The 144,179-nt window shown below is 35.7% G+C and overlaps 3 protein-coding genes, 2 long non-coding RNA genes, 2 other non-coding genes and 1 pseudogene across 19 annotated transcripts; 5 read left to right on the forward strand and 3 right to left on the reverse strand.

Moving 5' to 3' along the window:
• The first annotated feature begins 22,702 nt into the window (after nucleotides 1-22,702).
• Nucleotides 22,703-22,810, forward strand: LOC112768659 (small nucleolar RNA R71). The gene has a single exon (XR_003186062.1). It is a non-coding gene; the product is annotated as a small nucleolar RNA R71 (small nucleolar RNA).
• A 4,694-nt stretch (nucleotides 22,811-27,504) lies between these two features.
• Nucleotides 27,505-37,178, forward strand: LOC140180919 (uncharacterized). The gene is made up of 4 exons (XR_011875052.1): nucleotides 27,505-27,698; nucleotides 27,789-27,838; nucleotides 27,932-29,424; nucleotides 35,527-37,178. It is a non-coding gene; the product is annotated as an uncharacterized lncRNA (long non-coding RNA).
• Nucleotides 37,179-54,214: 17,036 nt separating this feature from the next.
• On the forward strand, nucleotides 54,215-55,793 carry LOC140180918 (uncharacterized). The gene is made up of 3 exons (XR_011875051.1): nucleotides 54,215-54,640; nucleotides 54,799-54,952; nucleotides 55,319-55,793. It is a non-coding gene; the product is annotated as an uncharacterized lncRNA (long non-coding RNA).
• A 5,888-nt stretch (nucleotides 55,794-61,681) lies between these two features.
• Nucleotides 61,682-63,279, reverse strand: LOC112762981 (tyrosine--tRNA ligase, chloroplastic/mitochondrial-like; annotated as a pseudogene).
• A 9,705-nt stretch (nucleotides 63,280-72,984) lies between these two features.
• On the reverse strand, nucleotides 72,985-73,092 carry LOC112768278 (small nucleolar RNA R71). The gene has a single exon (XR_003185715.1). It is a non-coding gene; the product is annotated as a small nucleolar RNA R71 (small nucleolar RNA).
• A 24,134-nt stretch (nucleotides 73,093-97,226) lies between these two features.
• Nucleotides 97,227-101,607, forward strand: LOC112765807 (U-box domain-containing protein 4). The gene is made up of 4 exons (XM_025811658.3): nucleotides 97,227-97,681; nucleotides 98,219-98,499; nucleotides 98,784-100,838; nucleotides 100,934-101,607. The coding sequence occupies exons 2-4, from the start codon at nucleotides 98,224-98,226 to the stop codon at nucleotides 100,991-100,993; spliced, it is 2,391 nt and encodes a 796-aa protein (XP_025667443.1). The 5' UTR covers nucleotides 97,227-97,681; nucleotides 98,219-98,223; the 3' UTR covers nucleotides 100,994-101,607.
• Nucleotides 101,608-104,045: 2,438 nt separating this feature from the next.
• Nucleotides 104,046-111,250, reverse strand: LOC112765809 (mediator of RNA polymerase II transcription subunit 7a). 13 transcript variants are annotated; one of them, XM_025811660.3, is made up of 9 exons: nucleotides 110,883-111,167; nucleotides 110,595-110,790; nucleotides 110,280-110,372; nucleotides 108,592-108,862; nucleotides 107,405-107,558; nucleotides 106,879-106,948; nucleotides 105,698-105,864; nucleotides 105,532-105,605; nucleotides 104,046-104,348 (listed from the first exon to the last, which is right to left on the reverse strand). In XM_025811660.3, the coding sequence occupies exons 5-9, from the start codon at nucleotides 107,537-107,539 to the stop codon at nucleotides 104,288-104,290; spliced, it is 507 nt and encodes a 168-aa protein (XP_025667445.1). In that variant the 5' UTR covers nucleotides 107,540-107,558; nucleotides 108,592-108,862; nucleotides 110,280-110,372; nucleotides 110,595-110,790; nucleotides 110,883-111,167; the 3' UTR covers nucleotides 104,046-104,287. The 13 variants fall into 13 exon arrangements, with proteins under 13 accessions (XP_025667445.1, XP_072078695.1, XP_072078696.1 ...); XM_072222594.1 differs by having other exon boundaries at nucleotides 108,592-108,901; XM_072222595.1 differs by having other exon boundaries at nucleotides 108,592-108,907.
• Nucleotides 111,251-120,965: 9,715 nt separating this feature from the next.
• Nucleotides 120,966-122,916, forward strand: LOC140180527 (zinc finger BED domain-containing protein RICESLEEPER 4-like). Its single transcript, XM_072221748.1, has 2 exons — nucleotides 120,966-121,702; nucleotides 122,478-122,916. The coding sequence occupies exons 1-2, from the start codon at nucleotides 120,966-120,968 to the stop codon at nucleotides 122,782-122,784; spliced, it is 1,044 nt and encodes a 347-aa protein (XP_072077849.1). The 3' UTR covers nucleotides 122,785-122,916.
• Nucleotides 122,917-144,179: the final 21,263 nt, after the last annotated feature.

Below are 144,179 nucleotides of genomic sequence, written 5' to 3' on the forward strand. Positions count from 1 at the left end.
TGTGGAGCGTAGTTATAGCTCCGATCCTGTAGGAGATGATCTTGTTCTTTAAGCTCGGTAATCAGGTGAGCTACTCTATTTCCTTTTCTTGGTATCCATGTGAAATCGCATAAGGGTATATCAGTATTTAATTTCTGAATGTCTTCCAAGATTGGATCTATTTTCCATAGGGTCCCTCCCGATTTCAATGCTTCCACTAAAGGTTGGCAATCAAATTCAATGATAACATTGTTAATTTCCATATTCTTAGTTAGAATCATTGCTTCCCTTAATGCTATTCCTTATGTTTCTAAACTTGAAATTGCTTTCACTTTTGTTGCAGATCCTCTTCTAAAATTTCCTCTGCTGTCTCTGATTATAGCCATTGTGGCCTCAGAGTTTTCTCCTGACATAAAAGCTGCATCGATATTAATCTTGAGCCACTCTCTCGGCGGAGCCTTCCACTTAATATGTATGACTCTTTTTGTTCTCTGAAATGAGTTGTGTGAAGTTGGCATTTCTTGAATTTTTATTCTTGGTGTGTTGCAAATTTAATTGTTATGCCTGGGTTTGGAGAATATAACATCATTTCTAGATTTCCAAATAGCCCACATAATATGTATGATTTTGCTCTAGCTTGCTTTCCTTCCTTCTTTATGACCTTTTCTGATGTCTTGTAGAATACCCAGTAGCCAGCTCTTTAGGGTTGAAACATTTTTCTTTGTAGGGGGTGCATAGCATTTGAGACCCCAACCACACCATTCTAGTCTATTCGCACAACAACGTGCATGTTCTCTGGTCTCTGCTTCTTTTCAACAAAGAGGAAAAATAGGATCATGAACTATTTTTTTCACAAATTAGCTCTTACCGGGATGATGTTTTGGGATTCTTTCCAAAGAAAAGATTTTAACCTTTTGAGGAACGCGCATTTTCCAAATTCCTTTCCAGAGATCCTTCAAATCTTTATCAATGGACAAGCTTGCATCTGATTCCTTGATTTCCTCTCCTCTTGCAACATAATATCCTATTTTGACCTAATGGATTTCATCCTTCTTGTAACGCCATAATAAGGAGTCCACTCTTTCCATGATGCTAAGGGGAGTTTGCATGATTAGGTTTCTCATAGGCATGGAAAAGATAGCTTCCATTAATTCTTGGTTTCATTTTTTTTTGTAGTGATGAGGTCAGAAACTTTGTTTGACAGCTGAGATTCCTTTCTTAATGGTTTTGATATTTCATGTATCCAATTATTCTTCCAAATGTCTAATTGATTTTCTTTTTCTATTTTCCATTTTCCATTCCTTCTGAGAAAATCTCTTTCCTGTATTAAGCTTTCCAAACCCATGAGACATGCTTCTTTTTTGGGGCTCTCTAGAAGTCCTTGTTTGGGAAGTAGATTGCTTTGAGAACTCTGACCCAGAGTGCATCTAAGTTTTTGATAATCCTCCATGCTTGCTTTGCAAGATGAGATGTGTTCTGGTGCATAAAGTATTTAAAACCCAACTCCCATCTACTTTGCTCATGCTTAATTTTTCCAAACTCTTCCAATGTATTCCTTTGTCTTTCCCTGATGATCTCCACCAAAATTTTGCTATTCTCGGGCTCAAATTTTTGCAAAAGTTCTTGGAAAATCTTAGGACACTTATAGCATAAGTTGGAATTGCTTGAATTATTTCCTTGATGAGAACTTTTTTACCGACTTGGTTGAGCAGGCTTTCCTTCCAACCGTCAGTTTTATTTGTTACTTTCTCTTCTATCCATCACAAAGCCTTGGTCTTGGATCTACTTGATACGGATTTTACAAACCATAAAATATCGGCAAGTGCACAAGTCGTACCAAGTAATAACTCACGGTGAGTGAATGTCGATACCACGAGGATTAACGGATTAAGCAAGCAATAGTCAATCAATTAATCTAGTCAGACAATCACAAATTAGGGTTTCAGAAAGCTTTAAACATAAACAGTAAAGTAAACAGAAGCAATAAACAGTGAGTATTAAAGTGTAATATGATTAAAAGAGTTAAGGTTTTAGAGATGTTAAAACTTCCGGATCAATACTTTTCACTTTCGACCTTAATCATGCAAAAATACTTCTATGGCAAATCATTAGTAATCAAACCCCAATTCCTTGGTGATTCAATTTCTCTTTAACCTAATTAATTGCTAATTCCTTAGTTAATTATTTAAGAAAAGAGTTAAGCACGTCCACTGATTTATAAACCACACAATTCATAAGAATCTCCCATAGTTGATTCGATGTCACTTATCAAGTCTAATTTCAAAACTTAAGAGTTGTGCGAATTGGTTTTCAAGCTTAATTCAATTAATCAACTTTTCCAAGAGGTTAAGAGAATTCAAATCAAAGAAGAATTGTTTCCCAACACATTCAACCTCTTTAAGATGAAGAATGAAAACCTTTTCTTAAGAAAAAATCAATGCATAAGTTAAAGGTAGAAAAGTTAATGTATTAGACCATAGAATCAATAGAGCTCCTAACCTTAACCAAGGAGAATTAGTTGCTCATGTTCTTCAGAGAAAATCAAGATAAAAATTGCCGAAGAAGAAGAGAAGATCCCTAAAGTGTCTGACTTCTCTCCTTAAATACTAACCCTAATGAAATTTAAATTCAAACTAAAACAAAATCGAATTTAAAAATCAAATCAAATATAGCTAATTAATGATTTCCTCCAACAAAGATTTCAATATTTTCCTCTTGAAAATCCTTAATAAATGCTTGTGATTATTGGGCTTGAGTGAATCAGATAATTTTTGAGAAGTGGGTACATTGAGGTCCTTGGGAGTGGCTAAGGATCTCACGTGGCACGTGAAGAGTTCACGTCACACGTAAAGCTCAAACTCAATTTGTTTCACTCACTGGATAGATCATGTGGTATGTGGAGTATCCCATGTGGTATGTGGCTTAGTTTTCCTTCAATTGTAGTCTTTGTTACTCCATTGTGTTGTACGTGGAAACTCTCACGTACCACGCGAAAGTATAATCGTGCGTACAGATACCTCATGCGTACGCATGACTGCTCAAAATCTTGTTGTGCGTACGCATGGGTTAAGCGTACACACGACAGCCAACATCCCACGTGAAAGCCTTCACGTCCCACATTTATTCTTCTACGTCCTACGTGAACTTTGGGGTCATGCGTACACATAGGTCATGCGTACGCATGAATGAGAAAATTCCACCATTTGTGCATACGTACGTCTTCCGTTTTGGCGTTGTACGCCAATGCTCCCACATTGCACTTTGAGCTTATTTTTCTTTCAATTTCTGTAGTCAGTAGTACTCAGAGCCTTTGGCTTCTCTTCCACCCTTTTTCTTATTGTTTTTTATTTTCTTGCCTCTTCAAGGCTTTGTCAAGTTTAAAGATCCCAAAATAGTCCTCTAGACTAAAGCCTCAAGCAATTTGGCTCAACTTGTGTTGAATATTCTTAGTTAGTTTGGCCTTCCAACTCACATTGTCATGCTCTTTATGATCAATCCCTTGTTTCTTTCTTAGCATATGACTCCTTCCTCACATTTAGGAGCAAGCACAATTATAATTGTGGGTTGTAATGGACAAGTAATGATACGTACTTGACAAATAGGAATTTTAAATGCATTATATAAGATAGAACAAAATGAAACACATGCATATAATTAAAAAGGAAGGAAACAATTAGAATTCAACAACCTTAGTTCTCAATGTCTTTCTCTTCACCATCTTTCTCTTCACCACCTTTTAGGCTCTGTAGAGCATAGCCTCCAACACCAAACTTATAATAGTTGCTTGTCCTCAAGCAACAAAAAAAAAAGAAATAGTGGTGATGGAAATAGGCATAAACAGGATTATCAAGTGAAAGCAATCAAGCAATGCAAAGGCTTATTCAAAGAAAACAAACCAAAATAAAACAAACAGAAAGCTAAAACAAAGCATATTAACTAGGTTGTTAATGTGTTTGCATGGGGATGAACCTTGCATAGGTGAAGTATGGCAACATCAAACTTAGTATGACACAATCAATGTGAAACTAGGCCAAGTTACCAGTGAAATCAAACATCCTGTTGGTGTGGCACACCAAACTTAATCCATGAAACAATACACAAATTTAAATGAAATAAAAAGAAAAATGAAAAGAGAATACCAAACATTGGGTTGTCTCTCAATAAGCGCTTCTTTAACGTTACCAGTTTGATAATTATTTCTTGTTAAGAAGGAGGTTTATCATAGTGCTTCACCTCCTCCCTCTCACTTTAAATTTTCTCCCAGTGTCTTCATGTAGTAGCTCAAGATGCTCAAAAGATAGAATTATATTCATAGTATATGACAATAGTGGGTGGTGAGATAACACCACTTTCTCCCCTGGTGAGAAGTCTTTAGTGGGGATTTTCTTGTTCCTCTATCCTCTAGGCACTTTTTTCTTAGGAGCTTCCTCCTTATTTGATGCACACCCAACACCAAACTTAGGTTTGATGTCAGGGGGTTTGTTGACTGTAAAGGGAGGCTTTAGTTGTAAGCTCTTGTTAGCTTCAATTGAATTTTTAACTTGCTGCACCTTTTCTTTCTCCTATTTTATTCCCAAGCATGGAAAAAGAGTCTCTGAAATTGATTCATTAGGTGCTTCCTTTAAGTTTGGATCCTTGGCTTCAACCTTCTTGCAATCCTCTTAATCACTTGAATGAGACATGGTCTTGAAAATATGAAAAACTAAATATTCCCCATGCACCCTTAACATTACTTCACCCTTTTCAACATCAATAAGGACTCTTCCAGTGGCTAAGAAAGGTCTCCCTAGAATGATGGAGACATTCTCATCTTTCTCCATGTCAAGAATAACAAAATCTACTGGAGAAAGAATTTGTCCACTTTAATCAAGACATTTTCAATTATTCTATGTGCATGTTTCATTGATTTGTGTGACATTTGTAGAGCTATTTTTGTGGGCTTCAATTCTTAAATTTGTAACCTCTTCATCACAGATAATAAACTAATACTTGCTCCTAAATCACATAATGCTCTCTCAAAAGTAGTGTTGCCAATAGTGCAGGGAATTTGAAAATTCCCTAGATCTTTCTTTTTTTTGGCAAATTCCTTTGAATTATTGCCCTATACTCCTTGGTCATCTCCATTGTTTGGCCTCCCTTCAAGGTTTTTTTCTTGGACAACAAATCCTTCATGAATTTGGCATATAAGGGCATTTGTTCAAGTGATTCTATGAAAAGAATGTTGATGTGCAATGTCTTGAATATTTCCAAAAATTTGGAGTAGTGCTTCTCCTTGTTTTCTTCCTGGAGCCTTTGAGGATAAGAAATTCTTGACTTATACTCTTGTACTTGGACCTTGTCTCTTGATGCATCTTTTGAAGCATGAATTTTATGGTCTTGTGAAGTGGGCTACACGTGCTCCAATTGAGGGGTGATGTCCTCTGGGGCTTCTTTCCTTTGCATGGTCGTGGCCTCCTCCTTGTCCTCTTGTTCTACCACTTTTTCACTTCCTAAATAAATAGTTTTGCACTCTACTCTTGGGTTTGAAATTGTGTCACTGGGAAGACCATTTGTTGATTTTGCCAATTGTTGAACAATTTGGCCTACTTGCACCTCTAAATTTCTAATTGAAGCACCTTGATTCTTGAAGTTGGTTCTTGTTTCCTCCATGAATCCTCTAGTTTCTTGCATGAATGTGAGTGTGCTCTGGGAGAGTTTCTCCATGGCCAGTTCAAGAATAGAAAGTCTTTGAGAGTCATGAGATGGTTGGGTGAGGGGTGGTTGTTGTTGGTGATGGGGTTGAAGGAATTATGTTGAGGTTGGAAGTGGTTTTGTGGATGGTTGTTGTTGAAATTATGGAACCTTTGACCTTAATTTTCTCACCCAAAATTTGGGTGATTTCTCCATCCATGATTATAAGTCTTAGAAAAGGGATAACTGTGAGGTGATTTTGGAGGGTTATCTATATAATGTACTTGTTCTAGAGAAGAATGTCCATCCTCCAAACCTTTACTTTGATGTAGTCTACTACTCATGCCATAGGAATTCCCTTGGGTGCTCACTACTGAAACTTGCATGCTTTGTAATTCTTGAGTAATTGCATTAATTTGTTGTGATATGACTTTATTCTGAGCCAACAGAGTGTCCAAGACATCTAATTCCATAACTCCTTTTCTCATTGATCTTTCAAAGGAATAGAGGAATTTATTGTTGGCCACCATTTCAATCAACTCCAATGTTTCATCAGTGATCTTTTTCATATGCAGAGATCCTCCAGCCGAATTATCCAATGAAACCCGTGAGGCTGGGGTGATCCTATCATAAAAAATCTAAAGTTGGAACCATTCAGCAAACAAATCTGGAGGACACTTCCTAAGAATCTCTTTATACCTCTCACAAGCTTCATAGAGGGACTCTCTTTCATGCTGTTTGAAGGTTTGAACGTTGATAAACCCATATTTCATGAGTTATTTTGTGCTTAGTTTGAGTGATTTATTCAATCCTTCACCCACTTATTCATATTAATTGCATGGTTTTACCTTCCCTTCCTTATTATGTGATGTACGTGAAAAATATGTTTCCTAAGCTTTAAAATTAATTATCTTAATTACCTTTATTTCCATTCGATGCCGTGATTAGTGTGTTGAGTAGTTTCAGATTTTCTAAGACAGAATGACTTAAAGGATGGAAAAGGAAACGTACAAAAATGGAAGGAAAGTGCGAAACAGAGTTTTGAAGAAACTGGCATCCACGCGATCGCATGGACGACGCGATCGCGTGTCAGAAGCGAAGAAGCAGCGACGCGGCCACATGACTGACGCGGACGCGCGACTTGAGCATAGCGCATTCGATGCGGAGGCGTGATCGACGCGACCGCGCCACAAGGAAAACTCCAGATGACGCGACCGCGTGACCCACGCGGACGCGTGACAGAGGCCACGTATCAGAATTTACAGAATACGCCCCCAGCGATTTCTGAAGCCCTTTTGGCCCAGATCCAGGTACAGAACACACAGACTAGAGGCTATAAAGTGGGAGAATGCATCCATTCAAAAGAGAGCTCGCATTTTTATTACTTTCCATGATTTATATTTAGTTTTGAGAGGGAGATTCTCTCCTCTCTCTCTCTTAGGATTAGGATTTAGGACTTCTCTTAGTTTTAGGAGTGACTCTCGATCCAGGTTTAATATTTACTTTAATTTATGTTTCTATGCTACTTTTACTTTAATGCTTTTATTCGTATCTACAGATGTTGCCCAATTGGCTTATGAATTATTCCATGTTACAGATTATTATTTGAATTAATGATTATTTGAGGTATTTCAGTTTATTATTGTTCTCTTTAATTTAAGTTATTATTGCTTCCCATCTAAGGACATTTTTATTCCAACAATTTTACTTTTTCCCTTTTTGGTCTTGGTTAAGAAATCAGTAACTCAACATTATTAAACTCAGCATAATTGATAATCGTTATCTTGCTAATTGAACTGAACTTCAATAATCCCAACTTTTTCTTAGGAAATAAATAGGATTCGAAGGTCAAACTAATTGGTCCCTTGACTTTCCTTTACTTTAGTAAAGGTTAACTAAGTGAAATTAAGATTCAACTTTCACTATTGTTGAGAGGAATAACTAAGTTGGACTTCCAATTTCTCTTACCTTGCCAAAAGTTTGCTTTACAGTATTTATTTATTTTAATTGCCATTTAAATTATTTGTCATATCTACTCTTTACTCTCAACCCCGATTTTACAACCTCCATAACCAATAATAAGAACATACTTCCCTACAGTTCCTTGAGAAGACGACCCGAGGTTTAAAATACTCGGCTATCAATTTTATGAGCTTAGTCAACCTCTGAGGTGGGAAGAACTTGTTTAGAAACTTAGTAGCCAAGTCCTCCCATGTGGCTATGCTCTCCTTGCGCTGATTATCTAGCCACTACTTAGCCTGATCCCTTATATCAAAGGGAAGAGCAACAATCGATAAACTTCAGCCGGGACGCCATTTGTCTTGACCATGTCACAAATTTGCAGGAAGTTGGAGATGAAAAAATTAGGATCTTTCTGTGGACTCCCACTGAATAGACAATTTTGTTGTATTAGAGTGACAAGTTGGGGCTTCAATTCAAAGTTATTAGCATTGACAGTAGGTGTCACAATGCTACTTTCACAACTCCCTAGATTAGGAGTAGTAAAAGATCCAAGGGTCCTCCTAAGTTGAGGAGCATTAACATTGTGATTTGTATTCTCTGCCTTGTTAAACTCACATTCTTCTTGAACTGCTTCTTCAATTTCTTCTTCAACTCTTTGATTTCTAGCTTGTTTTCTTTGTCACCAAAGAGTTTTTTCAATTTCAAGATCGTATTGAAGAGATTATTTGTTCCTCTTGTTCTGCATAGACAAAAACAAACAAAAAAACCAAATTAGAACTCCCTTCACAGTGATGAAGGGAATTCCCAGGCGGAGTAAAATAAAAATAGTAAATAAATAAAAGCTAAAAAGGTCTAATCTAGGAAATCAATTGATTAGTAGTTTGTTAACCAGGATTAATCCCTGACAACGGTGCCAAAAACTTGATGCGGATTTTACACACCACAAAATATCGGCAGGTGCACCGGGTCGTACCAAGTAATAACTCGTGGTGAGTGAGTATCGATCCCACAAGAATTAACGGATTAAGCAAGAAATAGTCAATCGATTAATCTAGTCAGACAATCACAAATTAGGGTTTCAGAAAGCTTTAAAATAAACAGCAAAGTAAACGAAAGCAAATAGTGAGTATTGAAGTGTAATACGATTAAAAGAGTTAAGGTTTTAGAGATGTTAAAACTTCTAGATCAATACTTTTCACTTTCGACCTTAATCATGCAAATATACTTACTATGAAAAATCATTAGTAATCAAACTCCAACCCCCTTGTGATTCAATTTCTCTTTAACCTAATTAATTGCTAATCCCTTAGTCAATTATTTAAGAAAAGAGTTAAGCACGTCCACTGATTCATAAACCACACAATTCATAAGAATCTCCCTAGTTGATTCGATGTCACTTATCAAGCCTAGTTTCAAAACTTAAAAGTTGTGAGAATTGGTTTTCAAGCTTAATTTAATTAATCAACTATTCTAAGAGGTAAAGAGAATTCAAGTCAGAGAAGAATTGTTTCCCAACACATTCAACCCCTTTAAGATGAAGAACAAAAACCTTTTCTTAAGAAGAAATCAATGCATAAATTAAAGGTAGAAAAGTTAATGTATTAATCCATGAAATCAACAGAGCTCCTAACCTTAACCAAGGAGAATTAGGTGCTCATGTTCTTGAGAGAAATCCTTAATTTTCAAGATAAAAACTGTCAAAGTAGAAGAGAAGATCCCTAAAGTGTCTGACTTCTCTCCTTAAAAACTAACCCTAATAAAATTTCAATTCAAACTAAAACTGAATCAAATTTAAAAATCAAATCAAATCTAACTAATTAATGATTGCCTCTAGCAAAGCTTTTAATCTTTTCCTCTTGCAAATCCTTAATAAACACTTGTGATTAGTGGGCTTGAGTGAATCAGATAATTGTTGAGAAGTGGGTACATTGAGGTCCCTGGGAGTGGCTAAGGATCTCACGTGGCACGTAAAGGGTTCACGTTGCACGTAGAGCTCAAACTCAATTTGTTTCACTCACTGGATAGATCACGTGGTACGTGGCTTAGTTTTCCTTCAATTGTAGTCCTGTTACTCCTTTGCATTGTACGTGGAAAATCTCACGTACCACGCAAAAGTGCAATCGTGTGTAGGCATGCCTCATGTGTATGCATTACTGCTCAAAATCTTCTTGTTGTGCGTATGCATGGGTTAAGCGTACGCATGATAGCCAACGTCTCACGTGAAAGCCTTCACGTCCCACGTCTATTCTTCTACGTCCTATGCGAACTTTGGCGGTCATGCGTATGTATAGGTCATGCGTACACATGAATGAGCAAATTCCACCATTTGTGCATACGCACGACTTCCGTTTTGGCGTTGTACGCCAATTCTCCCACGTTGCACGTTGAAGTGCTCAGTTCCCCTGGGAGTGCATAATTGATTGGCGTGGCACGTTGCCCTCCTCACGTTACACGTGAAGCTTTCTGTTTAATTTAGCAGGCTTTCTGTTTGTATCCAAAGATCTTTCTGTTTGCTTCTCCATTCTTGCTCTCCTTGCTCAAAGTGATTCATTGCCTCCTTTGCTCTTTAATCTTTGCCATTTCTCTTCCAAATTCTCTGAAATCAATGAATGCATACCAACTCAAAGTATTGCTTAATTAATCGTGAAATCATTGTTTAACTTGCAATAATTCTTTGTTTATTGATTGGAATTGTAAGAGAAAATTACTAAAGATGCGCACGCATCACTACCCTATTAAGCTGGGAGTCCTAGATAAACTCGGGTTATCCCAACTTAACATGCCAAGAATTTCTTCTATGTTGACCCGAGTTTGAATCGGGATTTGATTTTTGTTCCAGATTTATCTAGGCTGATTCTTTGTCCCGACACCGTTGTGTATTGGTTGATAATTTGGATTAACTGGTAAATCTCTTCTTTGTTTGCACTTGAAAAATGATACAATCATCAGCGAATAAAAGATGTGTAATTGGGGGAGCAGTGGGGGCGAGTTTAACACCAGAGATAAGATTATCCCTTTATGCTAACTCCGTTAATATTGTAAAGACTTCGGAGGCAATTATAAATACATAAGGGGATAGAAGATCTCCTGTCTCAAGCCTCTTTGAGAGACAATTTCCTTGGATAGGTTACCACTGATCTTGAATTTGTAGTTCACTCATTTGACATACTCCGTCATTCGTCTAGTCCATCGATCCATGAAGCCAAAAGCCCTTAGAGTTTTCTCCCGAAAGTCCCACTCAAGTTGTCATATGCTTTGTTCATGTCAAGCTTGATGGCTAGATTGTCTGAACTATCCTTGCCCCTCTTGGTTAAAGCATGAAATGCTTCTTGGACGATTACAATATTATCTTGGATTTGTCTACTGCCTATAAAAGCACTTTGGATGGGAGAAATAATTTGGTCTATAATCCCTTTCAGTCTTATAACCATTACCATTGAGATAATTTTGTATATAAAATTGTAGCAGCTAATGAGCCTTAAATGATTGAGACTCTCCACTTGCTTGACTTTTGAAACCAACACCACATGAGTCTTATTGACCTCCTTCAGTAAGAGGCTATCCCTGAAAAAACTTCTAACTACCGCACAAAGTTCTTTGTTTACCACCTTCTAGTGTTTCTGATAAAACAAGCCATTTAATCCATTCAGTTCTGGCGCTTTAAGGCTACCCATGTTAAAAATTGTATCTCTAATTTTCTCATCATTGACTTCTCGGTTAATAAATTCATTCATGTCTTCATTGAACCTCTTAGGAATTTTGTTGATGTATTCATTCATCTCCACCATCCCTTTTGATTTGAAAAGATTTGAAAAGTGGCTTTCAATGAGTTGCATAATTTTCGCTTGCTCTTGAATCCATTGCCCGTCACCATTTTTTAGTTTCTTTATTCTGTTTCTGTCTCTCCTTTGAATGGCTGTAGCATGAAATTTTAAGTTGTGTTTTTATCTCCCTATTTTATCTATTTAATTCTTGCTCTATCTCTACAAAATTTTTCTTCTTGCGTTGGTTCCACAATCTGAAAACGGCTTCCTTAGTCTCTTGGATTTTTTATTGATGTTGGTAGGTGTAGGAGCTATTCTATAGCCTTTGAAGCTTGGTTTTAAATTTTTCTATCTCTTTATCAGCCCTTCTAAACATTCTCTTACTCTATTTTCCTAGCTCTTCCTTGCAATGTTTCATTCTTGTAAGAAGCTTGAGCCAACTTCCATCTGTTGCACCCCCTTTGTCCCAGCCTTTCTTGATAGTTTTCTCATATTTCTCATTGTCTTCCCAAAATGCCTCGTATCTAAACAGTTTGGTGCTCCTCTGCTCTAGATTTAATTGGAAAAGAACGGGGCAGTAATCGGAAGAAACAGCAGGGAGGGCAGTGAAGGTGGCATGATTATATAGGCTCCTCCAACTCTAGTTAACCAAGGCTCTATCCAATTTTTCCTGAGTAATGAATCCGTCTCTAGGATTACTGAACCAAGTGAATTTATTTCCTTTCATGTCCAGGTCCATAAGTGCATTGTCATTGAAAAATTCTCTAAACTCTTCCATATGTATCTTGCGTTTAGGACGCTTGCCTTTTTTCTTCTCTTGGTATAAGACCTCATTGAAATCTCCAATGTAGCACCTGGGATCTTTTGAGTCTCCTCTATTTGCAGATAAGGTTCTCCATAACTTCCTTCTATGTTTGAAAGTGGGATTACCATAAACAAAATTACCTTCCCATCCGTTATATGCTTTAATGAAATTTTGTGACCAAGAATAAACAACAACATTCATACTATTCTTCCATAAAATGCATAGCACACTGATAAACCACTATTTTATGATTTATCTTGTGATAAATTGAGTGATTTTTTAACAATTCTTCACCCACTTATTCATATAATCTGCATGATTTTACAATTCCTTCCTTATTCTGTGATGTATGTGAAAACATGTTTCCTATGCCTTAAAAATGTTAATTTTAATTATTCTTTATTACCATTCGATGCCGTGATCTGTGTGTTAAGTATTTTCAGGCTTTATAGGGCAGGAATGACTTAGAGAAAAGAAAGAAAACATGCAAAAGTGGAAGGAACGCACACAATAAAGTTTTGATGGAAATGGCAGAGACGCGCGCGCATGGACAACGCGGACGTGTGCCTAGTGCAAAGCACGAGCGACGCGTACGCGTGACAAGGAAAATCTCTAAATGACGCGCACGCGTGACCTACGCGTACGCGTGACAGACGCCACGTGCAAAAAGTTGCAGAATTCGCCCCCAGTGATTTCTGGGTCCTTTTCGGCCAAAATCCAAGCCCAGAAACACAGAATAGAGACTGGAGAATGAGGGAATCAAATCAATCATCATTCATTCATTCATATTCACAATTGTTAGGTTTTAGATGTAGTTTTCTAGAGAGAGGCTCTCTCCTCTCTCTTAGGTTTTAGGATTTAGGACTTCTCTTAGTTTATGGTTCATTCCTTCTCAATTCCAGGTTCAATGTTCCTTTAATTTATGTTCTCTTCTACTTTTAATTATTCTATTACTTTAGTTTATTTATTTTCCCAAATTAGTTTATGAACTCTATGTTGAATTTGATTTTCCATTTAATACAATTTGAGGTATTTCAGATTTATGATTATTTCTTTTATTTATGTTATTAATGTTTTTTTTAATTTAATTTAGATTTATTCCCCCTTGCTTTGGTTGAGTAATTGGTGACACTTGAGTTATCAAACTCAGCTGTTGATTGAAAATTGGAATTTGCTTATTGATTTGGATCCCTCTAAAGCTAGTCTTTCCTTAGGAGTTGACTATGACTTGAGGAATCAAATTGATTAGTCCACTTGACTTTCCTTTATTTAGTAAGGGTTAACTAAGTAGGAGCAATAAACAATTCTCATTACCCTTGATAAGGATCACTAGGATGGGATTTCCAATTCTTATACCTTGTAATAGTTTTCATGATAATTTACTTTAATTATTGCCAATTTATTTTCCTGTTTCCTATTCAAAAAACCCAAAAATATACCTTTTTCCATAACCAATAATAAATCATACTTCCCTGCAATTCCTTCAGAGACGACCCGAGGTTTAAATACTTCGGTTATAAATTTTATTGGGTTTTGTTACTTGTGACAACCACAACTTTTGCACGAAAGGATTCCTTGTTGGTTCAGAAACTATACCTACAATGTGATTATTTTTATAAAATTCTTTATTGGCAGAAAATCCCGCTCGTCAAAATGGCGCAGTTGCTGGGAGATTGCAAACGTGTGCCTTATTATTGGTTATTGTAAATATTTTTTTTTGCTGTTTATTTGTTTTTTTATTTTTGTTTTTGTTTTTAATTTTTATTAGCTACTATGAGTTCTCACCCCTCTGGCTTTAAGTTTGGTTCCAATGTTGTTGTAAGGAATGGAAGCTATAACAGGAACATGCATCAAGGTCAAAACAATCAAAGATGGAAGGAGCCACGAGGATCTGATCAACCCTTTCGGCAACAACACTTTCCAAGGTACCATAGACAACGACCATTCTACAATGCATGCCAAGACAATAGTTATGGTGGACCTTTTCATAACAACCAACCTCCACCAAATTACTATGGTCAAGAGCCATTCCGAGGTGCGTACCAAGATGATAGATATGGTGGACCCCTTGTAGTTACCAACAAGCCCATCATATGCCTATGAACCACCTCATCAACATAGCTTTGAACCACCATACTCACAAGCCAACCACAACCATTTACCTCCATATGACCCCAACCCTTATCCACTCCATTCCAACCTAATTACCCCCAAGGACCACCACTTCCATATACACCATGTCCATATCCATCGACCCAAGAATCACAGGCTCGCCTCAAGGAAATAGTAGATCAATTTCATGTAACCCTTCATCAACTGGAGCAAGCGATAAATCAATTACCTTCCAGACGTTCGGACACTCAAGGAACTCCCATGGCTTCATGTGGAGAATCTAATAAAGAACGTAGCTATGAAGGAGACACTAGAAACTCCGGTAGACAGTAAGGAGCATGACTTTGTATTGGAACAATTGGGGTAAGCCGAAATTATCAAAGAAGAAGAATTAGTTGAAGACTTAGGAGACGCTGAACCTCCATGGGAATCAAGAGTTATGGAGAATTCCACCAAGAAAATTGCAATTGACGCTAAGGAGGATGGTGCACAACCCCCAAGGCATGTATCTTATGAAGAACTGGACGGAACAGATCAAGAAGCAAGTTCCCTTGATGATGATGATCATGAATCACGCTCTCCTAATGATGAACTTGCATTCATATTTGAACTCTTTGAGCTTGAAGAATCTTCCCCAAGTGAGTATGAAGATGATGTGGAGGTAGACTTTTCTCAACCTCCAACTTATGACTTGAGTTATAGGGAGGAAATCGAAGACTTTTATCAAGGCATGGTTGCAATTGAAGAGGTTTGTAAGGAAGTGGAAGAATTCGAAGAGTATAAGGGAGTGGAGCTTGAATTACCACTGGAAACACCTCTCCCAAGGCCATTACCACCCAATACAAACTTCAAGTGGGTAAAATCCTTAGCCTTTATCTTCACATTCCCACTTGAATATGGTTTGCTTGAAACCGATGGCCAGCTTAGAGCTCTTTGTGGCTTTAAGAGTAAGAGAGAGATGGTTTGTAATAGGAGCTGGCATACAAAGTTCAATATAGTTGCACGCTCCAAGATGAAGTGCAAGGATTGGTGTAAAGCTCAATTGTATGGGTCTAGGAAGCTGTTTGGATGCTTCAGTGAGAATTCGGATTGCTTACCACCCTATTAGAACAAAGATGGTCAACAAGAAGACGGGCACAAAAGTAAAGTTTGGGATCCTGGAATTTATTCTGATAATCAACACCTCTGGGGCCTGAAAACCTGCTTTAATTTGCTCGAAGGCTTTACGTGCCTAGTTTGGGACCCCGGAGGCTATTGGAATTGCAAACGTTGGTGGAGATTTCTGGATGAGTTCAAGCACAAGCCACCATAATAAGGAGCTCATCAAATGTCCAACTTAAGGACTTTAACTAAAAGTGCTAGGTGGGAGACAACCCACAATGGTATGATCGTTCCTTTTCAATTTGAATTTTATTTCGTTTTGTTTGTTTTTAGTTCCATTTTATTTTATTTTTCCTAGTATCATTCATAACATCCGCATCAGCATCTGCATTTTGCATCCTGCATATTCAAAAAAAAAGCCTACACCACGCGTGCGTGTAGGCCACGCGTGGGCGTCAAGTCCAAATCGGTGTCAACATCCAACGCCCAGAAAGTTGGGCTGGAATTGTGCGGCTGGGATGCGATAAGCACAAATTGGCCCACGCATGCGCGTCCACGATGCGTACGCGTCGTTTTCATTTACACACACCACACGTGGGCGTGCGTGTCGCCTGAAAATTTTTGTCCCCTCAATTGAAACAGAGAGTTGCGCCAAAATGACGTTGGATTCGTGCGTTTAGCACGATTCTGGTCGACGCGTACGCGTGTCTCATGCGTACGCGTCATTTTCATTATCCCCTGTTTACGCGTTCGCGTCAATGACTGGTGCACGAAATTGTGATCTCTGGTAATGGCTCCAAAAACTTGGTGCTCTAATCTCAATTCATAATTTGTCACAACTTCGATACAACTAACCAGTAAGTGCACTGGGTCGTCCAAGTAATAAACCTTACGTGAGTAAGGGTCGATCCCACGGAGATTGTTGGTATGAAGCAAGCTATGGTCACCTTATAAATCTCAGTCAGGCAGATAATAATTGATTATGGAGTTTTCGAAAATAATACTAATTACACAGAAAATAAGGATAGAAACACTTATGTAATTCATTGGTGAGAATTTCAGATAAGCGTGTAGAGGTGCTTTCGTTCCTCTGAATCTCTGCTTTCCTGCTATCTTCATCCAATCAGTTTTACTCCTTTCCATGGTTGGCTTTTTGTAAGGACTTCACCGTTGTCAATGGCTAATTTTAATCCTCTCTGGAAAATGGTCCAAATGCTCTGTCACAGCACGGCTAATCGTTTGGAGGCATCACCCTTGTCGATGGCTGCGCTCTATTCCTCTCTGTGAAAATGGTCCAATGCGCTGTCACTGCATGGCTAATCATCTGGAGGTTATCGATCGTACTGGAATAGGATTTACTATCCTTTTGCGTCTGTCACTACGCCCAGCACTCGCGAGTTTGAAGTTCATCACAGTCATTCAATCCCAGAGTCCTACTTGGAATACCACAGACAAGGTTTAGACTTTCCGGACTCTCATGAATGCCGCCATCAATCTAGCTTATACCACGAAGATTCTGATTAAGAGATCCAAGAGATAATCATTCAATCTAAGGTAGAACAGAAGTGGTTGTCAGGCACGCGTTCATAGGGAATGATGATGATTGTCACGTTCATCATATTCAGGTTGAAGTGCGAATGAATATCTTAGAAGCGGAATAAGTTGAGTTGAATAGAAAAACAGTAGTACTTTGCATTAATCTTTGAGGAACAGCAGAGCTCCACACCTTAATCTATGGAGTGTAGAAACTCTACCGTTGAAAATACATAAGTGAAAGGTCCAGGCATGGCCGAATGGCCAGCCCCTAAACGTGATCAATAGATCAAAATATAATCCAAAGATGTCTAATACAATAGTAAGAAGTCCTATTTATAATAAACTAGCTACTAGGATTTACAGAAGTAAGTAATTGATGCATAAATCCACTTCCGGGGCCCACTTGGTGTGTGCTAGGGCTGATCTTGAAGTCTACACGTGGAGAGGTCATTCTTGGAGTTGAACGCCAGCTTTTGTGCCATTTTGGGCGTTGAACTCCACTTTGCAACTTGTTTCTGGCGCTGGACGCCAGAATTGGGCAGAGAGCTGGCGTTGAATGCCATTTTGCGTCATCTAAACTTCGACAAAGTATAGACTATTATATATTGCGGGAAAGCCCTGGATGTCTACTTTCCAACGCAATTAGAAGCGCGCCATTTTGAGTTCTGTAGCTCTAGAAAATCCATTTTGAGTGCAGGGAGGTCAGAATCCAACAGCATCAGTAGTCCTTCTTCAACCTCCGAATCTGATTTTTGCTCAAGTCCCTCAATTTCAGCCAGAAAATACCTGAAATCACAGAAAAACACACAAACTCATAGTAAAGTCCAGAAATGTGAATTTAACATAAAAACTAATGAAAACATCCCTAAAAGTAACTAGATTCTACTAAAAACATACTAAAAACAGTGCCAAAAAGCGTATAAATTATCCGCTCATCACAACACCAAACTTAAATTGTTGCATGTCCCCAAGCAAATGAAAATCAAATAGGATAAAAAAAGAGAATATACTATAAATTCTAAATTATCAATGAAACATAGCTCCAATTAAATGAGCGGGACTTATAGCTTTTTGCCTCTTGAATAGTTTTGGCATCTCACTTTATCCATTGAAGTTCAGAATGATTGGCATCTATAAGAACTCAGAGTTCAGATAGTGTTATTGATTCTCCTAGTTCAGTATGATGATTCTTGAACACAGCTATTTTATGAGTCTTGGCCGTGGCCCTAAGCACTTTGTTTTCCAGTATTACCACCGGATACATAAATGCCACAGACACATAATTGGGTGAACCTTTTCAGATTGTGACTCAGCTTTGCTAAAGTTCCCAATTAGAGGTGTCCAGGGTTCTTAAGCACACTCTTTTTTTTGCTTTGGACCTTGACTTTAACCGCTCAGTCTCAAGTTTTCACTTGACACCTTCACGCCACAAGCACATGGTTAGGGACAGCTTGGTTTAGCCGCTTAGACCAGGATTTTATTCCTTTAGGCCCTCCTATCCACTGATGCTCAAAGCCTTGGGATCCTTTTTATTTGCCCTTGCCTTTTGGTTTTAAGGGTTATTGGATTTTTGCTCTTGCCTCTTGGTTTTAAGAGCTTTTGGCTTTTTCTGCTTGCTTTTTCTTTTTCTTTCTATTTTTTTCGCCTATTTTTTTTTTCTGCAAGCTTTGTTCTTTGCTGCTTTTTCTTGCTTCAAGAATCATTTTTATGATTTTTCAGATTATCAAATAACATGTCTCCTTGTCATCATTCTTTCAAGAGCCAACATATTTAACATTCTTAAACAACAACTTCAAAAGACATATGCACTGTTCAAGTATTCATTCAGAAAACAAGAAACATTGTCACCACATCAATATAATTAAACTAAGTTCAAGGATAAGTTCGAAACTCATGTACTTCTTGTTCTTTTGAATTAAAACATTTTTCATTTAAGAGAGGTGATGGATTCATAGGACATTCATAACTTTAAGGCATAGTTACTAAATACTAATGATCATGTAATGAAGACACAAACATAGATAAGCACTTAACATAGAAAATGAAAAACAGAGAAAGTAAGAACAAGGAATGAGTCCACCTTAGTGATGGTGGCGTTTTCTTCTTGAAGAACCAATGATGTCCTTGAGCTCTTCTATGTCTCTTCCTTGTCTTTGTTGCTCCTCCCTCATTGCTTTTTGATCTTCTCTAATTTCATGAAGGATATGGAGTGCTCTTGATGTTCCACCCTTAATTGTCCCATGTTGGAACTCAATTCTTTTAGGGAGGTGTTGATTTGCTCCCAATAGTTTTGTGGAGAAAAATGCATTTGAGGCATCTCCGGGATCTCATGGTGATGAGCTTCATGCGCCTCTTGAGCTCCATGAATGGGCTCTCTTGCTTGCTCCATCCTTTTCTTAGTGATGGGCTTTTCTTCCTCAATGGGAATGTCTCCTTCTATGAAAGCTCCAGCTCTCTAATCATGATGCTATGAATCATGATGGCCCGATCCACAGTAACTTCAGATCGGTTGCTAGTGGGGATGATGGAGCGTTGGATGAACTCCAACCATCCTCTAGCCACAGGCTTGAGGTCCAGTCTTCTTAGTTGAACCGGCTTGCCTTTGGAGTCAATTTTTCATTGAGCTCCTTCCACACATATGTCCATGAGGACTTGGTCCAGCCTTTGATTAAAGTTGACCCTTCTAGTGTAGGGGCGTGCATCTCCTTGCATCATGGGCAAGTTAAACGCCAACCTCACATTTTCCGGACTAAAATCTAAGTATTTCCCCCGAACCATGGTGAGATAGTTCTTTGGGTTCGGGTTCTTACTTTGATCATGGTTCCTAGTGATCCATGCATTGGCATAGAACTCTTGAACCATTAGGATGCCGACTTGTTGGATGGGTTTTGTTAGAACTTCCCAACCTCTTCTTTGGATTTCATGTCGGATCTCCGGATACTCATTTCTCTTAAGTATGAAAGGGACCTCGGGGATCACCTTCTTCTTGGCCACAACATCATAGAAGTGGTCTTGATGGGTTTTAGAGATGAATCTTTCCATCTCCCATGACTCAGAGGTGGAAGCTTTTGTCTTCCCTTTTCCTTTTCTAGAGGATTATCCGGTCTTAGGTGCCATCAATGGTAATAGAAAAACAAAAAGCTTATGCTTTTACCACACCAAACTTAGAATGTTGCTCGCCCTCGAGCAAGAGAAGAAAGAATAGATGAAGAAGAAGAAGAAATGGAGGAGAGGGAGAATGGTTTGTGTTTCGGCCAAGAAGGGAAAGAGAGGGTTGTGTTGTGTGAAAATGAGGAAGAATGGAGGGCTATATATAGGGAGGGGAGGGGGGTAAGGTTTCGGCCATTAAGGGTGGGTTGGGTGGGAAATTGATTTTGAATTTTGAAGGTAGGTGGGGTTTGTGAGGTAGGTTTATGGGGAAGAGTGGATGGATGTGAGTGGTGAAGTGGTGATAGGGAAGAGAGATTGAGGTGATTGGTGAAGAGTTTTGGGGAAGAGTGTTTATGGGATTGTGTGAAAGAGGGTGAGAAGAAGTGAGTGGAGGTAGGTGGGGATCCTGTGGGTCCACAGATCCTGAGGTATTCAAGGATTTACAACCTTGCACCAAATTGGGCAAGCAAAATGCCTTGCACACAACTCTGGGCGTTCAGCACCAGATTGGTGCTTGTTCTGGGCGTTGAACGCCCATTGTTGCCCATTTCTGGCGTTGAACGCCAAACCATGCTTGTTCTGGGCGTTCAGCGCCAGCTCTTCTCCAGGGTGCAATTCTGGCGTTCAAACGCCCAGATGCTGCCCATTTTGGGCGTTCAGCGCCAGAACCATGCTCTGTTCTGGCGTTGAACGCCAGCCAGATGCTTCTTACTGGCGTTTAAACGCCAGTAAGGTCTTCCTCCAGGGTGTGATTTTTCTTCTGCTGTTTTTGATTCCGTTTTCAATTTTTATATTTATTTTGTGACTCCACATGATCATGAACCTAATAAAACATGAAAGAACAAGAAAAATAAAATTAGATAAATAAAAATTGGGTTGCCTCCCAACAAGCGCTTCTTTAATGTCAATAGCTTGACAGTGGGCTCTCATGGAGCCTCACAGATGTTCAGAGCATTGTTGAGACTTCCCAACACCAAACTTAGAGTTTGGATATGGGAGTTCAACACCAAACTTAGAGTTTGGTTGTGGCCTCCCAACACCAAACTTAAAGTCTGACTGTGGGGGCTCTGGTTGACTCTGCAGTGAGAGAAGCTTTTTATGCTTCATCTCCATGTTCACAGAAGGGTAACCTTGAGTTGTGAACACAGGAGAGTCCTCATTCAATTGAATGACTAGTTCACCTCTGTCAACATCAATCACATCTCTTGTTGTGGCTAGGAAGGGTCTTCTAAGGATGATGGATTCATCATCATTCTTCCCAGTATCCAGGACTATGAAATCAGCAGGGATGTAAAGGCCTTCAACCTTTACTAACACGTCCTCTACTTGTCCATAAGCCTGTTTTCTTGAATTGTCTGCCATCTCTAATGAGATTTTAGCAGCTTGCACCCCATAGATTCCCAGTTTCTCTATTACAGAGAGGGGCATAAGGTTTATCCCTGACCCAAGGTCACACAGAGCCTTCTCAAAGGTCATGGTGCCTATGGTACAAGGTATTAAGAACTTTCCAGGATCCTGTTTCTTCTGAGGCAATGTCAATTGATCCAGATCACTTCGTTCATTGGTGAACAAGGGAGTTTTATCTTCCCAAGTCTCAATGCCAAATAATTTGGCATTCAGCTTCATGATTGCACCAAGGTACTTGGTAACTTGCTCTTCAGTAACATCCTCATTCTCTCCAGAAGAAGAATACTCATCAGAGCTCATGAATGGCATAAGGAGGTTTAATGGAATCTCTATGGTCTCTAGACGAGTCTTAGATTCCTTTGGTTCCTCAGAGGGAAACTCCTTATTGATCATTGGACGTCCCAGGAGGTCTTCCTCACTGGGATTCACGTCCTCTCCTTCCCTTACAGGTTCGGCCATGGTGATCAATTCAATGGCCTTGCACTCTCCTTTTGGATTTTCTTCTGTATTGCTTGGGAGAGTACTAGGGGGGATTTCAGTGATCTTTTTACTCAGCTGGCCCACTTGTGCTTCCAGATTTCTAATGGATGACCTTGTTTCATTCATGAAACTCACAGTGACTTTAGATAGATCAGAGACTAAGTTTGCTAAATTAGAGGTATTTTGTTCAGAGTTCTCTGTCTGTTGCTGAGTGGATGATGGAAAAGGTTTACTGTTGTTAAACCTATTTCTTCCACCATTATTAAAGCCTTGTTGAGACTTTTGATCCTTCCATGATAAATTTGGATGATTTCTCCATGATGAGTTATAGGTGTTTCCATAAGGTTCACCTAAGTAATTTACCTCTGCTATTGCAGGGTTCTCAGGATCATAACTTCTTCTTCAGAAGATTCCTCTTGAGTACTGTTGAATGCAGCTTGCATTCCATTCATACTCTGAGAAATCATATTGACTTGCTGAGTCAATATTTTATTCTGAGCCAATATGGCATTCAGATTATCAATTTCAAGAACTCCCTTCTTCTGAGGCATCCCATTATTCACAGGATTCCCTTCAGAAATGTACATGAACTGGTTATTAACAACCATGTCAATAAGTTCTTGAGCTTCTGCAGGCGTTTTCTTTAGGTGAATGGATCCACCTGCAGAAGTATCCAATGACATCTTGCTAATTCAGACAGACCATCATAGAATATATCCAGGATGGTCCATTCTGAAAGCATGTCAGAAGGACACTTTTTGGTCAGTTCTTTGTATCTCTCCCAAGCTTCATAGAGGGATTCACCTTCTTTCTGTCTGAAGGTCTGAACATCCACTCTAAGCTTACTCAGCTTTTGAGGAGGAAAGAACTTGCTAAGAAAGCCTTGACCAGCTTATCCTAAGAGTTCAGGCTATCCTTAGGTTGAGAGTCCAACCATATTCTAGCTCTGTCTCTTATAGCAAAAGGGAAAAGCATGAGCCTGTAGACTTCAGGATCTACTCCATTAGTCTTAACAGTATCACATATCTGCAAGAATTCAGTTAAGAACTGAAAAGGATCTTCAGATGGAAGTCCATGGAACTTGCAGTTCTGCTACATCAGAGAAACTAGCTGAGGTTTCAGCTCAAAATTGTTTGCTCCAATGGCAGGAATGGAGATGCTTCTTCCATGTAAATTGGAATTAGGTACAGTAAAGTCACCAAGCGTTCTCCTTGCATTATTGTTGTTGGGTTCGGCTGCCATCTCCTTTACTTGTTCGAAATTTTCAATAAGGTTGTCTTTGGATTGTTGTAATTTAGCTTCTCTTAGTTTCCTCTTCAGAGTCCTTTCAGGTTCTGGATCAGCTTCAACAAGAATGCCTTTTTCCTTGTTCCTGCTCATAAGAAAGAGAAGAGAACAAGAAAAGAAGAGGAATCCTCTATATCACAGTAAAGAGGTTCCTTATTGTTAGTAGAAGAAGAAAAGGAATAGAGGTGAAGAAGAATGAAGAATCCAAACACAAGGGTAAGGATAGGAGTAGTGATGTGAGATGAAGAGAAGTGTTAGTAGATGAATAAATAATTAGAAGGAGATGAGGGAGAAGGATTTTCGAAAATAATTTTTGAAAAAGAGTTAGTGATTTTCGAAAATAATTTTTGAAAAGTGTTAGTAATTTTCGAAAATTAAAATAAAAAATTTGAATAATTAGTTAATTAAAAAGAAATTTTTGAAAAAGGGGGGGAGATATTTTCGAAAATTAGAGAGAGAGTGAGTTAGTTAGGTAGTTTTGAAAAAGATAAGAAACAAACAAAAAGTTAGTTAGTTGAAACAAATTTTGAAAAGATAAGAAGTTAGGAAGTTAGAAAAGATATTTTGAAATCAAATTTTTGAAAAAGATAAGATAAAAAGATATTTTTGAAAAGATATGATTGAAATTAGTTTTTGAAAAAGATTTGATTTTTAAAATCACAATTAATGACTTGATTCACAAGAAATCACAAGATATGATTCTAAAACTTAAAGTTTGAATCTTTCTTAACAAGCAAGTAACAAACTTGAAATTTTTGAATCAAAACATTAATTGTTATTGTTATTTTCGAAAATTTGATATAAAAATAAGAAAAAGATTTTTGAAAAATATTTTTAGAATTTTCAAAATAACTAAGAAAGAAGAAAAAGATTTGATTTTTGAAAAAGATTTTGAAAAAGATAAGATTTTTAAAATTGAAAATTTGATTTGACTCATAAAAACAACTAGATTTTAAAAATTTTTGAAAAAGTCAACTCAAATTTTTGAATTTATGAGAGAAAAGAGGGAAAGATATTTTTTTTATTTTTTTTTTTGAATTTTTATGATGAGAGAGAAAAACACTAAAATTGCTCAATGCATGAAATTTTTAGATCAAAACAATGAATGCATGCAAGAATGCTATGAATGTCAAGATGAACACCAAGAACATATTTTTGAAAAATTTTTAATGCAAGGAAAACATGCAAGACACCAAACTTAGAAATCTTTGATGCTTAGACTCTATGGATGCAAGAATGCATATGAAAAACACCATACAACACAAAACAAGAAAACATCAAGATCAAACAAGAAGACTTACCAAGAACAACTTGAAGATCATGAAGAACACTATGAATGCATGAATTTTTCGAGAAATGCAAAATGAATATGCAATTGACACCAAACTTATAACATGACTCAAGACTCAAACAAGAAATACAAAATATTTTTTGATTTTTATGATTTTATGATTTTTTTGTATTTTCTTTTAATTTTTTCGAAACTCATTTTGAAAAAGAAAAATAAGGATTCCAAAATTTTTAATATGAATTCCAGGAATCTTATGCTCTTTAGTCTAAAGCTCCAATCAAAGGGTCAGGCATGGCTTAATAGCCAGCCAAGCTTTAGTATGTAACTCAGACATGACACGCCTAACATGCCCTATCCAAAAGAATTAGACATGGCTTTACAGCCAGCCAAACTTCAACATGCTTCATGAAACACTAGAATTTATTCTTAAAAATTCTGAAGAAAAATATATTTTTGAAAACATTTTTTATTTTAAAATTTTTTTCGAAAACAAAGGAGAAATTTTTGAAAGATTTTAAAAAAAAATTTTGAAAATAAAACAAAAAGAAAGTTACCTAATCTGAGCAACAAAATGAACCGTCAGTTGTCAAAACTCAAACAATCCCCGTCAACGGCGCCAAAAACTTGGTGCACGAAATTGTGATCTCTGGTAATGGCTCCAAAAACTTGGTGCTCTAATCTCAATTCATAATTTGTCACAACTTCGATACAACTAACCAGCAAGTGCACTGGGTCGTCCAAGTAATAAACCTTACATGAGTAAGGGTTGATCCCACGGAGATTGTTGGTATGAAGCAAGCTATGGTCACCTTGTAAATCTCAGTCAGGCAGATAATAATTGATTATGGAGTTTTCGAAAATAATACTAATTACACAGAAAATAAGGATAGAAACACTTATGTAATTCATTGGTGAGAATTTCAGATAAGCGTGTAGAGGTGCTTTCGTTCCTCTGAATCTCTGCTTTCCCGCTGTCTTCATCCAATCAGTCTTACTCCTTTCCATGGCTGGCTTTTTGTAAGAACTTCACCGTTGTCAATGGCTACTTTTAATCCTCTCTGGAAAATGGTCCAAATGCTCTGTCACAGCACGGCTAATCGTCTGGAGGCATCACCCTTGTCGATCGCTGCGCCCTATTCCTCTCTGTGAAAATGGTCCAATGCGCTGTCACTGCATGGCTAATCATCTGAAGGTTCTCGATCGTACTGGAATAGGATTTACTATCCTTTTGCGTCTGCCACTACGCCCAGCACTCACAAGTTTGAAGTTCATCACAGTCATTCAATCCCAGAGTCCTACATGGAATACCACAGACAAGGTTTAGACTTTCCGGACTCTCATGAATGCCGCCATCAATCTAGCTTATACCACGAAGATTCTGATTAAGAGATCCAAGAGATAATCATTTAATCTAAGGTAGAACGGAAGTGGTTGTCAGGCACGCGTTCATAGGGAATGATGATGATTTTCACGTTCATCACATTCAGGTTGAAGTGCGAATGAATATCTTAGAAGCGGAATAAGTTGAGTTGAATATAAAAACAGTAGTACTTTGCATTAATCTTTGAGGAACAGCAGAGCTCCACACCTTAATCTATGGAGTGTAGAAACTCTACCGTTGAAAATACATAAGTGAAAGGTCCAGGCATGGCCGAATGGCCAGCCCCCAAACGTGATCAATAGATCAAAATATAATCCAAAGATGTCTAATACAATAGTAAGAAGTCCTATTTATAATAAACTAGCTACTAGGGTTTACAGAAGTAAGTAATTGATGCATAAATCCACTTCCAGGGCCCACTTGGTGTGTGCTTGGGCTGAGCTTAAAGTCTACACGTGGAGAGGTCATTCTTGGAGTTGAACGCCAGCTTTTGTGCCATTTTGGGCGTTGAACTCCACTTTGCAACTTGTTTCTGGCGCTGGACGCCAGAATTGGGCAGAGAGCTGGCGTTGAACGCCAGTTTGTGTTGTCTAAACTTAGGCAAAGTATGAACTATTATATATTGATGGAAAGCCCTGGATGTCTACTTTCCAACGCAATTGGAAGCGCGCCATTTCGATTTCTGTAGCTCCATAAAATTCATTTTGAGTGCAGGGAGGTCAGAATCCAACAGCATCAGCAGTCCTTCTTCAACCTCTGAATCTGATTTTTGCTCAAGTCCCTCAATTTCAGCCAGAAAATACCTGAAATCACAGAAAAATACACAAACTCATAGTAAAGTCCAGAAATTTTAATTTAACATAAAAACTAATGAAAACATCCCTAAAAGTAACTAGATTCTACTAAAAACATACTAAAAACAGTGCCAAAAAGCGTATAAATTATCCGCTCATCAATGGCGTTTTCGCATCGTTTCAATTTTACCTCATCCATGCGCACGCGTGACCCATGCGTCCGCGTGGATTTGAATTCACTAACCCCCCGACGCAAAAACCCTAGCCCCGCGTGCTCACTTTCCCCCTCCCCAACGTTCCACCTCCATTCTTCTCTCTCCCTCCAACCTCCCACTGCCACCAGCCACCACCGCCGCCATCACCGCCGCACCGCCACCGTCACTGACCCCAAACCCGCCGCCATTCACCCCACCCTCACCCATCCTCTTCCCCTCTTCTCCTTATCCTTCCCCCTCTTGAACCCTCACTGCCCCCTGCCCCGTCGCCGACCCAGCCCCCGCCACCACTGTCGACGACCCCACCACCACCATCACCCCCTCCCCTCCTTCCTTTCCTTTTCTTCTCTCCCCCTTCTTGTAAACCCCGGTTAAATTAGTAGATAATTAGTCAATAAATTAATTTTAATAAGGAAGATTAGAAATGTGAATATTATATTAAATTAGGATAGAGCTCATCGAAACGAGAATTTTGACACCAATTTCGAAGAAATCGGTCCAAAATTAGACCGAACGGGCCAAACCGGTTGAACCGGGCCCAAACCGGGCCCAACCGGACCAGCCCTTTAAGTGAACCCACGTTCTTCTTCTCCCCATTTTTGGCAGCGTCGAAGAGCATCAGGGAGAAGAAAGGAAGAACGTCAAAATTGTTACGTTAACTTCCGATCCCCGTAACTTCTCCGTCCGAGCTCCAATCGCCGCACCGTTTGCGGCCACGCGTTCACCGCGTCGAGCTCTACATTTCTACCGGAACAATTTCATAGGTAACTTGCTATTTCACTCTCAGCTTCATCTTCCCCCAATTTTCGAATTTTAAGTGGGAATTTGAATTTCTTTGATTTCTGATGTTTTAGGATCCAATTAGCTTGAGAGAAACGTTCACTCTTGCTTATGTGAAGCTTGGGTAAGGTGAGGATAGGATAATTCTATTTTAATTTCATTAAATTTGAGCTTTGAGTATTAAATTGGGTATATATGTATTATGAATGTGTATTAGGTTGAAAATAAATAATTGGAGCTTGAAATTGTGAATACTGGAACTTGGAGGAAGCGAATTAGTTGAGTTTTGAGGGGCTGTCTTGGTTTTGAATAAATAGCTTTGGTCGTTACGTGGAAATCGGTTAAGGTATGGTTTAGGTTTCTTGCATTTAATATATAATGTTCTGTGAAAACTTAGGCTAGACGGCCATAGGATAAGTTGGAATGCAGGTGTATGTTTAATGTTTAGTAATTTGTTGATGAATATATTTGGTTGAAGTTTATTGGATAATTAGTTATTAATCTTGGATGGTGAATGTTATTGTTGATGAACATGGTTGGTCTAGTGCTAATGATTTGGTGAATTATTGATTTGAGATATTATGTGTTAGAAGCCTAGGGTTAGTGAACTATGATCCTTAGTTGAATTTTTGGTTGTTGGATTTGAATATTGTATGAATATAATTGTAAATCTGAAGTAGATTTATTGTGGTGACTGTTATGATGATGAGGAAGGGTATGTTGAATTGAAAAGAAAGCAGGTTTGGACCCGAAAAGGGTGGCAAAGTCCGAGTTTTAGAGGAGATGCTGCCGAAATTTTATAAAAAATTAGAGATTTTGTTTAGATGATTATTTAAAAGAGATTTAGATTTAAATGTTATATGGTTTGATTTTGAGTTATTAAGAAAGTGAGTATGTTTTAAGTTTGAAGTTTGATTCTTAGAAAAGAATGAATTATGTTTTGAATTGAAACTATTGATGGACGGAATGGGAGGTGTGATAATGAAGGATAAGGATTGAATATGTTTAATGTATGATGATGAATGAGATGCAATTGAGAATGATGTGGATGTTGAGGAATTATAATTGAATTATTTATATGGCTTATGAATTTGAATAATCTGAGATACGAGATTCCTTGGATTAAGTGCCGTGGCTTGCCACCACGTGTACCAGGTTGAAAACTCGATACTCTGTTGACCCTACGACGTAAGTGTGACCGGGCACTATATAAATTCCTGGGAATGTTACCCCCATTGAGCAATATTGATTATTTGAGAAAAATCTATGCATAGACTCTTGGGGATGCACGTCGGGGGACAGTCTAAGGACAATTCAGACTTGTCGGGTTGGCTGGATAACCGACAGATGAGCCTCATCAGCCATAGGACAGGCATGCATCATATGCATATTACTTGAATTACTTGCTTGTGTATTAACTGGGTGTGCCTAAATGTACTTGCCATGTTAAATGTATATTTGTTATCTGCAGTACTTGTAACCTTCTTGTGCTTGCCTTTGTCTGTTTAGTTGTCTGTGAAAATGCATGATGGAGTCGGAGGTATGGAGGAATGGCAGAATGGGATTTAGATTTAAGGTTAAGTTAAGTTAGGTTTAAATATCCTTAGTAAACCACCTTTTATGGTTTCTGTTTAATACTTTAAGCTCTACAATCTGAGTGTCGGCGTTCTAGGATTGCCTCTGGCATTCCCAGGACCTTATATATTATGTGTGTGGCACCTTTACCATACTGAGAACCTCCGGTTCTCATTCCATACTATGTTGTTGTTTTTCAGATGCAGGTCGGGAGCCATCTCGTTAGACGTCTGGACTCTTAAAGCGGAGGGGTTACTAGATAGTGTTGTTGTATAGTTTTGTTGTACAGTGATGTATATATATGTACTTAGCTTTCTCTCCGCATAACTTGTCCTTTTTGATCCTCTTAGAGGTTTATGGAGAGGCAGGATTGTGTGTATGTACTTTTGGGTTTTGGATATGTATGTACATATGTGTAAATATTCTCCGGCCAGTCTTAACTTCGCAGGCTGAGTTAGGAGCTTGTTATCTTGTATCTTTGGCACTCTATTCCTACTTCTGTTATCTTATGTTTGACAGTTACAGTTTTCTTAGCATGCAAGTTAACTCGTTCCTTGAGCGTTGCGCTTTTATCTCGCGATTTTTATTTTCCCTATCCTTCAAGGCTCCTAGCATATTATAACTCTTCTGCTATTATATGTACTTATTTTATTTTAGAGGTCGTAATACCACATCACCTCTGTTTTACGACTTAAGCGTAAAGCTTTGTGTGGTAGGGTGTTACATTATGGTATCAGAGCAGTTCGTTCCTATAGAGCCTGAAAGACGGACTGATTGTACTTCTGTGCATTCTCTGTATATGTGTTTATGTGCTATTAGGATATCTGATTGATATATATGGCATAAACGTTTGTGAGCATGCATTTGGAACTTAAAGCATTAGACCTGCGATATTGAGACTGATCAACTTAATATCACTTGTTTGGTGTGTATAGGGACCAGATGTCGACTCGCGGACGCGGTCGCGGGCGAGGTAGAGGTAGGACAGGCACCGTTACTCCTGTACCCACAGGGACTGATCCAGTAGACTTTATGGCTGCCTTGGGAAATATGGCTGCAGCTATGCAGGCAACAGCTGAGGCACTGGGTAATCAGATAAATCAGGGTAATCATGGGAACAATAATGATGAGGACGGTCCTATGACACTTGCTACATTTCTGAAAGTTCGCCCTCCGACTTTTAGGGGAACCTCAAATCCCACTGATGCAGATAATTGGATTCAGGCTATGGAAAGGGTATTACAGGCACAACAGGTTCCTGAAGAGCAATGGGTTGAATTTGGAACTTATCAGTTGCAAGGTGAAGCTCAGTATTGGTGGCAGGGAACACGACGTATCCTGCAGCCTGATGGTGCTGCGATTCCTTGGGAGGTTTTCCGGACAGAGTTCTATAAGAAATACTTTCCTAATTCAGCTAGAAATGCCAAGGAACTTGAATTAATGCAGTTAAAGCAGGGACAAATGACTGTTGCTGAGTATACCAGTAAATTTGAGGAGTTATGTCGCTTTTCTCGTATCTGTCAAGGTGCGCCTGAAGATTTTACTGAATGGAAGTGTATTAAATATGAGGGAGGTCTTCGGAGCGATATTCTAAGCTTCGTTGCCCCAATGGAGATCAGGGTGTTTTCTGAATTAGTGAATAAGAGTAGGGTGGCTGAGGATTGTGTGAGGAAGGCGGCAGCAGAGAAAGGGAGTTTGAGGATGCCTTTTCAGAGGTCTTCAGGGAGGAACTTTGCTCCGAGAGGTAGGAATTTCAAGCGTGGAGGCTTTGTTCCGCAGTAGACTCAGGGTCAGGGTAATTATAAAAGGCCGAATATTACTGCTAATCAAGGAAAAAGGTTTGGGAAGCAGCCACAGCAGGATCTGAATTGTCAGAAGTGTGGAAAATATCATCCTGGAGTTCCGTGTAGATTAGGACTTGGAGTGTGCTATTCCTGTGGACAGCCCGGGCATATAGCCAGTAATTGCCCTGAGAAGAAGTATGAGACTGGTAGGGTGCAGCAGCCGGGGAGAGTATACACCACTTCTACCATTGGTGCTGAGGGATCTGCGACACTGATTAGAGGTAATTGTGAAATGGCTGGTAAAATCTTAAATGCTTTATTTGATTCAGGAGCGTCTCATTCATTTATTGCATTTGAAAAGGCCAATGAATTAGGATTGAGAATGGTGGTTTTAGGTTATGATTTGAAAGTATATAATGCTACTCATGAAGCTATGGTGACTAGGATAGAATGTCCACAAGTTCCTTTTCGAGTGCAACAACGTGAATTTGTGCATGATTTGATTTGTTTGCCTATAACTGGTCTTGATCTCATTTTGGGATTGGATTGGTTATCCAAGAATCATGTTTTACTTGATTGTTCTGAAAAGTCAGTACAGTTTATGCCGGAAGGGTCAGAAGCACCAGTTGTGGTGAATAGTTACTATTTGAATTCTATGATAGTAAACTGTTCTGGAACTGAATGTCAGGGTATTATGTTATTAACTGCGGGAGTATCAGGTGATGATCAGAGTTTAGAACAAATTCCGGTTGTATGTGAATTTCCAGATGTGTTTCCGGATGATATTAATGAATTCCCACCTAACCGAGAGGTTGAATTTGCAATTGAGTTGGTACCTGGATCCGGTCCAATTTCAATTACTCCTTATAGGATGTCGCCTTTAGAAATGGCTGAACTGAAAGCTCAGCTGGAAGATCTGTTGGGTAAGCATTTTATCCGACCAAGTGTTTCTCCGTGGGGAGCGCCAGTGTTACTTGTAAAGAAGAAGGATGGGAGTATGCGGCTGTGTGTCGATTATCGGCAATTGAATAAGATCACTGTGAAGAATAAATATCCGTTGCCTAGAATCGATGATCTAATGGATCAGCTACAGGGTGCCAGTGTGTTTTCTAAGATTGACCTGCGATCCGGATATCATCAGATAAGGGTTAGAGACGAGGATATTCCGAAAACTGCTTTCAGGACCCGTTATGGTCATTCTGAGTATACAGTGATGTCTTTTGGGTTAACTAATGCCCCGGCAGTATTTATGGATTATATGAACAGAATTTTTCGACCGTATCTGGACAAGTTTGTTATTGTCTTCATTGATGACATTCTTGTTTATTCTAAGACTGAAGAGGAACATGGTGATCACTTGCGGATTGTGCTTCAAATTCTGAGAGATAGGAAGTTATATGCTAAGTTATCTAAATGTGAGTTCTGGAAGAGTGAAGTGAAGTTTCTCGGCCACGTGGTGAGTAAGCAGGGGATAGTTGTGGATCCTGCTAAGGTGGAAGCAATGATGAATTGGGAGCGACCAACTTCAGTGACAGAGATCAGGAGTTTCTTAGGTTTGGCAGGGTATTATCGCAGATTCATTAAGGGATTTTCACAGCTCGCCTTACCTTTAACTAAGTTGACTAGGAAGGATACACCTTTTATCTGGACTCCGGAATGTGAAGAGAGTTTCCAGGCATTGAAGCACAGGTTGACTACTGCACCTGTATTGGTATTACCTGAACCAAGTGAACCGTTTGAAGTGTATTGTGATGCATCTCTGAAAGGGTTAGGGTGTGTTTTGATGCAGCACCAGAATGTTGTAGCATACGCCTCACGGCAGTTAAGGCCGCATGAGATGAACTACCCGACACATGATTTAGAACTTGCTGCTGTTGTGTTTGCTTTAAAGATTTGGAGGCACTACCTCTATGGCGTTAAGTTTCATGTTTTCTCAGACCATAAGAGTTTGAAGTATCTTTTTGAGCAGAAAGAGTTGAATATGCGTCAGAGGAGGTGGATGGAGCTTCTGAAAGATTATGATTTTGAATTGAATTATCATCCAGGAAAAGCGAACGTTGTGGCGGACGCTTTGAGTCGGAAGTCTTTATATGCAGCTTGGATGATGCTACGGGAGGAAGAGTTACTGAAGGCATTTCAAGGTTTGAATTTGGGAGTTAGAGAAGAATCTGGAATTTTATGTTTGAGTCAGTTACAGATTTCAAGTGATTTTAAATCAGAACTTCTGAAGGCTCATCAAGATAGTGAAGCGTTACGTAAGGTATTACCAGCAGTTGAACAGGGAAAACAGTGGAGAATGTCAGAAGGTCATGATGGTTTATGGAGGTTCAAGAACCGGATTATTGTGCCTGATGTTGGAGACCTACGACAAAGTATCTTGAAGGAAGCTCACAAGAGCGGGTTTTCAATTCACCCAGGGAGCACTAAAATGTATTAGGATCTGAAAGCGATGTTCTGGTGGCCAGGTATGAAGAATGATGTGGCATTGCATGTATCTAAATGTTTAACGTGTCAGAAGGTTAAGATTGAGCATCAGAGACCATCAGGGACCCTTCAGCCTTTAGAGATTCCACAATGGAAATGGGAGAGTATCGCAATGGATTTTGTGATAGGGTTGCCTAGAACCCGATCAGGTTATGACGCTATTTGGGTGGTTGTAGATCGATTGACGAAATCAGCTCACTTTCTTCCTATCCGAATAAGTTGCACAATGGAGGAATTGGCTCGAATGTATATCAAAGAGATTGTCAGATTACATGGTGTGCCCTCTACTATTATATCTGATAGAGATCCCCGTTTTACATCAAGGTTCTGGGGAGCTTTTCAGCGTGCATTTGGGACTCAATTAAGCTTGAGTACTACGTATCACCCTCAGACAGATGGTCAGTCAGAAAGAACTATTCAGACCTTGGAGGATATGCTAAGGGCTTGTGTTTTGGACCAGCCGGTAAGCTGGGACCGGTATATGCCATTAGTAGAGTTTGCTTATAATAATAGCTATCATGCGAGCATCGGAATGGCTCCATATGAGGCTCTGTATGGCAGAAAATGTCAGTCTCCGTTGTGTTGGTATGAAACTGGAGAAAAGAGTTTATTAGGGCCTGAGATGATAGCCGAAACGACTGAACAGATAAAGAAGATTCGTAGTCGAATGCTTATAGCCCAGAGCCGCCAAAAGAGCTATGCTGATCAGAGGCGAAAGCCTTTGGAATTCGAAGAAGGAGAACATGTCTTTCTGAAAGTTACACCAACCACTGGAGTGGGAAGAGCTATTAAGACCAAGAAACTGAATCCTCGTTATATTGGACCGTTTGAGATTCTGAAGAGAATTAGACCAGTGGCTTATAGAATTGCCTTACCGCCGTACCTTTCGAATTTGCACGATGTATTTCATGTATCACAGCTTCGGAAGTATACTCCTGACGCAAGTCATATTCTAGAACCAGAACCAATCCAAGTGAGAGAAGATCTAACACTTCCAGTGATTCCAGTGAGAATTGATGATACTAATATTAAACGATTACGCGGAAAGGAAGTATCATTGGTAAAAGTGGCTTGGAGTCGAGCTGGTATCGAGGAACATACCTGGGAGCTCGAATCAGATATGCGAAAGGACTATCCACATCTCTTTTCAGGTAACTAGATTTGAATTTTGAGGGCAAAATTCTTTATTAGGTGGGTAGGATGTAAACCCCGGTTAAATTAGTAGATAATTAGTCAATAAATTAATTTTTAATAAGGAAGATTAGAAATGTGAATATTATATTAAATTAGGATAGAGCTCATCGAAACGAGAATTTTGACACCAATTTCGAAGAAATCGGTCCAAAATTAGACCGAACGGGCCAAACCGGTTGAACCGGGCCCAAACCGGGCCCAACCGGACCAGCCCTTTAAGTGAACCCACGTTCTTCTTCTCCCCATTTTTGGCAGCGTCGAAGAGCATCAGGGAGAAGAAAGGAAGAACGTCAAAATTGTTACGTTAACTTCCGATCCCCGTAACTTCTCCGTCCGAGCTCCAATCGCCGCACCGTTTGCGGCCACGCGTTCACCGCGTCGAGCTCTACATTTCTACCGGAACAATTTCATAGGTAACTTGCTATTTCACTCTCAGCTTCATCTTCCCCCAATTTTCGAATTTTAAGTGGGAATTTGAATTTCTTTGATTTCTGATGTTTTAGGATCCAATTAGCTTGAGAGAAACGTTCACTCTTGCTTATGTGAAGCTTGGGTAAGGTGAGGATACGATAATTCTATTTTAATTTCATTAAATTTGAGCTTTGAGTATTAAATTGGGTATATATGTATTATGAATGTGTATTAGGTTGAAAATAAATAATTGGAGCTTGAAATTGTGAATACTGGAACTTGGAGGAAGCGAATTAGTTGAGTTTTGAGGGGCTGTCTTGGTTTTGAATAAATAGCTTTGGTCGTTACGTGGAAATCGGTTAAGGTATGGTTTAGGTTTCTTGCATTTAATATATAATGTTCTGTGAAAACTTAGGCTAGACGGCCATAGGATAAGTTGGAATGCAGGTGTATGTTTAATGTTTAGTAATTTGTTGATGAATATATTTGGTTGAAGTTTATTGGATAATTAGTTATTAATCTTGGATGGTGAATGTTATTGTTGATGAACATGGTTGGTCTAGTGCTAATGATTTGGTGAATTATTGATTTGAGATATTATGTGTTAGAAGCCTAGGGTTAGTGAACTATGATCCTTAGTTGAATTTTTGGTTGTTGGATTTGAATATTGTATGAATATAATTGTAAATCTGAAGTAGATTTATTGTGGTGACTGTTATGATGATGAGGAAGGGTATGTTGAATTGAAAAGAAAGCAGGTTTGGACCCGAAAAGGGTGGCAAAGTCCGAGTTTTAGAGGAGATGCTGCCGAAATTTTATAAAAAATTAGAGATTTTGTTTAGATGATTATTTAAAAGAGATTTAGATTTAAATGTTATATGGTTTGATTTTGAGTTATTAAGAAAGTGAGTATGTTTTAAGTTTGAAGTTTGATTCTTAGAAAAGAATGATTTATGTTTTGAATTGAAACTATTGATGGACGGAATGGGAGGTGTGATAATGAAGGATAAGGATTGAATATGTTTAATGTATGATGATGAATGAGATGCAATTGAGAATGATGTGGATGTTGAGGAATTATAATTGAATTATTTATATGGCTTATGAATTTGAATAATCTGAGATACGAGATTCCTTGGATTAAGTGTCGTGGCTTGCCACCACGTGTATCAGGTTGAAAACTCGATACTCTGTTGACCCTACGACGTAAGTGTGACCGGGCACTATATAAATTCCCGGGAATGTTACCCCCATTGAGCAATATTGATTATTTGAGAAAAATCTATGCATAGACTCTTGGGGATGCACGTCGGGGGACAGTCTAAGGACAATTCAGACTTGTCGGGTTGGCTGGATAACCGACAGATGAGCCTCATCAGCCATAGGACAGGCATGCATCATATGCATATTACTTGAATTACTTGCTTGTGTATTAACTGGGTGTGCCTAAATGTACTTGCCATGTTAAATGTATATTTGTTATCTGCAGTACTTGTAACCTTCTTGTGCTTGCCTTTGTCTGTTTAGTTGTCTGTGAAAATGCATGATGGAGTCGGAGGTATGGAGGAATGGCAGAATGGGATTTAGATTTAAGGTTAAGTTAAGTTAGGTTTAAATATCCTTAGTAAACCACCTTTTATGGTTTCTGTTTAATACTTTAAGCTCTACAATCTGAGTGTCGGCGTTCTAGGATTGCCTCTGGCATTCCCAGGACCTTATATATTATGTGTGTGGCACCTTTACCATACTGAGAACCTCCGGTTCTCATTCCATACTATGTTGTTGTTTTTCAGATGCAGGTCGGGAGCCATCTCGTTAGACGTCTGGACTCTTAAAGCGGAGGGGTTACTAGATAGTGTTGTTGTATAGTTTTGTTGTACAGTGATGTATATATATGTACTTAGCTTTCTCTCCGCATAACTTGTCCTTTTTGATCCTCTTAGAGGTTTATGGAGAGGCAGGATTGTGTGTATGTACTTTTGGGTTTTGGATATGTATGTACATATGTGTAAATATTCTCCGGCCAGTCTTAACTTCGCAGGCTGAGTTAGGAGCTTGTTATCTTGTATCTTTGGCACTCTATTCCTACTTCTGTTATCTTATGTTTGACAGTTACAGTTTTCTTAGCATGCAAGTTAACTCGTTCCTTGAGCGTTGCGCTTTTATCTCGCGATTTTTATTTTCCCTATCCTTCAAGGCTCCTAGCATATTATAACTCTTCTGCTATTATATGTACTTATTTTATTTTAGAGGTCGTAATACCACATCACCTCTGTTTTACGACTTAAGCGTAAAGCTTTGTGTGGTAGGGTGTTACACTTCTCACCCCTGCCCCATCGTCGACCCCAAACCCGCCCCCGTGCCACCACCGCAGCACCGGAGCTGCCTTTCCGCCACCACCAGCGCCACCATCAACATCCCCTTCCCTCTTCATTTCAATTTCTTTCACTGCCCTCCCAGGTTTTACTGCACTCCAATTTCTTTTCCGTTCAAATTAGTTAGTTTGCATATTTTAATTATGTTTAATTTAATTTAGTTAGATATGCATGTTCGTAGTGGATTCTAGGTGGTTAGGTAGCTTGGATGTGATTAGAGAATTCTAGGTCTGATAAGTGCTCCTTCGTACATGCTATTTGATTTATCTGCTTTTCACTATTGGTTGGCTGCTGATGTTCCTATTCACTGCTGTTTGATTGCTGTTCAATCCTATTTTGCTTCATCAAATCTTAATTGATTGAACCCGCTGCTTCTATAGCTTCATATACATTAGCATTCTTGTTGCGAATTACTTTTTCCTTGTTAATTCAAGTGAGCTAATTACATTGCATCCATATCTTAAACTATTGCTTGCTTTCTGAATTTGCTTAGGATAGGCTGACTGCATATACATGCTTATTGCTGTTTTGGATTGGCTTAATTACTGGATTCTTCTGGTGTTACATAGTTTTCATGCTTGAAATGGTTACTGCCTTCATCAGGAATCCAAACTGATAAAAATGAGTTTCCAACCAGCATGCTGCCTTGTTTTGCTTTATAATGTCTGAGTCGCATAAATTACCTTGTTTTCCATGCTGCTAACATATATCCATATTCATATGTTATTTGAAATTAAAGGTTTCTTGCATGTTTCTATGCTGCTTTTATGAAATTTTATTTACTTCCTAAAGTGCTCCAATTCAATTTTTCCTATTTTAATTCCGCACTTCCATCTTTTCACTCAACCATGCTGATTTGGTTGCTAAATTTACCTTGACTTTCTAGTGATTCAATTTTTCTGCTCACTACCATTTTACTTGCTAGTTTGATATATCTTGTTCTCAGACTCATATAAACTGCTAAATCTTTTTGACAATTGCTGCTACTAGCATTATTATGCTGTTTGATTTTCCGGGAACGTTCCTTTTACAGCCAGAATGCTGCCCAATTTTTCCAAAAACCGATTTTACTTAACTGCTATTCATGACTCGCCTTTGGTAATTTCACATTGTGCTTTCCTTGGTTTAAACCAAAGTCACCTCATGATATGCTGGGCTAGCATTCACAATCTCTTTTGGTTCCTTTCCAACTTTAATTGCATTATTGATGATTATTAATCTTTTTCATGCTTCTTTTATTTTCATGTTTACCATCAATAATCTACATTCTCTGCTTGAATGTGAGTTACTTGTTCTTTAAGTTTATGCATTTCTGTTAGCTAGGAACTACAGTACCATGCCACTAACTTTAACTTTCCTTTTTAACTTTTGACTTCATTGACTTTCTAACTTCTTTCTTGGTTTACACTAACCCCTTTTAACCCCTTTCATGGCATGCTTATTGTTGTTTCCTGCCAAACAGGCATTGTGCATTTCAGTTAATTGTTTTTGGATTGTGATTTTTAATTGAATTCTTTGAATTTTATCTTGCATTCAGTCCAACATTCTATATATTTTTGGCTCACTTCATGCTTTGGCTTTTATTCCTCTTTTGCCCATCTATGCTTATCTTGCTTGAATCCTATTTGTCTTCCTATTTTTTCTGCTTTAAGTTAATAAATTATACCCTGAATTTTCTGTTTTTCAGGATGTATGATCCCAAAGGGAAAGGAAAAGCAAAAGCAGGCACAAGTAAAAGAAAGAGAGGAGAATCATCTCCCACTGTTTTAGATATACTACATGATGATTCCTGGCGTGAGAAAAACTTTACTCTGCAAGAAAAAGCAGATCAACTCGTGCCTGCCACTGATCTGATCAAGTTCGCAAGCCGCTACTATGAACTGAAATATGAAGTCTTTGGGACAAAGAGGCACCTATATCTGGAAAAAACCCTCATAATTCCAACTGAATTACAATAGTATACCACAGAGCAAATAAAACAGAGAGGCTGGTTCTTTCTGGAAAGGAATTTGACTGAGGTTAATGCATCTTTGGTCAGGAAATTTTACTGCAACTATTATAAAACGACCCTGAATGCATTATAGCTCAGAGGAAAACAAGTTTTAGTTACTGAGGAGGCAATTGAAGATATCCTCCATTTCCAGCCTAAGTCAGATGAACCAGATGGTTACTAAAAGGCTGAGGAAGCCATGAGATTCATGACTTTTGATTGGGAGGCAGTGAAGCGAACCATCTCTATTGATCCAGCTGTCCCATGGATTATGGGTAAGTCAATAGTGAACCCAAAAGGCATAAAAATTATTTATATGAATCATGAGGCTCGGCTATGGCAAAAAATTCTGAGCAACTATGTGATGCCGAGAACTCACGAGACTGAGGTGCCAGCTGCCATGATTACCCTTATCTGGTGCGTGATGGAAGGCAAGGACATGTACCTTCCCCGATTTATACGTCACTCCATGGCTAAAGTTCATGCCCGAGGCACTCTACCTTTCCCATATTTGATCACCCAGTTGGGCCACCGAGCTGAGGTACCCTGGGAGCCTGAAGATGAGAAGCCACCAGCCACCGACTGTAAGAAGATCATCCCACATGGCAGGAAGTTCGAGGCTCTGGGCTACAAACCGCCCTTTCTTACTGCCTCTGCTGATGCAGCCACATCTTCTGCTACCCCTTCAGCACCTGCCGCACCACCCACACCCACAGCACCCTCGCCAGCTTCCCAGCCCATCTACCACCTTATGCATCGACTCTTCGAGCGCCTGAATCGGATGGAGCGTCGCAATAAGCAACGCTACGAGCATCTGAAGCTAATGATCAGGACAAGACACACTGACATCCCCTCTGAGCCTGACGCGCCATCAGAGCCATCTGAGGAGGAGGCGGATGAGCATGAGGAGGATGCACGAGCAGAGGATGAGCAGGCAGAGCACCAGCACCAGGAGCATCAGCAGACACAGCCGGCAGATCCACAGGCCCCTATACAGGCATAGCCTCAGGCACCTTCACTACCAGAGCCTATAGAGACAGCATCAGCATACCCTTCCAGAGGTGACGACTCTTCACACCCAGCCTGACTGAGCATCGAGGATGATGCTATTATGTAAGTGTGGGGAGGTCGCCATCTCTGGCGAACTTTATTTTGGTGAACTACTTTCAGACTCTCTTTATCCTATTTTGTTTCATTTTCTGTATTTTTATTTTATTTTATTTTATCTTATTTTTCTTTCAGTACTTGCACATTTTCTTTTGCTATATTTCTGTTTATTCCTACTTTGTTATATTTCGCACTTTGGGCTGTATATATATCTTAGATATTTAGCTTAATTTGCACTCTTAGCTTATTAGTTGTGATATAGAAAAATATGGATTATTAAGTTTAGTTTACCCTTTTATCATATATAATTTGGTTTAATTGAAAATAAAGAGTAAACTAGAAATTTTTAGATTTTCATAATCACAACAATCTAACTAAGCATAGATATATAGTAATAAATGTTGGTAAATTGACGACATTTTTTTTCAAGGAATATATTTATTTTTATAAAAGCCATTCAAACATTCACATTGATTAGAGTTGAAACTCTTTATCCCTACTTGCATAATATACATGACTGATATATGGTTTCTGAGCCAAAGAACACACAACCCGTGAGTTTTTTAGCTTAATTGCATGGTCACATTATTTAACCATAGTTTTCATTCCTGTGTGTTTCCTTCTCTATAATTGCAGACTTTACTTTGTTCCACTCTATATGTCCAATATAGAATGTATTTACATGCTTGCATATGATTAAGGCCATTACTTATTTTTGCTCACTTATCCCAAATAGCCTACCCTTTTATGTCACCCTTGTTAGCCACCTTGAGCCTTTAATCCCCCAATTATTCCATATTTTATCACATCACTAGCCTTAAGCTGAAAAATAATTATAAATATCCCAAATTGAATCTTTGGTTAACTTAAGATAGAGATTGTGTATCAACTAAGTGTGGGAAAATTGTGGGAACATGGGTTGATAGGAAAATGTTGAATTGACAAAATATTTGGAATTTGGGTGCATGCTCATGTGAAAGTTAAATAATTAAAATACCATGTGCATTGATATTTTATGTTCATGTTATGAAAAAAAAAATTTCCTATAATTAAATAAATAAATAAGGGGACACAAAAATTACCCCAGTATTAAGTTTAGTAAAAATCAATGCACATGTGAAAATAAAATTAAAAAGAATTGTTACATGAGTATGAATTGAAAAAGTGGGAATTATGGGAAGCTAGGCATAATTTAAGAATTGTATAAAAGTATGTATATGTTAGGTGAAATCTTAGACTAATCAAGGATTCAATTTATAGCTCACTTAGCCATATATATATATATATATATATATACCCTCACCTTTGCCTTCACCCCATTACAACCTTGAAAAGACCTCATGATGTTTGCATGTATACATTAAATATTTGTTGATTGGTTAGATGAAGAACAAAGTTTCAGAAAGCATGACTAGAGAAAGTAGAGTGATTAACCCCAAACACTGAGTGATTAGAGTGTATATACAAATCCAGTGAGGTTTCAATAGCTCATTTCCATATATCCATGTTTAATCATTACTTGTCTTGCAAGTTTGTGAATTCTTTCGATTAACTCAACTCAACTGTGAATGTGTTTTTAACATGATTTAGCCCTTGGCTGTGCATATATGTTTCCTTGAAGAATTTGACTCAATTTAACCACATGTAAGCTTTATATATCTAGGTGGATAATAATTAGAATTGCATAATTCATTTAGGTAGCTTGCATTTAGATAGACTGTATTGCATAGATTCCACCATTCTACCTTCACTTTTTTTTTAGTTTCTCTTGAATTTAGCATGAGGACATGCTAATGTTTAAGTGTGGGGAGATTGATAAACCACTATTTTATGATTTATCTTGTGCTAAATTGAGTGGTTTTTATCAATTCTTCACCCACTTATTCATATAATCTGCATGGTTTTACAATTCCTTCCTTATTCTGTGATATATGTGAAAACATGTTTCCTATGTCTTAAAAATGTTAATTTTAATTATCCTTTATTACTATCGATGCCGTGATCTGTGTGTTAAGTATTTTCAGGCTTTATAGGGCAGGAATGGCTTAGAGGACAGAAAGAAAACATGCAAAAGTGGAAGGAACGTGCAAAATGAAGTTTTGAAGGAAATGGCAGTGACGCGCACGCATGGAAGACGCGGACGCGTGCCTAGCGCAAAGCACGAGCGACGCGTATGCGTGACAGACGCCACGTGCAAAAAGTTGCAGAATTTGCCCCCAGCAATTTCTGGGTCCTTTTCGGCCCAAATCCAAGCCCAGAAACACAGAATAGAGAAAGGAGAATGAGGGAATCAAATCAATCATTCATTCATTCATTCATATTCACAATTTTTAGGTTTTAGATGTAGTTTTCTAGAGAGAGAGGCTCTCTCCTCTCTCTTAGGTTTTAGGATTTAGGACTTCTCTTAGTTTATGGTTCATTCCTTCTCAATTCCAGGTTCAATGTTCCTTTAATTTATGTTCTCTTCTACTTTTAATTATTCTATTACTTTAGTTTGTTTATTTTCCTAAATTGGTTTATGAACTCTATGTTGAATTTGATTTTCCATTTAATACAATTTTAGGTATTTCAGATTTATGATTATTTCTTTTATTTATGTTATTAATGTTTTTTTAATTTAATTTAGATTTATTCCCCCTTTCTTTGGTTGAGTAATTGGTGACACTTGAGTTATCAAACTCAGCTGTTGATTGAAAATTGGAATTTGCTGATTGATTTAGATCCCTCTAAAGCTAGTCTTTCCTTAGGAGTTGACTAGGACTTGAGGAATCAAATTGATTAGTCCACTTGACTTTCCTTTATTTAGTAAGGGTTAACTAAGTGGGAGCAATAAACAATTCTCATCACCCTTGATAAAGATAACTAGGATGGGATTTCCAATTCTTATACCTTGCAATGGTTTTCATGATAATTTACTTTAATTATTGCCAATTTATTTTCCTGTTCCGTATTCAAAAAACCCAAAAATATACCTTTTTCCATAACCAATAATAAATCATACTTTCTTGCAATTCCTTGAGAGACGACCCAAGGTTTAAATACTTCGGTTATAAATTTTATTGGGTTTTGTTACTTGTGACAACCACAACTTTTTCACGAAAGGATTCCTTGCTGGTTCAGAAACTATACCTACAACGTGATTATTTTTATAAAATTCTTTACTGGCAGAAAATCCCGCTCGTCACGCACCGAAGAAACCCAGAGTTCCACACAAAAGTGATTGTCTAGTGACAACCTTCTTTTTAATTTAATGATTCTCACATCTCTTGCTTTAGTTTCCATTAGAAATACGAAGGCATGCTTATATTGTATACATAAACTTCTAAGCTCAGCTACTATCGTGGCGCCTGCCACTCTGTGACAGTTCCAACTTAGGACACTCATGGCTGTGTAGAGGGTATGGTTAGGCCTGCCTCCTCAGCCATTGAGTCTTCCTCTCATTTGTTCTGTCTTGTGTACATTAGCTTCTGGTAAAGCTCCTGAAATTCCTTCTCATCAGTATCACTTCCTCTGAACTTTTTTACTTGCTTTGGCTCTTGTTCATTCTCCCACTCCTCGTTTGTGATTAGGTAGCTCGCTGCTTCTTTTTTGCTCTTCATCAGACTCAGAACCTTCTTCATTCTCATTACTAGTTCCCTTTCCCAGCTGTTGAGTTCTCTTTGCCCTAATTCTCTTGCACAAAATATTCTTCCTCCTCTGGTGGAAGCTCCACATAATAGTCGCCCTTTTCCACATAGTTGAATGAGCCTTCTAGTCTCAGTTTTTCTTTTTCTTTGTTCATTTTGGCTGCTTCCCTAGTAGCCCATATCCCATATTCTGGCTCTTCACAGATCAAATTTTTTCAATTGGATATTCTGGATTGATTGAGAGTGCTCTTGGGTAGTTAGATGGTTGGTGCATGAAATTAGCTCTGCAGAATTCGCACAGAGAGACCGGCAAGTATACCAGGTTGTCCAAGTAATACCTCAGGTGAGTGAGGGTCGATTCCACGGAGATTGTTGGTTTGAGCAAGCAGTGGACACCTTGCAGATCTTACTCAGGAGGATAGAAAATATAGTTTGTCACGGAAGAATGCAAAAAACAAATAAATAAATAAAACGTTACTAGATAGACGAGAATTCAATAGTTTGAGAACGGTTTAGACTTTGGATATGCTTTGTCTTTCCGGATTAACTTTTCTTATTGTCTTCTTCAATAACCTTCTGATTCCTTCAATGACAGCCGTAAGTGATTAACTCATGTTCTCTCATCAAGTTAACCTCCTCCACTGTAGCAATCTACCACGTTGAGATGACTCATGTCCTCTCATCAAGCCACCTCTAGGTTTCTCACTGTAGCAGAAGATGAAGCTCTAAACAATCCACTCCCCTTCACGATCCTACTCAAGGTGCCACAGACAAGGCAGATCTTCTGGATCAGAAAGTGCTACTTCTCTGACTCTAGCCTTAGCGCCACAGAGACATCACGCACCCATAGTCAACAAGATTCCATGTCACATATTCAAAGTTGCTCAGATGCTTTATTGGAATCCCAATGCAATCTCTAGCTTTAGTTCAACGCTATCCGGGTCAGAAATCGCACGGAACCCATGTAGAACAAGGGTGATTGTCACGTGTCACCCTCAATTCATAAGATGAAGAACGAGATTGCATAAGAGAATAGAATCAGACATATTGAATTAGAACAGTAATATTATTGATCCATGAAACTCAGCAGAGCTCCTAACCTTAACCTTAGGAGGTTAGTGACTCATATTGTACAGAAAATAATAATGAAAGGTTCGAATGGGAAAAAGATGAGGTAGAAGATCCTAAACAAGGGTGATTTTCTCCTATATATACTAATCTAATAACTAAGAATTATAGAAATAAGATAAACTAGGCTGATAGTGCAAAAATCCACTTTCCGAGCCCACTTGGTGAGTGTTTGGGCTGAGAAAAGGGTGTCTCCACGTGCTAGTACCCCTTAGGGGCGTTGAACGCTGGCTAGGGGCTCCATCCTAGGCGTTGGATGCCAGCTGCTCCCCTGTGGGTGCTGGACGCAAGGAATGGGGCTGGTAACTGGCATTGAACGCCAGTTTTGGACCTTCATTTTCAAAGAAAAGTATAGACTATTATATATTTTTGGAAATCTCTGGATGTTAGCTTTCCAAAGCCATTGAGATCCTGCTAGTTGGATATCTGTAGCTCCAGAAAATCTCCTTCGAGTGCACAGAGATCAAATCCTGACAGCATCTGTAATCCTTTCTCTGTCTCTGAATCAGACTTCTGCTCAAACTCCTCAATTTCAGCTAGAAAATACCTGAAATCACCATAAAACTCACAAACTCAAAGTAGAATCCAAAAATGTGAATTTTGCACTAAAACCTATAAAAAATTAATAAAACTTAAACAAAATATACTAAAAACTATATGAAAATAATGCCAAAAAGCGTATAAAATATCTACTCATCAGAACACCAAAATTAAACTGTTGTTTGTCCCCAAGCAACCAAAAACAAAGCTGGATAAAAAGAAAAGAAGGATACAATAAATCTCAGAGTTCTCAATGAAGCTCAGTTTCAATTAGATGAGCGGGACTAGTAGCTTTTTGCTTCTGAATAGTTTTAGCATCTCACTTTCCATTGAAGCTCAGAATAATTGGCATCTTTAGGAACTTAGAATTCATATGATATTATTGATTTTCTTAGTTTAATTCTTTTTTATTCTTGAACACAGCTTCTTTAGAGTCTTGGCCGTGACCCTAAGCGCTTTGTTTTCCAGTATTACCACCGGATATATAAACGCCACAGACACTTAACTGGGTGAACCCCTTAGGATTGTGATTCAGCTTTGCTAGAATCCCCAGCCAGTGGTGTCCAGAGTTATTAAGCATACTCTTTTCTTTGGATCACGACTTTAACTGCTCAGTCTCAAGTTTTTCACTTAACACCTTCATACCACAAGTATATAGTTAGGGAAGCGGCTCATTTGAACTGTTCAGGCCAAGATTTTTCTTCTTTTAGGCCCTCCTAACCGTTGATGCTCAAAGCCTTGAATCTTTGCTCTTGCCTTTTTGTTTAAAGAGCTATTGGCTTTTTCTTATTTTTATTTCTTATTCTGCTTGCTTTTTTTTGCATATATATATATATATATAGGTGAGTTCTACCCAACCCTCTCTAAATCAACATGTAAATTACCCTCTATGACATGGCACATGTTAATTGGATATTTAGTTTTAGTTTGAGTTAATTTAATTCAATATGAGTTAACATCTTAACTAAAGTAGGATCATTTTGTAATTAAATAACTTTGTAAGAAGGATAATTAGATAATTTTTGTAAATATTAAAAAATAAATTTATATGATTTTACATTTTATAAAATAAAAAAATCCTAAATCTAACCATGACCCTCAACGCAGCCCAGTGCCCCAGTCACACTCCCATCCCTCTCCTCTCTGAAATTTTGAAATTGAAATTGAAAGAACAAACTCAAGAAAGACCCTAGCCACCCAGTCCCGCCGCCCGCAGCCACCGCAGCCCCGTCGCGTGTATAGGCATCACGTGTGGAAGTTTCGTTGCCGTCGCAGGAGCTGTGTCGCCGTCATAGGAAGCTCCCTCGCCGTCGTGTGGAAGCTCTGTGGCTGTCGCCGTCTCCTCTGTTCGAGCGGTCTCTCTGTGTTCGCCGGTGTCGCCATTTCCTCTGTTGTTGCCGTCACTCCCCTTCCTCCTCACCGCCGGTAAGCAGTAAGCACTGTGACTTGGAATCTTTTTGTTGGTTTTAGTGTTTTACTGTTGTTGAGTAGGTGAATTTTGTTTGTTGAGTTAATTTTGTTCATGATTTTTGTTAGCTGGATTTTGTTTGCTGAGTTAATTTTGTTAGCTGATTAACTAGATTTTGTTAGCTGGATTTTATTTGCTTGAGTTAATTTTGTTCATGATTATGTCAAATTTGAAATTTGTTTGCTGAGTTAATTTTGTTCATGATTATCTATGCTGCTTTTATATATATATTTTATTATTTTTTGCTGCTTTTTCTTGCTTCAAGAATCAATTTTTGGATTTTTTAGATCACCAATAATACTTCTCTTTTACCATCATTCTTTCAAGAACCAATATTATCAAATATGCACTGTTCATTCATACATTCAGAAAGCAAAAGCAATGCCACCACATCAAATAATTGAACTATTCTTAATATATAACTCGAAATCCAAGTATCTCACTTTTCTTTTTCAATTAAAATTTTCTTTTAAGCAAGGTGATAGATGTGTGGAATATTTCATAGCTTTAAGACATAAAGATGATCATGCACTAGAAACAGACAATAAAATAAACACATGGAAAATAGAAAAATAACATAAGCAAGGTGATTTAAGGGAACGGGACCACCTTAGTAACGGCGGCTGCTACTCTCTCTAGTGGATCCAATGGAGTGTTTAAGCTCCTTTATGTCTCGTCCTTGCCTCTGTTGCTCCTCCCTCATGGTTCTTTGATCTTCTCTTGTCTCATGGAGGAAGGTAGACTGCTCTTGGTGGTCTAACCTCAGCTGATCCACTTTTGATCCCAAAAAATTTTTTGGAAAGGAAAATTCATCCCTTGAGGCATCTCAGAGATTTCCTATTAAGGCGGCTCCATATGTTCTTGCTGTGGTCCATGTGTAGGCTCTCTAACATGCTCCATCCTTTTTTTAGTGTTGGGCTTGTCCTTCTCAATGGGGATGTCTCTTTCTATGACAATTCCACCTGAATTGCATAAGTGACATATGAGGTGAGGGAAATGGAGGCAAGTGCCTTTCCCTTCCTCTTCCTTGAGGTTTCACCATTCTTTGGTGCCATACTTAGGAGTGGTAGAAGTCAAAAAGCAAGGCTTTTGCAATACCAAACTTAAGAGTTTTGCTCGTCCTCGAGCAAATATGAACAATTGGGAATGAGAGAGTAGAAGGAGAAGAAGAAAATTGGAGAGATAGAGGGTGAGGTAGGTAGGGTAGGTGGAATTTCTGTGGGACCCACTGGTCTTGGGAGGCTAGAAAATTTGAATTCCCTGCCCTTTATGGGCGTTGAATGCCCAACTCTTGCTCCTGGCTGGCGTTCAACTCCAGCTTGACGCTCCTTATAGGGTGTTGAACGCCCATTGGGGTGCTCCTTCCTGGCGTTCAACGCTAGGTCTCTACCCCCTGGCTGGCATTTAACGCTAGCTTCATGCTCCCTGGCTAGCGTTCAATGCCACTTATGTGCTCCTTCCTGGCGTTCAACGCCAGGTCTCTGCCTCCTGGCTGGCATTCAACGCCAGCTATGTGCTCCCTGGCTGGCGTTCAACGCCAGCTTTGCTGCTCCTCATGGGCGTTGAATGCCCACTCTGGCCCCCTTGGCTGGCGTTCAACACCAGCAAGGTCTCTGCTCCAGGGTGTTTCGTTTCCAGCTCTGACAGTTTCTGTTTCTGTTCTAACTACTGCACATGATCATAAACGTTAAAAAGCAAGGGAAAACTCTAAAAATAAACTAAAATAAACTCAAATGAAGATAAACAAAAGAAATAAGAACATAAATACTCTACTCATGGTTGGGTTGCCTCCCAACAAGTGCTTCTTTAATGCCATTAGCTTAACACTCGATTGCTGACTTTCTTCCTCTTCTTCCAGTTGGTTAACAGAAATGACTCCATGGAAGAAGAGGAGGAGATTAGTGTCCTCATATTTGAATTCCTTCTAACAAGCTTTCTTTTAGTGTGATGAGCTTGATTCTCCTTCTTTGTTAGGGTAGGGGTTGTATTGTACTCTGCATGGTAGTACCTCCTTTGTCAGGGGGTAGTGTAGGTTGAAGGACCTTGATAATCATGTAATCCTTCTGTAACCTCATCACTAATTCGCCTCTCTCAGCATTAGAAAGGTTTCTTCCAGTAGATAGAGACCATTGCTCCAAAACCTCAGCAAAAGAAATATCGAACTGTAGCTTTTTATAGCCTTCCAAGGATTGTGAGCAGTACTCATCCTTGGTCTCCTTTTGGGGCATCTGAGGGTGTGGTACTTCAGGCTTTCTTCATATAAGAGGGATGTGCAACAATGTGCTTCTAGCCTCTTCTTGATTTAGTTCCTCAACAATGTGTACCATCTTAGGCTCAGCTTCCTTGGTACTAATGAAGGCTAGACACTCTTCTCTTATCTGTTCAGATAAGTGTTGTCTAGTTTGACTGAACTGTGCCTTTATAGCTCTGTTAGAGGCTCGGGCTTCTTGCATCATCTCTTGAACATTTATTGTGCAAGGGAGTGCAGTTACTAGGTTAATGACTCACTTTGCTCAGGAGGTTCTGACTCAATAGACACTATTTTAATCTCTCATTTCATTGGAGTCTCATTAGATGAGTACAGATGTTGATTGCTGGCAAGTGTCTCAATGAGCTCATGAGCTTCCTCAATTGTCTTTCTCATGTGGATTGAACTACCAGTAGAATGGTCTAAGGACATCTTAGCCATATCTGTGAGTCCATAATAAAAGATGTCTAACTTTACCCATTTTGAAAACATTTCAGTAGGGCATTTCTATAGCATCATTCTGTACCTCCCCAAGCATCATAAAGGGATTCATTATCTTCTTATTTGAAGTCTTGAATGTCCAGTCTTAACTGGGTTAGCTTCTTTAGTGGAAAGTATTGATTCAAGAACTTATCCACCAGCTGACTCCATGTTTTCAAGCTTGATTTGGGTTGATTATCCAACCACCTCTTTGCTTGGTCTTTCACAGTAAATGGAAAGCGCAACAACCTGTAGACATCTTGGTCTACTCCATCAGTGTACACTGTGTCAGCATATTGCAGGAAATCTACAAGGAATTCTATGGGCTCCTCTTGAGGAAGTCCCTGAAAATGGCAATTTTGCTGCACTAATGTAATTAGTTGAGGGTTGAGCTCAAAGTGAGCTACTCCAATAGGAGGTATACTAATACTGCTTCCATAGAAGTCAGGAGTGGGGGCTATATAAGACCCTAAGGTTCTTCTTGGTTGTGCCTCTTCCTCTAGATCTATAGTGCACTCTTCCTGTTCCTGCATACACAGACAAGACAAAGAAAAGTGGGAAGTCTCTATGTCAGAGTATAGAGAACTCCCTGTGAGATACCAAAAAGAAGAAAAGAGACAAGAATTAAATATTTTTTTTCAAAAATTAAATAAAAAATAAAATAAAAATAGAAAACTAATTCGAAAATAAAAAAATAATTAAGAAATTTCGAAAAAATAAGAAAAGGAAAGATTAAGAAAAGATATGACAACCAATTAACTAACAAGATTTAAAATCAAAGAGGGGATTTTCGAAAAAGAAGAAAGAGAAAGTAGTTAGGAAGTTTTGAAAAAAAGGAAAGAGAAAGGAGAATAAAAGATAAAACAAGTAACTAACTAATTAACAAAATTTACGAACAAAATAAAAGATTTGATTTTGAAATTAAAAGGAGAAAGTTTTGAATTTTAAAAGTTGAAAGAAAGTAAAGATTTGAAATTTAAAAGTTTTAAATTCAAAAAGAAAGATAAGGTAAAGATTTAAAGAGATTAAGAAAGATAAGACTTAAAATTTAAAAATTTTGAAAAAGATTTTAAAAAGATATGAAAAAGATTTGAAAAGATAAGATTTGAAATTTGAATTTTGAAAAAGATTTGATTTTGAAATTTGAAATTTAAAATTTGAAAATTGAATTTTTAAAACTTGAGTTTTGAAATTTTGAATTTTGAAATCTTGAAATTTGAAAATTGAATTTGAATTAAGATAAGATAAGAATTTTGAAATCTTGAAACTTGAAAACTGAATTTGAATTATGATAAGATAAGAATTTGAAATCTGAATTTTAAATTTGAATTTAAAATAAGATAAGATAGGATTTTTGAAATTCAAAGAAATATAAAAAAAAAAAGATAAGATGAAGATTTGAAAAAGATTTTGAATTTAAAACAAGATAAGATAAGATTTTTGAAATTCAAAAAAAGATAAAAAGATATGATAAAGATTTGAAAAAGATTACAAGATAAGCAAAAAGATAACTAACGGGACACTAAACTTAAAATTTGAAATTAAATTAAAATAAGATAACAAGAAAATTTAAAATTTAAATTTTAAATTTTGAAAAATTAAAAACACAAACACTAAACAGATACCAAACTTAAAGATTTTGAAATCAAATACTCCAATTTTCGAAATTTTGGAATGAGAAACACAAAAGGACACCAAACTTAAAAATTTTAAGATCAAACAAAGAAAAATACCAAGAACAATTCGAACACAACGAAGAATACTCAAGAACACCTTTCGAAAATTTAAGAAAAGAAGAACACAAAGAGACACCAAACTTAAAAATTTTAAGATCTAATAACATTAATTTTTGAAAATTAGAGGAAAAACAACTAAAACACACCAAACTCAAAATTTTTAAAATCAACCAAGAAAATTTACTAAGAACAGTTCGAATATGAAGAAGGAAAAATAAGAACACCTTCAAAAATTTAAAGAAAAAGATAAAAATAGGGGGATACCAAACTTAAAAACTGACAAAAGATTCAAACAAAAGACAAAGATTACTAAAGAAAAGAAAAGATTTTGAAAAATTTTTGAAAAAGAAAATAAGAAATAAGTAAGACTCAAAGTAAGAAAATCAAAAGAAAATACATAGCCAAAAACAGAAAAGGTTTTGAAATTTTTTTGAAAAGAAAACAAAAGACACAAACAAAAGAGCAAATAAACCATAAATAATACCTAATCTAAGCAACAAGATAATCCGATAATTTGTCAAATCCGAACAATCCCCGACAATAGCATCCAAAACTTGGTGCACGAAACTGGCTCCGCAGAATTCGGACAGATAGACCGGCAAGTATACCGGGTCGTCCAAGTAATACCTCAGGTGAGTGAAGGTCGATTCCACAGAGATTGTTGGTTTAAACAAGCAGTGGACACCTTGCAGTTCTTAGTTAGGCGGATAGAAAATATAGTTTGTCACGGAAGAACGCATAAAACAAATAAATAAATAAAATGTTACTAGATAGACGAAAATTCAATGGTATGAGAACGGTTGAGGCTTCGGAGATGCTTTGTCTTTTCGGATTAACTTTTCTTACTGTCTTCTTCAATAACCTTCTGATTCCTTCAATGGCAGCCGTAAGTGATTAACTCATGTCCTCTCATCAAGTTAACCTCCTCCACTGTAGCAATCCACCACGTTGAGATGACTCATGTCCTCTCATCAAGCCACCTCTAGGTTTCTCACTATAGCAGAAGATGAAGCTCTAAGCAATCCACTCCTCTTCACGATCCTACTCAAGGTGCCACAGACAAGGCAGATCTTCCAGATAAGAAAGTGCTGCTTCTCTGACTCTTGCCTTAGCGCCACAGAGACCTCACGCACCTATAGTCAATGAAATTTCATGTCACATATCCAAAGTTTCTCAGATGCTCTATTGGAATCCACAATGCAATCTCTAGCTTTAGTTCAACGCTATCCAGGTCAGGAATCACACAGAACCCATGTAGAACAAGGGTGATTGTCATGGGTCACCCTCAATTCATAAGATGAAGAACGAGGTTGAGAGAATAGAATCAAACATATTGAATTAGAACAGTAATATTATTGATCTATGAAACTCAGCAGAGCTCCTAACCTTAACCTTAGGAGGTTAGTGACTCATACTGTACAGAAAATAATAATGAAAGGTTCGAATGGGCAAAAGATGAGGTAGAAGATCCTAAACAAGGGTGATCTTCTCCTTTATATACTAATTTGATAACTAAGAATTATAGAAATAAGATAAACTAGGTTGATAGTACGAAAATCCACTTTCTGGGCTCACTCAGTGAATGTTTGGACTGAGGAAAGGGTGTCTCCATGTGCTCGTACCCCTTAGAGGTGTTGAATGCTAGCTAGGGGCTCCATCATGGGCGTTGGACGCAGCTACTCCCCTGTGGGCGCTGGACGCCAAGAATGGGGCTGGTGGCTAGCGTTGAACGCCAGTTTTGGACCTTCATTTCCAAAGTAAAGTATGGACTATTATATATTTCTGGAAAGTTCTAGATGTTAGCTTTTTATAACCATTGAGAGCGTGCCATTTGGACTTTTGTAGCTCCAGAAAAGCTCCTTCGAGTGCACGGAGGTCAGATCTTGACAGCGTCTGCAGTCCTTTTTCTGTCTTTGAATCAAACTTTTGCTCAAACTCCTCAATTTTAGCCAGAAAATACCTGAAATCACCATAAAACTCAAACTCAAAGTAGAAACCAAAAATGTGAATTTTGCACTAAAAACTTAATAAAACTTGAACAAAAAAACTAAAAACTATATGAAAATAATGATAAAAAGCGTATAAAATATCCGTTCATCAATGTGCTTGTTATGTTCAACTTTTCTGGAGATTGTAAGTTGGTTTGGGCTAAAATTCCTTCCTGTTATATCTTTGTTAGGGCTGAATCCACTTGAATTATCTCCCACCATAGCAACATCTTGATTGGTTTCTGCCTCTTTTTGTTTGCAGCCCATTTCTTGGTCTTTGATTTTTGGAATTGTTGTGTTGGGCCCCATGTAACAGGAGGCCCATTTTGATTGCTTACTATCCCTTTTCCTTTTCTCGGACACTCCAACACCCTTCTTTCTACCTTATTCTTTTCATTTATCTCTCTTTTGATTTTGGATGCTAGACTAATTTGATTGATTTACAACAGATCTTGCTTCTTGAGCTCCTTTCCTTGTGTCAGGGAATTAAAGATTTTTTCCTCCTTTTTTCCTGCCTCTTTCCTACCGTCCTCGTGTACTGCATTGCCCTTATCTTTAGAAGTCACTTTAGCCCCTTCTCTCTCTATTATCTGCTAGTTAATAGCACTTTTAGTAGTCCTTTGTTCACTCTCTCTAGTCCTGCTTGTCTTCTTGCCTCCATGGTGATTAGTGGTCTGGCTGGGTTGGTTCCTAGCTTCACGGAGTATTTGGGTATGTTAGGGTTCTAGCATGTCATGGCTGTGGATCTACTACAGGCCCTTCTCTCATGCCCTATGATGCTGCATTGAAACAGTAACAATCTTGTAATCTCTCAATATTTGATTTTGAGGCTTATCCACATTTCTAGATGGGGTCTCTTGAGAGCCAGAATCCTGTTTGGAGGGGCCTTGAAATGTCTATTGTGGTTTTGAATCTCAAAACTTTCCTCATGAGAGTGTTGTCTATGACAGGATCATCCACTTCCTTGACAATTCCTATTAAATCTACAATTTCAGAGACTACTTCCAGGTTCATGTTTTCCTCTGGCACTCCATGTACTTGAATCCAAAAAGCCATGAAGTCGTGGTTTATCTCCTCTAAAGCGTCCCCTCGGTGACCATCTTTGTAAGTTGATGAGATTTTCTTTTATGCACCAAGGACCATTGTCTAGGGTTTGCATTCATCTCCTTTTGTCGCTAAAGCTGATTAGGACTTTGTTCCTACCCACTTCAAAAATGGCTACTCCTTCTGAGTTTCCCCACATGCCCAAAAGGACATTCTTGCAAATCTTGAATTTTATTTCTTTTTCTGTGATGACTATTCCAACCATGTTGCAATGGTCTAGGTTGAGGCCTTGGTTTCTCTTAGGCTTTATGCTTATGATTTTGCCCTCAATGGGCTCCATTCCCATATTTGTCGCTATAATGTCCTGGTAATTCAACTTCAGTTCAATAGTTGATATGATTTGTGTGTGGTTGATTTCTAATGCAGGTTAACTTGTGATGAGATACGGGTTTCCTCGACTTGGGAGAGGATAAGGCTGTTTTGTAGATGTGGTTGGCGAAAATGGTTAAAAAGATGTTTAGTTGTGCTATGCAAGGTTATAGTTTAAGAGTATTTTGCTGCTTAGTGATAAAATATGTAGGATTGGACTCGGGAAGGGTAAAAATTAATGGTTAGGTTGTTGCTAGTAGAAGTTATATAATGTATGGTAGAACTGTTGAAAGCAGTGGAGTAGCTGGTTTAATTTTCTGTGTGCTCTATTGTTAGTTAAGTGATTGGGTTAGAATGGTTAAAAGAGCTTGGTCAGGGTTAAAGGTTAGCAAAGGTTGCAGGTTTGCTGAGTTATTTAGAAAAGTGGTTTAAGGGGATGTTTGATGGTTATGCTTAGTGATATCAAAGCTTGAATGAACAGGGTGTTATGATCGGAGACTGCTTGATTTGAAATTGTGTTTTGCACTTCAAATGTGGTTTGTAATGGAGACAACTCTCTCACTTACTAGAACCAAAGTTCTCAAGAACCTCTTCGTTGAGAGAAAATTTTTTCCAATTGAAAGAAACTTAACAAACGTAAGGTGTCTTTGCTTAATACATCTGGGTAGAGTGGTTAACAATATCAGTCCCATGAAATTTGGGTCTTGATTATACGAATTAAGATGAGAGAGTTCAAGAAAAAACGGTCACATTTTTTTAAAAAATAACTGGGCTGAAAGCCGATATATGAGGCCTAGGGAGTCTAGAACCAATCCTATGACAAGTTCTTTTTTTGCTATTTTTTATTTATTTTTATTTTGACCCATCATTTTAGTTTTATTCAATAAATTCTTTTATTAAAGTTATTTTATTTTGAGTATTTATCCATTTTGGTCTTTAAAAAATTTTGAATTAGACACTTTAGTTTTCAAATAAAATTAATTAGCTTATTAGTCCCTAACATTTAATTCTGTAAGTTGTACTGGTTTCTGGCCCACTTTGCTCTGTCAAATCCTAACGGAACTATCCTATGTATCACGTTAAATTTCCATGTCAGACGTTAAGCGCCATGTGTACGAAGGAAACAAATTGGTTATTGGACAAATTACAGTCAATTTGGTCTCCAAAATTATTCATTATAAAACAAATCAATCCACTAAAATATTCATTATTAGGAAAATTAGACTATCACAAACATGAAAAAGATTTCAAACTAGAATGTCTATTTTTTACTAATTAAAGATAAAGTTTCACCTTTCAATAGCATAATCACCCAAGTCATCTTGCAATAAGCTCAAGAAACCACTTTTCACAATATAAACAATCACATAGAAGTGATTAAGACGAAGTGCAAGGTTAAGACTTAAGAGGGAGAGTGAGACTAATGCCGAAGAGGCTAGATAAGAAATGCTAATGGAGCTCCACTAAAAATGGATGAAGAAACACAAGAAGCAGCCGTTAAAACTAGAGCACATGGAATGATAATTAAGATTGGAACAGAAGGGAGATCACAGCAATTGGCTATAAGTAATATAAAGGATGTTGGGGCTAAAAGTGGAGGACCTCAACCACAAATTATTATAACAACCAACAATGCAGAAAATCCACAGAATGAATGTCCATGGCTTATTTATTGTGCTTGAAATAGTACAAGAGACTACTTCCAAATCAAAATTTATTGTGTAACGGAATTTGGATCTAGCCTGACTAATCAACGTTGAGTGACAACTATATGGGAGAAGAGGCTCCTTACTTAGCCTCACTTGACATATTGAGAAACATTTGATTAATTTCCAGTGATAAAATAATTTACAGAATTTTTAAACTAGCAAGGCAGAAATATATTAACAGTGAGAAGGTCTAATATGGCAATGATAGCTTAGTTGTTTTGATAATGAATATTTTTGGAGATTGATTTGTCTTATGAATAAATTTTAAGGACTAATTTGTTTGACAAGGAATATTTTAAAAGACCAAATTATTTATAATTTGCCTAGGATCAATTTGTCTCCTTTGTACACGTGGCACTAAACGTTAGGAGTTGGTGAAGTAAAATGGACCAAGGACCAAGACTACTTACGAAATTAAATGTTAGAATTAACAAGCTAATTTATTTTAATTGGGGACTAAAGTGTTTGGTTCAGAATTTTTTGAGGATCAAAATAGATAAAAAATTTTTATTTTTATCTCTTTTTATCATCTACCATTTGGGATTGGCTAGCACTAGACCAGTTAGTAGATTAACGGCGGTCAGCTAGGGATCAATTAGAGAATCGTGGGTGTGCGCTCGGCCAACTTTGAAAATATATATTTAGGTGAATACTATTCAATCCTCTCTAAATTAGAGGGTAAAATGTAAATTATCCTTTGTAACATATTTTTAAAGTTTTATGTGAAATAAAATTAATTGACTTATTATGATTAACTTTAACTTTAATCTAACCTAAATTTTGTTAATTTAATTAATTAATCATGATGTAACTATTTTTTGCAAATTATAAAAATTATTTAAAAAATTTAATTTTGTAATTTTTTATTTCTTCTCAAATTATATATTTGTTAATCAATTTCAATCGCAAAATAAAAAAAAATCTCAAAAGACAGAATAAATAAAAAATTCAAGAAGCACAAAAAAATTAAAATTTTTAAAATTTTCTCTCTTGCTTCCTTAAATTTTTTGAAAAAAATAATAAAATATAAAATAAAATTTCTCTAATCATTTTTATAATTTGTAAAAAAATTATACCATAATTAGTTGATTAGGTTAACAAAATTTAGATTAGATATTAAGAAAAGTTATATCATAATTAAAAATTTAAGAAAGCAAAAGAGAGAAAATTTTGAAAATTTTAAATTTTGTATGTCTCTTGAATTTTTTTTATTCTTCGAAAAAAATAGAAAATTAAGAAATTAAAATTTTTTTAATAATTTTTATAATTTGCAAAAAAAAAGTTACATAATGAAGAATTAATTAAATTAACAAAATTTAGGTTAGATTAAAAGTTAAAATTAACCATGATAAGTCAATTTATTTAATAATAGAACATGTCACAAGAGATAACTTACCCTCTAATTTAGAGAGAGTTGGGTAGAATTCACCATTTATTTAATATCTACTTTGTTTTTAAAATTTAATTTTAATACATTATCAGTGTAAAATACTTTCACGTATATCTAATTACGTAACGTCACATCAAAAAAAATAATTACTTTTTATATTGACATAGTCAATGATCATCCGAAAAAAATGGATGTAATTAAACAATTGTATAAAATATTTTATACTGTTAGTGTATTAAAATTAAATTTATTTTATCACATTTTTAAGTATTTAAGTAGTTTATTTATTATTAGTATCTTTTAAAATTATCTTTATCAATCAACTCACAATATCATTTTAGTAGTTTGCCTCCAAAAATTTATTAGGACCGAAGTATCTTACATGAATGAACTAGAAATGTTTAGTTTGTAAAATTTATTATGAATGTTTGGTTTGTAATTTTTTTGGACTTTTTTAAAATTTGTTATACTATTTATAGGAATCATGGATATCAGCCTTGCCATGGACAAATAAATGGAGACAGCAGGGACTGTGGTGCATTTTTTTTTTTTTTAATGGAAATGGGAGGAGGGATACCTACCCCAGTGACACTCCATTGCTATCCCTAACCGAGAAAAAAAAATTCAATAACCAACGTTAGCCACGACAAGGGTGGATCAAGGCCAGTCCTGTCTTTTCGAGGAACATTCTGGTTCTTGTCAGGCGGCCAAGTGTCTTTGACCTGAAACTGAAAGTTCATATTTAGAAAGTTATAAACTGATTATCAAATTACTCAGCATAGCGATATAGACTCCGTTTAGCCAACTTTCTACTGCAGATTTGCTTGATGCTGAAGTATGGATTTGTATCTATGCAGCCAGAGACAAATAAAATACACAAACACGGTAAAATATTTGTTTTAAGATTCACTCATAATCCTGGAATTTGGATATTTCAGGAATACAAAATTACAGCAAGAATTGGTATTATATGGTTTTCTTTGAGAGCATGAAAGGAAACTGGACAATGACAGAAAATGAAGTTGGAAATGATGAATAATCAGTACCGGAGAATATAAGCCCAGAAGTTTCAACATATAATTAGCTCCACGATTAGGAATTATTCAGTAAAGTTCCGAAATATACGCAACAAGTTCCAGCCACTACTGTCGAGCCCACCTAGTGGGACAAGACTTTGTTGTTGTTTGTTTATAATTTATAATCCTTGATCTTAGTTATTTTCAAGGTCAAATTCCAAAACAGAATGAGATATTTTATTAAGCACTAAATATTTCAGGGCCAAATGCCATGTTGAGTGGATAGAAAGTAGATAAAGAAATATTTTACTAAGTACCAATAATATTTCAGAGCCAAATGCCTGTTGAGTGTAAAGAAAGCAGATAAAGAATGCATGAATTCCGTGTGTAAAAGCTGTATCAATAGAGACTAGTTTATATTGATAGGATGAAATTAACACACACATACAGGAAACAAATACATATGAAAACATATTTTCTTATTGCATTCCCACATTGGCAATCAAGACTTACAAAGGAGATAACGATGTCCAACTTCACAACCAACTTCCTAATCAATGTTCATTTCAGCATAGCTTATGCTTCAGTCTCAACTACTTTTCACTTTTTTTCCCCTCCAAGAGGCAGGCATTCAACATAAATGTTCATATTAGCAACAGTAATTTGCAAATGCCCTTTTTTATTTTTCTTGTCAAAAATTGATGCAAAAATACAAAACAAGGAAATCAAATCTTTAGTATTTTGTTCATTCCAAATCGATTCATTTACTATTAATTAAATGTAATTATAATAAAAGAAGTACTAAAATAGGATTGATATGGTCTGCTAGTGACAACATTGCTCAAAAATCTGTTTACTTATTGGACCAGGCACCAAAACCAGTATGCGCTTTGTGAATTTCTGATGAGAAGAATTAGCGTGAACAGGGAATTCACCTAGAGAGTGATCAGGAGTCCAGGACTATCCTTATCAAAATAATAATTTTTCTTCTCACTAGACTCCAAATAGAGAAAATCACGAAAAGGACATGTAAAATTATTGAACAAGGTATGAAACTAAAGGAAGGGATTTGCTACTAAAATATTAGCATACAAAGTATCCAGACTTGGTCATATGCTCACTAAGATTACTCCTAAGTGCAGATTGAAATGGAAAATAAGCTCTATATTTCAGAATGCATATGTTTAATGGTTATTTCCAGATTCAATTGGATGAATTAGCATATGTTTAATGGTTATTTCCAGATTCAATTGGATGAATGTAATTAATGGACAACAAAGAAAAGGTAAAGGGGATATCCTAGAAAGCGGCCACTCTGGTATGATACTAGGGATTTTTTATTTTTTTTATTTTTATCTTAAAGTGAGTTGTTATACTCAACAACAACAACAACAACAACAAAGCCTTAGGGGTCAGCTGAGTTCTTATACTCAATGGGGAAAAATCAGAGACATCTAAACCAATGAAAGCAAAGCATTTTTGTTGAGTTTTCCTTTTCAAGATTCAATGAAAATTATTACTCGCAGAAGTCAGAATACCTAGTTGTATGCCCTTAGAACAAATGACAAACTAACCATTCAACATGAGGATGGATGATAGTGATAGAACTAGTAATGCTATTCAAGGATAGGTAAAGAAAGCATACCTTAACAGAGATAATACCATTAGAGTATCTTCGTCCAGTTTTTTCTTCAATGACGTCTCAGATCCCCAATCAAACCACAACAGGTTCTATATCGGTAGAACCAAACAAGCCTAGAAACCAGAAGTTGTTGGTTTTAGGCAGGGTTAGGTGAGAACATTTTCTTCTTCTCTCTCTAAAAGGATCAGGCATATCAGTATAATGATTCTCCATAGGCAAATAAATTCACATCAATAGGTCGAGCAAATGGAAGGCAAACAAAACTCCAATTTGTTCAACCACTATTTAACTACGATAAACACTGCCAGTTATGTGGCAAGACTTGAAATATGCCAACAGAGGAGTAACGTTCAAAACTGCAAGTATCTTCTGAGTTCATTAACTTATGCTGAATACTATAAGAAAATACTAAAAAATAACTACTCAATGTATTTACTTCAATATTCTCTAGCCAAGAAAAGGCTGAAGTGTTTAACCGCGGCAGCTGTTGTTGTATTCTAAAATCAAGAGGCACTATACCCAAAAGTTTACAATTGCAATGTTAGATACCCCAAAAAATGAATGCACATCTGCATTGCTTATTTGCTTTTACTTTTTTACCACTAATAGGAAAAAAAAAATTAAAACAGCATGCTAGAAAACCATATTAGAAAATCCATCACATGCCAAAACCGATGAAGATACTTACTCTTTAGCAGCAAAAATCAAAGGTATCATAAGAAGACAACAAAACTGCAATTATAAATAGTCATCAAAGAATATTCAGCTATCTAAGAATTCCCTGTCATGCTATTCTGACGAGCACCTTATTCTTTTTGCCAGCAGATAAAAGGAGAACTTTCCCATCCACTATATCTGCTTCCTCGATCCTCTAATTTTCACTATCCACTCTGTTATTTTTCAAGTAAAGACCCCCTTGCTTCAACAAACGGTGCGCGGCAGATTTGCTCTCAAACAAACCAGAAGAGACCGAAAGATCTACCAATGACAAGTTCAAAACACTGTCATAAGCCAAAGAACAAAATGGTACACCCTCAGCTATTCCCTCGATAGTTTTCCAGTCCAACTTTGTCTCAGATCCCGACCGCAATGCTTCTGTAGCCTTAAGTGCCTCAGTCAAACCCTCCTTTCCGTGAACAAACCTTGTAACTTCCTCAGCAAGTTTGCGCTGAGCAGTATTAGGCACATAACCCGGTTTCTTCATCTCCCCTTCCAATGCAGCTATCTCCTCAATATCCAAAAACATGAGAATCTTCAAAAACCTAATAACATCTGCATCTGGAACCGTGAAACAAAAGAGGGAATGTAAGTCCGTAAGCGCCCTCCACCTGCAAGATCTTCCGAATCAACTCAGTCCCGACAGTTATATTCCCCCACTGATCACTCCCCCCAATCTGAACATTCACACCCTCATTCTGAAACAAGTACAAGAAATCATATCCCTGCAACAACTGGTAGGTGAGTTCAGTATAACTCATTCCTTGTTCAGATTCCAATCTCTTCCTAACACTCTCCTTAGCTATCATAGACCCAACCCTGGCATACTTACCAACATTCTTCAAAAATTCTAACAAACTAAACTCTTTCCACCAGTCATAGTTATTCAAAATCACAACATTAGAACCTTCCAAGTTCGAATTCAGAGAGTGACCTAGAATTTTTTTTATAGTTTGGGATATACCGACCTTGTTCCTCTCGAGTGTGGCGACGTCGAGCTCCGGCCGCTCCAGTGACTTGCCAGAGGGGTCGCCAACGCGGGCGGTGGCGCCGCCGATGAGGGCAACGGGTTGGTGGCCGCAGCGGCGGAACCAAGAGAAGACGATGATGCTGGGGAGGTTGCCGAGGTGGAGGCTCTCTGCAGTGGGGTCGAAGCCGCAGTAGACCTTCAAAGGTGGGGAATTAGCAGCGTCGGCGGAGGATGACGGCGATGGTGCTGCGGCGGATCTCAGGGCGGAGTCGTTGGTGGTGGAGTCGAGGAGGCCGCGCTCTTCGAGGACTTCGATGACGTTGCGGCGAAGTAGAGTTTGAGGTTGGTGTTGGAGAGTGCATTTGGTTCTGGTGAAATGGAGAGTGAGGGAAGGGTAAGAAGAAAAAGAGAAAGAGGGTTTGAATGGGAAAAAGGGAGAGTTTGGTGGTTGAGTGAGATAAGAAGAGGATGGTTCTTGTTGAAGCAGCGATGTAAGCCATTGCTGCTTCTCTCTGCCTTGCTTTCTCTCTCTACCTTCCCTTTGGGATGTTTTTGTAAATAATATTAATGGGATAATTTACATAATTACGCTTTCCACCTCTAAATTGTACATTATATGTAAATGAATCCCTTGTACTACATAAAATTATATATAGAAAAATCTAAATCAGTCCCTGATAATTATCTCAAAAGACAACGAAGTATTCGACAAAAAAAATATCTAACCCGATTTTTGAGCTTTATTTTTATAGAACTGATTAGTCTCTGTACCAAAAAAAAATGAATGTTGTTTTTTTTTCTACATAGGAACTAATCAATCAAAAAAAATATCAAAAATTGGGTTGAATGTTTTTTTTTAATCTCGTTGTCCTTTCAAGATAATTGCGAGAGGTCGGTTCACTCAATTATATATATTATTTGGTCCTTAAAACTTTAGATATGACATATGAGCCAATTTGTTGATTGGTTCCATAAAATTGATAATAAATTAATGAAAAAAATTAGTGTCAAGGATCATAAAAGACTAATTAATAAATCTGTAACTAAGTATTCTTAAAAAAGTATTCATAATTCAGCATTTAAAAGAGAAAAAAATTAAAAATAAGTAACTTTTTAGAAAAATAGATATTTAAAATTAATTAAATAATATTATTTAAATAAAAAATTGATTAAAGACAAAAAATTTAAAAGACAAGTAACATTTCTCTTAACAAAAGGACTAGTTATATCAAAATTATTAAAAAGAATTAAATAGATATTATATTTAAAAATTAATAAATAAGATATAAAATGATAAAATTATCATATTCTCTTTTTTTTTATTTTTAGTATATCTTCTTTATTTTTGTTTATTTCATTTTTTTGTGTACAGATGCCTTTGTTATTATTGGAGCTCTTCCAATGAGTTCTTCTCCGTCTCTAAGTTCCTCATGAATCCACTTTTTTAGGTGCACCATACAACTTTTGCTAAAATTACTAACTTTTTTTTATGTTATAGAATTTGATGGATTATGTGTTTTATGATTTGTTTGAATTGAATGAAGGTACTTAAGTTTACTTGTTTGTCTATGATGAACACAAAGAAGTATCACCAAAAATCTATATATGTTCTATATTAATTTTATTTTGTTATTGTAAAAAATAAATAATTTGTTTTGTTGAGTATATTATCCGTTTGCTTTGGTTACAAATTGAAACAGGTACTTAACTCAAAACCAAAGCAGAATTTAGCTAGTGTTCCAAAAAATTCCTTATGTCATGTGTTATGTTAGGAGAATTTAAAATTTTCAATCTCATATTCTGTATTTTACTTTTTTTTGTATCGATTATCTCTTATCCAAATTGAAAAATAATGTCTTACTCATGAAGTTTGTATAGTTTTGTACTTTATTTGATATGTATAGTGGATTGTAACTTCATGTTGAGTTTGAAGAACTAAAATATTTTAAGATGATGACTAAACTGTATTGGGATAAAAGCCAAATTGTATGTGTGATTTATTTTGATTAGTGTGCAGGAAATAATTTAATCACACTAGGCCCAAGAAACATAAATACAAAGTCCAAAAGAGGTTCAGCTTAAACAAAGTATTCACACCATTACTCTTGATCCAAAGATTGAATGGCTGAACTATAAGAAAGAAGGGAAGGAAGCAAATTGGCCCAAGATCAAACCTAAGCCCAAAATTAGTGGTCTATATCCAAATCCAATCTTTCAACTTAGTTTCTAACTAAGTGATTCAATTTTCATTTCATTTGAACCACACTACACCACTGAACCAAACTCTCTCTTCTCTCTCTTCTCTTTTCTTTCACATCACCCAGGTGAACTTTCTGAAATAAAAGAAAGAAAAAGAAAGCTCTGAGCTAGGGCAAAATTGAATAACAAAAAGCAAGTTTCCAAATTCAAGCAAACAAGAGAAAATCAAAGAGGCTAAAGAAAAAAGGCAAAATCAAATCAGAAGGACAAATCACAAAAAGGAGTTTTCACATTTGTGCTTCGTTGAAGGTTGCTGAAGAAATTCTCTACATTGAAGGTACCGATTTGAAAAAATGAAGTAAAGATCATGGAGCTCTATTGTGAATCAATGTTCAAGCATCTGACTTAAAGACAAAGCAAGAATGAAGGGTTCAAATTCAACAAGCAAGATGAAAAAGGTTGAAAGAGAAAATAGAAGGTATGGTTGCATGTATGGTTAAGTCACTACTTCTACCCTGTCTCTTCTCTGTCACGCCGCTGCTGCTTCTGATTTTGGGAGAAGAAGTCAAACAAGTGCTGAAGCAAGTTTCAAGCCTAGGAAGTTTCATTCCTCTATTAAAGGGGTGAACGGCCAAGGATTGGAGTAAGGAGTGAGAGCACAATGTTTGGGTTTCCATAGCTTAGTGAGCTAGTCATTCTTCTCCTTCATGGTTCTCATTGAATATATTGTTTTCTCAGTATAGTCTTTCTTTATTATCAATGGAAAAAGGAAATACTATGAGAATTGTATGAAAAAAGCCATTGAGTGGAAAAAGGTAAGAGAGTAAGACTTGGAGAAAAGCCTATGTTTACTTCAGAAATTCTTTGTAAATTTTTCTATTTTGTTGTCATGATCTTGAGGGGATTTTCTTACAAGTTGGGTTAGCACTTTGCTGTTGAAAGCTAGGGTAAATTCCTAGTCAAGTCTGATTTATATTAGAAACTGGATTTGTCCTAGATAGGATTGGTTAGAATCCTGGGGAGAATTGGTGAATGTAATCTTGTTGAAAGATAGTGAAATTTCGTCATTGTTGTGATGGAAACTGGATGTAGGCTGCATTGCACTGAGTAGTCGAACCAGGATATATGGCCACGTTCTTCTTCTTCTCTTCTCTATTTCTGGTTCTACACTTTAGGAGACAAAATAAAAGTATCTCCTGATTCTACTATCTAGCTATACTTCACTATGATACACCTTGCTCATAACTTTGTTTTGGCTCCTACCGTGTCAAGAGACAAAAACAAAAGGTCTCCTATTTCTTACTCAAAATATCTTAACAGAATCCTGGTTCGAAAGTAAAAATCAAAAGAGGCCAAAATTCAACCCTTCCTTCTCTTAGCCACTGATATCTATCAATTGGTATCAGAGCCTGGTCTCAAAGAGATCAAGCTTCACAGCTTGGAGAAAAGATTCGGATGGCAAACAACATGGGTTCTAACTCAATGGCATATACACTGACTGAAGGACAATCAAACAATAGACCTCCATTCTTCAACGGAAAAAACTACAACTATTGGAAAGAAAGAATAAAGATCTTTATTCAATCGGTGGATTACAACCTCTGTAAGATAATCATGAATGGTCCTCAAATTCCTACCAAAACTGGCGCTGATGGTGTTGTTACTCCCAAAGCCGAAGCATAGTGGAATGAAGATGACAAGAAAAAGGTATAACTCAATGCCAAGGCAGTCAACATACTAAATTGTGCAATCAGCTTCGAGGAATACCAGAAAATTTCAAGATGCAAAACAGCAAATAAAAGTTGGGATAAGCTCCAAGTTATACATGAGGGCACCACACAAGTAAAAGAAACAAGGATTGACATGCTGAGCAAAGAATATAAGATGTTTCCTATGAAGAAAGGAGAATTGATTGATGACATGTTTGAGAGGTTCTCTATCATCATTAATAGCTTGGATGCTATGGGAATTACTCATTCCAAACAAGTGCTAGTGAGGAAAGTCTTGAGAAGCTTGACTAAAGAGTAGAAAACTAAGACTATTGTCATCTCTTAAAGTAGCAACTTGAATCAAATGACCTATGATGAGCTGAGAGGAAAGTTACTAGCATATGAAATCGCTCACATAAAAAATGATACAAAAAAGAAAAGAGTGACTCTTAAATCTTGTACTGAATCATTGGATGATGAATCCAGTGACTGTTTATCAGATAACGAGATTGTGTTTTTTACTAGAAAACTTAGAAGGATGATGAGACTGAAAGGAAGAAGCAAAGGAGGCAACTCAAAAGATCCAAAGAAAGACATCAGCAAGGTCATTTGCTACAACTGCAGAGAAGCTGGACATTACAAAGATGACTGTCCCAAGCTGAAGAGAGAAGACAAGTCTCAAAAGGACAAGAATAGGGGACTTATGGCTTCTTGGGAAGATCTGGAGAATGACAGTGAAAACAATGAAGAGTCTAACAACAATTCTCAAGCATGCTTAATGGCCGACCACAGCACCAAAATGAGGTAATCTTTCTTGAACCCTCTAATGAAGAACTTCATCTTATGATTGATGACCTCACTGAGAAAATTAGAATTTTTTTTTAATCAATGTCATGAACTTGAATATGAAAATGACATCTTAAAAGGCTGAAAATGCTTACCTCAAAGAAAAATTAAAAGAAGCCGAAAGAAGCTGAAAATTCTGTTGATCTTGTTGAGAAAAACAAATGGCTTAGATTTGAAATTCAAAGTCTTGATGGAAAGCATTCTGTTGTTGCCTATTTAAATTGCATTGAAGAAAATGAAAGATTACAAAATGTGATTAAGGGATTAAATCAATACATAGCTAAATTTGTCCAAAGTTCTGAAAACTTGGACAAACTATTAGCTAGTCAAAGACCTTTATTTGTGAAGACTGGGTTGGGGTATCAAGAAAAAATCTAAATCTGTTTTTGAAAATTTATGCTTTAAAAATGAAGCCTCAACATCCAAAAATTAGGCTTTCAAAATTCTAATCACATTGAAAAATCAGCAAGCAAAAACTTTTGTCAAAAATGCAATTGGGTTGGTCAGTTACCTATTCAATGTTTTATTTTTGAAAGAAAAATTAGTGAAAAAGTTTACAAAGTGATTGGCAAGTACAATGCACTTGGACAACTAAGAAGGTTTAACATTAAAGGATCTAAAATGATTTGGATATCTAAAATCACTTAAGGTATTGTGCAGTTTTGCCTAACATCCAAGAAGAAGAATGACATGTGGTACTTGGATAGTGGATGCTCTAGGCACATGACCGGAAAGTCCACATTCTTTATCAAGCTTGACAAATACGATGGAGACTTTGTGACTTTCAGTGAAAATGGAAAGGGAAAGATTGTGGCCATAGGTAAGGTTGGTAAGATCGAGTTTCTCCACTTTCATTAAAGATATATTCTTAGTTGAGGGTTTGAAACACAACCTTCTAAGCATTAGCCAATTGTGTGATTTAGGATATTTGGTCATTTTCAAAAAGTTGGAATGTTTGGCTGTTTGTGAAAATTATGGTGAAATTTTGTTTGTAGCTAAAAGATACAATAATGTATATGGACTCACCTTAGAAGAACTAAAAGAATAAAATGTAGCTTGTTTTACTTCCATTGAATCTGAAAAATGGTTATGGCATAAGAAATTAGGACATACTAGCATGTTTCAAATTTCTAAGCTTATGAAAAAGAATTTGGTTAGAGGTCATAGAAAAATCAAATTTGACAAAGACATCACTTGTGATCCTTGTCAATTAGGCAAATAAACTAAAAGTTCTTTTAAATCCAAGGATGACATCTCAACCAAAAGACTATTAGAAATACTACATATTAATCTTTTTGGTCCTACTAAGACTCAAAGTCTAGGTGATAAATATTATGGTTCAGTGGTAGTTGATGACTATACTAGGTTTGGATGGATTCTTTTCTTAACTCATAAGAATGATGCCTTCTTTGCCTTTTCAACCCTATGCAAAAAGATTCAAGATGAAAAAGATTCAAAAATTGTTTCAATAAGAAGTGACCATGGAAAGGAATTTGAAAATCAAGAATTTGAATCCTTTTGTGATGAATATGGAATTAATCATAATTTTTCATGTCCTAGAACACCTCAATACTTTGTGAAAATGAAATTCCAAAATTTTTATGGGCTGAAGCAGTAAACAATGCATGTTATATTTTAAATCGAACAATCATTCAAAAAATTTTAAAGAAGACACCATATGAGCTTTGGAAAGGAACTCCACCCAATCTTAAGTATTTTTATGCTTTTGGATGCAAATGCTTTGTTTTAAACACTAAAGACAATCTTAGAAAATTTAATCCAAAATCTTATGAAGACATTTTTGTTGGATATTTGATGAGCGGATAATTTATACGCTTTTTGGCATTGTTTTTAGTATGTTTTTAGTATATTTTAATTAGTTTTTATTATATTTTTATTAGTTTTTAAATAAAAATCACTCTTCTGGACTTTACTATGAGTTTGTGTGTTTTTCTATAATTTCAGGTATTTTCTGGCTGAAATTGAGGGACTTGAGCAAAAATCTGATTCAGAGGCTGAAAAAGGACTGCAGATGCTGTTAGATTCTGACCTCCCTGCACTTAAAGTGGATTTTCTGAAGCTACAGAAGCCCAATTGGCGCGATCTCAATTGCGTTAGAAAGTAGACATCCTGGGCTTTCCAGAAATATATAATAGTCCATACTTTGCCCGAGATTTGATGGCCCAAACAGGCGTTCCAAGTCAGCTCAAGAATTCTGGCGTTTAACTCCAAAACTGGCACAAAAGCTGGAGTTAAACGCCCAAACTGGCACAAAAGCTGGCGTTTAACTCCAAGAAAAGTATCTACACATGGAAGCTTCAATTCTCAGCCCAAGCACACACCAAGTGGGCCCGGAAGAAGATTTCTGCATTAATTACCTATTTTTGTAACTCTAGGCTACTAGTTCTCTATAAATAGGACCTTTTGCTATTGTATTTCACACACTTGATATACTTTAATAGATCTTTTCATGTTTGGGGGCTGGCCTCACGGCCATGCCTAGACCTTGTTCTTATGTATTTTCAATGGTGGAGTTTCTACACACCATAGATTAAGGTGTGGAGCTCTGCTGTTCCTCGTGAATTAATGCAATTACTATTGTTTTTCTATTCAATTCACGCCTACTTCTTCTCTAAGATATCACTTGTTATTCAACTTGATGAATGTGATGATCCATGACACTCATCATCATTCTCACCTATGAACGTGTGCCTGACAACCACCTCCGTTCTACCTTCGATTGAGTGTGTATCTCTTGGGTTTCTAATCTAAGATTGGAACCTTCGTGGTATAGGCTAGAATTAATGGCAGCCATTCCTGAAATTCGGAAAGTCTAAACCTTGTCTGTGGTATTCCGAGTAGGATCTGGGAAGGGATGACTGTGACGAGCTTCAAACTCGCGATTGTGGGGCATGTGACAGACGCAAAAGGATCAATGGATCCTATTCCGACATGATCGAGAACCGACAGCTGATTAGCCGATGTTGTGATAGAGCATCAGGACCATTTTCACTGAGAGGACGGGATGTAGCCATTGACAACAGTGATGCCCAACATAAAGCTTGCCATGGAAAGGAGTATGAATGATTGGAAGAAGGCAATAGGAAAGCAGAGGTTCAAGGGGAACAAAGCATCTTCATACGCTTATCTGAAATCCACCAATAAATTACATAAGTATCTCTATATTTATTTTATGTTAATTTCATCTTTTAATTATCAATCCTTCATCACCAATTGAATCTGCCTGACTGAGATTTACAAGATGACCATAGCTTGCTTCAAGCCGACAATCTCCGTGGGATCGACCCTTACTCACGTAAGGTTTATTACTTGGACGACCCAGTGCACTTGCTGGTTAGTTGTGTGGAATTGTGACAAAGTGTGATTCACGTTTGAGAGCTCCAAGTCTTTGGCGCCGTTGCCGGGGATTGTTCGAGTTTGGACAACTGACGGTTAATCTTGTTGCTTAGATTAGGTATTTTTCAGAATTTTTAAGAATGAATTCTAGAGTTTTAAGGTGATGTTCCTAGCATCACAAAAGCTTATTGATTCTCATCAATTTAGCTGCTGAATATAATGTCCTGCTGAAGCTTGGCCAAACATGTCTAATCTTTTTAGACTGAAGCTTTAGACTAACATTGCATGATTCCTGGAATTCTTATTAAAAGTTTTGATTCTCTTTATTTTCTTTTCTATATAATTTTCAAAAATAAAAAAAATTTTAAAATCATAAAAACCAAAAATATTTTATGTTTCTTGTTTGAGTCTATTGTCTAATTTTAAGTTTGATGTCAATTGCATGTTTCTGTTCTTCTTGCATTTTTCGAATTCATGCATGTTCTTCATTATTCTTCAAGTTGTTCTTGATGATTTCATTGCTCTGATCTTTAAATTCTCTTGTTTTGTGTGTTTTGTTGTTTTTCATATGCAATTTTACATTGTTATAGTCCTTAGTATACAAACATTTAAGTTTGGTGTCTTGCATGCATTGTTTATTTTATCTTAGTTGCATTTTTTATTATTTCTCATCATAAAAAATTCAAAAAATATTTTTAAACTATGTCTTTTCAAGTCAATAATACAGAAAATTGAAGATTCAGAACATTCAGCAGAGGAATCAAACAGAAAAAGCTGGGCGTTCAAAACGCCCAATGAAGAAGGAAAACTGGCATTTAAACGCCAGCCAGGGTACCTGGCTGGGTGTTTAACGCCCAAAAAGGTAGAGATTTGGGCGTTAAATGCCAGAATGGGCACCATTCTGGGCGTTTAACGCCAGGATGACACTAGAGGGAAGATTTTGTTTTTAATTCACATTTTTTCAAGTTTTCATAATTTTTCAAAATCAAATCTTTTTCAATTCATATCTTTTCAATCATATCTCTTTCAAAATCAATTTCTTTCCATTTTATATTTATTTTTACCATTTTCAAAAATCCTTGCTTCAATTCAAGATTTACTTCAAAAATTTTCAAGTTGTTACTTGCCTATTAAGAAAGGATCAAATTTTAAATTTTAGAATCATATTTTTTAATTTCTTGTTAGTCAAGTAATCAACTTTAGTTTTAAAACTTTCTCTTTTTTTAATTTGATTTTCAATCATATCTTTTCAAACATATCTTTTCAATCACATCTTTTTTAAAATTAATTTTTTCAATCATATCTTTTTCTAATTTCAAAATCTTTTTCAAAAATCACTTTATTTCTTTCCCAATCTTAGTTTTTGAAAATTTCAATCAAATTTTCAAATTTCTTTTTAAAATCTTTTAATTAATTTCGAAAATTTCTTCCCCTCTTCTCACATCCTTCTATTTAAGGGACTAACACTCCTCATCAAGGTGCAATTTGAACTCTATCCCTCTTGATAAGTTCGACTTCCCTCTTCTCCACCTCCTCCTTCTATTCTTCTTTTCCTCTGACACCTCAAGGAATCTCTATACTGTGACATAGAGGATTCCATACTTTCTTGTTCTCTTCTCTTTCATATGAGCAGGAACAAAGATAAAGGCATACTTGTTCTAGCTGATCCTGAACCTGAAAGGACCTTGAAGAGAAAGCTAAGAGAAGCTAAAGAACAATTCTCTTTAGAGGGCCTAACAGAACTCCTCAAAGAAGAAGAACCCATGGCAGCCGAAAACAACAACAATGCCAACAATGCAAGGAAGGTGCTTGGTGACTTTACTGCACCTACTCCTAATTTCTATGGGAGAAGCATCTCTATCCCTGCCATTGGAGCAAACAACTTTGAGCTTAAGCCTCAATTAGTTTCTCTAATGCAACAGAATTGCAAGTTTCATGGACTTCCATTAGAAGATCCTCATCAGTTCTTAGCTGAGTTCTTGCAAATCTGTGACACTGTCAAGACTAATGGGGTTGACCCTGAAGTCTACAGACTTATGCTTTTTCCTTTTGCTGTAAGAGACAGAGCTAGGACATGGTTGGATTCACAACCTAAAGAAAGCATGAACTCTTGAAAAAAGCTAGTCAATGCCTTCTTGGCAAAGTTCTTTCCACCTCAAAAATTGAGCAAGCTTAGAGTGGAAGTCCAAACCTTTAGACAGAAGGATGGTGAGTCCTTCTATGAAGCTTGGGAGAGATACAAGCAATTGATCAGAAGGTGCCCTTCTGACATGCTTTCAGAATGGAGCATCATAGGAATCTTCTATGATGGTCTGTCTGAACTATCCAAGATGTCATTGGATAGCTCTGCTGGAGGATCTCTTCATCTGAAGAAGACGCCTGCAGAAGCTCAAGAACTCATTGAAATGGTTGCAAATAACCAATTCATGTACACTTCTGAAAGGAATCCTGTGAATAATGGGATAGCTTAGAAGAAAATAGTTCTTGAGATTGATACTCTGAATGCCATATTGGCTCAGAATAAAATATTGACCTAACAAGTCAATATGATTTCTCAGAGTCTGTCTGGAATGCAAGCAGCAACAGGCAATGCTAAGGAAGCTTCCTCTGAAGAAGAAGCTTATGATCTTGAGAACCCAGCAATGGAAGAGGTGAATTACATGGGAGAATCCTATGGAAACATCTATAACCCTTCATGGAAAAATCATCCAAATCTCTCATGGAAGGATCAACAGAGACTTCAACAAGGTTTCAACAACAATAATGGTGGAAGAAACAGGTTTAGCAATAGCAAGCCCTTTCCATCATCTTCTCAGCAACAGACAGAGAATTCTAAACAGAGCCCCTCTGACTTAACAACTATTGTCTCTGATCTAATCAAAACCACTCAAAGTTTCATGACTGAAACAAGATCCTCCATTAGAAATTTGGAGGCACAATTGGATCAGCTGAGTAAGAAAATTACTGAACTACCTCCTAGTACTCTCCCAAGCAATATAGAAGAGAATCCAAAAAGAGAGTGCAAGGCCATAACCACATCTCACATGGCCGAACATGGAGAGGAGGAAGAGGCAATGATCCCCACTGAGGAAGACCTCAATGGACGCCCACTGACCTCCATGGAGTTCCCTAATGAGGAACCATGGGAATCTGAGGCTCACACTGAGACCATAGAGATTCCATTAAATTTACTTTTGCCATTCATGAGCTCTGATGAGTATTCTTCCTCTGAAGAGGATGAAGATGTCACTGAAGAGCAAGTTGCTAAGTACCTTGGAGCAATCATGAAGCTAAATACCAAGTTATTTGGTAATGAGACTTGGGAGAATGAACCTCCATTGCTCACCAAAGAACTGGATGACTTGACTAGGCAGAGATTACCTTTGAAGAGACAAGATCCTAGAAAATTCTCAATCCCTTGTACCATAGGCACCATGACCTTTGAGAAGGCTCTATGCGACCTAGGGTCAAGCATAAACCTTATGCCTCTCTCTGTAATGGAGAAGCTAGGGATCATTGAGGTACAAGCTGCAAGAATCTCACTAGAGATAGCAGACAATTCAAAGAAACAGGCTTATGGACTGTTAGAGGATGTCTTAGTAAATGTTGAAGACCATTACATCCCTGCTGATTTCATAGTCCTAGAGACTGGGAAGTATATGGATGAATCCATCATCCTTGGCAGACCCTTCCTAGCCACAGCAAAGGCTATGATTGATGTTGACAGAGAAGAATTGATCATTCAAGTGAATGAAGACTCCCTTATGTTTAAAGCTCAAGGATATCCCTCTGTAACCATAGAGAGGAAGCATGAAGAGCTTCTCTCAATACAGAGTCAAACAGAGCCCCCACAGTCAAACTCTAAGTTTGGTGTTGGGAGGCCACAACCAAACTCTAAGTTTGGTGTTGAATCCCCACATTCAAACTCTAAGTTTGGTGTTAGGAGGTTCCAACATTGCTCTGAACATCTGTGAGGCTCCATGAGAGCCACTGTCAAGCTATTGACATTAAAGAAGCGCTTGTTGGGAGGCAACCTAATTTTTACCTATCTATGTTAAATTTCTATTTTCTATTGTTATTTTATGTTTTCTGTAGGTTGATGATCATGTGAAGTCACAAAAATAATTGAAAAAGCAAAAACAAAGTGAAAAACAGAATGAAAAACAGAACACCCTGGAGGAGACAGTCACTAGCGTTTAAATGCCAGTAAAGGTAGCAGAATGGGCGTTAAACGCCCAGTCTGGCACCATTCTGGGCGTTTAACGCCAGAAAAGGGCACCAGACTGGCGTTTAACGCCAGGAATGGGCAAGAAGCTGGCGTTAAATGCCAGAAATGGGCAGCAGCCTGGCGTTTAACGCCAGGATTAGCAGAAAGGGGCATTTTGCACGCCACTTGGTGCAGGGATGAAAAATCCTTGACACCTCAGGATCTGTGGATCCCACAGGATCCCCACCTACCCCACCTCTCTCTCTCTTCTTCACCCATTCACCAATCACCTCAATACCTCTTCCCCAAAAAAAATCCTCACCTATTAAATCCCACCATTCTCTTCACCACTCACATCTATCCTTCATAAAACCCCCACCTACCTCACCATTCAAATTCAAACCACTTTTTCCTCCCAAACCCACCCTCTATGGCCGAACCATACACACCCCTCTCCCCCTATATAAACCCATCTTCACTCCTTCATTTTCACACAACCTAAACACCACTTCTCCCCCTTGACCAAAACACAAAGTCCACTCCATCTCCTCTATTTCTTCTTCTTCTACTCTCTTCTTTCTTCTTTTGCTCGAGGACGAGCAACCTTCTAAGTTTGGTGTGGTAAAAGCTAAAGCTTTTTGTTTTTTCATAACCATTTATGTCACCAAAGGCCGGAGAAACCTCTAGAAAGAGGAAAGGAAAGACAAAAGCTTCCACCTTCGAGTCATGGGAGATGGAGAGATTCCTCTCAAAGGGTGCATCAAGACCACTTCTATGAAGTTGTGGCCAAGAAGAAAGTGATCCCCGAGGTCCCTTTCAAACTCAAAAAGAATGAGTATCCGGAGATCCGACATGAGATCCGAAGAAGAGGTTGGGAAGTTCTCACCAACCCCATTCAACAAGTCAGAATCTTAATGGTTCAAGAGTTCTATGCCAATGCATAGATCACCAAGAACCATGATCAAAGTGTGAACCCGGACCCCAAGAATTGGCTTACAATGGTCCGAGGGAAATACTTAGACTTTAGTCCGGAAAATGTAAGGTTGGCATTCAATTTGCCTATGATGCAAGGAGATGCACACACATACACTAGAAGGATCAACTTTGATCAAAGGTTGGACCAAGTCCTCATGGACATCTGTGAAGAGGGCGCTCAATGGAAGAGAGATTCAAGAGGGAATCCGGTTCAACTAAGAAGGTATGACCTCAAGCCCGTGGCTAGGAGATGGTTGGAGTTCATCCAACGCTCAATCATTCCCATTAGCAACCGGTCCGAAGCTACTATAGACCGGGCTATCATGATACATAGCATCATGATTAGAGAGGAAGTGGAAGTTCATGAGGTTATATCCCAAGAACTCTATAAGGTAGCGGACAAGTCCTCTCCTTTGGCAAGGTTAGCCTTCCCTCATCTCATCTGTCACCTCTGCAATTCAGTTGGAATTGACATAGAGGAAGACATCCTCATTGATGAGGACAATCCCATCACTAAGAAAAGGATGGAGCAAACAAGAGATCCCACTCATGGACAAGAGCATGAGGAAATTCCTCATCATGAAATCCCTGAGATACCTCAAGGGATGCATTTTCCTCCACAAAACTATTGGGAGCAAATCAACACCTCCCTAGGAGAATTGAGTTCCAACATGGGACAACTAAGGGTGGAGCACTAAGAGCATTCCATCTTCCTCCATAAAATCAGAGAAGATCAAAGAATCATGAGAGAGGAGCAACAAAGGCAAGGAAGAGACATTGAGGAGCTCAAGCACTCCATAAGATCTTCAAGAGGAAGAACAAGCCGCCATCACTAAGGCGGACCCGTTCTTTAATTTCCTTGTTCTTTATTTTCCTGTTTTTCGAATTTTTATGCTTATGTTTGTGTCTTTATTACATGATCATTAGTGTCTAAGTGTCTATGCCTTAAAGCTATAAAAATGAATCCATCACCTTTCTTAAATGAAAAATGTTTTCAATTGAAAAAGAAAAAGAAGTGCATGAATTTCAAATTTTAAAACAGTTTAATTATCTTGATGTGGTGGCAATACTATTGTTCTTCTGAATGAATGCATGAACAGTGCATATTTTTTAATTTGATTGTTTATGAATGTTAAAATTGTTGGCTCTTGAAAGAATGAAAGGAAAAAGAGAAATGTTATCTGATGATCTGAAAAATCATAAAATTGATTCTTGAAGCAAGAAAAAGCAGTGAAAAGCTTGCCAAAAAAAAGAGAAGAAAAGCAAGCAAAAAAAGCCAATACCCCTTTAAACCAAAAGGCAAAGGTGATAAAAAGGATCCAAGGCTTTGAGCATCAGTGGATAGGAGGGCCACAGGAATAAAATCCTGGCCTAAGCGGCTAAACCAAGCTGTCCCTAACCATGTACTTGTGGCGTGAAGGTGTCAAGTGAAAACTTGAGACTGAGCGGTTAAAGTCGAGGTCCAAAGCAAAAAAAGAAGAGTGTGCTTAAGAGCCCTGGACACCTCTAATTGGGGACTCTAGCAAAGCTGAGTCACAATCTAAAAAGGTTCACCCAGTTATGTGTCTGTGGCATTTATGTATCCGGTGGTAATACTGGAAAACAAAGTGCTTAGGGCCACGGCCAAGACTCATAAAGTAGCTGTGTTCAAGAATCAACATACTTAACTAGGAGAATCAATAACACTATCTGGATTCTGAGTTCCTATAGATGCCAATCATTCTGAACTTCAAGGGATAAAGTGAGATGCCAAAACTATTCAGAAGCAAAAAGCTGAAAGCCCCGCTCATCTAATTAATACTAATCTTCATAGATGTTTTTGGAATTCATTGTATATTCTCTTCTTTTTATCCTATTTGATTTTCAGTTGCTTGGGGACAAGCAAAAATTTAAGTTTGGTGTTGTGATGAGCGGATAATTTATACGCTTTTTGGCATTGTTTTTAGTATGTTTTTAGTATATTTTAATTAGTTTTTATTATATTTTTATTAGTTTTTAAATAAAAATCACTCTTCTAGAATTTACTATGAGTTTGTGTGTTTTTCTATAATTTCAGGTATTTTCTGGCTGAAATTGAGGGACTTGAGCAAAAATCTGATTCAGAGGCTGAAAAAGGACTGCAGATGCTGTTGGATTCTGACCTCCCTGCACTCAAAGTAGATTTTCTGGAGCTACAGAAGTCCAATTGGCACGCTCTTAATTGCGGTGGAAAGTAGACATCCTGGGCTTTTCAGCAATATATAATAGTCTATACTTTGCCCGAGATTTGATGGCCCAAATAGGCGTTCCAAGTCAGCTCAAGAATTCTGGCGTTTAACTCCAAAACTGGCACAAAAGCTGGAGTTAAACGCCCAAACTGGCACAAAAGCTGGCGTTTAACTCCAAGAAAAGTCTCTACACATGGAAGCTTCAATGCTCAGCCCAAGCACACACCAAGTGGGCCCGGAAGAAGATTTCTGCATTAATTACCTATTTCTGTAACCCTAGGCTACTAGTTCTCTATAAATAGGACCTTTTGCTATTGTATTTCACACACTTGATACACTTGATATACTTTCATAGATCTTTTCATGTTTGGGGGCTGGCCTCATGGCCATGCCTAGACCTTGTTCTTATGTATTTTCAACGGTGGAGTTTCTACACACCATAGATTAAGGTGTGGAGCTCTGCTGTTCTTCGTGAATTAATGCAATTACTACTGTTTTTCTATTCAATTCATGCCTACTTCTTCTCTAAGATATCACTTGTTATTCAACTTGATGAATGTGATGATCCGTGACACTCATCATCATTCTCACCTATGAACGTGTGCCTGACAACCACCTCCGTTCTACCTTCGATTAAGTGTGTATCTCTTGGGTTTCTAATCTAAGATTGGAACCTTCGTGGTATAGGCTAGAATTAATGGCAGCCATTCCTGAGATCCGGAAAGTCTAAACCTTGTCTGTGGTATTCCGAGTAGGATCTGGGAAGGGATGACTGTGACGAGCTTCAAACTCGCGATTGTGGGGCATGTGACAGACGCAAAAGGATCAATGGATCCTATTCCGACATGATCAAGAACCAACAGCTGATTAGCCGATGTTGTGATAGAGCATCAGGACCATTTTCACTGAGAGGACGGGATGTAGCCATTGACAACGGTGATGCCCAACATAAAGCTTGCCATGGAAAGGAGTATGAATGATTGGAAGAAGGCAATAGGAAAGCAGAGGTTCAAGGGGAACAAAGCATCTTCATACGCTTATCTGAAATCCACCAATGAATTACATAAGTATCTCTATCTTTATTTTATGTTAATTTCATCTTTTAATTATCAATCCTCCATCACCAATTGAATCTGCCTGACTGAGATTTACAAGATGACCATAGCTTGCTTCAAGCCGACAATCTGCGTGGGATCGACCCTTACTCACGTAAGGTTTATTACTTGGATGACCCAGTGTACTTGCTGGTTAGTTGTGCGGAATTGTGACAAAGTGTGATTCACGTTTGAGAGCTCCAAGTCTTTGGCGCCATTGTTGATGATCACAATTTCGCCTACCAATATTCAACTACTAGTAAAGCTTATAAAATTTACCTCAAGGAACATAGAGTTATAGAAGAGTTCATACATGTTACATTTTGTGATTCTAACTCTATTTCAAGTGTTGTTGAGGAGAATGATGCAGGAATTGAAATTGAATTTAAGTTCTAAAAAGGTCCAAGGTTAAGATAAATCAAAACCCACATTGAAAAATATTGTTCCTGATTCTGCAGAACAAAATACAGGAGACAATTCTGTTTTGTCTCCTACTGAAGCAGAAAACTCTGGAAATCTCAACAATGTAGAAATTGATCATTCCTAACCTGAGATACTTCACCAAAACCCAGAGAATGGAAGTTCTTGAAGAACTATCCACATGAGTTTATTATTGGAGATCCATCTCAAGGAGTTATCACAAGATCCTCAAGTAGAAAAAGGGCCGAACTCAACAACCTTTCTCTTATATCACAAGTGGAACCCCAAAATGTGAAGGAGGCCCTTAATGACCTTTCTTAGATCAAGGCAATGGAAGAAGAATTGGTCTAATTTGAAAAGAATAAGGTTTAGACTTTGGTGCCTAATCCGAATGGTAAGAAGGTAACAGGTATTAAATGGATGATAAACCATAATTTTATGGTTTATTTTGTATTGAATTTTGTGGATTTTATCAACTTTTCCTACATTTATTCAATGAAATAGCATGGTTTTGTAAATTCTCCTTAATTTGTGTTTAAGAGTGAAAACATGCTTTTTAGGCCCTTAATTTGATAAATTTAATTCATTTTAATTCCATTCGATGCCTTTATATGTTTGTTAAGTGATTTCAGGTTTAAAAGGCAAAGATTGGATTGAAGGAATGAAGAAAAAGCATGTAAAAGTGGAGAATTCATGAAGAAATGAAGTTTTGGGAATCTGTCATGCGATGCATACGCGTGACCTGGAAAATGCAATATGACGCGTACATGTGACCCACGCGTACGCGTGACAAGCAGCACGTGACCTCATTAATGAAACACGGGGGCGATTTCTGGGGCTGCAGAAGCCCAATCCAACTCATTTCTAAAGCTATTTGATGCAAAATTCAAGAGGGAACAAAGGGAGAGCAATTAGGATAGATTAGTAACATGCCTTAGGTCATATTCTAGAGAGAGAAGCTCTCTCTTCTCTCTAGAATTAGGGTAGATTAGGTTAGATTTTCCTTAGGTTTATGCTTTAATTGTTGTTTTGATTTACTTTTCCTTACAATTTATTGTTCTTGCATCTTTGTTCCCTTAGTTCTACTTGTCATTTCCTTTATCTTGTTGCCTTTATGTTCATGATACTTTGTTAATTTTGATTTCCATTAATGCAATTTGTGTTTTCATGTTATTATTAATTTCTTTAATTGTTATTATTATTTTCTTGCATTGGGTAGTTGTAGATTTATATTTCTTGCAATTTTAACATGCTTTCCTCTTAGTGCCTTCTAAGTGTTTGATAAAATACTTGGTTGGATTTTAGAATAGATTTTGGTACTTTTGGCTTATGATTGAGGACTTAGGTCCCTTAAGATCATTGATGTCCAGTTCCATTGGTGATTTAGGGTTGTTAATTGGTTTTAGGATCAATTATGTCCTATTGACTTTCCTTCAATTGTTAGAGGATAACTAAGTGGAATTAACTCTTTGTAATTACCATATTGTGATCAAAGATAGGATACCTTGACTTTTGACCCTTGCCAAGGCCTTTTCACCATTTGAGTTTCCTTTCCTTCATTAGTTAATTGTCATTTACTTTCTTGTTATTTACATTTCTTGTCTCTCATTACAAAAACCCAAAAATATTTCATAGCAATAATTGAGCACATGATTGTAATTCCTAGGGAGAGCGACCTGGGATTAATACTTCTGGTTATTTTTTATTTGTATTGTGACAACCTTCTAAACTTTGATTGAGAGTTATTTGTTGGTTTGGAACTATGCTTACAATGAAGTTTTTTTCTATTGAGAAATTCTAGACTGACAATAATCCTCCATCAATGGATCTTTAGAAATAAATTAGGTGAGGATGGCAGTGTTATTAGAAATAAAGCTAGACTAGTAGCTCAAGGGTATGACCAAAAAGAGGGCATTTACTTTGATTATTCATTTGCTCCGGTTGCTAGAATGGAAGTAATAAGGTTATTGCTTGCTTATGCAGCCCACAAAGGGTTTAAGCTCTTCCAAATGGATGTTAACTGTGTTTTTTTTAATGGATTTATTGACAGAGAATTATATGTAGCACAACCCCCCAGTTCTTAAAATAAAGATTTTTCAAACCATATTTTTAAACTCTCCAAAACCCTTTATAGTTTAAGACAAGCTCCAGGAGCTTGGTATGAAAGACTTAACTCTTTCTTATTGAAAAATGACTTTCAATGGGATATTACAGATACTACTCTTTTTATTAAAGAGTCTAATGATAATTTCATACTTGTTCAAGTTTATGTGGATGACATCGTGTTTGGATTGGCTAATAAAGCCTTGTGTGCTGATTTTAGAAACTTAATGACTAGTGAGTTTGACATGAGTATAATGGGAGATCTCACATTTTTCTTAGGACTCCAAATCAAATAAACTTCTAGTAAAATTTTTGTGCACCAAGGTAAATATGCCAAGGAGTTAGTAAAGAAATTTGGTTTAAAAAACTTCAAACCAATGAGTACATCTATGCATCCAAATTTCAAACTTGAAAAGGATAAAAAAGGAAAAGATATGGATGAAACAAGGTATAGAGGTATGATAAAATTACTAATGTATCTAACGTTCTCTAAACCGGATATTATTCATAGTGTTGGTGTGTGTTCTAGGTTTCAATTCCATTCTAAATAATCACATCTTTCTGCTGTAAAAAGGATCATTAGATACATCAATGGCACTGTTGATTTTGGTCTTTGGTATCCTAAATCTGATGAGTTTTGTATAGTTGGTTATTGTGATGGGAATTTTGCCAGAGACTGCATTGATAGAAGAAGCACTTTAGGGATTTGTTGCTTTCTTTGACAGTCCTTGAATCTGTGGTCAAGCAAGAAGTAACCTACTGTTGCTCTATCTACTGTTGAGGCTGAATACATAGCCACTTCTTCTTGTTGTTCTCAATTGATTTGGCTTAAAACTTAATTTGCAGATTATAAATTGTAAGTCAATAGTATCCCTTTATTTTGTGATAACATGAGTGCAATCAATATTTCTAAAACTCCTGTTTTACACTCAAGAACTAAGCACATTGAAGTGAGATATCACTCCATTCGGTAACACGTGTAAAAGGGAACAATTGACATACAATTTGTGAAATCTGATGATCAATCGGCTGATATTTTTACAAAACCTCTGTGCGAAGATAGATTTTGTAAATTGAGAACTGGTTTAGGGATTGTTGATGCTGAGTTTTTGAAATAAATGTGATAAATCGTGTTCTTATTATTTTTGTCTCTCATGTCGACATGAGATAAAACTGGACAGATGATGACTTCCTCTAGGTTCCATGAAGTTCAGACAATGTATTGGTGATTTTAATCAATCTAGGACAAAACTGAATTTTTGGTAGTCCATTGTGTTTCCTTAAAACCACCATTGGGCCCAAGAGAAAGAGATTCTATTTTATGAAGTGGGCCTCATTGATTGTTTTGATCACTAACATAAAAAAGAGTATTTGCTTTTATTTTTTCATTCAAGTCAAATCAGTTTCTTTTCAAAATCTTTGTTTGACTTGTCATTTCAAAACTGTGAGCATTAATTTTAAAATTCAAAATTCCTTGAATCATGTTTTCATTTATTCCCTCTTGTGTTTTCAAAGGATTTTTGAACATTTAAAGCAGTTATTGTTTGATAATTTCTCATCTTCTTCATCACTCCACTACTTCCACTTCTTTATTCATAAAACCCTCTTAAGATGAGAAAGAAGGTTGCTACCCGCAGAGGCACTGGTACCATTTGTCCTCCACGCAACCCTCCACAAAAATAACAAGCCCACACTCACATTCACATACATTCACATTCTTCCTTTCATTCCTCTCAACCACCCGAACCAATGGCTAGAACGAAGACCACCAATTTGAGGCCATCTTCGGCACCTCAGGAGGAAGGCACTTTAAGGGCAAAAGTGGCAAAAGGGAAGAGACCCATGACTGATGAAGAACCACCAACTTCTCCTCCTCTTTGTTCAACCTCTCGTCCTTAAGGACGCTCAGTCCCCTATTCTCGCCTTTCAAAAGGTAACAAAAGACCTTTCATTAACTCTGTAAAGGAACCTGCAAATCCTAATTCAGAGGCCTTCAAATCTCATTTTAGTAAGCGACCTCACTCTCACTATGATCCTCTACGGTTTTCTTCAAGAATGAATTTTGAGTTTCATAGAGATATTGTTTCCAAATGACCCCTGTGTTCTACTTATGTTGCTGATCTAAAGACTTTGGCTGAAAAAGGAATTGATTTTATTGAAAATTTTAAATACTTGGATTAGAAAAAAATTTTGAAATTCGAAAACCTGTATACCCTGATTTGGTCAGAGAATTCTACGCTAACATGCACTATAGTGAGGCTTCTGTTTACTCACGTGTTAAAGGGTGCCAACTCTATTTGAACAAAGAAACTATTGGTAATTCTTTGATTATTATGATGTAAGAGTAAATGCCTACATTTTCGGAAAGTGGCATAATAATCTTGATGTTTCACACAAAAATGTCTTAGCCAACATGTGAGAACATATTCCTCATGGATGGTGTCACACCAAATCATAGAGCCTTAAGTCCTGCCAAAGTACAGCTTCACCGCCTTATCACTCATATTCCAATCCCCCAAAGTGGTTCATATCAGATAGTCACCTTCTGTGATACCTTGGTCCTCTATGCAATACTCAACAAAACTGAAATTTCTTTTGCTTACTTGATGATGTGCTATATGTTCGACTGTATCAAAAGCGATAAAAATATTTCTCTTCCATATGGAATATTTTTAACTTGTATCTTTGAGTATTTTGCTGTTGATCTAAGCAATGAGACCCTAGAAGACAAAATTTCATATCTCAAGAGTGGTGGTGCAGTAAAACAATCAAAGAGAAAAGGCATAAGGGCAGCCAAAAAAACAGTTTTGGAAGAAGAAAAGGAAGAAAGTCTTCCTCCTCCATCTACTGTAGGGACATCCTCCTCTCACAAATACTTAATGAATGGCATTGTTAAGGACGTCTTGCAAGAGTTTATAAATCTCACTAAACAGATGATCAAATCGAGCCAACAAGCTAGGAAACTAGCAATTCAAACTGAGAACTCCTTTAGGAAGTCTCAAAGCCAGGTTGAAATATTGTTCAAATATACAAACTCTTTGGATGACGAACAAGCAATGTCCGATCAATATGAAGATCCTCTCGGAATCGAGGATGAGGGATCTGATGTCGAGTCCTTGTCTACTGCTGCTACTAATGTTTAAAACTTTATTTTTTTGTGAATTCTAGTCTTTGTTTTTTTTATGGTTAAACACTGTTTGCTAATTGGATGACTGTAACTTAACTTTGATATTAACACTTTCACTTGTTTTACACTTTTGGATTGCATATTGAATTGTTTGCTATGCAGGTTTCTCTCCTTGATAACAAAAAGGGGAATAAAGTGACATGTGAAATTGAATTGAAATTGTTAAAATTATGATATTGTGATATTTATGTATGATGGTCGGAGCAGGCTGCTCTTTTTGTTTTGAACTAGTGATTGAAAATCTGCAACTTATAAATATTGTTCTGATTTTGAATATTGTTTACACCTATCATAGCCTCACCTTGGTATCTGAGTTTTAAATGAATGGCTTTGATATGGATTAGCTCTGATTGATGTGTGTTTTAAGGCTAATTGATAATTTTTTTTATAATAGCCTCGTAAATATTGGCATAGGATCAAACAAGTTCTCTAAGACATAAAACTATTTGATATATCTTGAATATCGGCATTATTTTTATGAAAGAATTGTTCAAATCAAGTTGGGATAAGCAAATATTCAGGGAGAACACTGTGATCAAAAGAAAGGGGGAGCTTCAAAACTAAGAAAACATTAAAGGAAAGTTTCTAAAAATGCTCTCATTCTAGTTTTTAATGGTGGTTAAGTGAAGAAAAACTATTGATGAAAATGATGCCACAAAAAAAGTAATTATAGTACAATAAAATAACATCGAATAAGAAATGAAAGAAGAGAACTTTAATATGTTGATAATATTGGTATTGGTGATGATGACAGTAGAGGAGATAATGATGATGATAAAGTATGGTTACATAATAAAAATAATAGAGATAGGAGTGATAATAATGAGGATGAAAAAGATAATGGTAATAGTGGTAGTAATTGGTTACATTGTTGAAAAGATTTTTGTGGGGGTTTAAAACCCCCCACAAAATACAAATAAAACCTTCCACAAAATTAATTTTATTATTATTTAATTATTTTTTTAACAGATGGATTGTATTATCCCAAAATAAAAAGGTTGAGGGTCGAAGTGTCCCTTTTATTTGGACAGGGATCGCTTTGTCCTTCGTGAAAATGGACAAGGACCGGATTGGGTGTTTACTCTTTATTTTATAATGTTTGTAATCAAGGGGGAGATTGTTGAGGTTGAAGAACTAAAATATTTTAAGATGATCACCAAACATTATTGGATTAAAAGCCAAATTGTATGTGTGATTTATTTTGATTAGTGTGCGGAAAATAATTTAATCACACTAGGCCCAAGAAGTATGAATACAAGCCTAAGAGAGGTTCAGCTTAAACAAAGTATTCATACCATTATTCTTGATCCAAAGATTGAATGGTTGAACTATAAGAAAGAAGATAAGGAAGTAAATTGGCCCAAGATCAAACCTAAGCTCAAAATTGGTGGTCCATATCCAAATCCAATCTTTCAACTTAGTTTCTAACTAAGTGATTCAGTTTTCATTTCATTTGAACCACACCACACTACTGAACCAAACTCTCTCTTCTCTTTTCTTTCACATAACCCACTTGAACTCTCTGAAACAAAAGAAAGAAAAAGAAAGTTCTGAGTTAGGGCAAAATTGAAGAACAAAAAGCAAGTTTCTAAATCCAAGCGAAGAAGAGGAAGTCAAAGAGACTAGAGAAAAAAGGCAAAATCAAATCAGAAGGGTAAATCACAAAAAGAAGTTTTCACATTTTTGCTTCGTTGAAGGTTACTAAAGAAATCCTCTGCGTTGCAAGCATCGATCTGAAAAAATGAAGAAAGTAAATATCATGGAGCGCTGCTATGAATCAACTTTCAAGAATCTGACTTGGAGACAAAGCACGAATGAAGGGTTCAGATTCAACAAGCAAGATAAAAAAGGTTGAAAGAGAATATAGAAAGTATGGTTGCATGTATGGTTAAGTCACTGCTTCTGCCCTATCTATCCTCTGTCACGTCGCTACTGCTTCTGATTTTGGGAGAAGAATTCAAACAAGTGCTGAAAGCAAGTTTCAAGCCTAGGAAGCTTCGTTCCTCTATTAAAGGTGTGAACGGCCAAGGATTGGAGTAAGAAGTGAGAGCACAATATTTGGGTTTTCATAGCTCACTGAGCTAGTCATTCTTCTCCTTCATGGTTCTCATTGAATATCTTATTTTCTCAGTCTAGTCTTTTTTTGTTATCAATGGAAAAAGGCAATACTGTGAGGATTGTATGAAAAATTCATTGAATGGAAAAAGGTAAGAGAGTTAGACTTGGAGAAAAGCCTATGTTTACTTCAGAAATTCTTTGTAAATTTTTCCATTTTGTTGTCATGATCTTGAGGGGATTCCCTTACAAGCTGGGTTAGCACTTTGCTGTTGAAAGCTATAGTAAGTTCTGAGTCAAGTCTGGTTTGAGTTAGAAACTGGATTTGTCCTAGATAGGATTTGCTTGCCTCCACCTCTACTTCATCTGCCTCGCTTTCTCCTCCATGTCTACCTATGATTCATCTGCCTTTTTCTTCTCCTCCATTTCCACCTTGCTTCAGATCTGAGTCGCCTGCATCCCATCACCATTGTGTCTTGTAACACCCTACCACACAGAGCCTTATGCTTAAGTCATAATTCAGAGGTAGCGAGGTATTACGACCTCTAAAAATAAAATTTAGTACATATAGTAGTGTGAAAAATGTTTATAACTAGGAGCCTTTGAAAAAAAAGGGGTAAAACAAAATCGTTAAATAGAAAAGCGCAACACTCCGATCAATAACGTAACAAAACAGATAAAGAATAGACTAACGTGAATACATAAACAAGAGAGTGCCAAAGATACGAATATCAAAACTCAAGACCCGATTTGCGAAGATAACCGGTCCGAGTATAAAAGTATATATATATATATATATAAGAAACCCAAGAGAAACCCAAAAGACAAATTACCAAAAACATGTTCTCCAAAACAACCTCTAAGAGGAGTCAAAATAGTATATACTTATTTAGTGGAGATAATAAGTATCTAAGTAAGTACAAAAAAAAAACCAAAATAAAGTCCCGAGAACTAAGGATCTTTGCTAATCCAGAAGTCTCCAGCATGCCTCAGCGAGAAGCCTCACGACTTTCATCTGAAAACCACAAAATCCGCATGGGTGAGAATCGGAGGTTCTCAGTATGGTAACAATACCCACATATCTAACATGTAATGTCCTGGGAAAGTCAAAGGCAATCCTAGAACTTCGAACAGATAAAATTAAAGCTTATAAACAGACTAAACCATAAATGACAACTGACTAAAGATCTTCAATCTAACTAATAGTCCCCTTTCTAAATCATGTGAACCTCCCAACCGCCATCAGTAGTTTGATATTGCAAACACAATTATATCAATAAGAAAATGCACAAATAGGAAGCAGATATAGCATTTATACAATTACCAAGTATTATGCAGTCAGTTAGGCATTCCAAACAATTCACATATAATGCATATGATGTATGCCTATCCTAGTGGCTGATGAGTCTCATCTGTCGGTTATATAGCCAACCCGACAAGTCCTGGTAGCTAACCATTGGACTGTCCCTCTGTCGTGCATCCCCAACTCGAGTTATACTCAATCATAATCATCAATACATATTCACAACACCCACACTAGTGTCTATTCACGGGGGCGAGCTCATCCGGAACTTTCACATTGTCCGGCCGCACTTACGACATAGGGTCAGCAGAGTATCGAGTCTCCACCTAGAACACGTGGTGACTAGCCACTGCTTTCACCCAGGGAAACTCGTATCTCAGATAGTGGAAGTGCAACATTCACATTTATTCAATACGCATATATGCAATCATACTCAGCCATAGTTCAATAATGGCTCAGCCATAATTTGGCAATATCTCAGTCATTCGGCTCATAATATAATCCATAACCAGCCAATTCATTAACAATTACAGTCCTTCGGCTCTTGGCATATAAAGTACTTCCACAATCATCCTCCGTATCTCATACAATGATCTTTGATCATCATTCATCATTAATTCTCCCCTTACTTCATCCACAAGTTACCATATTTCCTAACTTCTTCCCATTGCTAGGCATATCACAAGGATTTAAGACATAAGGGGTGAGATCGAAGGCTTAGAAGTCTGAAATTTGGCTTTAAAAACTCAAAAATCAACCTTGGGATGAAAACAGAGTTACACGTGCGCGTCGCCCACGCGCACGCGTGGATGGGGGAAAAGCAAAGTGATGCCTACGCGTGGGTGCATTTTGTGCCCCTCCCTTGCACAAAACCAGCACAATACCCGGACAACTCTCGGGAACTTTGGCTGGGCAACTAAATCAGCACATTGACGCGTACGCGTCGGCTAGGCGCACGCGTGGGGGAGTGAAAATTTGAAACTGACACGTGCGCATCGGCCACGCTTACGCGTGGAAGTACGATCTGCCAAAAATTTTACTAAGTTAAAAAGCTGTAGAATTCCAGTTTCAAACCCTAATCTTCCGACGGGCATAACTTTTTTGTTCCAAGTCATTTTCCATCCGTTCTTCGAACGGCATAAACATCTCAGATCCAATTTCATTTCTAATCAAGTTTGACACAAATTGGGGATCCAGAGACCAAGATATGCTCTGTCAAAGTAAGCCCAAAAACCACATTTTTATACAAAGTCACAAGGTTCTATTTTCAAAACAAACAAATTTCAACCCTTTTCAAAACCAACCAAAATATACCAAAAATCAACCTCAAACCTCCTCAACTCATATGTTAATATTTTTATCAAATTCGCAATCACCAATGCACCATTTTAACTAATCTCAACCAAATAACTCAATTTCAAACACAATATCATGTTATATATATTTCCTCATCCTAATCTCCAACAATACCCTTCCCAATCAACCCTCAATACATACAACCAATATCACCCTCACCATCAACATGGTTTCACCTACAATTCAACTTCAACCAATCATTAAGCGTATATCAAAACATGCATATCTCTCATGCATCATACCATCACAATACCAATATTCATTAATCACATACATAACGACACAATTTATCTCAACCATTCAACAACATCAACCATTCAAGTCCTATCTTAGGACCTCTAGCCCAAGTTTTCACACCACATTACATTTTAGATACAGGAAACCGAGACCATACCTTAGCCACTTTTCCGCTTAACCCGGAACACCTCCAAATCACTTTTTCACAAGCTCTTAAAGCTTTAACACCTCCAAGAACAGATTTTTAGCACACAGAGCCCTTCTTCCAAACTTTCCAAAACCTCAATCAAGCTCCAACACACATATATACACTTCCTAAACCACAATATCACATTCAAACATACCCACTCAATACCCAAACATCATAAACCAATAAATTCTATTAGGGTTGAAAATCTTACCACACCCAAGGATCAAAAAGACAAAATTAAGCCTCTTCTTCAAGCTAGTTGGATCCTATAACATCAAAGAGCCCAAAATCTCAACACTTTTTTCCAAAAATTTGAATTTAAGGGCTGAGAATACTAGACTAAAATCGTGGCTTACCTCAAGAACAAAGTAATGGATTTTGTAGAGCTCATCGCGGTGCACGCGTGGCCGCAAACGGTGCAGCAATCGGAGCTCCGGATCAAAAGTTATGATGGTTTGAAGATCAAGTGAAAGTTAGAACTTTGGAAGAGTGTTCTTCCCCTCCCTTACTCCATTTCAGCGTGTTTGAGGGTTTAGAGAGGAGAGAGAGTGCTGTTTTTAGGGTTTTAGGTTTTGTTTGGTTGGGTCAAGGGCCCAATATGGGTCCGGTTGGTCCGGTTTGGCCCGTTCGGTCTAATCTTGGGTCGATTTCTTTAAAATTGATATTGAAATTAAATTCTCATTTTAATTTCCTCTATCATATTAAACCATAAAAATCACATTTTTAACTTTCTAGAATAAATTCTAATTCTAATTTATGGATTAATTAGTCATTAATTAACCAGACTTTACATGTCTCACATATATGTACCGTCTCCACTTTAACACATCCACCTCCACCAACTCTTCCCTCACCTTCACTTTCAATCTCTATTTTAGATTTTTTTTTTCAAAAAATACAATTATTTAATTGATTGTTGAATTTAGTTTGTCTTTTCTATTTTAAAAAATAAAAATAATTACTGAATTGATTATTGAATTAGGTTGTTGATGGTAATAAATTTAGGCTGAAGTTAAACAATTAGTAGTAATAGTGGTGATGGTAAAAATAATAACAGTAGTAATAGTGATAGAAAAATCGTAATTACAAATGTATTATTTATATATTTTTGTGTCTATATCTCTTTGTATATTCGTATTTGTGTATACATTAATCAAACGCTGCCTCATGTAATTATGTCTCAAATGTCCTTTGATTCTATTCTACTTTCTTCTTCCATTGTTGTTTTAATCATTTATCACTTTTGTTTTAATTTAAGTCTCAAGGTAAAGTAGCCTTATCAACGAAATTGTTTATATTTTGATGTATTTTATTGCTGCATACTTGCATTCCACGTTCTGAAAATTAAATTGATTTATCAAATCACTATAATTACTTGTTCACCAATTTAATTGTTGGTAGAACTGAAATAATTGATTTTAATAAAAAAAAATATAAAATTATAAATAATACACAAAAGCATAAATATTCTAAAGTAAATTTTAAAAATATACAAATTTAAAGTACAACATTAACTAAAGTATTATAATCCCATGTAAATACACAAACAAATGGTGCAACGGTAAAATTAAATAAATTAACAATTCAATTAACAATCACAATGCCAACCATTTCAATTTATCGAATTTACAACTGTAACTAGGGACGAATCTACTTATATTGTAGAGGGGCAAGTGTCCCACTATAATTTGAAATTTTTTTAAATAGTGCATAACAATAATATTTATTTGTTCTCATTAAATTATTAAATTTGATTCCACAATATTTTTTTTATTCAACTTTTGACACTTGGTAGTCAATTTAAAAATTTCATATTAGATGTGCATTATAATGATAAATTCTCAAATTTAAATGAGATTGGTGTTCTTTCTTAAAAAATCGACTTGAAAGAATATTATCTATCCATTGATATTTTTTTTTCTTTTGAAATTAGTTTTAATTTTTTCCATAACGATTACACTAATTGAATGAACTTTTTCAACTGTAAATATCATTAAGATCAGAGCTAATTATATGAAATGTGGGTTTTAAATATTTTTAAATAATTGTCTAACAATATATATAAGAGACATTTTGATTACATTGTCAATAAAAAATTATTCAATTTTTTAAAAATATGAAATATAAAAAAATAAAATTCTAAATTATATGTTATTATTTAAATTATTATTTTAGTTTTTTAATTTGTAATTAAATATTCTGAAGACTAATCATATTTTATAATAACAAAATATAATTATACCAATAATTATATTACGTATACATAAAAAATATTATTTGTATAAAATAAATTTTAAAATACAAAATATACATTGAAAATAAGTTAAATAATATATATTTATTTATACACAAATTTATAGTAGATAATTTGATAGCTAATTTTTTATATAAAAATAATATTTTTATTATAAAAATTATCACATTATATATATTTTGTTTTTACTATCAAAATTTTCTGGATCCGTTACTGACCGCCCAACAATAAATTCAAAATTCTCAACACCAGTAAAGAGACAAGAGGGAGATAAAAGATGTTCGTCGAAAAAAAAGAGAGAGGACGAGACCAGAGATGGACGAGGGATCGAACCATAACTAACTAAGATAATAAAACAACAATGACGAAGATGAAGACTAGAAGACGAGATGCACGACTGCACGAGGAACGACAGCTGGAAGGCGAGATGAAAGAGAAAACGATAACACCACCTGGAAGCGTGATGTGAGGAAACGACCATGACGCCTGGAAGTGTGGCATAGGACACGACGACTGCGACGGCCAAAACTTTGTTGGATTTTCCCTTATTTTTTTCAAAAGACTTAATTAAAAATCTAATTTTCATTCGATTTTTAGATTTGTCACCGATTTTGGAACAAAATGTTTTTGCTTAAGAACCTGATCGACTTGGCTTTCGGTTCTCATTTCGACTGGTCGAAGCAATCAAGATTTTTAGAATTATGGTTGCAATGTTACTAAGACATTCATGAGTTAAATTTTAAAGTCGTTTCGAAACTTGTAATCCAATTTTGAACTCGTTCCTGAATTTAAAATTGTCTAAAATTTATTCCTGAACTTAATAATTGTCTTCCTTAAATTATTTTTCAACAACAGATTGATGACGTGATTGGACGAAGGCCACGCCGGACTTATAAACGTCATCATTTTCTTTCTAAAGCTGAAGATGAGAGTGAACTTGAAAAAGTTCTTCAGTTTTTGCCCTCTCTTCCTCTTCTTCTCCTTGAATTTTACCATAATGAACTCTCCTCTCCTCTCGACAATACCACTTCCGTGGTAGGCGACTAGTGTGGAAGTGGAAGAAGGCGGAATAAACTGTCGAATTTTGGATCTTCCTTAATAAATTGTTTCAGATAATTGATGATCACACGATTCTCAACATTTTCAAAGTCATTGAAAGGGAGAAAAAGTAGCTTAGCGGCAGCGGCGACGGGAGTATGTCTAACAGGGAGATCCGATGTTCTTATTGAAGAGAGAGGGGTTGATTTTGGGAGTGATGAGGTAGCAACGAGTGGAGTGAAAACCACGTCGTTTCAGTTATATTTGATGCCAGAAAGGAAATGACGATGTTTACAAGTTTAACGTAGTCTCCGTCCAACCACATCATCAATATGTTATCGAAAAATATCTCAAAGACGACCATTATTAAGTTCAAAAACAAATTTAGAGTAATTTTAAGTTCAAGGACGAGTTCGAGACTCAATTACAAATTTAGAGATCATTTTAAAATTGAACTCGCCGTTATTTTTTAAAATAAAAAAAAGGCCCAAACTCAGCATTTACAAGGCTAAAGATGAGTTGCATAAATGGTCAAACAGGAACTGATCAAATTTAGAAAAAGAGAACAGAGGACATTTGACCAAGTAAAAAAGTAGAACAACGGTGGTTGTTTCTATGTGAAAGCACCTTCATTCATGTCACATCTGAAACTTAATCTCTGTGGAAAAAAAAAAGTTACATGTTATATTTTTCTTAAAAATATAAAATTCACGAGAACGTAAAAAAGTGAAACTTAATTTGTGCCCATAGTATTTCTGTTACACGAATTACCATATTTATAACAAGAATTAATTTTAAGTCAATCTTGTCATTTCCAATTTAATTTATATAGGTAAGAAAAATTGTAATATTAATTAAATAATTTTAATTTCCTTTTTTTATCAATTTATAATAATTATTTTATGATTTTATTAAATAAATATTTCAATTAAAAATAATATAATTCCTTTACATGTATAGGTTTAAATAATTTTTTACTATGTGTAAAAACATAATTGTTTTTAAGATAAACGATTCAAAATTCACTCAAATTATCTTGGTACTAATAAAAAAATACGCTGACCCATATATATACGATTTTCATGGCGTGCTTCGCATTCCTCCTTCTCCTCCTCCTCTTCCTTCTTCTTCTCCTTCTTTTCCTACTCTTCTTCTTCTTCCTCCATGAAAACGAATTTTTTGCCAAATTTGATCTCCTTCGTGCGTTCTCTCTTTGCCTTTTCATTCGTTGTTTTATCTGCGTTTATCACTGGTATTCTTGCTTCGTTTTTTTTTTTCGATTTTCATAGTTTTTGAAATTAAGCTTTGAAATCGTTTTGAAGATAATAGAATTTCAGAAATACACCCAAACGATTACAGAAATACACCCAAACAATTACAAAAATACACCCAAAGGATTACAGAAATACACCCAAACGGTTACAGAAATTCACCCAAAGGATTACGAAAATACACCCAAAGGATTTAAGAAATACACCCAAAATTCGTTGAATTACACCTTATACATAATTCAGAACTCTTTCTCTTTCTCCTCCTCATCTTCTATTGCTTCTTCTTCTTCAAAAACGATTTCAAAGCTTGATATCAAAAAATAATGGAAATCGAGAATAACGAAGAAAAAAAAACAGAGAGAAAAGCACGTAAATGAAGAAGGAGAAAGAGAAGGCAAGAAACGAAAGAAAAGAAGAAGAAGAAGAGGAAGAGGAAGAAGAACGTGCATCAAGAAGAAGAAGAAGAAGGTGCAGAAGATGAAGAGGAAGAAGATGAAAAACGTGCAGTCAAGAAGAACGAGGAGAAACACGACGATGAAGATAAAACACTTCAAAAACGAAGAAGAAGAAGAAGAAGAAGAAGAGGAGGCACAGAAAAAGAAGAAGAAGAAGGAGAAAAAAAAGAGGAGGCATGGAGAAAGAAAAATAAGAAGAAATAAATGACTTGTATAACTTGTATGGGAAAACGCTTGTATGCAGAGAATTTCTCTAAAATTATCTCCTAAATTTGACTTTTTTTTTTTCGATGTAGATTCTAAGATGTGTTGTTTATGATTATGAAGATTGGAGAGCTTGTGTGTGTTTAATCAATATAGAGCCTATTTTTTTCTTTTAAATTTCAAAAGGGAAAAAAAAACTGGTGGTCCAATTTGAGGGAAGGTAAATTCAAATTCGAGAGTTTACAAAATAGATGGTCAGATTTATATAAGTTTACAAATTAAGTGTGTTTAGATTACAGTTTATAAATGGGAGTTTGCATAAAATTGATTTTGCAAACTTGATTTTGATGAAAAGTAAGTTTGTATTGAAGTTATTTATGTTTGGCCATTTTTATATCAAAATGGATTGTAGTAAAATAAATATTGTTTGGATTACACTATTCAAAATCACTTCTAGATGAAAAATTACTAAAATAGATATCAACTTAAATAATTTTTTTATATTATCCAGTTATTTTAATTTAGATATTTGAATATTCTTATTAATTAATTTTATAATAAAATTAATATTTATTTATTAAAATAAAAATAACATATAAAAATTAGCAAAATATATTTTATATTAAAAATAAAAAATATAAATTATATATATAAGAGTATTTAATCAAATATGTTACATTTTTTTAAATTTTAAATATTAACGTAAAAATGTTAATTTAGTATTTTTTTTTTACATCGTATTTTTTTAATATTTTCAATAATCTTATTCTTAATATTATTTTGGAATCCAACGTGATTTTATTAATACCTATGATTAATTTTTTATTTAATTTGTCTTTTTTTAATATATCATAATTTATATTATAAAAAATTACAATAAAAAATTGTATATACTAGAATTATAATTATAAAAAAATACTAAAAATAATAAAATTAAATATTTATCTTAGTAGAAATGAAACAAATCTAAAAGTTCTTATAATATATTTTATATAGTATATTTTTAGTTCTTTTAGTACTCTTTTTTAGTACCTATAGTTTTTTACTATTATTATTATTTATGGTTAATTTTTTGTTTAATTTACTTTACCTAATAGGATCAATAAATTATATTATGAAAAGATAATAATAAATATAATTACAAAAGTTATAATTATAAGAGTGTATAATGTCAAATAAAAATTTAACAAAAAAATAAAAATAATAAATAATAGAAAAAGAGAGCTCATATAGAGAGAAATAATAAGAATTCCATAAATAATACAATAACATGTCTAAAGATTAAAATTGGTAAAAAAAAAATATATGTTTAGTATAAATGGCTAAAAGCTCGTTAGTAAAACGCAGAAGTTAGAAATTGTTGCTTCTGGTAAACGTGGTTTTGACTACAAAATCACTTCTACGTTTGCCAAATCAAAAGTTAGTCAAACAAAAAATTAAAATTTTTTCTCTTCAAACGAATTTGCCAAACGGATTTGCTTAAACGTGTTTTTTCTCTTTTTGAGAGTTTACAAATTAGATGGTCAGATTTATATAAGTTTACAAATTAAAAGGTCGGTTTTGTATTTTTAAAATTTTAAAATATTAAAATTACAAATTGAAAAAGTAATTTTGTGTTTTAAAAATTTTAAAAAGTTAAACTTTTTAAATTGAAGAGTCAAATTTGTGATCTTCATATGAAAAAATATATCAAATTTCACGTATTATTGGAAAATACTACTATAAATCCAATATCAAAATTAAAAAATACCTAAATTTTTATTAACGTAATTAGGTAAAACATCTCAATTTATAAATTTATATTTTTATCATATTTTTAATTAATAAAATAATTCAGATACAATTTTTTGAGTTAGTTTTGTCTTTGAACGGAGTTGCTATTTCTTCTAAGAAAAAAAAAATCAAATTGGGTTCGAATCAGTTGCGACAAAATTTCGTACACAAGTAACGCGGAGAAGTAATATCTATGCGCTACTTGTTCAAAGCTTACTAAAATGATAGTCAAACCCAATAGTCAATAGTCACAGACACAAATGTCAGAAAATAAAAGAAAATCAAAGTTTTAGAAAAGTTCAACGCTATATAAGAACAATTTCATATTGATATTTCGCGTACATAGAAATGTAGAAGCCATTTTAGAAGTCAACGTCAAAGGATTGAAAGGTCCCAACATAACTCTCCGATTCTCATCATCTTCTTCTTCTTGTTCCCTACCGCGTCCCTTTCATTTCCAGCTGAAACAAAAGCCTCTTCCGCCGGTGTCTGCGGTGTTTTCAACGCTTCTTTCTTTGCTTCATCAAATATTTCCGGTAATCCGCATGTTATTTCTGTTATACTTCCCAATGTTGTTTAAATCATTTGGAAGTTGTTTGAAGTTTTTCTAATTTTGCTACTTTATTCAGTTGTATGTATTGGTGTTGTTTGATTGGTTGTGTGTCCCTTTGATGATCTTGCTTGGTGTATTGTCGTGTTTTCCGTTTCTTGATTCTCAATGAAAATGAAAGCTTGACAATTTTCCTTTTTCAATTAGCTGTTAAGGTCTAGTTTGATATGATAAACATAGTTGAATCTGTTTTTACTCTTTGTTGAGTTGTGTTGAGTTGAGTTCAGCTTAATTTATGTTATGCTTGGTTGCCAATGATTACGTAGCTGGTTTCAAGTCTGGATAATCAAGGAGGAGAAAGTAGCAATAGCACATGTTGAAGAAAAATATGTTGTGATGGTTTTATGTATTTTCTTGGAGTAGAAACAAAATGATAAATTTCCCTCCAGAAAATGTTAATTTTTTTTGTTACACATATTTCAAAACTGATGCTGAGTGTTTTATTTTTTGTTTCTTAATACAGGTACTATGGACATATCTTTGTTAAATGTGCTCTCCAATGGCATATCCTCATTTTTGCATCCATCATTTTCTGGAAACATGAACTCAAAACCTGTATCAATGTATTGCCAAAGTGCAGAGCAGACACTTAAGTTGTTGAAGCCAATTATCGACACAACTGTTCATTCTGATATATCTGCTGATGAAGAGCTTAGAAAGTTATTTGAGGAACTTGGTCAGTCTGTTGATGAGTTGAGGGAGCTTTTCGAGAATTGGCATCCGCTATCCAGTAAATTTTACTTTGTAAGTCCTCATTAAATTCCTTAATTCACAGATAGAGAAGAGATTTTTATTTTAAGGTGTGATCTTCAGTTTTGATTTTGGAAGGTAAGGAGGAAAAAGCAAGGGCTTGAATTAATCTATTTTACTCTCTAAGCCTTTCCTATCCCTCAAAAATTAAATTTTAGAACTCGTAAAATAAGCTGAGCTTATATTTGCAGTGATTGATAAGTACTAACTGCTTTCTTGTATAGTTTTCCTGTTAAGCATGTGTTGATTATCATTATTTTCTCTTTCTTGATCACTAGGTGATGCAAGCTGAACCGTTGATAGCTAGAATTCAGTCTATAGGGTTCAATATTTTGCAGAAGCTGAAGGCTTCACAGCAATGTCTACCTGATGATTTGGGGCATGATATGACATCAATCATTAAGGAAGCTATAAATGAACAACCGGAAGGCGAAGGACCAAGTTCTGAGATTCTAGCAAATATTGCCGAGATCCTCGACTTAAGGTCTAATCAAGATGTTTTGATTGAAGCTGTGGCCCTTGAAAGGTTGAAGGAGAATGCTGAACAAACTGAAAACATTGCAGAAGCTGAGTATATTGATCGAATGATCTCTGTTGTGACTCGAATGCATGAGCGAATCATCATTCTCAAGCAAGCTCAGAGCTCTATCCCGGATTCGGTACCTGCTGATTTTTGCTGTCCTCTCTCTTTGGAATTGATGACAGATCCAGTCATTGTGTCATCCGGGCAAACCTATGAGCGAACTTTCATCAAGGACTGGATTGATCTTGGGCTCATGGTTTGTCCAAAGACTCGTCAGACTCTGGTTCATTCCAACCTAATACCTAACTACACTGTAAAAGCATTAATTGTTAATTGGTGCGAAACAAACAATGTGATACTAGTTGATCCAGTAAAGTCCACAAACATAAATCAACTGTCTCTCCTTCATGGATCTATTGAGTCTGGTACAATCAAGGAATCAACTGTTAGAACTTCTTTCAGTGCAAACCATCAAGAGGAAACATCACCATTCCATCCTAGTTCAACTCCAGAAGATTCCTTTAGTGGCGTGGATAATGCACAGCATGTGGATCCTGTAAGAATATCATCTGCAGTTTCAGATGACAGGTCTGCTAGCTCGGACGAAGAAAGTGTGGATTTAGTTTCACAATCATCAACTTCACCATCTAGAAGGGAAGCTTCAAATGCCTTGAGATCAGAGCAATCTCAAAACCATGTAAGAACTTATTCTGATTCCAGTGAACACTCTAGTGAAAATTTTCATCAAGGCATACAGGGTGATAGCAACAATGGTCCTCTTCCATCATCAACCAGTCCAATCCACAGTCGAGATGCTTCTGAGGAATTAGCTCCCGAGCTGGATGCTGGTGCCAGGCCAATTCCACAAGGCGAGCCCGAGTTTTCACCACAACTTGTGCAGCCAAGGTTTCCAAGAAAAACTGTATTACAACGGCCGTCAGAGAGGTTTGTCCCTAGGATAGTTTCTTCTCCTCCTGTTGAACCAAGAGGCGATGGATCCGGTATTGAATCCAGGGTTAAGGAGTTGATTGAGCTCTTGAAGAGCTCTTCTCTTGATACTCAAAGGGAAGCCACAGGAGAACTCCGCCTTCTTGCTAAGCACAACATGGATAACAGAATTGTGATTGCAAACTGTGGAGCCATTCCCTTGTTGGTCAATTTGCTTCTATCAACCGATACAACAATCCAAGAAAACTCTGTTACAGCACTTCTTAACTTATCAATCAATGACAACAACAAAAATGCAATTGCAAATGCTGGTGCAATTGAACCTCTGATTCATGTCCTTGAGACAGGTAGTGCAGAAGCAAAGGAGAACTCGGCGGCTACTCTTTACAGCTTATCAGTGGTTGAGGAGAACAAGATCAGGATAGGGAGGGCCGGGGCTATTAAACCTCTGGTTGAGTTATTAAGTAATGGAACTCCAAGGGGTAAGAAAGATGCTTCCACTGCTTTATTTAACTTGTCAATATTTCACGAAAACAAGGATCGAATTGTAGAAGCTGGTGCTGTGAAGCACCTTGTAGATTTGATGGACCCTGCAGCCGGAATGGTCGATAAGGCTGTGGCTGTTCTAGCAAATCTGGCCACAATACCGGAAGGAAGAACTGCCATTGGGCAGCAAGGTGGCATTCCTCTTCTGGTTGAGGTTGTTGAGTTGGGTTCTACTAGAGGAAAGGAGAATGCAGCAGCAGCTCTTCTACATTTATGCGTAAACCATCCGAGATATTTAAACATGGTACTCCAAGAAGGAGCTGTTCCACCATTAGTCGCTTTATCAAGATCAGGCACCGCAAGGGCTAAAGAGAAGGTATAGTTTTTTGTTTATGGTTTCATATCTAAGTTTCCTCTTTATCTTCTTTGTTTTGTTACAAAATGTGGTGACTGAGATTTGGTTCTGTTTAGGCCCTGTCTCTTCTGAATCATTTTAGAGATCGAAGGCATGGTGGTGCTGTGAGGGGCTGATTCTTTGTTACCAACTTCTTCTACCATCTAAAAGGTTTTGAATTGACTCTTAAAGAATGTTGCTAATTTATATATTTTCAATTTCTTGTAAAGATAATAAACATGGATTATATGTATCCTCTTGTAAACAAACCTTACAATGATGTGATGAAAAATTATACATGTAAATCTTCTTTGTTACAAAAACATGATGTCTAGCTTTTGTTGCTGACTTGTACAAGTTGTTCAATGACATTCAATTATGTATTAACTTCCAATTCAGTTAGATAGGGATCTGATCTATCTGGACCTTCTTGTCGTCCTTCGATTTCAAAGGGGCAAGGAAGCGATCTTGAAGTTCTGAAAAAATGGTTGCCTTGATATCAGCAATAGAAACTAGAAAGCACTATATACTTAGAAATAATTGAAAGTACTGGCAGGGAGCCAATACATGTTGTATTAGATATTTCTTGAATCCCTATTGTTTGTATTTTTCAATTCATTTTTGAATATTTGTATCAGTATAGGTGAAGCTTCACAGTAAGTAGCTAAATAATCGTTATGTTATTGTTCTACAATTCTACATTGAGGCAATAGATTTATGAAACATTAAAGTCTCTTAATTTATAGTTTAAGATTTCTTAATATTTGTTACTTCTGTTAATTTCATGTGTTGTTATCCATATCATGTCTTATAATTTTTAAACTACCATATCCATGTATTAGTGTTGTTATATTTCAGCATCTGCTTGGAGCTTCTTAGGAAGACTTGGGCATTTTTCGGTTGTCTTTAACCAAATTCTATATTTAAATTTTTATATATATTCTGTTTGTTGAAGTTTTGGTTCATCAATCATGTTTTAATATTTCCTTCCTTTTTTTCTTCCCCCTTGGATGAGGTGAATGCATAGTAGTGTTTCAAAAAGCTTCCTTACAATTTCTCCTTATGTAGTAGTTTTGGAAAGTTGATTCTATTATTTTCTATACTAGCAGAAGTTATGACAACCATTTTTTAACATATAAATTGGAAAGAAAACTTGTAGAATAAGTATTTATAGTGATTGCTATTAAAATTTTACATTTGATTAAAAATATAGTCTCATTAGATTCTTGAGGAATCTTCTTCAATATTGAGCTAACTTTTACGATCAAATTAAATTTACTTAATTATAAATATTATCAAAATTTTAGATGGATCACTCACGGATATGCTCAGTAATGAGTCTCCATGGTTTATCTTTGGAGGTAGGTGAAGGAGAACTAGCTGGGAGGATAATTAGTCGCAACGTTGTAGCATGAAAGCATCCTTTCCAAGGCTTTTTTCAATTTTGAACCATAAATGATTCATCATTAAAAAATGTGGATTTTTGGGATGGAATAGAGTGAATTTGGAATTTTTAGCGGGAGAGCTTTACCAATAAGAATTAGAATGTTAGATTAGCTTCACGGTGTCTTACAATTGGCTAAATTGACAAAAGAAAGGGAAAATACTATTGTGTAAAAATTTGATAAAAAAAGTATGTTTACTACTAATTCTTTTGTACAGATTTTGCAGACAAATATGATTTAAAAAAATATATCCCGATACGATTCAGAAACATATATCTAGTTATAGCTTCACTAATGCTATCTGAAGGAGGTTGGTTCCCTACATGAGTTAACTATTTATTTAGTTTGTTTTAGGGTATGTTTGGCAAATGCGTGGAAGAGGATAAAAGTGCGTTTAAGTTTTTAAACGCTATTTTTTGTGTTTGGTAACTTTTTCTTCCCTAAACACATAAGTGATTTTGCATCCTAAAGCCTGTTCACTTAAAACAAAAAGTTGTAGTTTTGCATTTATTTAACGTGTGTTTAGGTTTATTGCTGGTCATTATTGGTTTTCTCTAAGAAGAATTTTCAAATTTGTTTCAAGTCATTTCAAATATTTTAATTTTTTTTATCATTTTTAGTATTTTTTTTCATATTTTAATTTTTTATCTTTATTAAATTTTTTATTATGATTTTGTTATAATATAAATTATTGATCTTATTCAAAAGGACAAAGTAAATAAAAAACTGATCATATATAATAATAGAATCATAAATAATAAAATTTTACCATCCAAAATAATACTAAATAAAAGAATACTGAGAGTATTAAAAAAATTATAAATATTTTTTTGTTTGACATTGTAAAATTTATTATTGTAATTCTTGTGCACCATTTATTATTCTAATTTTTTATAATATGTATTATTATTCTTATTAGAAATAATAAATTAAATAAAAAATTAACCATAAATAATAATAAAAGCATAACTAGTAAAAAGTTAGAACCCAAAACAATAATACAAATAAGATTATTAAAAGTATTTAAAAAGAATATTAAAATATGTTATTTTATATGTTAGTTTTAATTTAATAAATAAATATTAATTTTTATTATAATAAGAGTACTTAAAATGTTGTCAAAGTTTATGTTATTTTTAATTTAATAAATAAATATTAAATTTTATTATAATAGTAAAAGATTATAACATTCTAAAATAGAATATTATAAAAAATAGAAAAATACTGACAATCTAACAAATTTTGTAATTTATAACCATCAATTAATCATCATTAATATTTTTATTAGTGTGAAATTACATCTAATTATATAGGATTGTTCACTTTCCTTCCTTTGACTGGTTAACTGCTGACCAAATTTTAATAAAATTACTGACTCTCTAGACTTTTTCTAAAAAATACTATATAAAAAATATACTAAAAAAATATAAAAAATTAAATACATTTAAAAAAATATTATAATTTAATATTATATTTTTTAATAATTAACTAATTATCTATCTAAAAATAATTTTAACTAATATTATCCAAACTATATCTATTTTATCAAAATCAATTTTAGTATAATGCCAAATATAAATCATGTTGATATAGACTCACTTCTACCCAAAATTAATTTTACAAAATCACTTTTATTCAAACTCTAGTTTGACAAACGCAAATCCAAATACAAACTTAGTTAATAAAGTTAATAAATAGATTGTGTAGACTAATTATTATTGAACCCAATGATGATATCCGTGTGTTGTGTAGTAAGGTATTAAAAATGTATTCCATTTATTTGTTGTTTGTATAAAGTAGAAAATAAAAACACTAAACAAACGTAACCGAAAATTTTCGAGGCAACACCAGAAATAGATTTAACATCACAAGCATAGCGTTCAATTCTAGACCACATGTATAACGTAGAAAATCTAAAAGGCTATAGATACATAATTTCTCATATAGGATCAGCTTTGTTAACTTGGTTCAATGCAAAAAAATGTCCTATTGGTCATCAAGTGTTGCTAGGGACTCGTTAAGTAGTCTTCGTGCCTCTTCTCTTCTCCTGAAAAGAAACATATGGTTAGAAAGAAAATAATACCAACGACAAACATTTACAGCAAGAAGAAGCATGTGTTAGCAATTATACTACATAATCCATCTTAAAAAACATTTTTAAGAAAAGGGTATTACATTATAGAACCTAAATGTTACACTAAAGTACCAAAGACTACTTTAGAATTCAGACAATAAACATTAGGTGAATTGGTGAATTGTGTTTCCCCAATCAATTTAATGCAACTATCTTAGAATAGTCACAGTTTAACTTTAGATCAAGTTTCAAAAGCACTGGAATTTCATTTTTTTAACGCAAGGTTACATCAAGAATTGTCTTCTACAATTTAATAGTAGCAGTGTCATACAATAGGAAACCGTGTCGAGAATTCTGAATGTAAAAACAATAAAGGGGGCCTTAGCAGAAATCATCACAGCAACGACACTTAATATCTCTCATTGTTTCCATTAGCTAAATTATTATCCATGCAGCAGTTTTAACCCTTCAAGTAAAACTGATCACAAACTGTAGAGGGATCTATCACAAATTATGGGCTATTAGCAAGGTGGCTACTTATGTCATCAAAGGAATCCGAAATACTTAAACAAAAAGCTGCTTTCCATGAACGAAAAATGAAGCAGGTAATTAGACTTTATTGCGAAATATTATTCGATTCCAGAAATTTCTAGGAGCAATGATAATTGACCCTATTTTTTGGGGTCAAAGTTTAGACAACATCTCAACCATCAATCTTGTATGGAGATTAAATTTATGGCCCCACAATATATGATTAATGGCTGGGATGATTGTGTCTAAATTTTGACACAAAAAAAGGGGGGTTTTAAGTATCATTATTGAATTTATAGTTTACAAAGATATTCTAAAGGAGAGGTAAAAGAGGATGTGATTGTCAATCAATGGATACCAACTAGAAGGAAGCATCTAATGCAACGATTAAGTAAAAGCAATGAATGAACTAACTTGGGTAAACTGGTCAAAATTATTGAGAACACGATAGCTCACGAGGTAAAATCAACTAAATTTTTAAAGCCTAAATGCAAGGGCATGTGATGTCGCATAAGAACAAGAGCTCACATGAAAGAAGAATGTCATTTCAACATGGTGAACAGAGGAATATGTTCCACGGTTTCAATTCAATTTAAAAAGAATATCAAGAAAATGTAATACATACTTCTTTATGTCTTCCACTGCTTCTTTACGACGCTCAATCTGAAGTTCCAAAATGTGAATTAATGTTGCTCTTGCCTACAGAGTAAACAAACATAAATAATGACAAAAGAAAAGGAACAGCAGCATGACAGTTACACGCATATATTTATACTTAGAAGATTATATACCTGATGAGGTCGCAAGGAATTTAAAAGGTGATGTAAGTTTTTGAATACAGTCGAAATCTCTTCAACTCTCCTTGCATACTGTGATGGTCTCTCAATAAGAATATCTGCAAGCTCCAAAATGTGTAGCTGCAATTCTCCATTCAGTGATCTCAGCTCCTTCTTGAAATCTATACAAGATCACAAGCTTTTAATATGAGATGGAATACAAGATGATTTAAAGAATCTTATCATTGATTATGCTGGGGCAACTTATAATGGAAGAGAAAATGCAGCACGAACCGTTTCTCGTCTTAAAATTACTCATTGTACAATGTGGATGCATGTAGTAGCATAAAAAAATTTGCATGATGATTATGTTATGTATGATGAAAATTCAATCAACTTAATAAATAAGATCAAAGCAGTAGACCTGGTCACATGCATACCGCTAACTAGAGGACTCATTACCCTCGTTTAACCAGGTGCATGTATAAAATGCAAAATTGTAATTGATCTTGTCTAATGTTAGTGACTCAGTGATTAATTTCTCTTTCTTACAGTAAATTTCCATGCAATTGATGTAAATCTGATTTCTATTTAGTAAGAGAACAACAATCATATATCCAACATCGGGCTCCCAAAGAAATTGATCAACAAGCTTAACATCTAAATTACTAAGCATGAATCAGCAAAAGCAATAATGCACAAGTCCAAAACAATACAAGCCTTCATGATTCATGAAGCAGTCACAAAATTACATCATTGTTGAAGTCTCACTTTCACATTGGTCTGTCGATCACCTTAACAAGTGTTTTGGAAACTCTCCTCCAATGAGCTAAATTTTGCAGTGGAGTTGGGCCTGCTTAATTATTGGGTCGTCTGCAGATGACTAGTTAAAAACTTTACAAACGTCTAGTCTTGATTGTGAGGGGAGTATTTTATAGTTTCCCAGTGCCTAAATAGTATTTTGCATTGCCCTACTACCCCTATAAGTTGGCTTCTTAGTAAAGTTAACCAACATTGTCTGGTTCAATAAAAAATTTATTATCATTCCTGGTATGTGCCACGTAGTTCCTTTTGTGACCAATCAAGTACTTTCCCATGAAAACACAGTCAATGTAATCAGACTAATAACAGTCGAAAGATCAGCTCCTAAGCTAAAACAGAGCAAAATGAACATAGCAGAGTAAAAAGTAGCCTACCAACATTAGCCCCCTTTGGATAGAGTTGGCGCACCCCTTGTTCTTCCAAGCTTGGCAAAACATCACTAGTCTACGAGGGGAGATAAAAAAAGGAAAAAAGTATAAGGTCAATAAATGTAGGATAAGTTGTTCATATGCCAAGGAGATCAAAGCATAAAAATTTTGCGCACCAAACTCCTCCCAATGCTCATTATATATATTATAAATAGTAGAGATAGCATATATATGTATATATAATAATGTTGATTTCTATTTATACTTATTATCTATAAAACATAATATTATATTATTTGTTAGTTTACTTTATGTATAGATTATGGTATTAAAATTTATTTATTTAAATTTCAAAAATATTTATGGATACCTGACTAACGGTGGATACCCAGTTACCTATGGGTCACCTCCCTATTAAGTACCTAGTCAAAGCCACTTACGCCTATTTTAGGCTCCAATCATTACGTAGCTTATTCCAACAAGGCCATATTAAGCTATCAAATCACAGGGAAAAGAGGCCAAAAGCACTTACAGTATAGGTGCCCCCAAAACAAACGTAGGTCCCTTCTATGGGAGGAGGAGGCTCTGGAGCAGACTTAGGGTCCTCCAAGTAATCTTTGTAGAGCCTATAATATGGTGGGGGCGGCGGGTATGTTGCAGTTGCCATAACTAAAATAAAATCAATCCTAAAATACCAAACTTGCATGTCAACTTCAAATTTACATCACACAATTCACAGAAATAAATAAACAAAATGACAATTTAAAATTTATTTGAAATTGATGAATAGAAACTGGAACTGTGCAATAATGAAACAATTGAGAGTTGGAAACCTAGTTTGGTGTTCAGGGTGGCATTGAGGAAGACATGACCCAACAATCATGAAATAAAGAGAAAAGTTAAACACCATTTTCCTAACATGTTCAGTGTGCACTTGCTTCATCAAGAGAGAGAAAATGTTACTGCTGAAAAACAAAGGATGCAGAAAATGATTCTCAACTCTGTTAATTAACCTCCCATTATGTTCTTGCACCTCTTTGGTTCACTTGGTTTTGCATTGAACCATTGTTTGTCCAGAATTATTGTATATGTCACTGATATGTAATGCTTGGTACAGAAACAATTTGGAATTTCTCGGACTTGGATAAACTGCTTATGGATTTAGTTAGCGTATCCCATCGTAAAAAGTAGTTAAATGTTTTACCTCCTCATAGCTGTACTTCTATGATTCCAGTTATTCCATGAATTTAGTTTATACTAGTGTCTCAATAGCATGCTACACTTAAAATTCATAAAAACATGAATACCATCCAAACATAAATTAAAATAAAACAAGAGTCACACAAAAATAATCTGAATCTCATTCTCATTATCATTATGGGCAACGCTATTCGTTTGTGTCTCTTCACCTTGACCTATTTGCCATTTGAAATAATCTTAAAGCATCTAAAGTGTCACAAAATAAAAATGTTATAGAAGATATTAAAAAAATCAAAACCAAACAATTAATCTACCAAAAATCTGAAGTCTAAAGTTTCCAAAACACACACAATTTATCCGCAGTGTATATGCAACAATAAATATTCAAAAATTTCCAAACACACCCCAGAGTTCATACATATTTCATATAAATGAATATGTACATATACATATCATCAGATTTACAGATTTATATTTTTGAATTTATCCATCAATAAATATTTAAAATAACAAGCTCACCGAGACAGAGGAGACGGCGGAGACTGGCAGATGCGGCTTTGACAGAGACGGCGCCGATGGAGGCTAGGGATCTGGGGTCTGAACGACGTCGTGGAGGCGTAGAGCCGACGAAGAGGAGGCTAAAGTTCTGGCCACGAAGGAGGCGAGGCTGAGTGAGGAGTAGCCGATGAGGGAGGTGGTGAAGCCGGCGAATTGTGACTGGCGAGGCCCTCGGAGGTAGTGAGGAGACGGCAGAGGGGATGCGAGGCAGTCTAGCAGGCAGCGGACAAGACTGAAAGTGGGAGGCAGGCTGGAGGTTGGAGGACTAATACTGATACTTATAAGCAGATTAATTAGATAACATAAAGATCTATTCTATCTCTTCTACTATATAAAAATTGAGTTTCTGCCGTGATAAAACTGGTATGGTATATTTTTTTGAGAGTGTTTCTTAATTTATTTTTTTTAATTCGTTAAATTCAATTCATTATTATAAATTAATTATAATTAATTTAATTATATATTTAAATATCACACAATTTATTATAATTTTATCAATTAATTCATTATAATTCAAAATGAATGATTATTTTATTAAGAAATTATTATTATTTATAGGCAATACATATATTAATTATAATCGTAAATTAAACTATTTTACATTAAATGACTTATATAACGATAATCTCATTTATTATCATAAATACTAAATTAAATAAATTATTATTACTTTTGATTTGGAATTAAATGAGAATAAAATCAAAGATATTATTTTATTTGGATTTTAAGGTTTAATGAGTATTACATTCAAATGTAAATAATGACCTCAGAATTTTGGTTCCCACCGCATCAAGATACTTGTGAATCCAGATACGCTTCCCCACTTTCAACTATCTTTCTTAAAGATTTAACATGGTTGATCTTGGAATTTAAGAATCCTAGAATTTTCAACATATTTAACTATACTCTTTTTTTTTTCTTAAATAAATTCAAATTTTTACTATTTTTTTATGAAATAGAAATGGAAGAATATGCACAAATATATAATGTGACAGCAAATCACCATTTAAATAGTGCATAATTAAAGACCTAAACGGTAGATGTTACATTTATGCATATATGCAAGAATAGTTGTAATCAAGGTTTTGAAAACCGGACCGGTCATCAAACCGTTTTAGTCACTGATTTACTGGTTCAACCGGTCTAACCGTGGTTCGACCGGAAAAACCGTTCCATAATAAAATAAAATAACAATAAGAATAAAATCAATAAATAACAATAAGAATCTGTTTAAAATTCTTTCTTTTGAAAAAAAATAAAATAAAATGAAAAATTAATATTCTGAAATTGAAATTTAGACTCATGTACTTACAGTCTTACAGGCTAACAAGATACATTATTATTTATGGCTCATGCCTAACAAGTGCTCCACCAGCAGGTTTTATGCACCATGCACTAAGCCACTTCTCTTTAATTGACATAATTTCAATTAATAAATCAAGAATTACAATGCAGAAAACAGGGCTAATGTCACATATGATGTACACTTAAAAGAATAATTCAATATAGCTCCTCTATCATCTTAAACCAGAGTTAGTTGGCGGTATATAGTTACCAAAATTCTTAAACACACCAACGCAAGATGTACTTCAAAATTAAGCAATTTCAAGTGGAAAAACAATCTTTATGAAGAGATAATTCAAGCTTACATTAATTATTGTATATATCCAACTATGAAGTTTTCTGTCCGTCGTTTATTTACAGTCTGCATATGAAATCAACAAGGTGGTCAGCATCCAAGTCTGCATATGAAATCAAACAAGGTGGTCAGCATCCAATTCATTAGCCTAGAAGATGCAAGAACCATATAAATTAATCATCAAAGCAGCTTTTAAAGAATAGCCTAGAAGATGCAAGAACCATATAAATTAATTAGTGAATAATCTGTATTATGAATCAATTATTTGATTTATTCCAATAAAATAAAATAGAATAACAGCTTTAAACAATTTAAGCTCACTCACCAGAATATCCAAGGTTGGAAGAAGGCCACTTATCCATTGTTTGATGCACAAAAGCTCCATCCGTTTCAACACACAACAGCACACCACACCACACCACAGCGGAGCCACAAAACACACAACAGCACACCAAAACCCAGAACTCACAGCAGCAAGACAAAGCCAGAGCAAATAAATGATTTCAACAAAAACACAAAACCTTATAATCATTCAACGATTTATTGATTTCAGAACAGAGAGTCAAAGAATAAAACGAAAAACGAAGAACAAGTGCACACCAAAGCTACTGACCTTCGAGAGGGCGACGAGACGACGGCGACGGCGACAGGACGACCGCGAGCAAGATGAATCCGATGGAGGATGGGCGCCGAGCGAGGAAGAAGACAGCGAACAAGGGTTTTGACTTGGATAACGCCAACAGTACAAAGAGAGACTCCTTGGACAGCCACGAACGGAGGTAGGGGATCACTCCGTTCGGCGGCGGTGAGGCTAGCTAGGGTTTTGCCTTTTTGTTTTCTTTGAGGGAAGGAATGAATGAAACTAACAAAAGGAACGAAAGAGAGGAGAGAGACCAGCAACGCGTTCTTCTTCTTTTCCCCCCTTCGAAACGACGTCGCATTAGTCAAACCGGCCGGTTACCGATCCGGTCCAACCGGCCTAAAACCGTCCGGTTCAACAGTTTTTCCGATTCTATCTTGAACAGTTTTTTGTAATAAACCGAATCGTTTATAATGTCGGTTTCCGGTCGAACCGGTTCAACCGGCTGGTTCGATCCAATTTTTAGAACCATAATTGTAATCATAATACTCAGTTTAATAAGGCAGGTTGCTAGTGCTTCTTATATATGACCCAAGCGGGATGAAAAACAATTTTTCAGTATTTGAAGTCACAATTTACATTAGTAGGTAACTGGTTAAATAGAATGTGTTTAGAAGGAAAATATATAAGATAAGAGGCATTCATATTTGAATTTTATGGAGCCTATTCGATTGTAAGAAATTAAAATTTACAAATTTTTTATATCTTTTTAAATATAAAGTTAGAATCTGTAAAATGATAAATTAGAAGGGAAAAAAAAGAGAGATAAAAGTTAAAAATTGAAGCAAGAGTCATGGTTATTTTAAATTTGAGAGTAAAGTATCGTTTTTGTCTCCAACGTTTAGGGTAAATCCTAAAGTTGTCCCTAACGTTTCAATCGTCCTATTTAAGTCCGTAACGTTTCAAAATTGACTCAATGTTGTCCTGCCGTTAGGGATCCGTTAACAGAATTGACGGCAGGACAAAATTGAGACGATTTTGAAACGTTAGGGACTTAAATAGGACGAAAACGTTGGGGACAAAAATGATACATAAAAATAAATTTTAATTTAATTTTATGTTTCAATAATATCAATTTTTTACTGTACATAATATTCAATTATTTTTTAATTACATCTAAGTAAATTACACTTAATTACATTACTTTCATTTTAAATAATTTATTTTTTTTATAATTTTAAAGAATTTTGATACATTAGAGAGACAAAAAGTATAATTTATATTTTATTCTATATATTTTTTTTTTCTTTTCTGCAAGTTTATATACTAGTTATTCTACAAATATTTTATGATAACTAAAAATCTTTAAGAGTAAATTATAAAAAAAATAATTTATTTAGAATAAAAGTAATATGATTAAGTGTAATTTACTTAGATGTGATTAAAAAATAATTGAATACTATGTATAGTAAAAAATTGATATTATTGAAAGATAAAATTAAAATTTATTTCTATGTATCGTTTTTGTCCTCAACGTTTTCGTCCTATTTAAGTCCCTAACGTTTCAAAATCGTCTCAATTTTGTCTCGCCGTCAATCCTGTTAACGAATCCCTAACGGCAGGACAACATTGAGTCAATTTTGAAACGTTAGGGACTTAAATAGGACGATTGAAATATTAGGGACAACTTTGAGACTTACCCCAAACGTTAGGGACAAAAACGATACTTTACTCTAAATTTAAATAGCATGTCTTGTATGTCTTACCACTATTATTTAAAAAAAAAATTTGCATTTAACCAATTGTCAGAGACATTAAAAAATATAGTCAACAAAATATCATAATTTTATTGAAGTATTCTTCCATCTTTTCACAAAATTACAAGATTGAAAGAATAAGACAAATAAATTAACAAAATATAAAATGTTTCTTTACCCTTCAATTATTTATTATTTATACAATGTCAAAATCATGTTATTATTATCTCAATCTTATCTTTATTTTTTGCCGTTAATGAATTGACGTGGTAGGTTCTCGGAAGCATTTTTTAATTTATTTTGTTAATCAGTCCTATAAAAAATATTGACAAAGAGGCTAATCAATCCTATAAAAGTAAAGTTCAGGAGACGAAAAGGGTATTTTTTTATTGAGAACCTCGTTGTTTTTCAAGATAATTGTAAGGGACCTTTAAGATTTTTATGTTGGGGGTTTTATCTTTTAAATGTGTATTGTTTCTGATTATAGTTATCAAAATCGAACCGACAATTGACCCAATAAAGTTACTGGGTCACTAGGTTAGTGGTTCAACTAATAGGTTAGTGGTCGAACCGTTTGACCCGGCAATAATTAAATAAATATATAAAACTATAATACAATGTTTATTGAAAAATAAATATCAGTGTTTAATATTTTATATTATTTAAATTTAAATAAATTCTATATAAATTTCATTAGCTCGTTGCTTTAATGTGATATATATAATTTATATAAATTATTAGCCTTAAATTTAATAGGTCTAATCTGAAAAAAATTTTAAAAAAAGTTACATATAGATAAAATTAAAAGTAAAAAAATTTGTTGATAAAAAATAAGAAACAATCAAAATTTTATAAAAGAAATAAACATATGTAAGATGAATTACATAAATAAACATGTGAGGTTAAAATTATTTTAATAAAATATGAAGTAATGTAAGGTTACAAGTGTAAACCCCGGTTAAATTAGTAAGTAATTAGTTAATAAATTAGTTTTTAATAAGGAATATTATAAACGTGAATATTATATTAAATTAGGATAGAGCTCATCGAAACGAGAATTTTGACACCAATTTCGAAGAAAACGGTCCAAAATTAGACCGAACAGATTGAATTGGACCTGAACCGGGCCGTCGATCCAACCGGACCAACTCATTAAATGAAGCCGAACCCCTTTCTCTCCCTCATTTAGATGCAGCGTGAAACGCTTCCAGGGAGGGGAGAAAGCTTCCATAACCTTACGGTAAATTCCCGATCCCCGAAACTTCTCCGTCCGAGCTCCAATCGCTGCACCGTTTGCGGCCATGCGTCCACCGCGTCGAGCTCTACATTTCTATCGGAACAATTTTACTGGTAGCTTATTTAATCACTCTCAGCCCTCTTTTCCCCCAATTTTCGGATTTTTGAATGGGAAGGTTGAGTTTCTTTGATTTTTGATGTTTTAGGATCAAATTAGCTTGAGGAAAACGTTCACTCTTGCTTATGTGAAGCTTGGGTAAGGTGAGGATATGATAATTCTATTTTATTTTCATTGAATTTGAGCTTTGAGTATTAAATTGGATATATATGTGTTATGAATGTGTATTAGGTTGTGAATAAATAATTGGAGCTTGGAATTGTGAATACTGGAACTTGGAGGAAGCGAATTAGTTGAGTTTTGAGGGGTTGCCTTGGTTTTGAATAAATAGCTTTGGTTGTTACGTGAAAATCGGCCAAGATATAGTTTAGGTTTCTTTCATTTAATATATAATGTTCTGTGAAAACTTAGGCTAGATGACCATTGGATAAGTTGGAATGTAGGTGTATGTTTAATGTTTAGTAATTTGTCGATGAATATATTTGGTTGAAGTTTATTGGATAATTAGTTTTTAATTTTGGATGGTGAATGTTGTTATGTTAATTTGGAAAGAATTATGGTTGAATGTTATTGTTGATGAATATGGTTAGTTTGGTGCTTGTTGATTAACTAATAATTTGGTAAATTATTGATTTGAGGTATAACTATTGTGGAGGTTGTTATGATAATGAGGTATTTTGTGTTAAAAGCCTAGGATTTGTGAACTATGATTCTTAGTTAAATTTTGGTTGTTGGATTTGAATATTGCATGAGTTTAATTGTTGATCTGAGGTAGATTTATTGTGGTGATTGTTATGATGATGAGAAATGGTATGTTGAATTGAAAAGAATGCAGGTTTGGACCCGAAAAGGGTGGCAAAGTCCGAGTTTTAGAGGAGATGCTGCCGAAATTTTATAAAAATTAGAGATTTTGTTTATATGATTATTTAAAAAGATTTAGATTTAAAGGTTATATGGTTTGATTTTGAGTTATTAAGAAAATGAGCATGTTTTAAGTTTGATTCATTTAGAAAAGAATGAATTATGTTTTAAATTGGAACTATTGATGGACAGAAGGGAGGTGTGATAATGAAGGATAAGGATTGAATATGATTGACGTATAATGATGAATGAGATGTGGTTGAGAATGATGTGGATGTTGATGAATTATAATTGAATTATTGATATGGCTTATGAATTTGAATAATCTGAGATACGAGATTCCCTGGATTAAGTGCCGTAGCTTACCACCACGTGTACCAGGTTGAAAACTCGATACTCTGTTGATCCTACGACGTAAGTGTGACTGGACACTATATAAATTCCCGGGAATGTTACCCCCATTGAGTAATATTGATTATTTGAGAAAAAGTTATGTATAGACTCTTGGGGATGCACGTCGGGGGACAGTCTAAGTACAATTCAGACTTATCGGGTTGGCTGGATAACCGACAGATGAGCCTCATCAGCCATAGGACAGACATGCATCATATGCATAATACTTGAATTACTTGCTTGTGCTTTAATTGGGTGTTCCTATATGTACTTGCTATGTTAAATGTGTATTTGTTACCTGCAGTAATTGTAACCTTCTTGTGCTTGCTTTTATTTGCTTATTTGTCTGTGAAAATGCATGATGGAGTTGGAGGTATGGAGGAATGGCAGTATGGGACTTAGATTTAAGATTAAGTTACGTCAAATTTAAATATTCTTAGAAAACCACCTTTTATGGCTTCTGTTTAATACTTTAAGCTCTATGATCTGAGTGTCGGCATTATAGGATTGCATAAACGTTTGTAAAGCTTAGTGTGGTAGGGTGTTACATTATGGTATCAGAGCAGTTCGTTTCTATAGAGCCTGAAAGACGGACTGATTGTGCTTCTGTGCATTCTTTGTATATGTGTTTATGTGGTATTAGGATATCTGACTGATATATATGGTATAAACGTTTGTGAGCATGCATTTGGAACTTAAAGCATTAGACCTGCGATATTGAGACTGATCAACTTAATATCACTTGTTTGGTGTGTATAGAGACCAGATGTCAACTCGCGGACGCGGTCGCAGGCGAGGTAGAGGTAGGACAGGCACCGTTACTCCTGCCCCATAGGGACTGACCCAGTAGATTTTATGGCTGCCTTGGAAAATATGGTTGCAGCTATGCAGGCAACAGCTGAGGCACTGGGTAACCAGATAAATCAGGGTAATCATGGGAACAATAATGATGAAGACGGTCCTATGACACTTGCTACATTTCTGAAAGTTCACCCTCCGACTTTTAGGGGAACCTCAAATCCCACTGATGCAGATAATTGGATTCAGGCTATGGAAAGGGCGTTGCAGGCCCAACAGGTTCCTGATGAGCAATGGGTTGAGTTTGGAACATATCAGTTGCAAGGTGAAGCTCAGTATTGGTGGCAGGGAACACGACGTATCCTGCAGCCTGATGGTGCTGCGATTCCTTGGGAGGTTTTCCGAACAGAATTCTATAAGAAATACTTTCCTAATTCAGCTAGAAATGCCAAGGAACTTGAATTAATGCAGTTAAAGCAGGGACATATGACTGTTGCTGAGTATACTAGCACATTTGAGGAGTTATGTCGCTTTTCTCATATTTGTCAAGGTGCGCCTGAAGATTTTGCTGAATGGAAGTGTATTAAATATGAGGGAGGTCTTCAGAGTGATATTCTGAGTTTCGTTGCCCCAATGGAGATTAGGGTATTTTCTAAATTGGTGAATAAGAGTAGGGTGGTTGAGGATTGTGTGAGGAAGGCGGCAGCAGAGAAAGGGAGTTTGAGGGTGCCTTTTCAGAGGCCTTCAGGGAGGAATTTTGCCCCCGAGAGGTAGAAATTTCAAGCGTGGAGGTTTTGTTCCACAGCAGACTCAGTGTCAAAGTAATTACAGAAGGCCGAATACTAATGATAGTCAAGGAAAAAGGTTTGGGAAGCAGCCACAGCAAGATCTAAAATTGTCAGAAGTGCGGAAGGTATCACCCTAGAGTTCCGTGCAGATTGGGACTTGGAGTATGCTATTCTTGTGGACAGCCCGGACATATGGCCATCAATTGCCCGGAGAAGAAGAAGTATGAGACTGGTAGAGTGCAGCAACCGGGGAGAGTATACACCACTTCTACCATAGGTGCTGAGGGATCTGAGACACTAATTAGAGGTAATTGTGAAATGGCTGGTAAAATCTTAAATGCTTTATTTGATTCAGGAGCAAGTCATTCATTTATTGCATTTGAAAAGGCCCATGAATTAGGATTGAGAATGGTGGTTTTAGGTTATGATTTGAAAGTATATAATGCTACTCATGAAGCTATGGTGACTAAGTTAAGATGTCCACAAGTTCCCTTTCGAGTACAACAGCGTGAATTTGTGCATGATTTGATTTGTTTGCCTATGACTGGTCTTGATCTCATTTTGGGATTGGATTGATTATCCAAGAATCATGTTTTGCTTGACTGTTCTGAGAAGTCAGTACAGTTTATGCCGGAAGGGTCGGAAGCACCGGTTGTGGTGAATAGTTACTATTTGAATTCTATGATAGTAAACTGTTCTGGAACTGAATGTCAGGGTATTATGTTATTAACTGCAGGAGTATCAGGTGATTATTAGAGTTTAGAGCATATTCCCGTTGTATGTGAATTTCCAGATGTGTTTCCGGATGATATTAATGAATTTCTACCTAATCGGGAAGTTGAATTCGCAATTGAGTTGGTGCCTGGAGCCGGTCCGATTTCGATTACTCCTTACAGGATGTCACCTTTAGAAATGGCTGAACTGAAAGCTCAGCTGGAAGACCTTTGGGTAAGCATTTTATCCGACCAAGTGTTTCTCCGTGGGGAGCGCCAGTGCTACTGGTAAAGAAGAAGGACGGAAGTATGCGGTTGTGTGTTGATTATCGGTAATTGAATAAGATCACTGTGAAGAACAAATATCCGTTGCCTAGAATCGATGACCTAATGGATCAGTTACAAGGTGCCGGCATGTTTTCTAAGATTGATCTGCGATCCGGGTATCATCAGATAAGGGTTAGAGATGAGGATATTCCGAAAACTACTTTCAGAACCCGTTATGGTCATTATGAGTATACAGTGATGTCTTTCGAGTTAACTAATGCCCCGACAGTATTTATGGATTATATGAACAGGATTTTTCGACCATATTTGGACAAGTTTGTTATTGTCTTCATTGATGACATTCTTGTTTATTCTAAGACTAAAGAAGAACATGCTTATCACTTGCGAATTATGCTGCAAAATTTGAGAGATAGGAAGTTATATGCTAAGTTATCTAAATGTGAATTCTGGAAGAGTGAGGTAAAGTTTCTTGGCCACGTGGTGAGTAAGCAGGGGATAGTTGTGGATCCTGCTAAGGTGGAAGCAGTAATGAATTGGGAGCGACCAACTTCAGTGACAGAGATCAGGAGTTTCCTAGGTTTGGCGGGGTATTATCGCATATTCATTAAAGGATTTTCACAGCTCACCTTACCTTTAACTAAGTTGACTAGGAAGGATACGCCTTTTATCTGGACTCCAGAGTGTGAAGAGAGTTTCCAAGCATTGAAGCACATGTTGACTACTGCACCTGTATTGGTATTATCCGAATCAAGTGAACCATTTGAAGTGTACTGTGATGCATCACTGAAGGGTTTAGGGTGCGTTCTGATGCAGCACCGGAATGTTGTAGCATACGCCTCACGGCAGTTAAGGCCGCATGAGATGAACAACCCGACACATGATTTGGAGCTTGCTGCCATTGTGTTTGCTTTAAAGATTTGGAGGCACTACCTCTATAGCGTTAGGTTTCATGTTTTCTCAGACCATAAGAGTTTGAAGTATCTTTTTGAGTAGAAAGAGTTGAATATGCGTCAGAGGAGGTGGATAGAGCTCTTGAAAGATTATGATTTTGAATTGAATTATCATCCAGGAAAAGTGAATGTTGTGGCGGACGGCTTGAGTCGGAAATCTTTATATGCAGCTAGGGGTGGCAGGAGTACCCAAACCCGCCCCGACCCGGGCAGGGCGGGTTTTGGTTGGGGCAGGTGGTTGAGCGGGGCGAGGCGGGGTCGGGGTCAGGGTAAACCCGCCCCTACCCGCCCCAGAGTGCATAGTATATATACACACTTACAAATTTAGGGTTTCTCTTTCTCAGTTCTCACAGCCGCATAGTTTACCCTCACAGCTTCACTCCTTCAGGTTTGAGCCCCCAACCCTAACAGAGAAGAGGTCACCTCTTCCTCTTCAGTCGCAACCCTCTTCCTCTCCTGCCGAGCCTATCACCGCCGCGACGCTACCTTCCTCCGAGCCCCTCGCTCACTTCCTCTTCCTCTTCAGCCGCAGCCCTCTTCCTCTCCCGCCGAGCCTATCACCGCCGCGACGCTACCATCCTCCGAGTCCCTCGCTCACTTCCTCTTCCTCTTCAGCCGCAACCCTCTTCCTCTTCTGCCGAGCCTCTCACCACCGTGACGCTACCATCCTCCGAGCCCCGTCGCCGAGTCTTCATCTGCTGAACAGTGAACCCCTCGCTGTGTCACTGCACTGCCGTCCTACACTACCGAACCTCTGTACTGCTCTCTTTGTCGCCGTCTTCCTCCTTTAGTAACTGGTAAGTTGCTCCTTTCTCTATCTCACATTATGCTCTCTCTGTTTTTTCCTGTAAGTGCTTGATCGATTTGAAATTATTCAGATTTTGTGATTGTTCATATCGCATTTGGTGAGCCAATAATCATAATAATTGCCATATCAGTTTCATCATGTCTGTATAAGTAACATAACCAGCCCGTTTTAAGCTAATTTCAACATTCAATTAATAGTTTGGTAATGCTTATGAATATTGCGTTGGTGATGCTTATGGTTTCATTCAATCATTGTATTCCTAAGTTTGGAATTAATAATAGTTTTGCTCAGGAGTATCCATTTACCAATCTGAGGGTTATTTATTTATGAAATTATTGAACATAATAATATATTTCATATGTAACAGCCCAGACCACCCGCTAGCACGATATTGTCCGCTTTGGCACACAAGGCCTCACGGTTTTGCCTTTGACGATAGGGATGATAGCCTAAGCCCCCACACTCACTCGTCAAAACGCGTCATGCTAGGGAGAGGTATCCACATCCTTATAAGGCATGCTTCGTTCCCCTCCCCAACCGATGTGGGCCTTACAATCCACCCTCCTAAGGGAGTCCAGCGCCCTCGCTGGCACATCGATCCGGGTTCCGTCTCTGATACCATCTGTAACAGCCCAGACCACCCGCTAGCACGATATTGTCCGCTTTGGCACACAAGGCCTCACGGTTTTGCCTTTGACGATAGGGATGATAGCCTAAGCCCCCCACACTCACTCGTCAAAACGCGTCATGCTAGGGAGAGGTATCCACATCCTTATAAGGCATGCTTCGTTCCCCTCCCCAACCGATGTGGGCCTTACATCATATCTTTTGGTTTTTTTCATATATCTTTTATATTTTCCTAGTAGTTCTATGCTATTCTTAAACATTCTCACCAATTTAATACTGTTCTCACCAATCTGAACAACATTCTTTGTTTTCATTATAGAGTTGCTATGAAGGAATTATAGGTTTCCCTTTGGCACCTTTTACATGCTCTGGAACTTAAAAAGATTCAGCAGCTGTAACTGTTTTTGGATATTTGTGATGAATTATTTGGTTGATAAATGAAAAACCATAAGTGGAATGATTCAAAGGGATTCAGATTTTTAATGTTTTAGTGATGTGAACATGATTAAGGACTAGATACCTATATAGCGTTGGAATATTCATATTAACCTATCATGTCATGAGTTATGATAACTTAATCCACAGCTATGACAGTTTGCCAATTCTTAAATTTTGTTTTGTGTTTTTTTAATTGTTTCCTCTTGTTGTGATTGAAGTTGTGGTTTATTGAATTGTGGATAAGAATTTTGTTACTTTATTGTTGTGATTCATTCTCTACACTTATATATCTCTAGTTTATATGCTTTGTGTTTTCAATGCAGGTTTGTTAAGGTAATTTTATGGCTAGCAATGCTAGAGAAGATACACAAAGCAATAATGTTGCTCCGACCGATAATGAAATTGAAGTTGAGAGTAATATTAATCCAACTTTGGAAACTCCACAAGCAACGGATAATAATGCCTCGAATCCAGAAGGATCAACTCCTGTTGAAGGTGACAATAAGGCTAATGTTAAGAGTGCTTATTGGAAGTATTTTGATCGTTTAAAAGTTGAAGGTGAATGGAAGACAAAATGCAAATTTTGCAAGAGTGTGCTTAATGCAAATCCGAAGAATGGTACCAAGTCACTGAGAAACCATGTGGACCGATATTGTAAGAGAATAAAAGTGGCGACCTCAAGGCAATCATCAATTGTTGAATCTCTAGCAAAACAAGCACAAGTGCAAAAAGTAAACGAAAATGGATTTGTGTTTGACCCTTCAAAGACAAGAAAGTGTGTTACCGAAATGATTGTCCTGCATGAGTATCCTTTGAGTTGTGTAGACCACCATGGACTGAGGCGAGCGTTTGCATCAATACAACCAACATTTAAAATGCCTAGTCGCAACACGGTTAGGAAAGACATCTTGAAGATGTTTGGGGATGAGAAGCTGAAGTTAACTCTTCAACTAGATGAAAATGATAGTAGAGTTGCGATAACTAGCGACATGTGGACTTCCAATCAAGAAAAGGGTTACATGGTTGTCACAGCTCACTATATCGATAGTTCGTGGAAGTTGCAAATGCGCCTATTGAGGTACTTCAAAAATTTCGTAAACTTTTATACATTGTGTTGTCTTTGTACGTTGAGCTTCGTTAATCTAAAATGCATGCATGTTTGTTTTATTTTTCATCTTTTGTTATGTTCCTTGTCCCCATACAAGTGAAGTTCTTGCTCAAACATTGATTAAAATATTGTTAGAATGGAACGTTGATAGAAAACTGTCTACTGTTACATTGGATAATTGTTCCACTAATGATGCTATGATAGATGAACTGTTGGGGCGTCTAGATTCTTCATTCTTGATGTTGGGGGGTAAATTGTTGCATATGCATTGTTGTGCTCATATATTAAATTTGATTGTCAAGGATGGTTTGAGTATAGTGAAGGAAAGTATTGAAAAGATTCGTAGTAGTGTATTGTATTGGACTGCAACGCAGAAAAGGAACGAAACTTTTGTGAGTTGGTGTGCTAAAACAGCGATTCCATTTACTAAGAAATTGGTTCTTGATTGTCCGACTAGGTGGAACTCAACTTATTTGATGTTAGAAACTGCATTGTTATATAGAGCTGTCTTTCCTAGGTTAAGGCAGAAAGAACCCCAATATAAAACTGTGCCAAGTAATGAGGAGTGGGAACTTGCCAAGGAAATATGTGATAGATTGAAGTTGTTTTATGATGTTACTCAGCTGTTTTCTGGTTCTAAATTTCCGACGACCAATCTTTACTTTACTTTGGTTTGTAAAATAAAAGTCTCATTGGATGAATGGCAACTTTCTAGTAATTCTTTAATGGCTAATATGGCATCTAGCATGAAGAAGAAATTTGAGAAGTATTGGGATGAGATTCATGGCATTATGGGTGTTGCTGCTGTTTTAGATCCTAGGTACAAGATGGTTGGAGTTGAGTTTCAATTTAAAAAAATGTATCCAGATCCAATAGAATGTTCCAAGCAAGTTGATAGAATTCATCAGTTGTGTAATGAGTTGGTTAATGAATACAATCAAAAAATGAGTTCTGATGTGTCATATGTTGGTACAAAGGAAGTTGATGAAAGTGGAAATACAAGCATATTTGGGGGTGATGATTATATGGTGTATCTTAAAAGAAAAAAATGACAAGGGGTTCATGTGTAAATGTTGAGTTTGATCATTATCTTGAGGAGGAAATTCATCCTCCAAATGATCCTAACTTTAATGTTTTGAAATGGTGGAAGAACAATCAAATGAAATTTAAAGTTTTGGCAAAAATAGCCAAGGATATATATGCCATTCTAGTATCCACTGTTGCTTCTGAATCTGCTTTTAGTACAAGTGGTCGTGTAATCTCTCCTCATCGCGGAAAGCTCAAAGAAAGCATAATTGAAGCTTTGATGTGTGGCCAAAGTTAGTTGTGGGCAGCTTTAGGGAATAAAGGTGATATATTACTTAATATTCATTTATGTTAATTTTTTACATCATAGTAATTAATATATTAATTGCTATCTCTTTTGATTTTTAGGTTTGAATCTTGATCTTCAAACCTTTAATGATGATGAAGATGTGGAGAGTGATCAAGAATAAGGATTGAAGATTTTTTTATATTTTAATGATGTAATTTCTTTATGTTTGTATTTTAATTTAGTTATTTGACATTGTATGAACTTTTTTTTTAATTTTAAGTTATTTGACATTGTATGAATCTTATGTTTGTATTTTAATTTAGTTATGAATTTTAAGTTTGTATCTTGATTTATATATGAATGTGTAAAATTTAAAATGTTATTTACTTTTTATAGGGGCGGGGCGGGTACCCGTGGGGGCGGGTTAGGGTAGAATAGCCTTCTACCCGCGGGTAGGGGTGGGGCGGGTAGTAGTGGGGTACAAGGAGGGCGGGGCGAGGTCGGGTAGGGCAAAAACCCGCCCCTACCCGCCCCACTGACATCCCTATATGCAGCTTGGATGATGCTACGGGAAGAAGAATTACTAAGAGCATTTCAAGGTTTGAATTTGGGAATTATAGAAGAATATGAAATTTTGTGTTTGAGTCAGTTGCATATTTCAAGTGATTTTAAATCAGAACTTCTGAAGGCTCATCGAGACAGTGAAGCATTACGTAAGGTATTACCAGCAGTTGAACAAGGAAAACAGTGGAGAGTGTCAGAAAGACAGGATGGTTTGTGGAGGTTCAAGAACCGGATTATTGTGCCAGATATTGGGGACCTGCGACAGAGTATTTTAAAGGAAGCTCATAAGAGCGGGTTTTCAATTCATCCAGGGAGTACTAAAATGTATCAAGATCTAAAAGCGATGTTCTGGTGGCTAGGTATAAAGAATGATGTGGCATTGCATGTATCTAAATGTTTAACGTGTCAGAAGGTTAAGATTGAGCATCAGAGACCATCAGGGACCCTTCAGCCTTTAGAGATTCCACAATGGAAATGGGAGAGTATTGCAATGGACTTTGTGATAGGTTTGCCTAGGACCCGGTCTGGTTGTGACGCTATTTGGGTGGTTGTGGATCGACTGACAAAATCAGCTCACTTTCTTCCTATCCGAATAAGTTGTACAATGGAATAATTAGCTTGAATGTATATTAAAGAGATTGTCAGGTTGCATGGCGTGCCTTCTACCATTATATCTGATAGGGATCCTCGCTTTACATCAAGATTCTGGGGAGCTTTTCAGCGTGCATTTAGGACTCAGTTAAGCTTGAGTACTGCGTATCACCCTCAGACAGATGGTCATTCAGAAAGAACTATTTAGACCCTGGAGGATATGCTAAGGGCTTGTGTTTTAGACCAGCCGGTGAGTTGGGATCGGTATATGCCATTAGTAGAGTTTGCTTATAATAATAGCTATCATGCGAGCATCGGAATGGCTCCATATGAAGCTCTGTATGGCAGAAAACGTCAATCTCCGTCGTGTTGGTATGAAACTGGAGAAAGGAGTTTATTAGGGCCTGAGATGATAGTTGAAACGAATGAGCAGATAAAGAAGATTCGTAGTCGAATGCTTATAGCTCAAAGCTGCTAAAAGAGCTATGCTGACAAGAGGCGAAAGCCTTTGGAATTCGAAGAAGGAGAACATGTCTTTTTGAAAGTTACACCAACCACTGGAGTGGGAAGAACTATTAAGACTAAGAAACTGAATCCCCGTTATATTGGACCGTTTGAGATCCTGAAGAGAATTGGGCCAGTGGCTTATAGAATTGCCTTACCACCGTATCTTTTGAATTTGCACAATGTGTTCCATGTGTCACAGCTTCGGAAGTATACTCCTAATGCAAGTCATGTTCTGGAACCAGAACCAATCCAAGTAAGAGGAGATCTAACACTTCCACTAATTCCAGTGAGAATTGATGATACTAATATTAAACGATTACACGGAAAGGAAGTATCATTGGTAAAAGTAGCTTGGAGTCGAGCTGGTATTGAGGAACATACCTGGGAGCTCGAATCAGATATGCGAAAAGACTATCCACATCTCTTTTCAGGTAACTAGATTTGAATTTTCAGGGCAAAATTCTTTATTAGGTGGGTAGGATGTAAACCCCGGTTAAATAAGTAAGTAATTAGTTAATAAATTAGTTTTTAATAAGGAATATTATAACGTAAATATTATATTAAATTAGGATAGAGCTTATCGAAACGAGAATTTTGTCACCAATTTCGAAGAAAACGGTCCAAAATTGGACTGAATGGACCGAACCGATTGAACCGGACCCAAACCGGGCCGTCGGTCCATCCGGACCAACTCATTAAATGAAGCTGAATCCCTTTCTCTCCCTCATTTAGATGCAGCAGCGTGAAACGCTTCCAGGGAGGGGAGAAAGCTTCTGTAACCTTACGGTAAATTCCCGATCCCCGTAACTTCTCCGTCCGAGCTCCAATCGCCGCACCGTTTGTGGCCACGCATCCACCGCGTCGAGCTCTACATTTCTACCGGAACAATTTCACTAGTAGCTTGTTTAATCACTCTCAACCCTCTTTTTCCCTAATTTTTGGATTTTTGAATGGGAAGGTTGAGTTTCTTTGATTTTGATGTTTTAGGATCCAATTAGCTTGAGGAAAACATTCACTCTTCCTTATGTGAAGCTTGGGTAAGGTGAGGATACAATAATTCTATTTTATTTTCATTGAATTTGAGCTTTGAGTATTAAATTGGATATATATGTGTTATGAATGTGTATTAGGTTGTGAATAAATAATTGAAGCTTGAAATTGTGAATACTGGAACTTGGAGGAAGCAGATTAGTTGAGTTTTGAGGGGTTGCCTTGGTTTTGAATAAATAGCTTTGGTTGTTACGTGAAAATCGGCCAAGATATGGTTTAGGTTTCTTTCATTTAATATATAATGTTCTGTGAAAACTTAGGCTAGATGACCATTGGATAAGTTGGAATGCAGGTGTATGTTTAATGTTTAGTAATTTATCGATGAATATATTTGGTTGAAGTTTATTGGATAAATAGTTTTTAATTTTGGATGGTGAATGTTGTTATGTTAATTTGGAAAGAATTATGGTTGAATGTTATTGTTGATGAACATGGTTAGTTTGGTGCTTGTTGATTAACTAATAATTTGATGAATTATTGATTTGAGGTATAACTATTGTGGAGGTTGTTGTGATAATGAGGTATTTTGTGTTAAAAGCCTAGGATTTGTGAACTATGATTCTTAGTTGAATTTTGGTTGTTGGATTTGAATATTGCATGAGTTTAATTGTTGATCTGAGGTAGATTTATTGTGGTGATTGTTATGATGATGAGGAAGGGTTTGTTGAATTGAAAAGAATGCAGGTTTGGACCCGAAAAGGGTGGCAAAGTCCGAGTTTTAGAGGAGATGCTGCCGAAATTTTATAAAAATTAGAGATTTTGTTGATATGATTATTTAAAAAGATTTAGATTCAAAAGTTATATGGTTTGATTTTGAGTTATTAAGAAAATGAGCATGTTTTAAGTTTGATTCATTTAGAAAAGAATGAATTATGTTTTAAATTGGAACTATTGATGGACATAATAGGAGGTGTGATAATGAAGGATAAGGATTGAATATGATTGACGTATAATGATGAATGAGATGTGATTGAGAATGATGTGGATGTTGATGAATTATAATTGAATTATTTATATGGCTTATGAATTTGAATAATCTGAGATACGAGATTCCCCGGATTAAGTGCCGTGGCTTGCCACCACGTGTACCAGGTTGAAAACTCGATACTCTGTTGACCCTACGACGTAAGTGTGACCGGGTACTATATAAATTCCCGGGAATGTTACCCCCATTGAGTAATATTGATTATTTGAGAAAAAGCTATGCATAGACTTTTGGGGATGCACGTCGGGGGACAGTCTAAGTACAATTCAGACTTGTCGGGTTGGCTGGATAACCGACAGATGAGCCTCATCAGTCATAGGACAGGCATGCATCATATGCATAATACTTGAATTACTTGCTTGTGCTTTAATTGGGTGTGCCTATATGTACTTGCTATGTTAAATGTGTATTTGTTACCTGCAGTAATTGTAACCTTCTTGTGCTTGCTTTTATTTGCTTATTTGTCTATGAAAATGCATGATGGAGTTGGAGGTATGGAGGAATGGCAGTATGGGACTTAGATTTAAGATTAAGTTACGTCAAATTTAAATATTATTAGAAAACCACCTTTTATGGCTTCTGTTTAATACTTTAAGCTCTATGATCTGAGTGTCAGCGTTCTAGGATTGCCTCTGGCATTCTCAGGACCTTATATCTTATGTGTGTGGCACCTTTACCATACTGAGAACCTCCGGTTCTCATTCCATACTATCTTGTTATTTTTCAGATGCAGGTCGGGAGCCATCTCGTTAGGCGTCTGGACTCTTAAAGCGGAGGGGTTACTGGATAGTGTTGTTGTATAGTTTTGTTGTACAGTGATGTATATATATATGTACTTAGCTTTCTCTCCGCATAACTTGTCATTTTTTATCCTCTTAGAGGTTTATGGAGAGGCAGGATTGTGTATATGTACTTTTTGGGTTTTGGATATGTATGTATATATGTGTAAATATTCTCCGGCCAGTCTTGACTTCGCAGGCTGAGTTAGGAGCTTGTTATTTTGTATCTTTGGCACTCTATTCCTACTTCTGTTATCTTATGTTTGACAGTTACGGTTTTCTTAGCACGCAAGTTAACTCGTTCCTTGAGCGTTGCGCTTTTATCTCGCGATTTTTATTTCCCCTATTCTTTAAGACTCCTAGCATATTATAATTCTTCTGCTATTATATGTACTCATTTTATTTTAGAGGTCGTAATACCACACCACCTTCGTTTTATGACTTAAGCGTAAAGCTTAGTGTGGTAGGGTGTTACAACAAGTTTGGAGCATTACTCATGAAAACTTGGTTATTATATATTCTATTATTAGCATATAATAGAACTAGTGTTAAACCCGTGCGATGCACGAATTTATATTTTAATTTGACATGATAAATTAAAAATAGTATTTTATAACTATAAATTTTTTAATTTTAGTATAATACTATCATCGTCATTATATAATAAGTGTATTGAATATGTTATTTTATATTTATTTAAATTAAATACAAATAGAACAGTTTGAAATCTATAATATTCTTGAACCATAAGAAAATAGACCTAAATAGATAAGAATATATATAACTGTATTAGTAGCATATTAATTTTACATTAAACTTTATATCAAAAAACCTAACAAAAGTTTATTGACAATATAATATTTTACTAACATCATTAGATAAACAATTGCCATATGATGTTGTGCTCTATGTTACACATTTCATTTCAAGTCTAAAAGTATAGTTATAGATAAATTAGTTAAATTTACAACAAATATTCGTACAAAAATGTAAATCATAACATGTTACTAAAATGAAAATACTATTTTTCTTACCTAAATATTATTAAAAACTTTTTTGAACATAACATTTGTTGTTGATGACTTTGGATTGCTATCTTAGCCTAGAATTATAATATTCAAGCCATTGCGACTCTTAACTCTTGACAAAGCAACGTAAAGTTGTCCATAGGTGAATACTGATTTTGGCAAGTAAATCCTACATGTGATAATGATTTGCCACATAATGAAATACCTTAATTTTTCAATATTTTTCTCCTCTTATATAGTATCCCGTCAGTTAATAATGCCCAAGTTACATTCTAAATACAATTTAGTTTACTAACACTATTAGATATCAATAACATCATAAAAAGTTTTCTTAATTGATGACCAAACCTCATTAATAGCTGTAATGAATTTTCTATTGTCATACAGTAGTCCCAATGAATAAAAAGCATCTTGAAAACTAGGATATGTAATCATATTAACTATCCTAATAGACTCATATATTGTGCAACATTTCTGAACAGTTAACAAAATTCTCATATAATAGATATCACCTATACCCAGTAGAACATAGTTTAACCTTACAATAGAATACCTTCTCTTGCGTGAATGTCATTTCCTTTTTTTCTCTATCATAAACAAATTGATTTGAAAACTCGGCATACGTTAAAGTTTGACTTGTTTTAAATTCTTTGTTCATGCTAAGAACATCGTACCTTTTTCTTTCTCTTATTTCATGATTTTCTCAAAATTGTCATGGTCATTAAAGATGATATTTTACTTTCCAGACAAATGAAAAATTAATTTCATTACTGAAGACCATCTCTGATGAATATCATAAGCCAAAATTCTCCATACAGCCTCACGTGCAGACAAATACCCTCACTCATAAAATTGTTTGATCTCATAATAATCTAAGCATCCTCTCCACTGAAAGCTTTATTTGAAACCTCAACTGCCACATTGTCTAAACCTTTATTCATATACTTGAATAAATATTTAATAGTATTTGACTTGTTGTAGTACTCTGCGTTAACGTGTGCTTGATAAGACATTAGCATATATGCCTTGTAAGAAATTACATTCCTATTATCCTTATGGAATTTCTTCCTTTTAGTAACTACTCTTGTGTTTTATCTTCTACATGATGGGTATCCACTATCATTAATAACTGTGGTGTTATTGAATAGTTTAGGATAATATTTGGTGTAGTACCCATCTTTTATGCAAGGAGATTTTGAGCGACTGGTCCATAAATCATATATGTAGACCCAACTCTAAACAATTTGGGGTATCGAATAGGATCGAACAATCCTAACAATATTAACCGGTCAATTTAAGTTGTATTTGTTATTTTGTGGTCTCCACTCAACTACAAAAGAATATGAATATGTGGTGGACTTCTCTTTTATAATTCAAGCTATAAGTCAACTTGAGTTACATGTCATTGTGATTAAGAGATATGGATATCCATATATTTCTTAAATTGTTAGAGTATCTTAATAATTATTAAACATGTATCTCACGCTACCTGTGAAAGACGTGGATAGCTAGATTGACATATTTATTTGCTTTGAAAGCACAAATTTTATCCCTAATAATTACGTCTTGAATCCTAACCCCCTTATATATATCACTCCTGATTTTATCTTTAAATTAATTAATTAATTAATTAATTAATTAATATTTTATTTTACACTCCTTTTAAAATAATGGCATGAAAAAAATTAAAATTTAATATTATTTTAAAATATAAACTCTTTTAATCTAATCAGAAAATAGAAATTAGAAATAATTATTTTAGTTTCATCATAAACTATATCTATCCTATTATTTTTCAATAAAAACAAAAAATTAATTGCAATTTAAAATTAATAATCTTATAAATTATGTAAATATTTAAAACTAACGATAAGAAAGCGTATTTAAAAATTTAAAAACTAACAACCTAACCAAATAACTTAAATTTTAAAAAATAACAACATAAACAAAATAACTTAAACAAATAACTTAAAATTTAAAAGATAGCCACTTAAGCAAATAACTTATAATTTATAAACAAAGTTTTAAAACTTTCTAATAACGACACCTAAGTAAATACTTTCCAAGCTCAATGTAATAGTGTCACACCAGCAAAAAATTCTCCTTTTTTTCGAACTACTAAATTGGTTCAATTTTTTAGGAACGATAGAAAAAAAATTAAGTATAGAAAAATATATATTAATTTTTTTAAAAATAGTATAAATAACTTCACATTTTGAGAAAATAAGTAATTTTATTCAATTTAATCTAATATTTTGTAGTTGGCAAATTTGCTTATAAATTATGTAAATAAAAAAGACATTTGTTTTTTTAAAAATTAAAAAAATTATATTTTAAATTAAAAAGTTAAAACAAAGTGTTTAAATTAGCAATTAAAAATTAGAATTAGGTTTTTTTAAATAATTACACATTAAAAATTAATGACTAACTTAATTATATCAATAATATTTCATATTATATGATATCAAATACTAAACTAGAAATTAACAAAACATGACCGGTATGAATTGAAAAAAAACACAAGTAATAACCAAATAAGATTAACTTATATTTAAAAAAAAATTCTAAATTCTAAATATAAAAATAAAAAAAAAACAAAAAAATAACAACTTAAGAACAAATAATATTTTTACCAAAACAAATATATGTTTGGTATTATTTTATTAGATAGATTTAAAAAGGGATTCTAAAATATGTCCATTCAAATTCTCAAATTTTATTCTCAATCTTGATCATCTTGCAAGTTGAAGTATCTCCTTCCGCCCCCGAATCTTCGAACTCCGAGAATAGTCGCTTGGTTGGTATAATAGCATTTTTCAACACTTGAGATCCACCATCGTCTGCAATTTTGTTGGAGAATTCAAATAAAAAATTATGTACAAAACACTACGTTAAATAAAAGACATCATTCTTATATTTTATTTGAACTCAATAATATTTTTTAAATAAAATTAGACTTCAATTTTAAGAAAACAAACAAAAAAAATCTTTTGAAGGAGATAAATACAACTTGAACATTTGAAATTTTTGTAAAAACATAGGTAGATCTCTTTAAATTTTACAAAAATATAGGTAGAATTTAAAATTTAAATTTTATTATATCAAATAAAATTAAAAAATTAGCTCCATGTTAATAATTAACAATCTTTTGAAATGTAATAGTTACTTAATTGTTTTACAATAATGTGTTGATATCAAATTTTATTTTATTTTATTTTAAATTTTAAAACTTTAAAACATTAATTAATTAATTATTTTTTTTAGAGAAAATAGATGTTAGAATTACAATTTGTTATGGTTACAAAAGATATTTTATATTTAAATTTCATAAACTTATCAACATTTAGTTTAAGTATTGAATGTTATAGAAGGCTTAGAGAAGGGGGGTTGAATCTATGACCTTCTTCTAAGTTACAGTATTAACCCTTTTAAAACATACTTGCTGTCTGAAACTGTTTGAACTAAGCAGCAAAAAATTTATGAGACAATTTCATTTTGTTTCATGAATATCAGAAAATAGGACAGAGCAGAGAAGAGAAAAGTTAACACCATCATGTATCCTGGTTCGGTTGCTTTGTGCTATGCAACCTACGTCCAGTCTCTACCACAACAGTGGTGGAATTTCCACTATAGTTGAAGTATTAAATACACTAATTTCATAGGATTGACATAATCTTTTCATACTCAAGTTCTAACCTAACTTGACATTGGCTATGCTAATACATAACTCTTCACCCTTAGTGCTCACCCAACTAAGAAAGGGGTACCTCACTGGTACAAGATACAAGACACATACTTACCTAAAGAAATCTGAAAATAACTCTAGACTTTTCTCTCAAGTGTATCACTCAGCATCTTTCCACTCATTGGCTTTTATTTGAGCTCTCTCATTTTGCCTTTTCACTCAAGAAATTACAGAAAGATAAATATTAAAAAAAATTACAATCTGTAAAATATGAAGGAGATTGACTTCTTCAACAGCCTCTTTGCTATGTGATAAACCAGATTTGCTAGTCTCTAATTCAGTTCTTCATTCTGGCGGAATGCTCCTTTGACTAGGAAACACTGTCCAGTTAGATGAACTTCTTCAAAGAACACTTCTCAGAACAAAACCTCAATACACTGGTTATCTCTCCTTGCTTCTGAATGATAAAAAATCTTCTTTTATCTCATTGCATGTTGTTGGGTTCCTCTTCCTAGGTCAACTTCTTGAGCTTTGTGCTTCACCAACCCACCAACTCACTTTTTCCACTAATCTTCAGAATAGAAACTTTGGTTCTGACCTTCTCTTGTTGACCGAACACCATAGCAAAGCAGAATACAGATTTCCTCAATGGTAATCCCAGATCTTAGCGATTGAGAAGCTACTTGGTCCCCAAGACACGCTTGTGACCGTAGATGCACAGCAGTGGAAGCAGAGATCATCTTTCCTATGTATCTCATAATGGATAGGCAAGACGTTGAAGATGAAGAGAGGAAGATATGATGCATGTATAAGGAAATGGGTTACCTTTTAGCTCTGCCTTAGCTTGATGTGGTTTGAAGTGGTTGATTAGACTTCTGCCTTTCAAGCTTAATCTTTCTCTTTCTTGCTTCTTTAGTCATTAGCTTAGGGAAGAAGCTCTTTCTTTCTTCTGTGATTTCTGACCAAAAGGAGAAAAAGTGAATGTTGATTTGGTGAATGTAAATGAGAGGGAATTTCTTGCTATCGGGCTTGGATCGGATCATTTCATTTAACCCGTTTTGATTTCTCGGCTTTGTTTTCTTTTGGGCTTCGATTGTGTCACCAGCCCACTAGTCTTGTTCTAATTTCATCCGATTGGGCTGTTGAATTAATTTGTGGCCTGCAATGCTTAATTACAAATAATTAACCTTAATTAGATAATTTTTCAAAAATAATGTTTGTTATCATTAATTAATTTGGTTAATTTCTTAACTCAACAATCTCCCCATTGATGACAAACATAATTAAAACAGTGATCAAAAGGAAAAGAATTTTATTTAAGTTAAGAAACTTCCCTTTGAATGGTGTTGCTTGCTTTTATGTTGCTCCCCCTTTCTTTTTCAAATTTAGCTCCCCTTGGATTTATTCTCTTCTCTTCTTTCCTGTTTGCATTTACTTATAGAAAGAACTATAAAGAGCTACACAAAATTATTTTGACTAAAGAAGTTTAAACAATCACTACAAATTCAGCCCAATACTGAACATATTATGTTAGCAACAAAATCAAAGTAACAAGATTTATCAAGGGCAAACCAATCAATATATGAAAGCAAGTTCCAATTGTCATGTCAATACATTTCCTGCAGCAGCACAGTTGCAAATCAAAATTTATATGCTCAAAACTATCAGCAGCAACAATCAATCAAAATTCACAGTTAAAATCACAAAAAATTCAGTAACAACAATAAAGTTCAGCAATAAAGTTCAGCATTCAGCAGTTACTATTACTCCCCTTTTTGTCATCAAGGGTGGAGCATAAGCAAGATCAATAAAAACAACACCTTAAATCCTGCAAGAAAGTGTTAGAGCATAGTCCAAAATATCAAATAAATTAAAATAAGTGCAGTAGTATTTAGAGTATTACAGTCATCCAAGACAACAAAAACTAGTTCAAAATTAACAAAAAAAAAATTTCATGAGATAAAAAGAGAGCAGACAGCAGTAGTTTCATGACACAAATCTAGGCATCGGAACCGTTCCTCTCCGAATCAGCTTCCTCTTCAACATTAGTGGTAGGATCTTCATCTTGTTGAAGATTATCAATGAACTTCACAAATACAGCCACTCTATCCCTTGATTCCCGGAGGAAATTTTCATGCTTGCTTGCTAGCTTCCTTTGCTCCTTACTCATGGCAATCATGTGATTAGATTGGGAGACAAACTCCTGGACTACATCTTTGACAACATTCAACATAGCAGAGAACTCGGCATACGTTAAAGTTTGACTTGTTTTAAATTCTTTGTTCATGCTAAGAACATCGTACCTTTTTCTTTCTCTTATTTCATGATTTTTTCAAAATTGTCATGGTCATTAAAGATGATATTTTACTTTCCAGACAAATGAAAAATTAATCTCATTACTGAAGACCATCTCTGATGAATATCATAAGCCAAAATTCTCCATACAGCCTCACGTGCAGACAAATACCCTCACTCATAAAATTGTTTGATCTCATAATAATCTAAGCATCCTCTCCACTGAAAGCTTTATTTGAAACCTCAACTGCCACATTGTCTGAACCTTTATTCATATACTTGAATAAATATTTAATAGTATTTGACTTGTTGTAGTACTCTACGTTAACGTGTGCTTAATAAGACATTAGCATATATACCTTGTAAAAAATTACATTCCTATTATCCTTGTGGAATTCCTTCCTTTCAGTAACTACTCTTGTGTTTTATCTTCTACATGATGGGTATCCACTATCATTAATAACTGTGGTGTTATTGAATATTTTAGGATAATATTTGGTGTAGTACCCATCTTTTATGCAAGGAGATTTTGAGCTACTGGTCCATAAATCATATATGTAGACCCAACTCTAAACAATTTTGGGTATCGAATAGGATCGAACAATCCTAACAATATTAACCGGTCAATTTAAGTTATATTTGTTATTTTGTGGTCTCCACTCAACCACAAAAGAATATGAATATGTGGTGGACTTCTCTTTTATAATTCTAGCTATAAGTCAACTTGAGTTACATGTCATTGTGATTAAGAGATCTGGATATCCATATATTTCTTACAAATTGTTAGAGTATCTTAATAATTATTAAACATGTATCTCATGCTACCTGTGAAAGACGTGGATAGCTAGATTGACATATTTATCTGCTTTGAAAGCACAAATTTTATCCCTAATAATTACGTCTTGAATCCTAACCCCCTTATATATATCACTCCTGATTTTATCTTTAAATTAATTAATTAATTAATTAATTAATTAATTAATTAATTAATTAATTAATATTTTTATTTTACACTCCTTTTAAAATAATGGCATGAGAAAAATTGAAATTTAATATTATTTTAAAATATAAAACTCTTTTAATCTAATCAGAAAATAGAAATTAAAAATAATTATTTTAGTTTCATCATAAATTATATCTATCCTATTATTTTTCAATAAAAACAAAAAATTAATTGCAATTTAAAAATTAATAATCTTATAAATTATGTAAATATCTAAAACTAACGATAAGAAAGCGTATTTAAAAATTTAAAAACTAACAACCTAACCAAATAACTTAAATTTTAAAAAATAACAACTTAAACAAAATAACTTAAACAAATAACTTAAAATTTAAAAGATAACCACTTAAGCAAATAACTTATAATTTATAAATAAAGTTTTAAAACTTTCTAATAACGACACCTAAGTAAATACTTTCCAAGCTCAATGTATTAGCGTCACACCAGCAAAAAATTCTCCATTTTTTTCGAACTACTAAATTGGTTCAATTTTTTAGGAACGATAGAAAAAAAATTAAGTATAGAAAAATATATATTAATTTTTTTAAAAATAGTATAAATAACTTCACATTTTGAGAAAATAAGTAATTTTATTCAATTTAATCTAATATTTTGTAGTTGGCAAATTTGCTTATAAATTATATAAATAAAAAAGACATTTTTTTTAAATTAAAAAAATATATTTTAAATTAAAAAGTTAAAACAAAGTGTTAAAATTAGCAATTAAAAATTAGAATTAGGTTTTTTTAAATAATTACACATTAAAAATTAATGACTAACTTAATTATATCAATAATATTTTATAATATATGATATCAAATACTAAACTAAAAATTAACAAAACATGACCGGTATGAATTGAAAAAAAACACAATAACCAAATAAGATTAACTTATATTTAAAAAAAATTCTAAATTCTAAATATAAAAATTAAAAAAAAAACAAAAAAAATAACAACTTAAGAACAAATAATATTTTTACCAAAACAAATATATGTTTGGTATTATTCTATTAGATAGATTTAAAAATGGATTCTAAAATATGTCCATTCAAATTCTCAAATTTTATTCTCAATCTTGATCATCTTGCAAGTTGAAGTATCTCCTTCCGCCCCCGAATCTTCGAACTCCGAGAATAGTCGCTTGGTTGGTATAATAGCATTTTTCAACACTTGAAATCCACCATCGTCTGTAATTTTATTGGAGAATTCAAATAAAAAATTATGTACAAAACACTACGTTAAATAAAAGACATCATTCTCACATTTTATTTGAACTCAATAATATTTTTCAAATAAAATTAGACTTCAATTTTAAGAAAACAAACAAAAAAAAATCTTTTGAAGGAGATAAATACAACTTGAACATTTGAAATTTTTGTAAAAACATAGGTAGATCTCTTTAAATTTTACAAAAATATAAGTAGAATTTAAAATTTAAATTTTATTATATCAAATAAAATTAAAAAATTAGCTCCACGTTAATAATTAACAATCTTTTGAAATGTAATAGTTACTTAATTGTTTCACAATAATGTGTTGATATCAAATTTTATTTTATTTTATTTTAAATTTTAAAACTTTAAAACATTAATTAATTAATTATTTTTTGGAGAAAATAGATGTTAGAATTACAATTTGTTATGGTTGCAAAAGATATTTTATATTTAAATTTCATTAACTTATCAACATTTAATTTAAGTATTGAAGGTTATAGAAGGCTTAGAGAAGGGGGGTTGAATCTACGACTTTCTTCTAAGTTACAGTATTAACCCTTTTAAAACATACTTGCTGTCTGAAACTGTTTGAACTAAGCAGCGAAAAATTTATGAGACAATTTCATTTTGTTCATGAATATCAGAAAACAGGACAGAGCAGAGAAGAAAAAAGCTAACACCATCATGTATCCTGGTTCGGTTGCTTTGTGCTATGCAACCTACGTCCAGTCTCTACCACAACAGTGGTGGAATTTCCACTATAGTTGAAGTATTACATACACTAATTCCACAGGATGGACACAATCTTTTCACACTCAAGTTATAACCTAACTTGACATTGGCTATGCTAATACATAACTCTTCACCCTTAGTGCTCACCCAACTAAGAAAGGGGTATCTCACTGGTACAAGATACAAGACACATACTTACCTAAAGAAATCTGAAAATAACTCTAGGATTTTCTCTCAAGTGTATCACTCAGCCTCTTTTCACTCATTGGCTTTTATTTGAGCTCTCTCATTTTGCCTTTTCACTCAAGAAATTACAGAAAGATAAATATTAAAAAGAAATCACAATCTGTAAAATATGAAGGAGATTGACTTCTTCAACAGCCTCTTTGCTATGTGATAAACCAGATTTGCTAGTCTCTAATTCAGTTCTTTGACTAGGAAACACTGTCCAGTTAGATGAACTTCTTCAAAGAACACTTCTCAGAACAAAATCTCAATACACTGGTTATCTCTCCTTGCTTCTGAATGATGAAAAATCTTCTTTTATCTCGTTGCATGTTGCTGGGTTCCTCTTCCTAGGTCAACTTCTTGAGCTTTGTGCTTCACTAACCCACCAACTCACTTTTTCCACTAATCTTCAGAATAGAAACTTTGGTTCTGACCTTCTCTTGTTGACCGAACACCATAGCAAAGCAGAATACATATTTTCTCAATGGTAATCCCAGATCTTGGCCATTGAGAAGCTACTTGGTCCCCAAGACACGCTTGTGACCGTAGATGCATAGCAGTGGAAGCAGAGATCATCTTTCCTATGTATCTCATAATGGATAGGTAAGACGTTGAAGATGAAGAGAGGAAGATATGATGCATGTATAAGGAAATGGGATACCTTTTAGCTCTGCCTTAGCTTGATGTGGTTTGAAGTGGTTGATTAGACTTCTGCCTTTCAAGCTTAATCTTTCTCTTTCTTGCTTCTTTAGTGATTAGCTTAGGGAAGAAGCTCTTTCTTTCTTCTGTGATTTCTGACCAAAAGGGGAAAAAGTGAATGTTGATTTGGTGAATGTAAATGAGAGGGAATTGCTTGCTATCGGGCTTGGATAAGATCATTTCATTTAGCCCGTTTCGATTTCTCAGCTTTGTTTTCTTTTGGGCTTCGATTGTGTCACCAGCCCACTAGTCTTGTTCTAATTTCATCCGATTGGGCTGCTGATTAATTTGTGGCCTGCAATGCTTAATTACAAATAATTAACGTTAATTAGATAATTTTCCAAAAATAATGTTTGTTATCATTAATTAATTTGGTTAATTTCTTAACTCAACAATCTCCCCATTGATGACAAACATAATTAAAACAGTGATCAAAAGGAAAAGAATTTTATTTAAGTTAAGAAACTTCCCTTTGAATGATGTTGCTTGCTTTTATGTTGCTCCCCTTTCTTTTTCAAATTTAGCTCCCCCTGGATTTATGCTCTTCTCTTCTTTCCTGTTTGCATTTACTTATAGAAAGCACGATAAAGAGCTACACAAAATTATTTTGACTAAGGAAGTTTAAACAATCACTACAAATTCAGCCCAATACTGAACATATTATGTTAGCAACAAAATCAAAGTAACAAGATTTATCAAGGGCAAACCAATCAATATATGAAAGCAAGTTCCAATTGTCATGTCAATACATTTCCTGCAGCAGCACAGTTGCAAATCAAAATTTATATGCTCAAAACTATCAGCAGCAGCAATCAATCAAAATTCACAGTTAAAATCACAAAAAATTCAGTAGCAACAATAAAGTTCAGCAATAAAGTTCAACATTCAGCAGTTACTATTACTCCCCTTTTTGTCATCAAGGGTGGAGTATAAGCAAGATCAATAAAAGCAGCACCTTAAATCCTGCAAGAAAGTGTTAGAGCACAGTCCAAAATATCAAATAAATTAAAATAAGTGCAGTAGTATTTAGAGTATTACAGTCATTCAAGACAACAAAAACTAGTTCAAAAGTAACAAAAAAAAAATTTCATGAGACAAAAAGAGAGCAGACAGCAGTAGTTTCATGAGACAAATCTAGGCATCGGAACCGTTCCCCTCCGAATCAGCTTCCTCTTCAACATTAGTGGTAGGATCTTCATCTTGTTGAAGATTATCAATGAACTTCACAAATACAGCCACTCTATCCCTTGATTCCCGGAGGAAATTCTCATGCTTGCTTGCTAGCTTCCTTTGCTCCTTACTCATGGCAATCATGTGATTAGATTGGGAGACAAACTCCTGGACTACATCTTTGACAATATTCAACACATCCTTTGCCCTCGGTGGAAGGAGGAGGAGATTCCTCAGAAATGAACTCATCATCTTCATCATTTAGAACCACTTTCTCAGATCGAGTAGGTCCTTTTTGCTGTTTCACTGCACCACCTCTCTTTAGATATGAATGTCTATTTTCATAATCTTCATTGGTCAAGTCAACACCAAAATTCTCAAATATGCAAGTTAGAAACATGCCATAAGGAAGGGCTTTGTCTTTCTCACTCCTAACAGAGTCAAACATATATCTAACCATCAAATAAGCAAATAAAATTTCTGTTTTGGTGAGTAGGGCATATAAAACAAGAGTGTCACTGTAGGAAACCCTTTGACATGAACCACTTTGAGGAAGTATGATGTGGTTAATAATTCGGTGCAATTGAGCACGTTCATATCCTAGGGCTTTGTGAGTAGGTGTAATGCCATCAATTAAGGAGACATGTTCACAGATATGAGACAAATCATCATTATAAGAAATACCAACTCCTTCATCCACTTAACAGAAGTATAAGCACAAGACCCAACATCAGTATACTTCAAAGAATCACTAATTGTTTCATCATTTAAAACAATGTCTCTGCCCTTAACATAAGAATGAACACTGCCCTCGTGATATGTCATGTTAGCATAAAATTCTTTGACCAAAAGAGGGTAAACAGGCTCTTTGATGGAAAAAAGATGATGCCAGTCCAGAAATTCTAAATTTTCAACAAAAGAAAAACCTTTCTTTTTCAAAGTTGGCAAATCAGCAAGAAAAGAGAAACACATGGTACGGTACTTAATAACTCCATCATAAAAGTCATTATTCTTGGCCGATTTGAATCTATAAGGGTTATAGTTTGAGTGAGAAGTCAAGAAATGATATTTGTAATCAAAAGGGCCAATGTCTGGTTCTCTAACAGATTTAAGAGGGACTCGAGTTTTACCTCGCTGAGAACGTAATGGAACAGACCTTGACTTAGGTTGTGTGGGCTCAGAGGTAGGTTCAGGCGCTGCTGGTCGTTTCCTTTTTGACGTGCCAGGCTTCGACGATCCAGGCCTTGAATGAGGTTCCTTTGGAGGTGGCGTTGGCTTGGCTGAAGGTGGAACCCTGGAGGGATTCTTTGTGCGAGCCATAGGATCCTGACGAGGAGGTGAAGTTGGAGGAGAAGGAGAAGGAGCGAAGGTTCGGTCTTGAGAGCGAGTTGAGGGTTTTGTAGGTAGCTTGTAAACCTTTTCATGAGGAGGCCTTTTAGCTATGGTTTTCTTCCTCATTTGGTTGGTTTCACATTTTTGAGGGAAGAGAAGCAGTAAAGTTAGTGGGGAGAAACCGAAGGATTTGAGGAGGAGTTATGGAGGGAAGAGAAGGAGTGTTGGTAACCGTACCGAAAAGAAAGTTTCTCAAACCATGCAACTACATCACCACTGATTTGAGTTGAAGGGACTTGACCTCATAAAGAGAAAGATTTATTTGATTTAAAATTAAAACAGGAAATTAATTTTAAATTTTGAAAACCCTTTTTAAAACATTAAAACAAAATGAAAATCTTTTTGGACAAAATAAAAAACTGAAACACATAAGCCAACAAACTACAAAAATATGTAGCATTCATATTGAGCCCAGAGATAGTTGGATTTAAGGAAACACATTGGACCACTCCAGATCTGATTTTTGAGGTTGGCGCAGATCAATTTGCGCGTGCAACAAGCCCATAACACGCTGACTGAAGGGAACGTTCTTCACATGCCCAGAATTGTCTCATACCTGTTTATGAGACAAAAACTCCAACAAACACATCAGCAACTTTCAAACAAAGAATCATAACTTAAAATTCCTAGACTAGTCCTAAGCATGCAGAATCTGTCCTCAGCTAGTGGCTTTGTGAAAATATCTGCTAATTACTCCTCTGATTTAACAAATTGAATGCTAATATCCTCTTTTTGAACATGTTCTCTTATTGAGTGAAATTTCACTTTAATATGCTTAGTTCTAGAGTGTAAAACTGAGTTTTTAAAAATATTAATGGCACTCATATTATCACACAGCAAGGGAATATTTTCAGCATTTAACTTGTAATCAGCAAGCTGTGTTTTTAACCACATAAGTTGAGAACAACAAGAAGAAGCAACTATATACTCAGCCTCTACAGTGGATAAAGCCACTGTTGGCTGATTCTTGCTTGACCAAACATTCAAGGACTTTCCAAGGAAGCAACATAAGCCTAAAGTGCTCCTTCTATCAACTCTATCACCGGTAAAATCTGCATCACAATAACCAACTGCAAAAAAAATCATCAATCTTAGGATACCAAAGACCAAAATTGGATGTGCCATGGATATATCGAATGATCCTCTTAACTGCAGAAAGATGTGACTCTTTTGGTTTAGATTGGAATCTTGAACACATTCCAACACTTTGCACAATATCGGGTCTAAAGGAGGTTAAGTACATAAGAGAGCCAATGATTCCTCTATACCTAGTCTTATCCACATCTTTCTCAGTTTCTCCCTTATCTAATTTTGAATTAGGGTGCATGGGGGTTCCCATGGGTTTGGCATTTTCCATACCAAATTTTTTAACTAGTTCCTTGGCATACTTTTCTTGATGAATGAAAATACCATTTTCAGTTTGTTTAATTTGCAGCCCAAGAAAAAAATTAAGTTCACCCATCATACTCATGTCAAATTCACTTGTCATGAGTTTTCCAAATTCAGAACAAAGGAATTCATTGGCTGATCCAAAAATAATGCCATCAACATATATTTGGACTAGAATGAAAGAATCATTAGAATTTTTTATAAATAGAGTTGTGTCTGTGGTGCCTCTTTAAAAACCATTTTTTAAGAGAAAAGAGCTAAGTCTCTCATACCAACCTCTAGGAGCTTGTCTTAAACCATAAAGAGCCTTTGATAATTTGAAAACATGGTTAGAAAGCTCTTTATTTTCAAAATCAGGTGGCTGCTCCACATACACTTCTCTATCTATCACACCATTTAAAAATGCACATTTAACATCCATTTGATATAATTTAAAACCACAAAATGCAGCATAAGCTAAGAGAAGTCTTATGGCTTCTATTCGGGCAATAGGGGCAAAGGATTCATCAAAGTCTATTCCTTCTTCTTGGTCATATCCTTGTGCCACTAGCCTTGCTTTGTTTCTTGCAATGCTGCCATCCTCTCCTAGCTTGTTCCGAAAAATCCACTTGGTGCCGGTCACTTTCTTTCCATTTGGCCTTGGAACCAATGTCCACACTTGGTTCTTCTCAAATTCAAGAAGCTCATCTTCCATTGCCTTTACCCAAGAAGGGTCATTAAGGGCTTCTTTTACATTCTGAGGCTCCATTTGAGAGAGAAGGGCAATGTTTGTTCCTTCAATTGCCTTTCTAGTTGAAGACCGAGTTTTCATCCCATGAGAGACATCTCCAATAACAAATTCCTCAGGATAATTCTTCAGAAATCTCCATTCACAAGGTCTGGTGGACTTGGAGGCAGATTCAAATATCAAGGGATTTCGGGTACTACTGGTTTCAGGATCTCTTTTAGATTCATGAGACAAAATAGAATTATCTCTTGAATTTTCAGCAGCTGCAGTTTCTGGTTCAACTTGTCCAGAATTTCCATTTTCATGATTTTGTGCAGTCTCATCGTCCTTTTGATCTTGATTCCCTGTATCACAATCTTTCAAAACACTTTGCACCAAGTTAGTATCGCAAAATGTAACATGTATGGACTCCTCAATAATTCTAGCATCTTGATGATAAACTCTAAATGCTTTACTAGTTGTGGAATATCCTCTAAACAAGCACTCATACGCCTTTGGATCAATTTTTTTCAAATTATCTGTGTTATTAAGAACAAAACATTTGCATCCAAAGATGTGCAAGTAGTCCAAGTTTGGTGGGTAACCTTTCCATAGTTCATAAGGGGTTTTCTTCAAAAATTTCCTTATGATTGTTCTATTCAAAATGTGGCAAGCTGTGTTAATCGCTTCAGCCCAAAGGAATTTTGGAATATTGCTCTCACAAAGCATAGCTCTTGTCATTTCTTGTATGCTTCTATTTCTTCTTTTTACAACACCATTTTGTTGTGGTGTCCTTGGACAAGAGAAGTTGTGAGATATTCTAAATTCCTCAAAAAAGGATTCAAATAAATTATTTTCAAATTCGGTTCCATGATCACTTCTTATAGAAGAGATCTTTAAATCATTTTCATTTTAAATTTTTTTGCAAAAGATTTCAAAGGCCGAAAAGGCTTCATTTTTGTGTGCAAGAAATAAAACCCAACCAAACCTAGAATAGTCATCCACAATCACTAAACCATAATGTTTACCACCTAGTCTTTGAGTTCTTGTTGGACCAAATAAATCAATGTGTAGCAACTCAAGTGGCCTTTTAGTAGAGATGTCTTCCTTTGGT

This window comes from Arachis hypogaea, chromosome 17 (assembly GCF_003086295.3).
Source record: "Arachis hypogaea cultivar Tifrunner chromosome 17, arahy.Tifrunner.gnm2.J5K5, whole genome shotgun sequence".
Classification (NCBI taxonomy): Eukaryota; Viridiplantae; Streptophyta; class Magnoliopsida; order Fabales; family Fabaceae; genus Arachis; species Arachis hypogaea.

Coding starts and splice junctions, on each gene's coding strand:
- LOC112765807 (XM_025811658.3), top strand. CDS start 98,224: ATGGACATATCTTTGTTAAATGTGCTCTCCAATGGCATATCCTCATTT. Junction 98,500..98,783: donor TATCCAGTAAATTTTACTTT/GTAAGTCCTCAT, acceptor CTTGATCACTAG/GTGATGCAAGCTGAACCGTT. Junction 100,839..100,933: donor CCGCAAGGGCTAAAGAGAAG/GTATAGTTTTTT, acceptor GGTTCTGTTTAG/GCCCTGTCTCTTCTGAATCA.
- LOC112765809 (XM_025811664.3), bottom strand. CDS start 107,539: ATGGCAACTGCAACATACCCGCCGCCCCCACCATATTATAGGCTCTAC. Junction 105,865..106,878: donor TCCAAAGGGGGCTAATGTTG/GTAGGCTACTTT, acceptor GATCTTGTATAG/ATTTCAAGAAGGAGCTGAGA. Junction 105,606..105,697: donor ATTCCTTGCGACCTCATCAG/GTATATAATCTT, acceptor TTTACTCTGTAG/GCAAGAGCAACATTAATTCA.
- LOC140180527 (XM_072221748.1), top strand. CDS start 120,966: ATGGCTAGCAATGCTAGAGAAGATACACAAAGCAATAATGTTGCTCCG. Junction 121,703..122,477: donor TTGCAAATGCGCCTATTGAG/GTACTTCAAAAA, acceptor TATGGCATCTAG/CATGAAGAAGAAATTTGAGA.